The sequence below is a fragment of the Salvelinus namaycush genome, chromosome 8 (genome assembly GCF_016432855.1).
Source record: "Salvelinus namaycush isolate Seneca chromosome 8, SaNama_1.0, whole genome shotgun sequence".
NCBI lineage: Eukaryota > Metazoa > Chordata > Actinopteri > Salmoniformes > Salmonidae > Salvelinus > Salvelinus namaycush.
In genome coordinates this window covers 45,038,305-45,159,093 of record NC_052314.1, presented here as the reverse complement: position 1 = coordinate 45,159,093, position 120,789 = coordinate 45,038,305, and the positions used below count along the sequence as shown (strand labels likewise).

The following is a 120,789-nucleotide window of genomic DNA, read 5'->3' as shown; positions in this document are numbered from 1 at the left end:
CCGTGTTATTCGGGATCCTTGGGATGTCCCTATCCCTATCAATTATACATGTAAATTGATTAAATTTAGTGTTAGTTTAGGGTTCAGGGTAAGGGCGTCCCAAGGAATCCGGATGCAGTGAGAGCTAGGCGGCAACACAGACATTCATTTAAAAATATATATATATTTTACAAGTGGCAGAAGCAATTTTCGCGTGTCTGCCCCAGATAGTTTCCTTAGAGACGATGAAAATAATTACCTAGATGTCCTTGATTCAATTGAGGAGTAAGTAGGCTATATTTAAGTTGTGATATTGTTAGGAAATATTTAGGCCTACCGTGTTAAGGCACATTTGGTTTATTTGAAAATTATTTGTGTTGTTAATAACGAGTTAACATATTGTCGAAAGCACGTAGGCAATGTTATTTACTGTGTCGATAGCGGAATAAACTAGTGTGTACAATAACGTAACTTGATGTGCTAGTATTATTTATTTATTTAATGGATTAATTAAATTGTAAATCAAAATATACACACGTGCTGCTATAGGATACATACATATTTCACATTGTAATACACTATCCCTACATGCCATTATTGTGTGCTGGAGCTATTGGCTTATTTTTCCACTGTCACTAGGCCTACACATTCACAAGCGAACTGAATTGAATGGGGGATGTGTAACGGATGTGAAATGGTTAGCTAGTTAGGTTTAGTTAGGTGCGCGCTAATAGCGTTTCAATCGGTTACGTCACTCGCTTTGAGACCTTGAAGTAGTGGTTCCCCTTGCTCTGCACCAGCCGCTGCTTATGTGGAGTGATGGGTAACGACGCTTCGTGGGTGTCAGTTGTTGATGTGTGCAGAGGGTCCCTGGTTCGCGCCCGAGTCGGGGCGAGGGGACGCCGTAAAGTTAAACTGTTACATTGATGCTGTTGACCCGGATCACTGGTTGCTGCGGAAAAGGAGGAGGTCGAAAGGGGGGTGAGTGTAACGGATGTGAAATGGCTAGCTAGTTAGCGGTGGTGTGCGCTAATAGCGTTTCAATCGGTTACGTCACTCGCTTTGAGACCTTGAAGTAGTGGTTCCCCTTGCTCTGCAAGGGCCGCGACTTTTGTGGAGCGATGGGTAACGACGCTTCGTGGGTGACTGTTGTTGATGTGTGCAGAGGGTCCCTGGTTCGCGCCCGGAGCGAGGGGACGGATGTAAAGTTAAACTGTTACAGATGCATAACTACTTTTCAGTAAAGAAGGGAAACGAGGTACAACATGCAACTTCGATTGAAGACCTAAAATCATGCCTGACAAAATCACAACGGTATCCTAATATAGTGCGGATACAGTAGTAGTAGCCTATTCTACAACAGTGTACCTGTATGTCCCAGTATTATATATCTAATTGATAAATTAAATTATAAATGTGGATGGGTAAGCTACTTGATTCAATGATTACAGTATTGTACAAGGTAGATTTGAGAGTAGTCTATAGTCTACAATAATAATGTAATTGAATGTGCTATAGTATCATTTATATCGTTGATGAATACAATTGTAAATGGGGATGGGTAGGCTACATAATTCAGTGAATGCTGAATGTATTGCAATCTCTGGGAGTATGTTAATGACGGCTTTTCAGCTGTTGAACTATGGCAATGTCGTACTAATTTCTAAATCTCTTACTTTTAGTCAAGATGTGATGAGCCAGAGCAACCAATAAGCTTCACTGCAGCTGCTCAACCCACCACCCTCACTGTTCTCCCTCCACAAGTAACCACATCCTCTTCTCCTGTTCAATTACTTTACCACGACACTGAAAATGACTGTACATATACTCCTGTGTCCATCTCAGTGCAACATGATCCATCCAAGGCCTCAGTTGGATGCCAAAAATGTGAGAAATGTAAGCAAGATGCTATAGTGTAGTTTGTGTATGTGTGTGTGTGTGTATGGATGGAGTTCTAAGTAAAGACATGGGAAGATGGCAAAGGAGATAGTGATGAGAGTGAGAGCATACAGTATGAAAATAAAGACTCATTGGGATCTAAAATGAGTGTTAGGTGCCTCTTGTGCCTCCTTTTTGTCCGTTTGAGGATACTACAGTCACCCCTGGTGGAGGTTCTTGGGACACTGTGATTTAAGTCTGAGCAGAGGTTGACGAAAAACTTTGAAGGTGGTGGCGCTATGTTGCGTGTTATCTTGAATACCAGGCAGATGTTTGAGTACAGAATGAAATGGTGTAAACTTAACAGGCTAAACTTGTTGAGCACGCTGTTTGAGAAAGGGGTTCCAACAGGGTTATTTGGCTGTTAACAAAGGAGAACTCTTTTTGGTTCCATGTAGAAGGCTTTTTGGTTCCATGTAGAACCCTCTGTGGAATGGAGCCCAAAAGGGTTTTACCTAGACACAGAAGGGGTTCTACCTGGAACCAAAAATTGTTCTCCTATGGGGACAGCAGAATAATCCTGTTAGTTTGCAGATAGCACCTTTTTATCTGAGTATAGGCCTATATTGCAGTGGTGGTTTTCTGTAAAAAATGTAATTAATTGGTGGTGGTGAGTTAAGATATATTCAGAAATTCTATGAAACATCCCCACTTTTAGCACACATTTGAAAGCAGGCAGAGCAACCTTCTATGTGCGCTGAGGCATGTGTGATCACTCAACATTGACAGGACCAACAAAAAAGACATGCCCAAATGCAAACAAAAGATAACATGTTTCTAACTTGCACCGTTGCGCAATTATTAAGCGACTAGATACAAATAGCTAATCCTGGCTACCAATGTTCTAGCATTAATTTATTGAGGCAAGCAGATCAGAGATGTTAAGGTGGTACCCAAGCATATGCCATGTGTATATGTGGCACAAACATATGTATGGTCATTTTATTTTGTTTGTTATTTTATGGAGCCATTTTCTAGGCCTCCCTGGTATTTGCATTTAATTTATTTATAAAATTACTGCCGCTAGTGGAAGCTGTGACGTCAATGGAGTGCATTAGTGAGATCTTGGACATTTCTTCTTCATTCTTGGAGAATGACTAGTTCTGAAAACTAACGTTTCTCCGTCTCATCAATTTACCCTATAAATTCAGGTATGTAACTTAATGTGCAAAATTGCAATATGACTCAAAATATTGAGGTAACATGGTTAATTACATAGTTCATGAGTTTGATGATGTTTCAAGGAATATGTGAAAAACGAGTTGGTATTTCCCCCATTGTAAGTAATGTAGTTAGGCTAGGTTGCTAATGGTTGACATTTTTTAGAGCTTTTTGAAATTGCCACTGATTTTATATATATATGTAAAATGTGAGTTATATATAATGTGAATGTGTAGATGTATGGTGACTCCACGTTTGGATGAACGGACCAACGAGACTGCCATGTGCAAAGACGGGTACCAGGAATGGTGGAAGGACAATCTGAAGGTAATTATCTTTGCACACAACACAGCAGTGTCCAGGCCTCCAGAGTACTCACCCTATCGCCTGCTGTATGGAGGGGAGCCGCAGCAGTTTACTAACGTAAACAATGCACGTGTATATGAAATTATTGCATATACTGTAGTATAAAAAATGTGTGATTGACTTCGGGTTTTTCTATTGCTGTTTTTGTATAACGTACTTTGAGGTCACTGATACTCCACCTGATGTGGTGGAAGTTGTCGAACCAGATCAGAATGCCTTCGAAGACCACCTTCAGGCACGGACTTAGAAGGATGAGGAAGTTTTTTACCAGGTAAAAATGATTGTCCGCTATTCATTTATTTTCTGGCCTTCCAAGAGATATGAGATATATATTTGTAAAAATATGAAATATAATTGCATTTATTTCTATCAATCAAGGTGAGACTGAACATGGACAGGGTGCATGAGAAAACGGAGAGCCACCGGAGGAGAATCAAGGGGACTAAGTGCTTTGACATCTGGGAAAAGGACTTGGCTTGAAAGGAAGACGAGACCCGGGAAAGCTTGGTGCTCTTTCGCTCCTAGCTGGGGTCACCATCCGTTAAGGTGAATATAAAAATCTCAGATAACTATTTTCATTTGCCATCTCGTGGTGGGGCGGCATCGCCATGCTGTCAGCAGTGCCAACACTGGCCCAGGGTTATATTGATGTATACTGTTTACTGATTATGTGGGTATTTTGTTAGCAATGAGCCTTGTGGATGCATTATACATTCAAGTTGTGTGAGGATGATGGTGCTGATCAGTAGTGCTGTGTAGTTACACTCTTCTGATCATTCATTAGTGAAGTCACAGCCATGTTGTTAGCAGCAGATAACCAATTGTAGCCATATTATTTATAGCTTATGTAATTGTAGGTTGTATTAAGCCTATAACCTGCCATTTACTATTGTATTTAATTTCCCCCTTTTCAGAACCACACAAACTCTTAGTTAACACAATTGTCAAGCCATACTGTGCTGTTTTTGCTCTGTGAATCAGCATCATTAAACAACCTCAACTGGCCTATCATCTGTGCCCTTACAAGCACCTGGGAGAGAACACATAGTGCTAAGTAAAGTCCTCAACTACATCCAGGTAGGTACTGTTAAGGTGTATGACTCCAGTGGTCATGACATCTGTCTTTTCGGGGACCATCTCTTACCTCCGTTATCAACCCCACTGACATAAAAAAAATTGACGTATTCTTTTCTGTCTGCCATTAACATTATTGCATGTCTAATCAAACATTTAAACAATTCAATAACTGTATTTTTACATGCCTGATAATCCTTTAACCTGTGTGTTTGCTTGTTTACGTGTGTCTCCTACCCTTTTCCCTTTATTCTGCTCCTGTTCTCCAGGACCTAGGGGTTCTGCCCAACACCCAGACATGGATCCACCTGATGTCCTCCATTACCAACCACCCTCCAACTTTTCATTACATCAGCTACTGTTATTGTCATTATCTGCTAAGAAAAAGCAAGACAACTATCATACTGGGCTCATAATGTGAGATACACAGATTAGCTTAAAACACTAGCACTGCAAACACTCAGAACAAAGAGGGGAGCAGCGCCTGGACTTTGCAGTCTCCCTCTTTGAGTACATTTTACATTTTAGTCATTTAGCAGACGCTCTTATCCAGAGCGACTTACAGTAGAGTGCATACATTTTTATTACATTTTACATACTGAGACAAGGATATCCCTACCGGCCAAACCCTCCCTAACCCGGACGACGCTATGCCAATTGTGCGTCGCCCCACGGACCTCCCAGTTGCGGCCGGCTGCGACAGAGCCTGGGCGCGAACCCAGCCCAGCCTGGGCGCGAACCCAGAGACTCTGGTGGCGCAGCTAGCACTGCGATGCAGTGCCCTAGACCGCTGCGCCACCCGGGAGGCTACTCCCACCACCCGGGAGTAGACCTTCCAAGACTGACTACATGTTGAAAACAAGTGACAGGCAGAACCTCCCATCCACACAACACCCACCTCTCTATTCCACACACCAGAATTCAGTATTTCAGTCTATGATTGCCATGTGAGTGTACAAAAAAATCTAAAAGTAAATTGACACACATGTACCAAAAAAATAAATAATTGCCAGATTGTTTTTTATAGCTGTTTCACAGGATGTTCATTATTGTCAATTGTAAGGTATCCCTTGATGGTATTTGTTAGTTCAACATTATTAATTGTTGTATTGTAAGACATACAAAATATATATGTTCAACCACAAGGGTGTACTAATGAGCTATGATTTTAAAAATCATTATAGAGGACTAATATTATTTCAGTGTAGATAAGGGATGGCCTGTTTAAAATGAAAACATGCCAGCCAGACCAGCCAGTGTATGATTCAAATCTATTTGCATATGAATGGAGTGGAAAATAGCTGCCTTTGTGATCTGTAAGGTAAGTAACAATGTGTGGGGGTCATTAAAATTGTATACGTTTTTTACCCTGATGCCTGTTAATACATAAAAAGCAGATGGTCAATAACATGAATTGCAATGGTTAGCCTATGTAAATTAATTGGAATATATTTAGCCTAATTGGTAACAAATAGGACGTGGGGGAAAATCAGGATCCTAGTCAAGCTTTTGTTTGTCAAATCCAGATTTAAAAAAGGTCATGTGTATCAAATCTGTAGGCGATTGTAGGCTAAATCAATAACAAACAGTTGACATGTTCAGGCTTCATGATCTGTGATCAAAGGATATGTGTAAAACCGCAACTGCACTGATATTAATAGCCTGATTCAATGGGATTCTCCAGAATAATAAATGTTTATCTGTTAAACTGTTTGGGCTATGTATATACCAATACTGATTCTAACTTTTTGTTATTTTGCGGTAGGCATAGCATTTAATAAATCAACCACATTTTCTTGTGATGTTGAGGCTGAGCAAGACCTTCGATAGGCTAGTAGAATGCGGAAATAATCGTGGAATTAGTCGTTGTTATAGCCTAGATCACTTAATATAATCTGGACTGATGCTTTTCCCATGGCTAAGCAAACAAGTGGTAGCATATGCATTTTGCCCATCTCCATAACAAGGGTTAGGCCTATATCCTCAAATTGTATTTTGTATTTATTTTGTATTTAACCTTTAACTAAGAAAGTCAGTTAAGAACTAATTCTTATTTACAATGACGGCCTACCAAAAGGCCTCCTGCGGGGACGGGGGCCTGGGATTAAAAAATATATAAATATATGACAAAACACATCACAACAAGAGACAACACAACACAACACTACATAAAGAGAGACGTAAGACAACAGGATAGCAAGGCAGCAACACATGACAACACAGCATTGTAGCAATACAACATAATAACAACATGGTAGCAGCACAAAACATGGTACAAACGTTATTGGGCACAGTCAACAGCACAAAGGTCAAGAAGTTCGAGACAACAATACATCACACAAAGCAGCCACAACTGTCAGTAAGAGTGTCCATGATTGAGTCTTTGAATGAAGAGATTGGGATAAAACTGTCCAGTTTGAGTGTTTCTTGCAGTTCGTTCCAGTCGTTAGCTGCAGCGAACTGAAAAGAGGAGCGACCCAGGGATGTGTGTGCTTTGGGGACCTTTAACAGAATGTGACTGGCAGAATGGGTGTTGTATGTGGAGGATGAGGGCTGCAGTAGAAATCTCAGATAGGGGGGAGTGAGGCCTAAGAGGGTTTTATAAATAAGCATCAACCAGTGGGTCTTGCGACAGGTACACAAAGATGACCAGTTTACAGAGGAGTATAGAGTGCAGTGATGTGTCCTATATGGAGCATTTGTGGCAAATCTGATTGCCGAATGGTAAAGAACATCTAGCCACTCGAGAGCACCCTACCTGCTGATCTATAAATTATGTCTCCGTAATCTAGCATGGGTAGGATGGTCATCTGACTCAGGGTTAGTTTGGCAGCTGGGGTGAAAGAGGAGCGATTACGATAGAGGAAACCAAGTCTAGATTTAACCTTAGTCTGCAGCTTTGATATGTGCTGAGAGAAGTACAGTGCACCGTCTAGCCATACTCCCAAGTACTTGTATGAGGTGACTACCTCAGCCTCTAAACCTTCAGAGGTAGCAATCACACCTGTGGGGAGAGGGGCATTCTTCTTACCAAACCACATGACCTTTGTTTTGGAGATGTTCAGAACAAGGTTAAGGGCAGAGAAAGCTTGTTGTACACTAAGAAAGCTTTGTTGTCGAGCATTTAACACAAAATCCGGGGAGGGGCCAGCTGAGTACAAGACTGCATATAAATGGATGAGAGAGCTTCCTTTTGCCTGAGCTATGTTTTTGATGTAAATTGAGAAAAGCGTGGGGCCTAGGATTGAGCCTTGGGGTACTCCCTTGGTGACAGGCAGTGGCTGAGACAGCAGATTTTCTGATTTTATAAATTCTGTACTCTTTGAGAAAAGTAGTTAGCAAACCAGGCCAAAGACCCCTCAGGGACACCAATACTCATTAGCCTGCCCACAAGAATGGAATGGTCTACCGTATCAAAAGCTTTGGCCAAGTCAATAAAAATAGCAGCACAATATTGCTTAGAATCAAGGGCAATGGTGACATCATTGAAGACCTTTAAGGTTGCAGTGACACATCCATAACCTGAGTGGAAACCAGATTGCATACCCGAGAGAATACTATAGACATCAAGAAAGCCAGTCAGTTGATTATTGAGAAGTTTTTCCAACATTTTTGATAAACAGGGCAAAATAGAAATAGGCCTATAACAGTTAGGATCAGCTTGATCTCCCCCTTTAAATAAAGGACGAACTGTGGCTGCCTTCCAAGCAATGGGAACCTCCCAAGAAAGGAGAGACGAGTTAAAAAGGTTGGAGATAGGCTTGGTGATGATAGGGGCAGCAACCTTAAAGAAGAAAGGGTCTAAACCATCTGGGTCATTATTTTGGGGGACCGTTTTAACCGTTTTCCAGAACTTCTTGGGTTTAGACCCACAGAGAGAGAACTGCTCCTTAAAGTAACTAACTTTGGCCTTCTGGATAGCCTGAGTGCACTTATTTCTCATTTGCCTGAATGACAGTCAGTCAGCTTGAGTAAGCGTGTGCCAAGCCTTTTGCCAAATGCAATTCTTGAGGTGGAGTAACTCTGCAAGATCACGGTCGAACCAGGGGCTGAACCTGTTTTTAATTCTCATTTTCTTTATGGGGGCGTTTGTTAACAATACCACTGAAAATATCAAAAATAAAGTTTTTTAGCAAGCGTCTATGACAAATCAGTACAGGTCGTTTCACTGGGAAGCCATTACGAGCACAGGCTGTAAAACAGGGATCACTAAGGTCATTACAGAAAACACCATACTGATACCTATTATTTGTGAGGATAACAAGAAGAGTAGCCTTTTCTGGGTGTTTGGAGTCATACTTTGTGGAATTGGTAATAATTTGAGAAAGATTTATTAAGGAGTCCCATCGCTTTAGGACTTGGTCAGGTGGTGACCCAGTTTAGGTCACCTAGCAGGACAAATTCAGACTTAGTGTAAGGGGCCAGGAGAGAGTTTAGGGTACAGGCCGGTGCTGATGGAGGACGATAGCACCCAGCAACAGTCAACAAAGAGCTATTTGAAAGCCACTGAAGGTGATCCTTGGTAAAGATAGCCACTCCCCCACCTTTGGAAGATCTGTCTTGATGAAAAAAGTTATAACCAGAAAGGTTAACATCAGTATTCAAAACACTATTTCTTAACCACGCCTCAGTAATGGCCAACACATCTGGTTTGGAGCTCTCTACCCACACTTTCAATTGATCCATTTTATGTAATAAACTTCTAGTGTTAACGTGCAGAAAACCCAGGCTTTCACGAGAGCAGAAATCAATGAAGCAGATATCAGAGCACAAGTCAGAATTGGGGCTAGCAACTGTAGATGGGCCAGGATGTACATGCACATTTCCAGATATCATAAACAGTATCACATACTCCCTCAATTCGAACCCTGCTTTTAACCATAAGACATCTCCACAGATATGTATAGCCTAAGGATTGCATGGTGACAGTGATTGTGTCTGTTAATCCGGTAAGTGGGGAAAAAGAGGTCAAATCAGAGAAAGATGCCAGAGTTTCTGAATTGGAATTCCGAGTTGGATGACCGTTCAAAAAGTCAGAGATTTCTGACTTTCAAGTTGTTTTTAATGCGCCACTAGAGACCTAGGCTACCTCTTGTTTCTGAGTAGGGCTACCTCCAACAAAGGAGCACTTGTGTCTGTATTGATGTAAGAAATAGGCATATCTACACACTAATGGTGGCTGGCTGTGATATCAACTAGCCTAATCATTTTTGTATTGAGGTGATTGTTGATTTAGCTAAAATAATATAATTGCTAATGAAGAAATTGCTAATGAAGGGCTAATGAAATTGATTAGATTACTCTGGCAATTAATATCTTTTTTTACAAAATCATGTACATGGTTAATGGTGAGATCTTTAATAATAAACTAAACTAACACGTGACAAAGAACACATGTTGACGTTAAGGCGTTCACCGTAAGATCGTCCATAAATTTACACCCAAACTGACACGTGTCAGTGCCACGTTACGCGACGTGAACGCTACGTATACATGACGTGAACGTGTCGGCAGTTTGACGCCTTAGAAAAAAAACTTGTCTCCATTTACATTCCATGTTAATTCATGGCGGTATTTTATGGTGCTAGGAAGACGTTAGGTGACTTCGTGAGAGGTATCAGTAGCTTCACGAGTATTATTTATGACCACCACCCCCCATACTGCTGCGGGAAAACAGTGCACTCCTTCTATGGAGTTTAGCGGTGGCTGGCATCCAACGTTATTGTGCATTAACGCCACCTACTGTACTGCCCCCGCCTGTCTAAGATTAAAAATGGACCAATAGAAATATAGAGGGTTTACTGCACATGCCCTGAATTGCACTCTTCGAGATGCTTGCGCCTAGTCGTAGCGAGCCGACAACACGTTCTCGTGACTCCAAGTTTACTTAGATATATCGATATTTGTGCATAAAAGCGTCCCCCCTACATTTCGTTTGGTCGACATTTACAAATGTTGTTTCCATCAGGCCTGTCATGCACTCGCATAAAAAGGTTGGATGGAAACCTGGTTAGTGATTGCACTTGTTTTTACTTACAAATTAATCCGTTGTGGACAGACGCATTTAACATAAAATGGCATGACATTTTAATTCAATGTTGCAGAGATTACTTACAAATAATTGAATGGTTGAAAATTAATCACTGCCAACACAAATGATACAACTTTTTATTATCATTCATTATTTTCAAAGAGAAACAAACCATGAGTTGCAGTTTCTAATCAACATGGAAAACCGCACGTAATCCATTCGGCGATAACCAAAACACAGATGGGTCATATCTACATGTTGATCAACACAAATACAGGGGGGAAGAAAATGCTTAGTGAATGTTACTTTGTTGTTTAGAGATAATTGATTATGACTGTGTGGGTGTGCACACACTGTGTTTTGAGTCTGGCAAGCTTCTGTGCTTAACTTTCCTATCATGGACTCTCCACCTACCATTTAGTTACATTTCTTCCTTACAGTACAGCATAAAACAAAATGTACAAAAACCCTTGACTAAAAGCAGACCTCTTGGTCTCTGTTGGGTTTCAAATTCTTCCTGTGGTGCTATCCTCATGCCACAGAATCAACAACAAAGCTTAATTCACTCAGTCATTCACAGATCAAATGTCCTCAACTTCCCCTCCCTTTAATATCCAAATGATACAGTCCAGTTCAAACCAGCCCAGAAGTGTTTGGACGGAGGAAGGGGGAGGGAAAGTGGCAGTTACACTTCAGAGTGAAGGATCATTTTCTTCTCCTACTGCTTGGCGATCGGCTTGGGGACTGTCTGCTGCCACTCCTAGAAAAGAGGGGGAGAATAACCCAATAAAATCAGTACAGATAACTCCACAATAATTATTTACATACACAGTAGTTGCTAGAATAGTTTGTTGACATTTTAGTCATTTAGCAGACTTCTTATACAGAGCGACTGACAATTAGTGCATACAGCTTAAGATGGCAAGGTGAGTATCACATCAGTTGTAGCAAGTACATTTTCCCTCAAAACATTAACATGTACTTATTTCTCAAAACCTGTACCTTCTGTTGGAGTCGATCACTTTAAAGATGAGTCTGTTTTGTCCTATAGGAACACAGAAAAATATGTTTCCCTTCAAATTGGCTAGTTGACTACCGACCTGCGGGTGGGTGGAGAATGTGCAGGTCGCCTCTGTCGGGGTGGAGAGTAGCTGAGGGAGCGAGAGTCTCTCAGCGAATCAGCTGGCACTCTTTGAGGTTGCGCTGGGCTGGAAAAGATGACAGAGGTGTCAAATATCAACTGGCTCCTGTATGTTACAGAAATATTCCAGACTTTTTGAATAACATAAGATAATAAATAATATTGTCATTTCCATGACTTCAATTAGATGTACATCATAACTAGAAACATTACAATATATGAGTTCTGGGTCAAGAACCAATGGAAATAATAGATCTATAACAAATAGTTAACATTATGTCAACATCAATTCTGGTGGTCCTAGTCTTTTTGGTTACCACTTTTTCTTGTCTTCCTTCTCACTTTCAGAAGAGGAGGAGGAGGAGGAGGAGGAGGAGCTATGGGCAGCCGTTATCCTGTCACCTCTGGGAGAGAGAGAGGGACATTGTAAAGAGAGGAATCATGTCAGCTCTATTTACGGCATTTCTATCCGCAATGTGATCCAAATGTAAAATATGTCAATCATTTAACACCCCTCCTTACGCTTTTCCTTGCTCTGCATCAGAGTCAGAACTGTCGGATGAAGAGGAAGATGAGGAGGAGGAAGAAGAAGATGAAGAGCTGGGGCTGCCCAACTTTCCTTTCTTTTTCTCTTTGGCCCCCTTCTCGCTCACACCGTTTTCAGTCCTGACTGGTCGGTCTGAGGGATCGGCAGCGCCGCGTGAGGGGAGAGGAGATTTGGTCCTCGAGGTGTCTCGTAGAGATACTCTGGTCTCTGAATGGCTGAGGGCCTGTGGCGACCTGAAGCGGGGTGGGTCAGAGTGACGTGTTTCTTTGGGGTGGGCTCTGATTTCTGATTGGCTGGGAAGGGGACTGGTCTCCTTGGAGTGGAGCAGTGAGGGTATGGAACAAGCCTTCCTTCCTCTGTCTCCCCCTTTCTCTCGTTCCTCTTTATCACTTCTTCGGTCTTTCTCCACCGTTGGTTTCATCACTTTTTCTACAGGCAGCTCCTTCCTCTCTCGGGCCGGAGAGGGGGATGAGGAAGAAGAAGAACCAGAAGAGGAAGAGCGACGGGGTGGGGGGACCTCTTTAACAGGTTGACGTTCTCGCCTCTCTTGCTCTTTTTCACGTTGCCGCTCTTTTTCCCTCGCTCTCTCCAGCTCTCTATTCTTCTCTCTCTCCTGGTCTCTCCGCCTTTCTCTGGATAGCGAGAGGCTGCTTCTACTTTCTCGAATGGGAGAGGGGGATCGCCGAGACCTGAGGGACGAGAAAATAAATACACAAATTAAATAAACAATTCAGAATCTGGTTTGACATTCTGAGGTCTTGGCAGATTTGAATTGAGTTATTATTGATTTATGTACGCAGGAAGTTGCCCCACTGTGTGTGACGTTTGATGTGTGTATAGTTGAGTTGCGTTTGATTTGTTGTGAATAGGTCCTGGTCCTACCTGTAGAGGGGACTGCGTCTTCTGGGGCTCCTCGACCTGCTCCTCCTGGCTCCTCTGTCTCTGGAGCGATCCCTCCCTCCTCTATCCCTCGCTCTCTGCCTCTCTCGGTTGTGATCTAGCTCCCGGCTGCGGCTCCGCCGTGGTGCATAGGCGCGAGTCGGGGAGCGGGTAGGAGGCGAGGCTCTCCGGGTGGTGGCTTGTCGTCGAGGGCTGGGGGAGCGATTGGGGGGGTCCTGGTACTGCCGTGGGGGGGTGCGGCGAGGGGGGGAGGGCCTCGGGACAACTGCGGGGGCTTTTGGGGAGGGCGCCCTCCTCTTCTCACACTCCTGCTCAGAGGGGCTGTACCTCTCTGCCCTCCTGGCCTGGCTCTTCACCCCTCCCTCTCTCTCCTTCTCCCGCTCCTTCTCTCTTTCCACTTCAGTGGGGGCGTACCTCTCGCCTCTGCCTTGGGGGGCTCCTCTCCTGGGAGGAGAGGGTGGAGGGCTGGAGCTCTCTACCTCCGTTGGGCTGTACCTCTCCTGTCCCCTCCCTCGCTCCTTCTCTCTGTCTGTGGAGGGGTAGCGTTCGGCAGCAGGGGGACGTTGGGCGGCAGGGGGTGGGTTTTCCCTTTCAGAGAGCATGAACCTGTCCCCTCCTCCCGTTCTCTCACGTTCCTTCTCTCTCCCTATAGCTCTCTGTTCGTCACTCTCCGAAGCGCTCTCTCTGCCATCATTGGCCAGATACCTCTGGAAGGCGGCACCTACGGCGGGAGGAGAGATGAGAGAGGGGAGGGCTTTCTTCGCCGGGCTGCTCTTCGCCATGTTTCCCCTTTTCTTCTCTCCCTCGTCGGAGGATGAAGAAGATGATGATGAGCCAGAGGAGGATGAGGAAGAACTGTCACTATCACTCCCGCTGCTACTGCTGCTTTCCTTCCCCTTCGGCTTCTCCTTCTCTTGCTCCTTTTCCGGCAGGCTTCGGTCTCTGTTCTCCCGCCTGTTGTCCTCCTCAGTTTGTCTTTTTCGCTCCCTCTCTACTGCCCCCCTCTCCCCATCTCGCTCCACGGGGAGGTCTTCAGACAAACAGATAGACGGATGTTGTTGAGTAGAAGACAGTCTGCCAGATCTCTCGCACTCTCTCCCTCCATCTCGGTCTCGCTCCCTCTCCTTTTCCCTTTCACGCTCCTGCTTCCTCCGCTCATCTTGCTTCTCCCTCTCTTCGTTCAATTCCCTCTCCTTCCCTTTACCCCTCTCCTCCGGTTTCCACTCGTTCTCAGTCCTTCCCTCACGCTCCCTTTCTTTCTGTCGTCCATTGATGAGAGGTGATTGAGGGACAGGGGATGTGGAGTCGCGGGATGAGTTTCTACCCCTCCTTCCATCGCTTTTCCGACTAGGGAGAGATCCTTCTTTCTCATTCCCTCTCCCCCTCTCTCTGTCAGCTGGGGCTTGGGGGGGGACATTTTTTTCCTTTCCTCGCTCCCCCTCTCCACTCCTTCCTCTCCTTGCTCCCTCTTTTTCTGGAGATGGAGACAAAGAGGAGTCTCGTCTTTGTGGTTTGTCCTCCTTTCCGCTCCTCTGTTTCCTGGTGTCCGGTTGTTTCGGGGGTGGAGAGTGGGATGAAGAGTCGTCTCTGCTCCTCTGCAGCATTGTTCTCTCCTTTCCTCTATCCTTCTCTCGCTCTCTCTCTCCACTTCTGGAGCGCCTGGCTTTCTCTCGTTCCAGTCGAGGAGGAGAGGGGGACGAGGAGTCGTGTCTCTTTCTTGTAGGCTTCACTTTCTCACGCTCCTTCTCTCTTTTTTTCTCTTTGTCCTTCAGTCGCTCCTTCTCCCATTCCTTGTCTGCCCTCGGTCGGCGTTCAGGGGAGCTGTGATACCTGGGAGATCTCTGAGAGGGAGAGAAGGAGGGGAAAAAGGAGGTAAGGAGAGTGAGGTGAAAAAAAAAAAGAAAATGAGCGAGAGTGCCATTGATTATGCCGAATTGTCACAAAACAGGAGAGAAGTTTTGAAATGGTAGAGGGAGCTGATCACCGGACCAATCACAGGTGGTCTTACCACTCTGCCTCCCGGACGCTGTGGACTCCCGTCCTCGCGACCACAACTCCTCCTGTCAGGAGACAGCCCCTTTCTCCCCTCTTCTGCTCTCTTGACTGGCTGGTTCTGCTGCCTCTCTCTCAGCAGGGGAGGGGATTGGCTGACCAAATGGAGATAAGGCATGAGAGATGGAATAACAGCATGGGGTGCAACTCAAAACTCTGCCTTGACTTAAGTTATTGAATGACTAGAATTGAGTAACTATGCGAGTAGGGTTGCACATTTTCGGTAACTTCAACGAGGATTTGTGGAAAACCTGGGAATTTAGGGGAAGTTACAACCCCAAATTGTGAGTCATGACCTCTGGTGACCCGGAAGTACCTGTGAGCAGAGCTGGAGGACCCACTCCTATGGCGCCGTGTCTTACCCAGGGGCGGAGTCTCATTTTCACTTCTCTTGCGTTTTTTCTTGGACGCCTGCTTCTCGTCTGAGGAGCTGAGGGGGGAAACAAAGTATTTTAGTACACACACACACACACACTATGAACCACTTTCTGTAGGACCCACCTGTCTTTGCCATCCTTTTTTCCCAGCCTGTCCCTAGAACTGAGAACACAAAGTCTTTGTTCATTACGCTGAAAAAGGTAAACGGCTCGCACACATCACACCGAACGTGAATCTAGCGTTTGTCTGTCGATCGTTCAGCACACTTTGTTTTGGGGGAAACGCCCGCTGTAGATGTCATTTTTCACGTGATTCTACATGTAAAAATCGGTAGGCAAATTACGTTCAGAGGTGCTAAGTACTCTGGGCCAGCACATTTTATTGGTGTGTCAGACCTATGAGTCCTCGCTAGCACATGTGATCATCAAGCTGTAAGCATGCACATCCCTTACACAAGAGGTTCTAATCCACTACAATTGAGATGTTCTGAAATAACAATACCAATGTTATGAAACTATGCTGGACATGAAATCCATTCACTGTCTGCAAAATGGAAAAAAATTAATGGAAACCTTTTCTTTTTCCTCTTTTTAGTTTTCACCTGTGTAGGAGAGGGGGAGGGACTCTCTGAGCTGAAGAAGAGAGTAAAGTGATCTGTCAATCAAACAAGCTATGCATTATTTTTTACGCATGCACACCAAATAGGACTTTCTCCCTTTACTCACCTGTCTCTGTTCTTGTTTTTCTTCCTTTTCTTCTTACGGCTCTGTTTTCGGGCTGGTGAGTCCGAGTCCTCTGACTCTTCTACCAGCCTGAGAGAGAGAGGCGGAGGGGGAGAGAGAGACGGAGGGGGAGAGAGAGACGGAGGGGGAGAGAGAGACGGAGGGGGAGAGAGAGACGGAGGGGGAGAGAGAGACGGAGGGGAAGAGAGAGAAAGAGATGGTAAGTAGCAGAGGGGATAAACAAAGGAAAAATCAGTTACACGAGTAAGTCTAGCTAGGAGAACCACACACACACCCCCCTCGACTCACACGTATTTCTGCTGCTGCTGCTTCTCTTTCTCCAGCCTCTCCTGCTCCCTCTTCTCCTTCTCTCGCTCCTTGCGCTCCGGGTGGAAGGAGGAGCCGTCTACGTAGTCCGTGGCGATGCCGAACGCCGCCCTTAGCCGGTCGTTCTTCTGCTGATTGGCTGCTGCCAGGGCGTGAGTCTCTGTCGCCCTGAGGGGGGGGGGGGAATGGACCATTGTTCAATATCTCCTATTGTCACGCTTGGTTACTCCCCAAAGAGTGGGACAGTGGTGTTTCACCACCTTGTTCAATGGCCAGCAACTGTTGGAAGAGCCACGTCATCACGCAACAGACGTCATCAGAGCGCACAACAGAACAGTGTACTGCCTACACTCGGTTTGTTGTTATAAAATATTTTATTAAATCGTTTTTAAATCATGGCTAAAGTTTGTATTACTATTGATTCCGCGACGCGTTCAGCTTTTACGACTGGGACCGAAAATGTGTGTCCCGGATTCCAGTTAGCTGCTAGCCATCATGAAAACGGAGCAGACGAACGTTAGCAGTGCTAGCCCACCAGTGTTTTCATCCATGGCTGGGCACAAAAGCTTCAGGTGTGAGATGATTTCCACACAATCACAAGATGAAGATAAGGTGGAACTGGAAAATGGACAGGGCTTTGTCTGCCCTAAATGCACCACCATCAAACATCTTAGGGAAGAGATCCTCCGGCTGTTAGCTCGGCTGCGAGAAAAGAAAAATCTGCTTTCTAAGTACACCAACCTTACTGTAACCCAGTCAAAACCGAATCTCAGTTTTAAATGCCTCCTATAGCAAAGCTAATGATGAGTCGGGCAGCGTTGATCTGTCCCAATCCAACGGACAGATGTTAAGCTCAACTCCGCGGCCCATGGGAGACTGGACACAGGCGTAGGAGATCGGGGTGGCAGTCTGGCCAGCCATCTATTTGAGAAGATCCGATCCAGCTAGCAAACAGCATTGCCCCGCTTGAGACGGACCTAGCAGTCCCGGGAGTCAGCACGGACCATGGGTGTATACCAACAGCCGGCGGGGCCCAGTGGCACCCTCCCCCACAGCCATCACAGTTCAGCAGGTTGTTTCCCTATCGAATTCACAATCATTGTGGGCAGCTCGATGGTGAGAGATTTTGGCCTGCCTACGACTAAGGTCCACTGTCACCCAGGAGCCTGTGTCCATGACATCAACTCTCTCCTGCCCACAGTTCTGGTCAACTACTCCAATATTGACACCATCGTCACTCACGTAGGTTTAAACAACCTTCCTTTTAGGCTTAAAAAAATATATATTACGACCCTCGCTAGCACAGGGAAGATCATTCTTTGGCCTCCTCCCGAGCTACCGAAGGGGTTTGGAACTTTTCAGCCGACTCTTTGCCCTAAACGAGCACCTGAAGAAACTTTGCAATGACAGTAATGTCTTTTTGTGGGCGCAACCAGCACTTTTTAAAAGAGATATGATTACCCCTAAGCGCAGGGGTTCCAATTTCCAGCAACATCGCAAACTGTTTTAGAGACTGACAGACAGGGTCTGGTAGTGCTCCAGTTCTCCCTGTTAGAATAAGCAATAGAGGACTTGGAAACCATATCAACTCCTATAGAAATGGCCACTTTGGTTATTGCGAGTAACCTAATTTACGTTCCTTTATCTGCTTTCTAGTGAGTTTATACAAACTCATCTCCTACCAGTCTGATAGGTTGGAGACTCAGAAAACATGGCTGTAACGTTAATTTGGTTGTTACTCCATTGGTTACCTCTAGGCAGATGGCCCAGGTGAAGAGTGGCCCACACATTGAATACGGCACTCTTAAATGCAATCACTAGTAAAACCTCTCTCGTGAATGACCTCATTACATTACTGAGCGCAAAGTTGATTGCATGTTACTCACTGAAACATGGCTGTCTTCAGATTGTAGTGCCGCTCTTATTGAAGCTTCCCCCCCAGACTACAGCTTTTCATACTCTATCAGAAAAGGGGAAAAGTGTGGAGACCAAATCTATTTTCACTAATGCTCTCAGCTGTAAGGACATTTCATTTGGCGACTTTGGATCTTTCGAGCAGCATGCTATACTGTTTAAATTTTAGCCACCAGTGCTGGCCATAACCCTGTGTAGGCCACCAAAGCACTGCCCCACTTTCTTTACTGATTTCTCTGTACTATTGCCTTTGAGAACTATGATAAAATCATTGTGTTGGGTGATTTTAATATTCATGTTGAAAAAGCTGACGGAGGCCGATATGTAAAGCTTATTAAAGAGCAGTGATACTATCAAGAGCAGTGTTCGGGTTTCTTCTTTTCTCTCTCATTTTACTCAACTGTTACCATGCACCTGCAAAAAAGATAGCTCAGATGTGCGAGTGCCTTTTGAATATTCATGTTGACAAAGAGACTGACTCCAAGGACATTGAATTTCTGAATCTTTTGAGCTTTATGGACTTCATCCAACATGTTACTGGGCCGACCGATAACCGTAGCCATACTCTGGACCTGATTATTACCAAGGAGCATTCTATTGACATATCCTCGATTGTTGATGTTGCTTCAGCTTACTACCTTGTTGCCCATAGCACAGAGTAATGCTGAAAGCATTATTAAGAAACACTTTAAGATTTTATTGAGTGTATGAACAATACTCCACCTATTCTGCCTTCCTCTTGTGATGATTTAGTTGACAACTTTAATAGCAAATGAAGGGCAACCATTGATGCCATAGCTCCAGTAAAGTTGAAAAAGGTCACATCCAACTGGAGAGCCCCCTGGATGATTAAGGAAACTAATACATTTAAGAGAATTTGCAGAAAGGTAGAGCAGAAGTGGAGAATGTCAAAGTTGCAGGTCCATTATGATATTCTGAGAGAGCAACTTGGCATATATAACAAGGCAATTAGAATTGCCAGTCAGGGAAATTTTTCTAACTTGATCACTGAATCAGAATAAATTCGAGACTGCTCTTCTCGACCAGGAGGCCTGATAAATCCTATATGAAGTTTCTTCCACATCGAAATGTGATGAGTTTGCGGCATATTTCAGGGATAAGATAAACAGTCTGGGTATCAGTCAGGCAAGACCTGATGAGAAGTTTGATAATAAACGTCCCCTTTTCAGGACCCTGTCTTTCAAAGATAATTAGTAAAAATCTAAATAACTTCACAGATCTTCATTGTAAAGGGTTTAAACACTGTTTCATATGCTTGTTCAATGAACCATAAACAATTAATGAACATGCACATGTGGAACGGTCGTTAAGACACTAACAGCTTACAGACAGTAGGCAATTAAGGTCACAGTTATGAAAACGTAGGACACTAAAAAGAGGTCTTTCTACTGACTCTAAAAAACACCCAAAAAAAGATGCCCAGGGTCCCTGCTCATCTGCGTGAACGTGCCTTAGGCATGCTGCAAGGAGGCATGAGGACTGCAGATGTGGCCAGGGCAATAAATTGCAACATCCGTACTGTGAGACGCATAAGACAGCGCTACAGGGAGACAGGACGGACAGCTGATCGTCCTCGCAGTGGCAGACCACATGTAAAAACACCTACACAGGATCGGCACATCCAAAATGCGGGACAGGTACAGGATGGTAACAACAACTGCCCGAGTTACACCAGGAACGCACAATCCCTCCATCAGTGCTGACTGTCCGCAATAGGCTGGACTGAGGGCTTGTAGGACCTGTTGTAAGGCAGGTCCTAACCAGACATCACCGGCAACAACGTCACCTATGGGCACAAACCCACCATCGCTGGACCAGACAGGACTGGCAAAAAGTGCTCTTCACGGTTTTGTCTCACCAGGGTTGATGGTCGGATTCGCATTTATCGTCAAAGGAATGAGCGTTACACCGAGGCCTGTACTCTGGAGCGGGATCGATTTGGAGGTGGAGGGTCCGTCATGGTCTGGAGTGGTGTGTCACAGTATCATCGGACTGAGCTTGTTATCATTGCAGGCAATCTCAACACTGTGCGTTACAGGGAAGACACCCTCCCTCATGTGGTACCCTTCCTGCAGGCTCATCCTGACATGACCCTCCAGCATGACAATGCCACCAGCCATACTGCTCGTTCTGTGCGTGATTTCCTGCAATACAGGAATGCCAGTGTTCTACCATGGCCAGCGAAGAGCCCGGATCTCAATCCCATTGAGCACATCTGGGAGCTGTTGGATCGGAGGGTGAGGGCCACTCTAGAGGTTGACCGATTAATCGGAATGGCCGATTAATTAGGGCCGATTTCAAGTTTTCATAACAATCGGAAATCTGTATTTTTGGATGCCGTTTTTTTTTTTTACACCTTTATTTCACTAGGCAAGTCAGTTAAGAACCCATTCTTATTTTCAATGACGGCCTAGGAACGGTGGGTTAACTGCCTTGTTCAGGGGCAGAACGACAGATTTTTACCTTGTCAGCTCAGGGATTCAATCCCGCCTGTTACGCGAATGCAGTAAGAAGCCAAGGTAAGTTGCTAGCTAGCATTAAACTTATCTTATAAAAAACAATCAATCAATCATAATCACTAGTTATAACTACACATGGTTGATGATATTACTAGTTTATCTAGCGTGTCATGCGTTGCATATAATCGATGCAGTGCGCATTCGCGAAAAAAAGACTGTCGTTGCTCCAACGTGTACCTAACCATAAACATCAATGCCTTTCTTAAAATCAATACACAGAAGTATATTTTTTTTTAAACCTGCATATTTAGCTAAAAGAAATCCAGGTTAGCAGGCAATATTAACCAGGTGAAATTGTGTCACTTCTCTTGCGTTCATTGCACGCAGAGTCAGGGTATATGCAACAGTTTGGGCCGCCTGGCTCATTGTGAACTAATTTGCCAGAACTTTACGTAATTATGAAATAACATTGAAGGTTGTGCAATGTAACAGGAATATTTAGACTGATGGATGCCACCTGTTAGATAAAATACGGAACGGTTCTGTATTTCACTGAAAGAATAAATGTTTTGTTTTCGAGATGATAGTTTCCGGATTCGACCATATTAATGACCTATGGCTCGTATTTCTGTGTGTTATGTTATAATTAAGTCTATGATTTGATAGAGCAGTCTGACTGAGCGATGGTGGGCACCAGCAGGCTCGTAAGCATTCATTCAAACAGCACTTTCGTGCGTTTTGCCAGCAGCTCTGCTGTTTAAGAATTCAAGCCTATCAACTTCCGAGATTAGGCTGGTGTAACCGATGTGAAATGGCTAGCTAGTTAGCGGGGTGCGCGCTAATAGCGTTTCAAGCGTCACTCGCTCTGAGACTTGGGAGTAGTTGTTCCCCTTGCTCTGCATGGGTAACGCTGCTTCGAGGGTGGCTGTTGTCGATGTGTTCCTGGTTCGAGCACAGGTAGCGGCGAGGAGAGGGATGGAAGCTATACTGTTACACTGGCAATACTAAAGTGCCTATAAGAACATCCAATAGTCAAAGGTACATGAAATACAAATCGTATAGAGAGAAATAGTCCTATAATTCCTACAACCTAAAACTTCTTACCTGGGAATATTGAAGACTCATGTTAAATGGAACCACCAGCTTTCATATGTTCTCATGTTCTGAGCAAGGAACTTAAACATTAGCTTTCTTACATGGCACATATTGTACTTTTACTTTCTTCTCCAACACTTTGTTTTTGCATTATTTAAACCAAATTGAACATGTTTCATTATTTATTTGAGGCTAAATTGATTTTATTGATGTATTATACTAAGTTAAAATAAGTGTTCATTCAGTATTGTTGTAATTGTCATTATTACAAATAAAAAATTTTTAAAAAAATCACAAAAGAAAAAACGGCCGATTAATCAGTATCGGCTTTTTTGGTCCTCCAATAATCAGTATCAGCGTTGAAAAATCATAATCGGTCGACCTCTAGGCCATTCCCCCCAGAAATGTCAGGGAACTTGGTGGAAGAGTGGGCTAACATCTCACAGCAATGACTGGCAAATCTGGTGCAGTCCATGAGGAGATGGACTGCAGTACTTAATGCAGCTGGTGGCCACACCAGATACTGATGGTTACTTTTGATTTTGACCCCCCCTTGTTCAGGGACACATTACTCAATTTCTGTGGAACTTTTTCAGTTTATGTCTCAGTTGTTGAAGATGTTGTTTTTTTTGCTGAGTTTACATATCACTTGGCAGTGTTCCACAAGGTTTGATTTTGGGTCCGGTCCATCTATCTATCTATAACCCCTTGGCAGCGTTATCAGAAAGCACAGCATTGATTTTCACTGCTACGCAGACTAGACAACTTTCCATTTGTGTCACCAGAGGATTTTAGCTCCAAGACAAGACAGAGGTACATATTTTTGGAGCCAAAACACAGAATGTATCTGGTTGCACATTTTTATTCAGGGGCAAGAAAGATAATACACCAGGTAAAAAACCTTGGTGTTATTTTCAATTGTTCTCAATTTCAAATCACACAATAGGAATGTGACCAAAATCGCTTTTTACCACCTGAGGAACATTGCCACGGTGTGGCCATTTCTCTCTCAGGCTAATACAGAGACACATCCATGCTTTTATTACAAGCAGGCGTGACAACTGTAATGCTCTCCTGTCTGGTCTACTCAAGAAAGCCATTGGTCAACTGCAAAACACACAGAATGCTGCAGCACATGTACTGACCAAGACCAGATGGAGAGCACACATTACACCGGTTTTAAGGTCTCTGCAATGACTGCCTGTGAGTTTTAAAACACATTTTAAGATTAAGATTTTTTAATCAATCCACGACTGTGCACCCCAATACATGTCAGACATGCTTTTAAGTTAGGTACCCAGTAGGTCCCTCAGGTCCTCTGGCACTTGCCTTTTAACTATACCAAAGCCTAGGACCAAGAGGCATGACCAGGCAGCCTTTAGTTACTATGCCACCAGCCACTAGAATAGCCTGAATGAAAACCTGAGGCGGGCGAAACGTTTGACATTTTAAAAAGAGATCCAAAAAAAGAAAAAAGTTACGCTTTACTTTTCCTTAAGGTGCTTTTAGTCATTCAGTTATTTATTTATTTGTTATTCTTTTGTTTTGTAATCCTTTTACTTTGTTTAGTAAATATTTCCGTTTTTATTTTCATAAATTTTCTTAGTTTTTTTCCTTGTCTGAAATGTGCTGTATAAATAAAGCTTGATTATAGTTAATTTAAAAGTTAGTGCAGCCATGCTGGTCTGTAGTAGTTTGTGGTGGTCTGCAGTAGAAATGTCACTAGTCCGTAGTGATCACACTACTCTATAGTGACCTGTGGTGGTGTGTACTTACGATGGTCTCTCGGTAGGGGCTGAAGGCGGCTCCTGCTTCTCCTGCAGCATCATGCGGAAGCTGTTCACCTTCTCTTCAATCTCCTCAGCTGAGTACCTGTCATCAACACATACACACAAGGCTCAGCAGTTAAGACACCGAACTCTCTCCTTCAGCACCCCATATCTTCAACCGTTCTCTCCAAATCTCTGTCCCTCACATCCCCTTCTGAGGGGATTTGATTAAAATGGCCCGGCTGCCTGGAGTTTGCACTGGGAGAAAAGTGATTGTATTCGTTTTGGAACCGGGCTGCTTCCCAGGCTTGAACCAGGAGCCCCGCTCTGGCCAACATCGCCTCCCCCCAAAAAAGTGACGTTGGTTAAGCATGTGGAGTAATGAGTAGGATTCTGTGTTCGCATACGAAAGTGATTGCTTCATCTGCCTTCCCAATGGAAACTAGTTTGAAAATGTGAACATATATCTTATATTTATAAACAACTCAACATGCTGCATTGTTGACAATATGACAGAGCGGTGCAGATTACCGTTCAATTTGGGCAGGGCACGCCTACCTCACCGGCTTCGTCCGGTCACGTGATGGGCCATAGCCCAGTGCAACCCGGGCCCGCTTAATTAAATCCCTTCTCTCACCCTTACTACTCTCCACCCCACCCCCCTGCCTGCCCATCCCTCCCTCTTACACCCATCCCTCTCTCTCACCCCTGCTCTTCCATCATGTCCTGCAGCTCTGCACACTTGACCTCCAGCTGCCTCTTTCTCTGGTGCTCCAGGATCTCTGCGTTGGGCTGACGGTTCAGCTGGCTCTCCAGCCTCTCACGGTCCTTCTCGTCCCGCTCGCCACCGCGCTCGACCCGTGGACGCTTTGCATGCACGCTCGACAGGTTACGCTGCACATAGCCGTTAGTGCCGCTGCCTCGCGGCGTGGTGAGGCCAATGCCGTTGTACATAGCTCCTCTGTGGAGAGACAGACCGGGAGGGAAAAGGACAAAGGTCAGATAAGTGTGAGTATTAAAATGATTGGAACTGGAATGGTTGAGGGTAGGCCTATCAGTCAGTCCCGAACAAAACAGACATAGCCTACAACCAGGTCACAAAAATCAACCACGTTAGGCTGGTAGACCAGGGTTGGGGTCAATTTAGGAAGTAAACTGAAATTGCGAATATTAATTGAATTGACCACGACGCTGTTGTAAAAAAAATGTTGGTCATAGTATCTTAAGCCATGCACTATGGAGTTAGGCATGCCAATAAAGACTAAATGGGAGTGTATTGGGTAGGTACAGTGCACAAATAGGTAATTATAATAACCCTCCCCTATAAACCATATTGATGATATAGAAGAGATTCCAAACTAGGCCACGCTGTCATAAACACAGCTTATAAATAAATAAAAAACTAGTTGGCAAGGTTGGGGTCAATAATGTTTTAATTCAGAAGTAAACGACAATGAAAATTCTCCCAAATGCTTATCTATGATAAACAGTTGGGATTTGAAATTATGTTTACTTCCTAAATAAAACAGATTGCTAGCTAACGTTACAACAGGTACCTTAGTAGAGCAGAATATTTCCACCGATAGCTATCTAACGTTTAGTCAAAAAAACAGTGACCTGCCTTTGAACCCAACAATCTCTAGGTAACCAACTAACTAACTAGCTAGCTACTATAACGTACAACACTTCGCAGCAGGAAAGAGAAACAAGCCTAGCTAGCTAACGTTAGTAGTATGAGATTTGTCAGAAACTGAGATAGCTAGCTAGCTTCTTTAGCTACGCACTAAACTAGTAGTAGGGACAAATGACCGGCTACGGTAGTTCGGTCTACAATGAATAGCTGGCTAGCAAAATAAGTAACGTCATCGGACATTACGTCGAAATTAAATTGTTAACATTACCTGACTAGCTTGTTACTGCACTTATAAAGATGACGACGTTGACACACACTTCTTATGCGCGCCCTCCCCCTCAGTGATCGAACCCGAGGCTTAACGAGCCCCCTGCCTTACGGGCCAAACTTTGGCCCAAATCGGCCTTCTATATAGGCTAGTTAGCAACTAGCGAAGCTAGCTACCGTGCGCTGTACACTTGTGGAATGCATCAAAACAATATAGGTAACGTTATCTAACATTATTTGGACAGCAGTCAGGTCATTGTATCTTTTTTTGCCAGTTAGCTAACGTTAGATATCGAAATATTTTATCCCCGCATGGTAGCTAGCAATAACTATTAAGCCAATTTAGCATGCTAACCAGATAGCGAACGTTACCTCTGAGATCCCCGCGAACGGAGACGATGAAGGGAAGCAAATACACTGGCAAAAGCCAAAATAAAACGACAACCGAAACAAAAAGAAATCTACTTCAAGTACTTATTCGTAAAACAAACACCTAATGCCTGCTGATATCGTCACTGGCTGAACATCGGGGGAAAACCACGCATGATGATGGCGACCCCAGACTCCGCGTCTAAACTACATTTCCCATGTTTCCCATTAATAATTTTCTTCTTCTTCAAAGTTTTATGGCCGACTACATCTATTGGTGTATAAACTTTTCACGTTGTTGACTTGATGTCACAAGTAACAACAACCCTTCGTATGAGTTTATCTGCTGTATGAGTAGCCTAATGTGAAGACATATTGTCCATGCCATGAATGACAGCCCCCTTGTATTTTCAGGTAATCTTGTTCATTTAAAGGCACAATCTGTCATTTCAGCATTCCCTCCACCTTGTTTGCAATAAGGTACATTTCTTTAACCTTTATTGAACTAAGCAAGTCAGTTAAGAACAAATTCAAATTTACACTGACGCCCTACCCCAGCCAAACCCTAACGACGCTTTGGCCAATTGTGCGCCGCCCTATGGGACTCCCAATCACGGCCGGTTGTGATACAGCCTGGAATCAGGGTCTGTACAGACCAGGGTCCGTAGTGACACCTCTAGCACTGAGATGCAGTGCCTTAGACCACTGCGCCACTCAGGAGCCCAATGATGGGGCTGCGGAAATTACACCTATGCTGTCAAATTCATAAGTAGACAATTATTTGCATATTACTGACAGTACATGAATCAACATGATTATCCATATAATACCTAATTGACACTGAATTCACAGCATTTTGCCTGTAAAAAAAACAGGCAATGTTTATATGATCCCTTTTCATCTCTTTCTTGTTGGCATTCACCATTTACAGTATACATCAAGGTGATTAGCCAGCACCGGTGAGGGGTGGGTGTAGGGGTGTGCTAATGAATCCATTGAATATACGCCATCACAAAAAAACTCATTATGTATTTGTTTGGGCAGAAAGAAACAATATGAAACTGAGAAAATGTATTTCAAATAATATAATAGTAATTTTGAGTTTAATTATGTTACTGGTCTGTGCAGCCTATAGGCTACGTGGCTGTGTCATGCAAATACAATCAATAGTTTCTTATTTTGTTATTTTAACAGACAAGACACACTTACCTGCCCTGATAACAATCAACACACATATATTTTATAGTAAGAATATAATGGTATATAACAGAATAAAATATAAATAATATTTTCCCCAAACAACTTGAGTTTCATGGGACAAAGGTGATATTTTGAAACAGAGTCCATGCCCTTATTTTTGAGAGTTTGTAGGTGCTTGTATGTGCTTTAGAAACCTTATAATCTCTTTCCGAAAAGGGCGCTTTTTTGATCCACGTTTAATCACTTTTTCCTCCTCACTCCACTTTGTTAGGTATCGTGCACATTGATAGCTTGCTAGCAAATATCCTAGCCAACAGATTTTTTTAAATAGTAGCAGCAAAGTTATCCTTATAGGACTAATCAGTACAAATGTTCAGGTAGATATTGTAGCCTATAGAGCATGGGTGTCAAACTCATTTTGCCCCTAGTTTATATTCCTTGCAGTCAAAATTTGCACAAAATAGTCCTCTATCCATCATTTTTGGAATTTTGGATGCTCTCTGACTGTCTAGTGATTGTCAAGCTGGACAGTCAAGCAACTGTATGAATATAGGTCCATTATCATTTATACACGCATGCATACATATACACATGTATATGTATGCATGCGTGTATGGATATATATATTTACCCCAAAAAATATGGGGGATTGGAAATGATGCAGACAATTACATTGGAAGCAACATTCTTTCCGCAATATTAAGCTGATCCACCCCTAAAAAAAGAACAAAAAAATAAATCAAAAATCATTTATACACAGTTTCGATTTGGTTTTGGGGATTTTATAATATACTGAATTTTTTGTTGTCGTTGAGATGGGAAACTCCATTGGAATTGTATTAACGTGTGGTACATGACAACGTGAACGCGATTAGTCAACAGTCTGCTGGGCGGGGCATTATACATTCCTCCATTCATTGCCCAATGGGATTCCTATTTCCTCCTTCGCTAATATCTCTGGACACACTCGCGGGTGGTTTTAATGTCTAAAGATCTGACCCGCGGGCCGTATGTTTGACACCCCTGCATCACAGACAGAAGGGGTAACCCAAACACGTCACAGGTGCTATAAAGGTGAAGCATCCGTTTAAAAGGTTTTCTCTCCACCGAACATGGTAGTGAGAGAAAGTCCAGTTGCGGATAGTGAGAGAGGATGGAACTAATTGAAACTGGGCCGACATTCTAATTTTGTATTCGATGAAACATCTGATCTCAATACATTTTTCTGTTCCCAAAACTAGAATCTGTTACAAGCACAGTGCACAAAGTTTTATAGACATGACGCTTTCCAACGTTTTCAAAAATTGCGTTGGAAGGAGTGCAAGGTCGAATTGAGTTTGTGTACACGCACTTCACAGAGGAGGCGTTCCCTAACGAAAATATGCAAATACATGCTACAACGCGCCAATAGGATCTCGCTAGCTCATGCTTGGCTTTGCCCACCTTCTTGCGAATTCTGCCCACTATGCAATTAATTTGCTCCCACTGTAAACAACACCGATTAACTATCTTGCGTTTGTTATAAATATCTTGCCTGCATTGTTTAGCAACCAAACCGACACGTGTGCAACTATGTAGCAAAACCGGAAAGGCATTTCTGCAACTATAGACAAGAACAGCTCAAGGACAGAACTGTATTCATTTAAATGGAGAGAATAAATGGGAAAAAAGCATTTATATGAATCTTTCTGATTATCTCACAAGTGAGCATAGTCCCAAAGCCTGGATTTTTTGGGGGGGCTTGGTTTACACAGAGGTATATGGCAGGATTAAAAACCTCTTAAGGGATCCACCCCTTTTTTTCAATTTTCGCCTAAAATGACATACCCAAATCTAACTGCCTGTAGCTCAGGACCTGAAGCAATGATATGCATATTCTTGACACCATTTGAAAGGAAACACGTTGTGGAAATGTGAAATGAATGTAGGAGATTATAACACATTCGATCTGGTAAAAGATAATAAAAGAAAAAAACAGTTTTTTTTGTATTTTTTTTTGTACCATCATCTTTGAAATGCAAGAGAAAGGCCATAATGTATTATTCCAGCACAGGCGCAATTTAGATTTTGGCCACTAGATGGCAGCAGTGCATGTGCAAAGTTTTAGACTGATCCAACGAACCATTGTATTTCTGTTAAAAAAATTGTATCAAGACTGCCTAAATGTGCCTAATTGGTTTATTAATAACTTTTCAAGTTCATAACTGTGCACTGTCCTCAAACAATAGCATGGTATTCTTTCATTTTTTCACTGTAATAGCTACTGTAAATTAGACCGTGCAGTTAGATTAACAAGAATTTAAGCTTTCTGACAATATTAGATATGTCAATGTCCTGGGAAATGTTCTTGTTACTTACAATGTCATGCTAATCACATTAGTGCACATTAGCTCAACCGTCCCGAGAGTGGGACACCGATCTGTAGAGATCCTTAGGAGGTTTAAAGAAAATACTGAAATAATCACTACCTCTGTTGGTGGGATTAAATGTATTGGCTTTCAGATATAAAGAAAAAGACAGCATGGTAAAGTCGACAGGTTTTTCGTCTGTAAGTGCAATAAATATCCAGTAGAAAAGTATAAAAACATCCAAGCAAACAGTGGATGGCTTAAGGACATCCCGGCGACCATGACACAACCTACTAATGTTCCGGTGACGTCCAGTATTCTTTATTTTGATACGCATCTGGAACATCACTATTTGATATAAAGAACGTTTGAAGAGAGCAGACGGCCTCCTTTAATTTCTATTACAGAATATTGTCCATATACAGTACAAGTCACAGTAATAATAGCTTCCAGCAATGCAACAGTGGAAATTTGACTTTTGACTAGGCTAGACTCTGCTAGCGCAAACAGGATGGACTTGAGTAAGTGTGATATAGCAAAGATTGTTATTTTGAGGTTAGTTATTAGTCTACCAGTTTTTCATTTATTACCAATAATAATAATTATAGTTACTCTTGAATAATTGGGCAGCAAACAGCCTACCCGATTTTTTATTTACCAATAAATGTTACGACTCCTAACGAAGGTGGCTCCCCTGCCTGTTCGGGCGGCGGTCGTCGTCGCCGGTCTACTAGCCGCCACCGATCCCTTTTTCCTTTTCGTTTTGTCTTATTGGTTGCACCTGTTCCCTGTTTCGTGTCTTGATTTATGTCTATTTAAGCCTGTTAGGTCCGCCTAGGTTTGTGCGGGATTGTTACTCTGTTGGTTGTGGATGTGTTTTCTCCGGACTGTTTGGTCCTGTGTTTGGGCTGGTCTGTTTTATGCCCCTGTATTTTGGCGTGACCGTTTTGTGCCGGAGAATAACTTACGATTTACCGAACCCTCTGCTCTCTGCGCCTGACTCCAACCCACCACTCCTAGTAAACTCTGACAATAAATCTATGTTTGATTATTATAACTCATGGCATCTATTTTACTATCATCAGACAATATAATTACTCTTATAGAATTGGGCAGCATACCAACCCAGAATGAACAGTATTCAAGGACAAGGCTTAACAATAAAATCCATCAATAATATAACTCCCACAAGAAAAGCAGTGTACACAACAGATGAAAAGACGATGGCAAATTAACATAATGACTTCTACAGAAAGTTTGACTGACATTACTTCTCTACCAAGTGTGTTAACATGCTCAACACCATTGTTATTGATGGCTGTGACCCCAAGTTAAATTGTAACCCTAGAGAGGCCACAAGAGTCTTTAAGCAAATTGGAAACAGGCCCCGATGGCGTCTCTGCTTTGTCCAGAGGAACTTTCAAATAAAATAAAATGTTATTTGTCACATGTTTTGTAGACAACAGGTGTAGACAAACAGTGAAATGCTTACTTACCGGATAATTTCCAACAATGCAGAGTTAAAGATAATGTAAAACATAAATAGTGACACAAGGAATAAATACACAGTGAATAACAAATACAAATAATGAGTAAAAATAAGATGGCTATATACTGTACAGCGAGTACCACTAACGAGTCAATGAACAGGGGTGCAAGGTAATTGAGGTAAGCTATGTACTGTACATATAGGTAGGGGTAAAGTGATGAGGCAACAGGATAGACAATAGACAGTAGCAGCAGCACACATGTATGTGCTGAGTGTGAAAGTGTGTGTGTGTGTGGCGTCAGTTTGCATGTGTGTGTGTGGGGGCTTGTGTATGTGTGTGTTGGGGTGTCAGTGTAAGTATGTGTGAGTGTGTGAGTAGGGTCCAGTATGTGTGCATAGAGTCAGCGCAAGAGAGTTATTACTAAAAAGGGTTAATGCAGGTAGTCCGGGTAGTCATTTGATTAGCTATTTAGCAGTTTTGTTTAGAAGTCTTGTGGCTTGGGGGTAGAAGCTGTTCAGGGTCCTGTTGGTTCCATACTTGGTGCACTGGTACTGCTTGCCATGCAGTAGCAGAGAAAACAGTCTGTAGCTTGGGTGGCTAGAGTGTTTGACAATTTTTGGGGCCTTCCTCTGACACCGACTGGTATAGAGGTCCTGGATGGCAGGGAGCTCAGCCCCAGTAATGTACTGGGCCGTACGCACTACCCACTGTAGCGCCTTACGGTCGGATGCCAAATTGTTGCCATACCAAGTGGTGATGCAGACAGTTAAGATCCTCTCGATGGTGCAGCTGTAGAACTTTTTGAGAATCTGAGGGCCATTGACAAATCTTTTCAGCCTTCTGGAGGGGGAAGAGGTGTTGCCGTGCCCTCTTCACGACTGTGTTAGTGTGTTTGGACCATGCTAGATCCTTAGTGATATGGACAGAGAGGAACTTGAAGCTCCCTACTCACTCCACTACAGCCCCATTGATGTGAATGGGGGCGTGCTCGGCCCTCCATTTCCTGTAGTCCACGATCAGCTCCTTTCTCTTACTGACATTGAGGGAGAGGTTGTTGTCCTGGCACCACAATGCCAGGTTTCTGATTTCATCCCTGTAGGCTGTCTCATCGTCGTCAGCAAACTTAATGATGGTGTTGGGAGTCGTGCACGGCCACACAGTCATGGGTGAATAGGGAGTACAGGAGGGGACTAAACATACACCCCTGAGAGGCCCCCGTGTTGAGGGTCAGCGTGGCGGATGTGTTGTTGCCTACCCTCATCACCTGCAGGTGGCCCGTCAGGAAGTCCAGGATGCAGTTGCAGAGGGAGGTGTTCAGTCCCAGGGACCTTAGCTTAGTGATGAGTTGAGGGCACTATGGTGTAAAACACTGAGCTGTGGTCAATAAACAGCTTTCTCATGTAGGTGTTCCTTTTGTCCAAGTGGGAAAGGGCAGTGTGGAGTGCAATAGAGATTGCATCCTGTTGGGGGCGTTATACGAATTGGAGTGGGTTCAGGGTGTCTGGAATGATGGTGTTAATGTTAGCGTTGACCCACCTTTCAAAGCATTTCATGGCTACAGATGTGAGTGCCACGGGGCAATTTAGACAGGTTACCTTGGCGTTCTTGGGCAAAGGGACTATGGTGGTCTGCTTGAAACATGTAGGTATTATAGACTGGGTCAGGGAGAGTTTGAAAATGCCAGTGAAGACACTTGCCAGCTGGTCAGCGCATGAGTCATGGTAATCCAGGTCCCATTAATAGAATAATCTCGAACGGAGCTCGTCTTTTCCTCTTCTCAGTGTCAGGGATTAGGGCCTGGTCCCGGTTGAGCAGTATGTCCTTCGCTGCCGAGGTTAGTGATCATTGTTCTGATGTCCAGAAGCTCTTTTCGGTCATAGGAAATGATGACAGAAGCATTATGTACAAAAAAAGTTGAGATCAATGCAAAAAAAACACAAAATAGCATAATTAGTCAGGAGCCCGTAAAACAGCCGCTATACATGCCAGCGCCATTCCCTTAGTCACACCAGCCTGGGTCCCTGTCTTTCAGAGGTCTGTACATTCCCACACGGTTCCACCTCGGTGAAAGAAAACAATCATCACCCCTCTTTCCCAAAAGCCTTCTCCCAAAGAAAACAAAGACTGTATACCTGTTGCTCTGTCCTCCATTGTAATGGATTGTCTTGAAAAGATCATGGTGTGAAAGCTTCACTCAGACTAAACACATTGTTGGACCTGTATCAGTTTTCTTACAAATACAAGCGTGGCACTGATGAAGCAATCTTCAGCATAGTGCATCTCGTCCTGCAACATCTGGAGAACTGCTATTTGTGAATTTTAGTTCAGCATTTAACATCTTGCAGTAACACATCCTCTTCTGTAAACTCAGACAGATGTCAGTCAAACCCTATACCATCAGATGGTATCACTCATTTCTGACCAACAGGAGCCCAAGGTCATTGAGGTGCCCCCCAAGGCTGAGAGTTCACCCATTCTATTCACACAGTATACAAATTAATGTACAAGTAGACACCCTGATAACTATATTGTCCAGTTTTCTGAAAATATTGCCATTCTCGGTCTAATTTATAGACACTGACACTACTGTGTATATGTCAGAGATACAAAGGTTTGTGTAGTGATGTGATGACCACCACCTCATCCTAAATGTCCAGCAAACTGTGGAAATGTTTTTTGACCCCAAATCTGTTGGTGACCACTCACCTGTGGTGGTCCATAATGTGGACAATACTCAGGTCCACTCTTACACATGCTCTAGTGTCCAACAACGCCTTTATTTTCTGCGTAGGTTCAGGGTTTGTGGAGTCAAACAGAAGGGCATGATCCTATTCTACCAGGCTCTCATAGAGAGCATTGTATTCTATGGCATTTCAGCCTGGTTTGGCAACTTGTCAGTTACCTTAAAATAACAAATCAATCGCCTGGTCCAGACAGCCATGAAGGTGATACAGTAGGTGTGAGGTAGCTCTACATTGCAGACTGTGCTTATGAACAAACAATCATGAGACTGGCCAAGAAAATAATGCCATAACCCTCCCATGTATTCCACCCAGAGCTTCAGCTTCTCCCCTCAGGCAGACGCAATAGGGTTCCTCATTGTAAGCTGAACATATATATGCACTCCATCCCCATCAGTCAAACTCCAAAACAGCAGTATATACAGTATATAGTAGATAAACACTGAGTGTACAAAACATTAGGAACAGCTCTTTCCATGACGTAGACTGACCAGGTGAATCCAGGTGAGAGCTATGATCCCTTATCGATGTCCACTTCAATGAGTGTAGATGAAGGGGAGGAGACAGGTTAAAGAAGGTTTTTAAGCCTTGAGACAATTGAGACATGGATTGTGTGTGTGCCATTCAGAGGGTGAATGTGCAAAACAAAATATTTAACCCTCCTGTTGTGTTCGTTTCATGTTAATTAATTCTGTGTTCCCGATCCAAAATGACCGCCCCATTATAGCTGATTATAAATCCATAATAATACATATATTATCACCTAATGTTGTGTTAGATCTTTGTATCAACTTAACTTGTGAGCATTACAAGTTTTGAACCTCTATTTGCTATTTATGGCCTGTAGGCCTCATTGAATTGAGCTCATACAACTCGTGTTTGAGTAAAAAAAAGCATAATGTATGGATTATTTTGACTATAACAAATACTCAAATGAAACATATGTTATTTATCACAGACTACTTTGTGTCAAAGTTTAACAAGGACGTTTGTTTTGAAACCATTTCTAATGCTTAAATAGTGGCAGGATTTTATGTCATCAACCCAGGATATGGGGTATCTCGTTGGCCCTGGGGTCATCCTGATAACATTTCCAGACAACAACCGACCTTTCCTCTCAGGTGGGGATGAAAACCAGGACAAATTCTCATTCTTTGACCAGAATGTAACAACAACCTCAGCAGAGCCCTCTTCCTCATTACTGGATTGTTCCATATCGGTTGTCTCTTGGTCTGGATCATATTCTGTGTTGTCTGCAACTTCGGACACTTCCTCCTCTAATGCATCTTCACTGTCAGTTTCCTGGCCTCTCTCCTCACTAGTGTCATGATCAATGATATGATCAAGAGCCTCACATACAGTATATCGTTTGGTCATTGTGCTGCCACAGAATGAATTGTGAGCAAGGCCTCAAAAAAGCTTTATATACCAGAGCTGCAAGAAAAGTTCTATTTATTATTGAAACAATGTTGCGATTGCTTGTGAGAATGCCGACAGGTGTGGTTCCCGTGGGGGAAAGATTCTATTGGGGAAAGGTTCCTGTAGGGGTTGCCATGGAAGCCAAGAAGGGGAGTGAGGTGTGTGTGTGTGTTCAAACACACCTGCATGTGGAGGTCTGGGAGAGGAAGTGTGTCCATCTGATGAATGGGCATGTGCCTGAACTCAATTTTATACACAAGTTGTAGTCTCAACCATTCATTTCTAGTGACCGGTCGTTTTTGACCAGGAACACCACAGGTGTACAAAAGTTAAATAAAACATCCAAAAATGTATGAAAATCATCAAAATGTATTTTGTGTGTTCAGATGCCCTGTGTGGACAAAGTCATGGAACCTTATGACAATCAGATTAAATTATCTATATTTTTCAGAGAGAAAACTTGTAAATTCGGTCCAATTCGACCAGAGTACAGCAGGTATGGTAGTAGGTGCCAGGCACACTGGTTTGTGTCAAGAACTGCAATGCTGCCGAGTTTCACACGTGTGAACCCCCAAAACCTTGCAACCCCCACTTTGAGAACCACTGATCTGTAAGGCATTTATTCAGTGATTTTCTTCTTTGTCTAATCTGTATGTGTTTATTCATTCACAACTAGGATGTTGCTGGGCCCAGTACAGGCAGTGTGGTCCCCTCATCTTCTGGTCCCAGTGATGCTAGACGTAGCACCGACAGCTCAGCTGCTGCAGCAGAGTTAAGTGCAGTGGAGGTAGGAAGACAACACAGAGAGAGAGACACACTCACTGACACACACACGCGATCAATACTGCTGCTACTATTTACTTTATTGCACATCCCAGCATATTCTGTAGTAGTCATAGTATATTTCATAGTTTATACAACGGGTGGGGCTAATCCTGAATGCTGATTGGTTAAAACTGCATTCCAGCAGGTGTCTAATTCCACAAGTTACCACAGGCTAAATCTGATAAAATGCCTATTTACTCTGTTTCATCTGACTGTGCAATCCACTGTCTCATCAGCCCAGCAATTTATAAACTTGATCTCTACTATAAAAAGAGATCATCATCTCATCATCTCTAGACATCATCTCACATTTCTTTTAGACTAACATTTAGTTTTCAACAGCAGAGATTTGTATAAACCTTGCTGTCTGTCTCTCCGACATTTGCAACATTGTTTCAATACTCAAATTCGATTTCCAGCTGTCCCATAGTAATGAACGTGTCGGGAGTCAGGACGAGACAGACAGGCAGGCAGCGTTTCTCATCAAGTCGAAAACATGAATCAGCTGGCATAATTTTTATGCATATATACAAAGAAATGTAAATTAGAATAAGGTCAATGTTTTGCAGTCTTTCCAGCTTCAGTTTGAAGTGATTGTGTTAGCTGTGTTGTTGGCTAGCTCCTCTGAACAACAGTGTCCTGACGAGTGAGCACATTTTCTATGCCAAGCAAAATCGCACCTCGTTAGCTAATTATTATTGATGTATCCAAATAAATGTCACTAGAAAACAGCTTAAACAAATGCAAACACAGCTACTTTGCTGTTATTCTGGCTGCACTTTTTGACGTGACTGTAAGTTAGCCATAGTTGGCTAGCTAGCAAGCAAGGGATAAGAACGTTGCCAGCCAGTATGGCAATGGAACATTTAGAACGAATGACAGGGTCGCATCCATAGATACAGAAGAAAAAGACTGAACGACTGGGTCATGTCTCTAGCAACCGAACCGATAGAACGAACAACCAGCCTGCTTGGGTAGCAACCCTAGATGTGTCGGGACTATATCTTGTGGAAGGATGAAATAGTATGAATACATTTCTCAAAAGAACGTTTAATGAAAATATGTCAATATTTGAATATGTTACCCGTTGTTTCAAAATTATAATGCCCTCGAAGCCGGTGTTTGGAGGATATATTGGCACGGTTTGCCGGCCACTTTGTCTCGGGCCTAACAACACCCGTGCCAATTATATCCTCCAAACACCAGCTTCGGGGGCATTACCACTGAAATATTCAACATATTCCTAATGTGTATATATTCCTGTTACCCTTCCTGCTTCTTCTTTGAAAAATGATTTGTCGATTACTTGGTTGTATTTTTGTATATATACAGTGCACTCCAAGCTCATCATTAAGCTCGAGGCCCTGGGTCTGAAACCCGCCCTGTGCAATTGGGTCTTGCACTTCCTGACGGGCCGTCCCCAGGTGGAGAAGTTGGAAAACAACATCTCCACTTCACTGATCCTCAACACTGGGGCCCCACAATGGTGCGTGCTCAGCCCCCTACTGTACTCCCTGTTCACACATGACTGCGTGGCCATGCACGCCTCCAACTCAATCAGCAAGTTTGCAGACAACACAACAGTAGTAGGCTTGATTACCAACAACGACGAGACAGCCTACAGGGAGGAGGTGAGAGCTCTCGGGGTGTGGCAACAAAACAAAGGAGATGATCGTGGACTTCAGGAAACAGCAGAGGGAGCAATCCCCTATCCACATCGACGGGACAGCAGTGGAGAAGGTGGAAAGTTTTAAGTTCCTCAGCGTATATATCACTGACAAATTCAAATGGTCCACCCACACAGACAGTGTTGTAAAGAAGACGCAACAGCGCCTCTTCAACCTCAGGATACTGAAGAAATTTGTCTTGTCACCTAAAAACCCTCACAAACTTTTACAGATGCACAATTGAGAGTATTCTGTCGAGCTATATCACCGCCTGGTACGGTAACTGCACCGCAGGGCTCTCCAGAGGGTGGTGCGGTCTGCACAACGCATCACCGGGGGCAAACTACCTGCCCTCCATGACACCTACAGCACCCAATGTCACAGGAAGGCTCAAAGATCAAAGACAACAACCACCCGAGCCACTGCCTGTTCACACTGCTACCATCCAGAAGGCGAGGTCAGTACAGGTGCATCAAAGCTGGGACCGAGAGACTGAAAAACAGCTTCTATCTCAAGGCCATCAGATTGCTAAACAGCCATCAGTAACTCAGAGAGGCTGCTGCCTACACTGAGACCCAATCACTAGTCACTTTAAATAATGCCACTTTAATCATGTTTACATATCTGACATTACTCATACCATATGTATATGCTGTATTTTATACTATCTATTGCACTTTGCCTATGCCGCTCGGCCATCATTCATCCATATTTATATGTACATATTCTCATTCACCCCTTTAGATGTGTGTATTAGGTTGTTGGGAAATTGTTAGATTACTTGTTAGATATTACTGCAGTGTCGGAACTAGAAGCACAAGCATTTCGCTACACTCGCATTAACATCTGCTAACCATGTGTATGTGACCAATACAATTTGATTTTTGGTGGCATCCAACAGCTTGTGCCTTCCAACGGAAGGGTTTTCATAGTGGGGCTTTAGCTGAGTCTCACAGTAAGAGGCCAGACACACCAGGCAGGACGACAGCTTTGTTCTCTCCTCTAGAGCAGAAGTCACATGCAACCATATCTTCCATAAGAGGAGCAGCTTACAGTTCTGTCTTATTCAGTTTGGCCACCATTTCCGCCACAAGAGTATTTAGGTTCAGAGTGGGCCAAGGTTTTGTAACGCTTTCTTTACACTGGGGGCAGATCTGACCTCCCCTAAGGTCCTCCTCAGATCTGACCTCCTCCCATAAGCCCTGGATACAGCCCATACAGTGTCTGTGTCCACAGGGCATAGTCACCGGATCCTTCATGTCTACACAGATGGGACAGTTGAATAGGTCCTGTTCCACTGAGATAGCGGTTGCCATTTTACTTGACATTGTGTCAGATTTTTTAATTTTTTTTACATTTTATTTTTTATTTTCCCCCACCTTTATTTAACCAGGTAGGCAAGTTGAGAACAAGTTCTCATTTACAATTGCGACCTGGCCAAGATAAAGCAAAGCAGTTCGACACATACAACAACACAGAGTTACACATGGAGTAAAACAAACATACAGTCAATAATACAGTAGAAAAATAAATCTATATACAGTATGTGAGCAAATGAAGTGAGATAAGGTAGGTGAAGGCAAAAAAGGCCATGGTGGCGAGGTAAATACAATATAGCAAGTAAAACACTGGAATGGTAGATTTGCAGTGGAAGAATGTGCAAAGTAGAAATAGAAATAATGGGGTGCAAAGGAGAAAAATAAAATAAAAAATACAGTAGGGGAAGGGGTAGTTGTTTGGGCTAAATTATAGATGGGCTATGTACAGGTGCAGTAATCTGTGAGCTGCTCTGACAGCTGGTGCTTAAAGCTAGTGATGGAGATAAGTGTTTCCAGTTACAGAGATTTTTGTAGTTTGTTCCAGTCATTGGCAGCAGAGAACAGGAAGGAGAGGCGGCCAAAGGAGGAATTGGCTTTGGGGGTGACCAGAGAGATATACCTGCTGAAGCGCGTGCTACAGGTGGGTGCTGCTATGGTGACCAGCGAGCTGAGATAAGGAGGGACTTTACCTAGCAGGGTCTTGTAGATGACCTGGAGCCAGTGGGTTTGGCGACGAGTACGAAGCGAGGGCCAGCCAATGAGAGTGTACAGGTCACAGTGGTGGGTAGTATATGGGGCTTTGGTGACAAAACGGATGGCACTGTGATAGACTGCATCCAATTTATTGAGTAGGGTATTGGAGGCTATTTTGTAAATGACATCGCCGAAGTCGAGGATCGGTAGGATGGTCAGTTTTACGAGGGTATGTTTGGCAGCATGAGTGAAGGATGCTTTGTTGTGAAATAGGAAGCCAATTCTAGATTTAACTTTGGATTGGAGATGTTTGATGTGAGTCTGGAAGGAGAGTTTACAGTCTAACCAGACACCTAGGTAGTTTGTAGTTGTTCTAAGTCAGAACCGTCCAGAGTAGTGATGCTGCACGGGCGGGCAGGTGCAGGCAGCGAACGGTTGAAGAGCATGCATTTAGTTTTACTTGTATTTAAGAGCAGTTGGAGGCCACGGAAGGAGAGTTGTATGGCATTGAAGCTCGCCTGGAGGGTTGTTAACACAGTGTCCAAAGAAGGGCCAGAAGTATACAGAATGGTGTCGTCTGCGTAGAGGTGGATCAGAGACTCACCAGCAGCAAGAGCGACTTCATTGATGTATACAGAGAAGAGAGTCGGCCCAAGAATTTAACCCTGTGGCACCCCCATAGAGACTACCAGAGGCCCGGACAACAGGCCCTCCGATTTGACACACTGAACTCTATCAGAGAAGTAGTTGGTGAACCAGGCAAGGCAATCATTTGAGAAACCAAGGCTATTGAGTCTGCCGATGAGGATGTGGTGATTGACAGAGTCGAAAGCCTTGGCCAGGTCAATGAATACGGCTGCACAGTATTGTTTCTTATCAATGGCGGTTAAGATATCGTTTAGGACCTTGAGCGTGGCTGAGGTGCACCCGTGACCGGCTCGGAAACCGGATTGCACAGCGGAGAAGGTACGGTGGGATTCGAAATGGTCGGTAATCTGTTTGTTGACTTGGCTTTCGAAGACCTTAGAAAGGCAGTGTAGGATAGATATAGGTCTGTAGCAGTTTGGGTCAAGAGTGTCCCCCCCTTTGAAGAGGGGGATGACCGCAGCTGCTTTCCAATCTTTGGGAATCTCAGACGACACGGAAGAGAGGTTGAACAGGCTAGTAATAGGGGTTCCAACAATTTCGGCAGATAATTTTAGAAAGAAAGGGTCCAGATTGTCTAGCCCGGCTGATTTGTAGGGTCCAGATTTTGCAGCTCTTTCAGAACATCAGCTGACTGGATTTGGGAGAAGGAGAAATGGGGAAGGCTTGGGCGAGTTGCTGTGGGGGGTGCAGTGCTGTTGACCGGGGTAGGGGTAGCCAGGTGGATAGCATGGCCAGCCGTAGAAAAATGCTTATTGAAATTCTCAATTATAGTGGATTTATCGGTGGTGACAGAGTTTCCTATCCTCAGTGCAGTGGGCAGCTGGGAGGAGGTGCTCTTATTCTCCATGGACTTTACAGTGTCCCAGAACTTTTTAGAGTTTGTGTTGCAGGAAGCAAATTTCTGCTTGAAATAGCTAGCCTTGGCTTTTCTAACTGCCTATGTATATTGGTTTCTAACTTCCCTGAAAAGTTGCATATCACGGGGGCTGTTCGATGCTAATGCAGAACGCCACAGGATGTTTTTGTGTTGGTTAAGGGCAGTCAGGTCTGGAGAGAAACAAGGGCTATATCTGTTCCTGGTTTTAAATATCTTGAATAGGGCATGCTTATTTAAGATGGTGAGGAAGGCATTTAAAAAAAATAACCAGGCATCTACTGACGGGATGAGGTCAATATCCTTCCAGGATACCCGGGCCAGGTCGATTAGAAAGGCCTGCTCGCTGAAGTGTTTCAGGGAGCGTTTGACAGTGATGAGTGGAGGTCGTTTGACCGCTGACCCATTACGGATGCAGGCAATGAGGCAGTGATCGCTGAGATCTTGGTTGAAAACAGCAGAGGTGTATTTAGAGGGCAAGTTGGTTAGGATGATATCTATGAGGGTGCCCGTGTTTACGGCTTTGGGGTGGTACCTGGTAGGTTCATTGATAATTTGTGTGAGATTGAGGGCGTCAAGCTTAGATTGTAGGATGGCTGGGGTGTTAAGCATGTCCCAGTTTAGGTCACCTAGCAGCACGAGCTCTGAAGATAGATGGGGGGCAATCAGTTCACATATGGTGTCCAGAGCACAGCTGGGGGCAGAGGGTGGTCTATAGCAGGCGGCAACAGTGAGAGACTTGTTTTTAGAGAGGTGGATTTTTAAAAGTACAAGTTCAAATTGTTTGGGTACAGACCTGGATAGTAGGACAGAACTCTGCAGGCTATCTCTGCAGTAGATTGCAACACCGCCCCCTTTGGCCGTTCTATCTTGTCTGAAAATGTTGTAGTTAGGGATGAAGATTTCAGAGTTTTTGGTGGTCTTCCTAAGCCAGGATTCAGACACGATTTACAGCTAAGTTGTGCGAGGTAACTAGCCTAGAGAGTAAGAGACAAAACTGATGTTGGTGCACCACTTCACTGAGAAAGCAAAGAAAAAGAAAAAAGTGTAAATAAGAGTTTAATTTCTCCTGAAATCCTGACTCGCTTTGGGTGTGGTCACATTGTTCATTAGTTTACGTTAAATCATCTACCTTCTGAAGGGTTATCAAGTTCCATATATCTACTGATATGTGGCTATTATTCTCTTTCTATTGTATATTGTTACTCAACATACAGAATATTGTAATGTACATTTTCTTTATAAAGTTTGAGGCCTTTTTAATGATCATATGTAGCTTCTCACTGTCACTAATTTTTCAGATATGTGTACGCAGTTAAATTATGAACTCTGAGAATATTTTAAAGATACAAAGTTAAGTTTCTATTTACTCTGAAAACTCATTACAAAACATTAGGAACACCTTCCTAATATTGAGTTGCACCCCTTTTGCTCTCAGAACAGCCTCGATTCATTGGGGCATGGACTCTACAAAGGTGTCGAAAGAGTTCTTTATACACACAGGAAACTGTTGACTGTGAAAAACCCAGCAGGGTTGCAGTTCTTGACACACTCAACCCGATGTGCCTGGCACCTACTACCATACCTTGTTCAAAGGCACTTAAATTCTACTCAAATTAATTTTTCTTTTGAAAACTGCTACTTTTTTTTTTAATGACTGCTGTAATTACAGAAATTGTTTGCTCAGTGGGAAATTAATATCCAACTAGTCAGTGACAACTGTGGTTTGGAGATTGTGATAGCAACTATGTGAGCTTATTACAGTATTATAGATTTCCTGGGATTTCCTATGATCTTCTAACGACTCTTGAGTAGCTTTTGAGCGTCAGAGCAAAACCTATTACATGTTTGTGGGTGCTCAGCTTTTCATAGATTAGTTTAACTCAAACCATAAGCTTTCATATCAACTTCTGTTTTGAAAGTGGAATTTCAACCACAGGATTATGTCATGTCAACCAAATGTTTACATAGACAAACCTTTATACAAACCGTATAAAATATGTTGAATTTGTACCTTTAAAACAACGTCAGATCTTCAGAAAAACAAAACAATAGGCAGCAACGTGAACTATCTAAAGCTACACTTTGGTCTCTCTTCCATGGTTTTAACCAAGTCCAGCCTTGCTTAGTTATGATATTTGTCAATGACTATTGCCAATGTGCTATCATGAGAATGATTGTTGAGAGATCTCCACTTAACTAAATAGATTCACTGCTTCTATCGAAGCAATTCAAAAGGGCAGGTTTAACAAAGAAAATTTAAATGTGACCATACTTTACTAAATCAATGATGATATTTAGGCCTACAGTATATAGCATTTGTAAAGTCATCAACAGCTATTGTTTCAATTCAACAAAAAATAGACAAGGTGTAATAATTAGGGATGCACGATATATCGGTGAACATATCGGAATCAGCCGATATTAGCTAAAAATGCCAACATTGGTATCAACCCGATGTCTAGTTTAACGCCGATGTGCAAAACCGATGTCAAAGCTGACGTTCATACAACGTAGGTACATGACTTAATGACAGCACGTAAAATTTTGCGCTACACGTGCAACACAGCATCCCTAACCCACAATGTCTTCTGTGTGGATCGAGCAGTCAACAAGTCGAGCAGTCATTTGAAAGAGTAAGAAAATTTCAGCGAGACAACTCAAAGGTGAAATATCCATCAACACCAAGATAATGGAATTCATTGTTGAGAATCAACTGTTCTCTGTCGTAGGTGATGTTGGCTTTCGCCGACTGGTCGAGCACCAGTACACACTAATGTTACCAAGTGCGCTATTTTTCAGATGTTGCCCGACCGGTGTTACACAGTAATAGCGTCACTGCTATTAGCTTCACAACATACTATGGAACGCTGTTTGGGTCTTTGCATGTCAAAAAAGATACAAGTCAAATAACACTATTTCACGAGTGAAATAACAGTTCTATTATAGAATGTTGTGCGCTCTGAATTTGCACATGCAAGCCAAGCACCACCACTACTACTATCAGTAGCAGTGTTAAAGCTGTACAAAACTCTGCAAACAAGCAAACACCGGCCACGAACGATGTGTTTACAATACCGCGTTGGTAATAAAGCATTATTTGTTCAACCGCAACTTCTGGGGTAGCTAGCTAGCTTTAGCTTGGTACCAAGCTAGCACCAATACAACCAGCCTGAAAACAATTACAAGTAGAAACCTCAGTCATTTTCATTATTCTTAGCAATGATTCAGGAATCCTTGTGAGTAATTATTAGCTAGGTAGCCACTTGTTGTTCGCCTATTGAAATTGAACTTCAGTTCATGAAAATAAATAGCTAGCCAGCTACTTAACTTCTTTGGGGTAGGGGGCAGTATTTTCACGTCCGGATGTAAAGCGTGCCCAGAGAAAACTGCCTGCTACTTATGCCCAGATCCTAGGATATGCATATTATTAGTAGATTTGGATAGAAAACACTGAAGTTTCTAAAACTGTTTGAATGATGTCTGTGAGTATAACAGAACTCATATGGCAGGCAAAAACCTGAGAAAAAATCCAACCAGGAAGTGGGAAATCTGAGGTTTGTAGGTTTTCAACTCTTTGCTTATCCAACATACAGTGGAAATGGGATCATATTGCACTTCCTAAGGCTTCCACTAGATGTCAGTCTTTAGAACCTTGTTTGAGGCTTCTACTGTGAAGTGGGGGTGAATGAGAGGGGATTGAGTAAGGTCTCTCCCAGAATGCCACGAGCTGACCATGCTCGTTCATGTGAGAGTTAGCTGCGTTCCATTGCATTTCTGAAGACAAAGGAATTCTCCGGTTGGAACATTATTGAAGATTTATGTTAAAAACATCCTAAAGATTGATTCTATACATCGTTTGACATGTTTCTACGGACTGTAACGTAACTTTTTGGACTTTTCGTCCGTACTTGCCGCTGGACTTGCACGCACGTCGTGAATTTAGATTGTGTACTGAACGCGCGAACAACAAGCAGGAATTTGGACATAAATGATGGACATTATCGAACAAAACAAACATTTATTGTGGAACTGAGATTCCTGGGAGTGCATTCTGATGAAGATCATCAAAGGTAAGTGAATATTTATAATGCTATTTCTGACTTATGTTGACTCCAACATGGCGGATATCTCTTTGGGTTGATTTGTTGTCTGAGCGCCGTACTCAGATTATTGCATGGTTTGCTTTTTCCGTAAAGTTTCCGCGGTTGCATTAAGGAGAAGTGGATCTAAAATTCCATGTATAACACTTGTATTTTCATCAACATCTATGATGACTATTTCTGGAAATTGATGTGGCTCTCTGCAAAATCACAGGAGGTTTTGGAACTACTGAACATAACGCGCCAATGTAAACTGAGATTTTTGGATATAAATATGAACTTTACCGAACAAAACATACATGTATTGTGTAACATGAAGTCCTATGAGTGTCATCTGATGAAGATCATCAAAGGTTAGTGATTCATTTTATCTATATTTCTGCTTTTTGTGACTCCTCTCTTTGGCTGGAAAAATGGCTGTGTTTTTCTGTGAATAGGCACTCACCTAACATAATCGTTTGGTTTGCTTTCATCGTAAAGCCTATTTGAAATTGGATACTGTGGCTGGATTTACAAGTGTATCTTTAAAATGGTGTAAAATACATGTATGCTTGAGGAATTTTAATTATGGGATTTCTGTTGTTTTGAATTTGGTGCCCTGCAGTTTCACTGGCTGTTGACGAGGTGAGACGCTACCGTCCCACATACCCTAGAGAGGTTAACTGTGACGCACTCAGGCATAGTGGGTGCGGAGTCAGGCGCAGGAGGCTGAAGGTACAGAATAGTGCTTTTATTACGACACAAGGAAAATCGTACACGCCAAAATGTCGGGCGCACAACCATGATTTGCCCAAAAACAGGACCCGAACTAGTCCGGAGAAAAACCCAACACGAAACACTGCCACACATAAACACAGTGGAAAAATAAGCCCGCACAAGGAGTAGGCGGGCCTACCGGCTTAAATAGCCCAACTAAAAACCTAAACAAGAAACAGGTGAAACCAATAAGACAAAACCAACAGAAAAGGGAAAAGGGATCGGTGGCAGCTAGTAGACCGGTGACGACGACCGCCGAGCGCCGCCCGAACAGGAAGAGGAGCCACCTTCGGTAGGAGTCGTGACAGTACCCACCCCCTGACGCGCGGCTCCCGCAGCGCGCCGACACCGGCCTCGAGGGCGACCCGGAGGGCGAGGCGCAGGGCGATCCGGATGGAGGCGATGGAAATCCCTCAACAGTGACGGATCCAAGATGTCCCCCACCGGTACCCAGCACCTCTCCTCCGGACCATACCCCTCCCAGTCCACGAGGTACTGCAGGCCCCTCACCCGGCGTCTCGAGTCCAGAACAGCACGTACTGTGTACGCCGGGGACCCCTCGATGTCCAGAGGGACCTCCGGCACCTCCGGCACCTCACCTTCTTGCAGGGGACCAGCTACCACCGGCCTGAGGAGAGACACATGAAACGAGGGGTTAATACGATAATAGGACGGGAGTTGTAATCTATAACACACCTCGTTTATCCGGGGGCCTCACTGCGGTGGCGGTCAGCGCTCCTCTTCTGCCGTCCACCGGCCTCTTTGAGGGATTCCTGGACGGCCCTCCAGATCTCCTTGGAGCGCTGCACCCACTCCTCCACCGCAGGAGCCTCGGTCTGACTCTGATGCCACAGTGCCAGGACCGGCTGGTAGCCCAACACGCATTGAAATGGTGACATGTTTGTGGAGTGAGTTCTGGGCCAACTCCGCCCATAGGACGTACCTCACCCATTCTCCTGGCCGGTCCTGGCAATACAACCGCAGAAACCTACCCACCTCCTGGTTCACTCTCTCCACCTGCCCATTACTCTCGGGGTGATAACCAGAGGTCAAGCTGACCGAGACCCCCAGACGCTCCATAAACGCCCTCCACACTCGAGACGTGAACTGGGAACCTCGATCAGAGACGATGTCCTCCGGCACCCCGTAGTGCCGGAAGACGTGGGTAAATAGGGCCTCCGCAGTCTGTAGGGCCGTAGGGAGACCGGGCAACGGGAGGATACGGCAGGACTTAGAAAACCGATCCACAACAACCAGGACCGTGGTGTTCCCCTGAGACGGGGGAAGATCGGTAAGGAAGTCCACTGACAGCTGAGACCACGGCCGTTGTGGAACGGGGAGGGGCTGTAACTTCTCTTTAGACAGGTGCCTAGGAGCCTTACTCTGAGCGCACACCGAACAGGAAGAGACATAGAACCTCACGTCCCTAACTAAGGTGGACCACCAGTACTTCCCCCTAAGACCCCGCGCTGTCCCGCCACACCAGGATGACTCGAAGAGGGTAGTGTGTGAGCCCACCGAATCAATTGATCACGGACACCAAGCGGCACGTACTTACGACCTGTAGGACATTGTGGAGGCGCAGGTTCCACCCGTAACGCCCGCTCAATGTCCACGTCCACCTCCCATACCACCGGTGCCACCAGCCTAGAAGCTGGAAGGATGGGAGTAGGATCGATGGGCCGATCCTCCGTGTCATAGAGATGGGACAGCGCGTCGGCCTTCGTGTTAAGGGAACCTGGTCTATACGAGATCGTTAACCTAAATCGGGTGAAGAACATGGCCCACCTTGCCTGACGCGGATTCAGTCTCCTCACTGCCCGGATATACTCCAGATTAAGGTGGTCAGTCCAGATGAGAAAAGGGTGCTTAGCCCCCTCAAGCCAGTGTCTCCACACCTTCAGGGCCTTTACCACAGCTAACAACTCCCGGTCCGCCACATCATAGTTTCGCTCTGCCGGACCGAGCTTCATCGAAAAGAAAGCGCAGGGGCGGAGCTTCGATGGCGTACCTGAGCGCTGTGATAGCACGGCACCAACCCCAGCCTCGGATGCGTCCACCTCCACTATGAACACTAAAGAGGGGTCCGGGTGCGCCAACACGGGCGCATCAGTGAACAGCACCTTCAACCGATTGAAGGCTCTGTCAGCCTCTGCCGACCACTGCAAATGCACCGGCCCCCATTCAGCAGTGAGGTAATGGGAGCCGCCACCTGGCCAAAACCCCGGATAAACCTCCGGTAGTAATTGGCAAACCCTAAAAACCGCTGCACCTCCTTTACCGTGGTTGGAGTCGGCCAATTACACACGGCCTTAACGCGGTCACACTCCATCACCACCCCCGAGGTGGAAATACGATAACCCAGGAAGGAGACGGCTCGTTTGGAGAACACACACTTCTCAGCCTTGACGTATAGGTCATGCTCCAGCAGTCGACCAAGCACCTTGCGCACCAGAGACACATGCGCGGTGCGCGTAGCGGAATAGATCAGGATATCATCGATATATACAACCACGCCCTGCCCGTGCAGGTCACTGAGAATCTCGTCTACAAAGGATTGAAAGACGGCTTGAGAATTCTTTAACCCATACGGCATGACGAGGTACTCATAATGGCCAGATGTGGTACTAAACGCGGTTTTCCACTCGTCTCCCTCCCGAATACGCACCAGATTATACGCGCGGTTTAGTTTCGTGAAAAAACGCGCTCCGTGAAATGATTCCACCGCCGTAGCGATGAGAGGTAGCGGGTAACTAAACCCCACTGTGATGGAATTGAGACCTAGATAATCAATGCACGGACGCAGTCCTCCCTCCTTTTTCTTCACAAAAAAGAAACTCGAGGAGATGGGTGACGTGGAGGGCCGAATGTACCCCTGTCCCAGAGATTCCGTGACATATGTCTCCATAGCCAACGTCTCCTCCTCCATAGCCAACGTTAAACAAGGTTGGAATGTGAAGCAATGAAATGGGGTATCAGTCTACTCGGTGACACCCACAGAACACAAATGAAGAGTTTACACAAATATTAGCGTTGTAGCTCTCATCACGGGACTGTGAGAAATCACCTCCCCAGTCAGCCTATTGTGTGCATTGACATTCATATTGCACTGTACAGCTTTACCTTAGGATTGGGGATCTATGAAATGGGGTATCAGTCTACTCAATACCAAATATATTTTTTTCCCCAATGTCCTCCTCAGAGTTATCAGACTCAAACAGCCACGCAGTATTGTTTTTCCTCTGAATAGTGTTCAATACACATGGGTTGATAATAAATGTAGCTCAATTCACAGTTGTTTCAGAGTCCCGCAATAAGATGCTAATGTTCTCTGGGTGTCACTGAGTAAACTGATATCCCATGTCATTGATCCACAATCAATAGGTAAGGCTGTACAGTGAAATAAGTATGCCCCCAATGTAATTCTAAAGTATAATACATCCAGTGTGATTAACAGATTTGTCAAACAAATTGTCTTTTGTTGATTTTATATAACATTCCAACCTCGTTTAGCATGATCTATTCAATTATGGCATAGTTCTACTATTTGTATGCATTTACATCACTGTTAATGACATACTTTTATTTTGAAGGCTAACCGCAACGTCCACTATTGTGGCTAGCTTCACATATGGGCCTGACAACCATTAATCAAATAACAACTGTTTTATAAATTAGGATTATTTTAGATGACACCTAGCTATATAGTTAGCCAGCTAAATATAGCTACTGAAACAGATTGTCGTTTTGCTATGTTTTTGAGGAAGAACATTGTTTGCATACGAGCTAGCTAGCTTTTCTAAAACATTTTTTAAAATCACCAGCACTGTAGGTGAGCGAGACAACTTTACCAGCATTATAGCATACGTATCGATGAATCGTTGTGACATATGAAATACGAGTGATAGTGTAATCAATGTGCAATAACTACGTAAACAATTAATGAATGCATTAAATGATGTGACGGGCAGTCATATTCAGGTCCTGATTGCTCAACAAGCTTATTTGACATGTAAAATAGTGTTATTTGACGTGTATCTTTTTAGACACGTAAACATCCAAACGGCGTTCCATAGAAATCCTGGTTGAGAATGAAACGACTGAACAAATGAAAAATGAAACAGCACAGCAAGTAAACGAAAGAAATAGGTTTTGATTATGTTTTACTGGTAGTGGGGACATATGTAAATGCCAATAAAATATATTTTTGGGAAGTGTGGTGTGTGACACCTTTATTTAACTAGGCAAGTCAGTTAAGGACAAATAAAAATTGTGCGCCGCCCTATGGGACTCCCAATAACGGCCGGATGTGATACAGCCTGGATTCGAACCAGGGACTGTAGTGACACCTCTTGCACTGAGATGAGGTGTCTGTTTCTCAAACTAGATACTATAATGTATGTGTCCTCTTGCTCATTTGTGCACCGGGGCCACCCACTCTTTCTATTTTGATTAGAGACAGTTTGCGCTGTTCTGTGAAGGCAGTAGTACACAGAGTTGTACGAGGTCTTCACAACATATCATTATGTTAGGTCAGCACCTAGTCACAGAAAGCATACAGCCATTTTCCAACCAAAGAGAGGAGTCACAAAAAGCAGAAATAGAGATAAAATTAATCACTAACCTTTGATATTCTTCATCAGATGACACTCCCGGGACAACATGTTACACAATACATGTATGTTTTGTTCAATCAAGTTCATATTTATATCCAAAAACCTCCGTTTACATTTGGCTTTGCCTCCAAAACATCCCGTGAATTTGCACAGAGCCACATCAATTTACAGAAATAGTCATAATAAACTTTGATAAAAGATACAAGTATTATGCACATAATTATAGATATACTTCTCCTTAATGCAACCGCTTTGTCAGATTTCAAAAAAGCTTTACGGAAAAAGCATACTCGGACAGGGAGAGATTGAAAATGTCAGTGAAGACACTTGCCAATTGGTCAGCTCAAGCTCGGAGTACACATCCTTGTAATCCGTTTGGCCCTGCGGCCTTGTGAATGTTGACCTATTTAAAAAGGTCTTACTTACATCGGCTACGGAGAGCGTGATCACACAGTCGTCCGGAACAGCTGATGCTCTCATATCTCTTTCAGTGTTACTTGCCTCGAAGCGAGCATAGAATTAATTTAGCTCGTCTGATAGGCTTGTGTCACTGACCAGCTCGCGGCTGTGCTTCCCTTTATAGTCTGTAATAGTTTGCAAGCCCTGCCACATCCGACGAGCGTCGGAGCCGGTGCAGAACGAATCGATCTTAGTCCTGTATTGCTGCTTTGCCTGTTTGATGGTTGGTCAGAGAGATTTCTTATAAGCTTCCAGGTTAGAGTCCTGCTCCTTGAAAGCAGCAGCTCTACCCTTTAGCTCAGTGCGGATGTTGCCTGTAATCCATAGTTTCTGGTTGGGGTATGTACGTACAGTCACAGCGGGGACGATGTCATCGATGCACTTATTGATGAAGCCAGTGACTGATGTGGTGTACTCCTCAATGCCATCGGAAGAATCCCGGAACATATTCCAGTCTGTGATAGCGAAACAGTCCTGTAGCTTAGCATCTGCTTCATCTGACCACTTTTTTATTGACCGAGTCACTGGTTGACCGGCTTCCTGCTTTAGTTTTTGCTTGTAAGCAGCAATTAGGAGGATAGAATTATGGTCAGATTTGCCAAATGGAGGGCGAGGGAGAGCTTTGTACACATCTCTGTGTGTGGAGTCAATGTGGTCTAGAGTTTTTTTCCCTCTGGTCGCACATTTTACATGCTAGTAGAAATTAGGTAAAATGGATTTAAGTTCCCCTGCATTAAAATCCCCGGCCACTAGGAGCGCCGCCTCTGGATGAGTGTTTTCCTGTTTGCTTTTGGCCGTATACAGCTCATTGAGTGCAGTCTTAGCGCCAGCATCGGCTTGTAGTGGTAAATAGAGGGCTATGAAGAATATAGATAAACTCTCTTGGTAGATAGTGTGGTCTACAGCTTATCATGAGATACTCTACCTCATGCGAGCAAAACCTTTTCTCTCACAACATCTATCTATATTAGCCCAACATATGATACATTTATGAAATCCTCAAGATGTTTCTTAATGACACAAACAGGCCAAATGTTGATATAATATTCACAGGAGGCATGACACACATTTGTGTACACTGAGCCAAAACCATATTTTCAGTTCGTGGGACACCATTATTCTTCTTTTTTTAAGAAACATTAATGTGTTGAAAATTCCAAATTGTTTGCATAGTCAACTTAAACACAGCTCTGACACACACACTTACCCCGATAGACATGCCACCAGGTGTCTTTTCACAATCCCCAAATCTAGAACAAATTCAAGAAAGCGTACATTATTATATAGAGCCCTTATTGCATGGAACTCCCATCTCACATTGCTCAAATTAACAACAAACCTCGTTTAAAAAAAACAGATAAAACAACACCTCACGGCACAATGCCTCTCTCCTATTTTACCGAGATAGTTTGTGTGTATGTATTGATATGTAGGCTACGTGTACTTTTTTTTTTAAATGTACGGTTGCAAGAAAAAGTATGTGAACCCTTTGGAATTACCTGGATTTCTACATAAATTTGTCAAAAAATTTGATCTGATCTTCCTCTAAGTCACACAATAGACAAACACAGTGTGCTTAAACAAATAACACACAAATTATTGCATTTTTCTTTTCTATATTGATTACATAATTGAAACATTCACAGTGTAGGTTGTAAAAAGTATGTGAACCCCTAGGCTAATGACTTCTCCAAAAGCTAATTGGAGTCAGGACTCAGCTAACCTAGTTCAATCAATGAGACAAGATTGGAGATGTTGGTTAGAGCTGCCCTGCAATATAAAAAACACTCACAAAGTCTGAGTTAGCTATTCACATGAAGCATTGCCTGATGTGAACCATGCCTCGAACAAAAGAGATCTCAGAAGACCTACTATTAAAAATTGTTAACTTGCATAAAGCTGGAAAGGGTTATAAAAGTATCTCTAAAAGCCTTGATGTTCATCAGTCCACGGTAAGAGAAATTGTCTATAAATTGAGAAAGTTCAGCACTGTTGCTACTCTCCCTAGGAGTGGCCGTCCTGCTATGACTACAAGAGCACAGTGCAGAATGCTCAATGAGGTTAAGAAGAATCCTAGTGTCAGCTAAAGACTTACAGAAATCTCTGGAACATGCTAACATCTCTGTTGACGAGTCTACGATACGTAAAACACTAAACAAGAATGGTGTTCGTGGGAGTACACCACGGAAGAAGCCACTTCTGTCCAAAAAAAACATTGCTGCACTTCTGAAGTTCGCAAAAGAGCACAGCACTACTGGCAAAATATTCTGTGGACAGATTAAAATAAAGTTGTGTTGTTTGGAAGGAAGGAACACACAACACTATGTGTGGAGAAAAAAGTCACTGCACACCAACATCAAAACCTCATCCCAACTGTAAAATATGGTGGAGGGAACATCATGGGTTTGGGGCTGCTTTGCTGGACAGCTTGCTATCATTGACGGAAAAATGAAATCCATGTTTATCAAGACATTTTGCAGGAGAATGTAAGGCTATTACAATTTGTGAAAACGGGGACTTGCTTCCATTCAGCCACAAGAGCATTAGTGAGGTCGGGCATTGATATTCCAATATATCCCAAAGGTGTTCGATGGGGTTGAGGTCAGGGCTCTGTGCTTTGCAGGCCAGTCAAGTCAACACCGATCTCGACAAACCATTTCTGTATGGACCTCGCTTTGTGCATGGGGGCATTGTCATTACAGTTGGCACGACGTATTCGTGCAGGTAGTGTTCTCCTGGTATCAGCCAAACCCAGATTTGTCCGTTGGACTGCCAGATGGTGAAGCGTGATTCATCACTCCAGAGAACGCGTTTCCACTGCTCCAGAGTCCAATGACAGCAAGCTTTACACCACTCCAGCCGACGCTTGGCATTGTGGCATTGCGCGTGGTTATCCTAGGCTTTTTTGCGGTTGCTCAGCCATGGAAACCCATTTAAGGAAGTCCCGACAAACAGTTATTGTGCTGACGTTACTTCCAGAGGCAGTTTGGAACTCGGTAGTGAGTGTTGCAACCGAGGACAGATGATTTTTACGCGCTACGTACTTCAGCACTCGGCGGTCCCGTTCTGTAAGCTTGTGTGGCCTACCACTTATTTGTAGAATAATAGTGAAGACATCAAAACTATGAAATAACACATATGGAATCATGCAGTAACCATACATTTTTTTCACAAAATCTAAATATATTTTAGATTCTTCAAAGTAGCCACCCTTTGCCTTGATGACAGCTTTGCACACTCTTGGTATTCTCTCAACCAGCATCACCTGGAATGCTTTTACAACAGTCTAGAAGGCGTTCCTACATATGCTGAGCACTTGTTGGCTGCTTTGCCTTCACTCTGAGGTCCAACTCATCCCACACCATCTCAATTGGGTTGAGGTTGGGTGATTGTGGAGACCAGGTCATCTGATGCAGCACTCCATCACTCTCCTTCTTGTTCAAATATCCCTTACACAGCCTGGAGGTGTGTTGAGTCATTGTCCTGTTGATAAATAAATGATACTTCCACTAAGCGCAAACCAGATGGGATGGCGTATCGCTGCAGAATGCTGTGGTAGCCATGCTGGTTAAGTGTACCTTCAATTCAAAATAAATCACTGACAGTGTCACCTGCAAAGCATCCCCACACAATCACATCTCCTCCTCCATGCTTCACGGTGGGAACCACATGCAGAGATCATCCGTTCACCTATTCTATTCCGTGTGAGACGGTGGTTGGAACCAAAAATCTCAAATTTGGACTCATCGGACCAAAAGGACAGATTTCCACCGGTCTAATGTCCATTGCTCGTGTTTCTTGGCCCAAGCAAGTCTCTTCTTCTTACTGGTGTCCTTTAGTAGTGGTTTCTTTGCAGCAATTCGACCATGAAGGCCTGATTCATGCAGTCTCCTCTGAACAGTTGATGTTGAGAAGTGTCTGTTACTTGAACTCTGTGAAGCATTTATTTGGGCTTCAATTTCTGAGGCTGGTAACTCTAATGAAGTTATCCTCTGCAGCAGAGGTAACTTTGGGTCTTCCTTTCCTGTGGCGGTCCTCATGTGAACCAGTTTCATCATACTTGAAGAAACTTTCAAAGTTCTTGAAATTCTCCGAATTGACTGACCTTCATGTCTTAAAGTAATTATAGACTATCGTTTCTCTTTGCTTATGTGAGCTGTTCTGGCCATAATATGGGCTTGGTCTTTTACCAAAATTGGGCTATCTTCTGTATACCACCCCTACCTTGTCACACCACAACCGATTGGCTCAAACGCATTAAGGAAAGAAATTCCACAAATGAACTTTTAACAAGGTACACCTGTTAATTGAAATGCATTCCAGGTGACCTCATGAAGCTGGTTGAGAGAATGCCAAGAGAGTGCAAAGCTCTCAAGGCAAAAAGTGGCTACTTTGAAGAATCTCAAATTTAAAATGTATTTTCATTTGTTTAACACTTTTTTGGTTACTACATGATTCCATATGTGTTATTTCATAGTGTTGACGTCTTCACTATTAGTCTACAATGTAGAAAATAGTAAAAATAAAGAAAAACGCTGGTGTCTAGGTGTGTAGGTGTGTCTAAACGTGTCTAAACGTTTGACTGGTACTGTATATGAATGGACAAAGCCATCGATCATGTGACACCATTCATTCCTATGCTAAGACTCAATAGCGCATTGAAGCCAAATTAAGTTGGTTAAGATTAAGATGGCATCTCATTGAGACATGCACAGTCTGAGCTGCTCCAGGAAGTGACGTTGCAGGCTAACTCAGTGCTGCACCATCTCATTGAGGAACAACATTTTTGGGCTCCCGAGTGGTGCAGCAGTCTAAGGCACTACATCTCAGTGCAAGAGGCGTCACTTCAGTCCCTGGTTTGATTCCAGGATGCATCACATCCAGCCGTGATCGGGAGTCCCATAGGGCGGCGCACAATTGGCCCAGCATCGTCCGGGTTTGGCCGGGGTAGGCCGTCATTGTAAATAAGAATTAGTTTTTAACTGACTTGCCTAGTTCAATTAAGGGTAAATAAATACAAATATTTTTAAAAGGCTGACCAGAGTACTGCAGGCTGCCATTAGCCACTAAATTATCCTTATATCCTGTGTTCAATTTTAAAACAATCAGTTCAAGGACATACATCTTGATGTATGTCTTTATTTACACAAAGATTGACATTTTTCCATTCACTATAATGGTGGATCCTTTTTTCTGCTAACAATACCTGAAGCACCGCGGTCGGCCTAGAACCTCTGGGGCTTCAATGAGAGGCAGTAGTTCTCCCCTGGTCTGTTCTAACGCTTCGAACACACCGACTGCGTCATTGCATCACTGCTGCATAACATTTTGCGCAGCTAGGCAACTATACTGATGCAGGTACCTTTTGCAAATGGTCGCATGCGGTTGGACACATGGAGGAGAGAATCATTTTCGCAGTATCCTCAAAACCGTGTCTTTTTGACACAACTGCTGACAGCTACAGGGACATAAACACAAAAAATGCTGCTTGGAGACAAGTGTCCACGATAGTAGGATTGCCAGGTCAGTTTAGTAGTGAGCTTGTGCCAGATGTGGCTAGTTAGCGTTAGCTAGCTAACCTAGCTTGCTAACCTAGCCAATGAGGTGTGTGTGAAAGAAATAGTCATACCACCTTCCTCAACGTTGGTCTCATTGTTGAAAGAGCCTACTCTGCCTATCTTGACTATTTATTATTGCATTTCGCTCCAAAACTGCATTTGAGGGAAATTATATTATAGGCTCTCACAATTAATTTGAGGATGTCATCGAATAAATAATATACTTGGCAAATAAAAAATGTAAAGAAATTATGCAATCAAACTGTTTTTATGTAATCCCAAATTTTTACTGAATGTGTGCAAAAAAAAAAATCTACATTCATATTTTGCTACTTTCTGTCAAGTCCACTCATACAATTTGATGCATACGTTCGATTTATCGAACGTATGCACCACACAGAACGCACTGCAACTGCCTCTGCAACGCAATGCTGCAAGGCAAATGCAGCGTTCCATTGGAAATGAATGTACTTCTGGTGTATCGAAACGCAATGACGCAGTCGGTGTGTTCGAAGCGTAACACCTTCGAATCCGAGGCCATGATTGCGCTTCCGTTGTGGGTGTGGTAGCTTATCAACCTTTATTTGCATGCAATTAACATATGAATAAACATTACCATAACTACGGTTCAAAAACTTAAAAGACACACCCTATCCCCTCAGCCCAGAAATTAAGTGGATACTTCTGATGACGTACCATGACGTCTGACGAGTATATGTAACCGATGTGAAATGGCTAGCTAGTTAGCGGGGTGCGCACTAATAGCGTTTTAATCGATGGCGTCACTCGCTCTGAAACCTTGAAGTAGTTGTTCCCAGCTTTTGTGGAGCGATGGGTAACGATGCTTCGTGGGAGGCAGTTGTAGATGTGTGCAGAGGGTCCCTGGTTCAAGCCCAGGTAGGGGCGAGGAGAGGGACGGAAGCTATACTGTTACATATACACTTGCAGGGCAAGGGAGGAAGGAATGATTTTTAAATGGACCACCTTTGGCCGGAAATAAACGTCACTCGTTTATCCCGCGATGATTGTATTTTCAGCCACGGGTAGCTTGTGGGCGCTTTATATGCGCTACAGTCAATTGAGTGCATGTATACTTATTAAATATATAATTATTAATTTACACCTACTGTATGATAGCTAGCAAACCAATTTGCTAATGTTAGCCTGCCTAGCTGGAACTCCTGAAGAAGGAAAATGTTTTATTTCTACAATTTCCAAAAGATAAAACAAAAACATATTTACTTTTTACGTAGTAGCAACATTTCTAACTTATTTGCGTTCGTTTTTACTTACACTTGTATGTTGACTCCTCTATTGATGTTGTTTTTAAGTTTTCGCGGACTTTTCTTAGCGGATGTACAATCGTCGAGAAGTGGATTATGGGGAGTTTCAGGTCCCGGAGTGAACATAATTGTACACTCGCAAAGCCGACTAAAAACGAGGGCTGATGGACTAATGTTGCAAACCTCCCTTGCTTGGCTAATCATTTGGACCACCCGCCAACATGGCGACGAGGATTCCCCCAAGGGCATAAGACGAGGGTAAGTGGACGAGGGTGTGTCTTTTAAGTGTTTGGACTGCAACCAATTTGTCCCGACAGTTGAAGAACTGCTCTGACGCGATGCATGAATGAGGCGTGCTTCACCCGCACCATGCCGAAAGAGTGACAGAGGCTACATAACTATCCTCAAAAATCCGAATAGGCGCACTGCGTTGTTTCAGACGGCAATCTATCCCCGCTCTTCCAAAGAGAAAGTGACAGTTTTTAGTTCCGTGCGGCGATAGAGTGGTGTTTGAATTAGGGTTTATTCTGATGACATGATAATCGAGGATTGGGTGATGTTTGACATAAAAAATATTGTCGCTCTTATCCATTAGAATCTCATAATGTAGGCAAACCTACCCGCACTATATCTGCCAGCTGTTGTCAAGAGCGCACGTGCCAAGACCGGAGTAAGCACATTTGCTATTTAATGCAACAGCTGTGACAATTATTGCTGGAGTTGAAAACACATTGAGAACTTTGGATTTTATTCGGTACATGACAATTTAAGCGAAAAAGTACCTTTTCATGTGCATTACGCACTGCTTTTTATTAGCAACTGGTCCATTTGGTGGAAACAGACCACTGGTGGAAAAATGTGCAGATTTTGATTATGCAAGATTTTGGAATATTCTCCTTTAAATCTTTCACCAATTGGATGGAAACATAGCTACTGTAATAAAAACAACAGGCAGATATATTTACCACATACTTTAATGTTGCAAGTTCAGGTTAAAATAAAACACTTTAATGAAAAGCTTACATAGTCACCATCTGCTACATAATTATAGATATATTCATCCTGTTTGATATTACACACTGCTCTCTAATATGATCAAATAAATGCTTATGTACATGCTGCTCAGTGTTAAGCTGTATTTACAAGATTGATCTCAAATGGAAATAATGTAAAAATGGATATCCAATTACACATCAGAAACAATAGATTTTACCCCCAAACTAAAGCATTTTCTAACTGTCTAGAAAGTACTGCATCTGATCATACAATCTTACACTATACACTCACACTTCTTACACACTGTATAAACACACACAAACCATAAAATGCATACCCACAGGCAGCATACAGAGAAAATACACATACGCCAAAAATGTACACACACAGTATTCAAACTCACATGGGCCAATCGCACAGAAACACTTACAAACTGTGTAATGCTGCAGCCCTTGACATCATGAACAACTGAATACATTGATTGCCATTTAAAGGATAAAAAACATGACCAATGTTATATTGCTGACATTTTAAAGTGAACTTTAACCACGCGCTCTCACGCAGACACACCCTACTGTATTGCACTTCATACTCCAACAGTAACATGACAGAGCAGCACTAAACATAATTACTTTTTTTCAACTCTGCTTGTACCATCAAACATTAAGTATGAAGTCTTAAACACACACACACAAAGCAAGGTAATTTGCTTTTTCACACATTCACCTAAAAATTACAAAAAAGGGAACAGCCTTCGGGCGCTAGGTTTTTGCATAACGGTCTAATTGTCTCAACCCTGTGAATTGCACTTAATGAGAGAGAATTTAGTTTTTTGATGACTGCAATCCCACTCAGACGCACGGATTACACGAGTAGGATTTAGTGAGATTGCTAAAGTGGTCGCACTGCAACACACACACTCGTAAACACACAACTCACACATGCCCAAGTGTATACAAACTCGCGCTCACACATACAGCCTGTACTCACTCATTCTCTACCAGAATATAACTAAACATTGGGATATCGATATTGACAAAGGTGCTCCCATAACTGGGGTAGGTTTTATATGAAACTCGTAAAACCTACGAGTGTGTGTGTGTGTGTATATATATCTCACACACACACACAGAGTATACAAAAACATTAAGAACACCTGCTCTTTCCATGACAGACTGACCAGGTGAATCCAGATGAAATCTATGATCCCTTATTGATGTCAATTGTTCAATCGACTTCAATCAGTGTAGATGAAGGCAAGGAGACAGGTTAAAGAAGGACTTCTAAGCCTCGAGACAATTGAGACATGGATTGTGCATGTGTGCCATTCAGAGGGTGTATGGGCAAGACTAAACATTTAAGTGCCTTTGAATGGGGTTTGGTAGTAGATGCCAGGCGCACCAGTTTGTGTCAAGAACTGCAACGCTGCTGGATTTTTCATGCTCAACAGTTTCATGTGTGTATCAAGAATGTTCCGCCATCCAGCCAACTGTGGGAAGCATTGGAGTCAACATGGGCCAGCATTCCTGTAGAACGCTTTCGACACCATGCCCAGACGAATTGAGGCTGTTCATTAGGAAGGTGTTCCTAATGTTTGGTATACTCTGTGTGTGTGTGTATATATATATATAAACATCATATGCTACTCTTGGCAAAGCTGTATGAAGTGACGGAGTGGCAGAGCCGATGGCCCTTACGCAGGGTGAGGGGACACACATTCAGGCCAGGAAGAACAATGGATGAGGGATGAAACATCAATGAAAACATCTCCCTTCACCTCTCAGTCCCAGCCGTTGTCCTTTATCATGTGGGACAGCTCAATGATGAACTTCCCTTCCTTGTACTTCTGACTCAACTCAAAGGCCTGCTCCTGTAGGGAGAGGGATAGAGATGGTGGGGGGGATAAGAGGCTGGAGTGCGTAGTAGACAAGCTTAAAAGACATCTACATTTGTTGAGGATGGGGATTGAGGATATTATTTGAGTTATTTACAGTGTGTAGACATAGATGAGTAGCATAGTATGTGTGTGCGTTTGTCCTTACGTATTTCCAGCCCAGTGTGGTGTGGCAGTTCTCACAGTAGATGTCTGCCACAGCGTGGAGCCCGGTGAGTAGCAGCCTCTCCTCGGCAGGACCACAGCCCACGTTCACCCTGAAAACACCAGGAACAAGAACCACAGGTCAATTACCGAAATGGTACCCTGCCACAAATGTCTGTTTTGTGACCTGACCTAAGCTTATCAGATTTTCTGGTGACCCACCAGATAAGCATATATATTTCAATTAAATTTCAATTTTAACAAGAAATGTGATAATTCTATCCAGAACCTAATATTTAGCCCCAAATCGGAGGGTGTTTGCTATTCACGAGTTGAGAAATGACATGCTAACTACTAAATCGAGCGGCAGGTAGCCTAGTGGTTAGAGCGTTTGGCAAGTAACCAAAAGGTTGCTAAATCGAATCCCCGAGCTGACAAGGTAAAAATCTGTCATTCTGCCCCTGAACAAGGCAGTTAACCCAGTGTTCCTAGGCCATCATTGTAAATAAGAATGTGTTCTTAACTGACTTGCCTAGTTAAAAAAATAAATTCAAACTACAGCAAACAGAAGGTAAATATAACTCAACTAGAACGTGACATCCACTTTTAGGATAGTGAACTGGCTTCAGGGTGCATTGTATGGCTTACAGGACTAGAGTAAACACACTGAAGTGGCGTAAGGAGAACCTGGCAGATGCATGATAATGACAGTGTACTGAGGCTTGAGCGGTAACTAAGGTAGGACTGTGTTTTAGGGACCTAAAAGGGATACTATTTTGCTCATTAGTTATGGGTACACTGTGTAGGCTATATGGCCAATACACTGGATGACAAGTAAAGATACTCACACAGAGTTGAAGAGGTAAGCACGTCCCTGGCTACCCTGAAAAGACTGGACGACAGAAAAAAAGAGAATGAACTCAAATGTGCCACGAAGACAGAGAGAGAGCGACAATGCAAGATAGATAAAATAAAAATCGGTGGTTTTAAAGAAAGTGGGACATTGAGGTAACGTTTCCCAGCTTACAATGCAACAGAGGACTGTGGCTGTTTTTCCAATGTTATTGAAATGTAATATAATTTCACACAGCCAACCAGGGGTTGGAACAAAAATGATTTTCCAATCGTTTGGTTCTAAACAAAACCACCATTTTTTGTTTTCCGACCAGCATAATAAAGCTCTGAACTAGAGGTCAACCGATTAATCGGAATGGCCAATTCATTTGGGCCGATTTCAAGTTTTCAGAACAATCGGTAATCTGCATTTTTGGACACCAATTATGGCCGATTACATTGCACTCTACGAGCAGACTGCGTGGCAGGCTGACTACCTGTTACGCGAGTGCAGCAAGGAGCCAAGGTAAGTTGCTAGCTAGCATTAAACTTATTTTATAAAAAACAATCAATCTTAACATAATCACTAGTTAACTACACATGGTTGATGATATTACTAGTTTATCTAGCTTGTCCTGCGTTGCATATAATCGATGCGGTGCCTGTTAATTTATCATCGAATCACAGCCTACTTCGCCAAACAGGTGATGATTTAACGCATTCGCGAAAAAAATCACTGTCATTGCACCAATGTGTACCTAACCATAAACATCAATGCCTTTCTTAAAATCAATACACAAGTATATATTTTTAAACCTGCGTATTTAGTTAATATTGCCTGCTAACATGAATTTCTTTTAACTAGGGAAATTGTGTAACTTCTCATGCATTCTGTGCAAGCAGAGTCAAGGTATATGCAGAAGTTTGGGCTGCCTGGCTCGTTGCGAACTGTGTGAAGACCATTTCTTCCTAACAAAGACCATAATTAATTTGCCAGAATTGTACATAATTATGTCATAAGGTTGTGCAATGTAACAGCAATATTTAGACTTATGGATGCCAGCTGTTAGATAAAATACGGAACGGTTCCGTATTTCACTGAAAGAATAAACGTTTTGTTTTTGAAATGATCGTTTCAGGATTTGACCATATTAATGACCTAAGGCTCGTATTTCTGTGTGTTATTTTAATTAAGTCTATGATTTGATATTTGATAGAGCAGTCTGAGCGGTGGTAGGCAGCAGCAGGCTTGTAAGCATTCATTCAAACAGCATTTGCCAGCAGCTCTTCGCTGTGCTTCAAGCATTGCGCTGTTTATGACTTTCAAGCCTATCAACTCCCGAGATTAGGCTGGCAATACTATAGCGCCTATAAGAACATCCAATAGTCAAAGGTATATGAAATACAAATGGTATAAAGAGAAATAGTCCAATAATAACTACAACCTAAAACTTCTTACCTGGGAATATTGAAGACTCATGTTAAAAGGAACCACCAGCTTAAATATGTTCTCATGTTCTGAGCAAGGAACTTAAACGTTAGCTTTTTTACATGGCAAATATTGCACTTTTACTTTCTTCTCCAACACTTTGTTTTTGCATTATTTAAACCAAATTGAACATGTTTCATTATTTATTTGAGGCTAAATTGATTTTATTGATGTATTATATTAAGTTAAAATAAGTGTTCATTAGCCTCCCGGGTGGCACAGTGGCCTAAGGCACTGCATCGCAGTGCTAGCGGTGTCACCAGAGACTCTGGGTACGAGCCCAGGCTCTGTCGCAGCCGGCTGCGACCGACCGGGAGGTCCATGGGGCGACGCACAATTGGCCTAGCGTCGTCCGGGTTAGGGAGGGTTTGGCCGGTAGGGATATCCTTGTCTCATCCCGCACTAGCGACTCCTGTGGCGGGCCGGGCGCGGTGCGCGCTAACCAGGTCGCCAGGTGCACGGTGTTTCCTCCGACACATTGGTGCGGCTGGCTTCCGGGTTGGATGCGCGCTGTGTTAAGAAGCAGTGCGGCTTGGTTGGGTTGTGTTTCGGAGGACGCATGGCTTTCGACCTTCGTCTCTCCCGAGCCCGTACGGGAGTTGTAGCGATGAGACAAGATAGTAACTACTAACAATTGGATACCACGAAATTGGGGAGAAATATATATATATATATATATATATTTTTTTTAATCAGCCGATTTAATCGGTATGGGCTTTTTTTGGTCCTCCAATCGGTATCAGTGTTGAAAAATCATAATCATAATCTACTCTGAACCGGTTTGAACCAAAAAAACAAAAGAAGTACCGGTTTATGTAGTTCCTTTCTGTTCATTTTTTTACCTGTGAAATCAACAGTTTCTACATTTAGCTCATTAAATGACTTTCCCAATCAGTGCGGATAGAGCAGGAAAGCTAGTTGTTTACATGAGTGATGGACGGACAAGTGTAGCCTATTTCGCAAGATGTGACTGAAATTTTATGGGTCGAGAGAGCGAGAGGGTTGAGGAGCAGGCTTGAAGTGCTAGGCATCTTGCTATGACATCCATTATCTGAATTAGGTCCACAGAATTATACCTAGGCGGAGCAGCTTCTATGAAGGAACTTTGAACTAGCAAGCTAACGCTTGTGTTTGCAGAACGGCACCAGAATAAAAAATAAGTCCAGCGTGAAATGTGATAACTAAGCATAGTTAACTGACATTGAAAAAGTAAATCCATTATTCTCTAGCTAATTAAAAATGTCTATCCCGTCTTCTTACGCTTCTAACATCAGTACAGTAGCCTATGCCTCGGTGTGGGGAGGGGCAGATTGCCTGTGCGTGTTTAGGCTAAGATTTTCAGATGCAGACAGACACTGGAATAAGTTTCTGAGTGATAGAGAGGGTTTTGCATAGGCGCTTTGTTGCGTTTTATTTGTGGGGCTAGAAAAAAATGCCTGGAACGTAAAATAACATTATTAACCGGTTTTCATGCTGTTAAAATAACAGTTCTGTTATGGAGCAGTATGGATCACTTTCGTTCCCAGTTCCGTTTCTGTTATTGAAAAATTACATTATTTTCCGGTTTTCTGTTCTGATCCCTGAACCGGGTTCCAACCCCTGCAGCCAACACATAGGCTTATTATTCAATTATATGGAATTTAACCCACTGGCCATAAACGGTCCCTGTAGTCTCACCTTGGAGATGAGGTCATCATGGTTGGCCAGGTGTGCTCGGCAGTGAACACAGCTGTACCTGCGGTGGCACGAGTCTAGGTACGCCTGGAACGTCTTAGCCTTCGTCAGCTTCACCATGTCTGAGGAGATAGAGAAAAAAACAGATAGACTTAGTAATTAACAGGAAAACAGGAGAGACCGAGAGGATATTGGCCATTACAGGGGCTCATAACGCTAGGCTACTCCTAAATGCAATCGTAGTAAACCCTAAATTTCACTATTTGTGAAGTGTAGTAACTATGAGAAAATGCAATTTTGTAAGCTTATTTGCCAAATAGGGTTAGGCAAATTTGGGTAAACACAAAGAGCAACATATGATTCCCATGGCTTTCAACTGAAAACTGGAAAATGCAAGAGAAAGAAACAAGTTCAATAACTTTTGGCTGTCTGTCCTCTGTCCTGTCCAACACTGCAAAAAAGTCATGCCAGCATTGTAGAAAACGCATGCACTCAACTGTTAATTTCCTCCATTTAGGCGTGACAGGTCACACTTTGAGTGTCAAAAAATGTCAGAAGGAATCACACAATAATGAACTAACTGTATTATTCGGAGTGGGAAACAGGTCTGGGCTCATATTAGTGACTTTATTTTAAACCATATGCATGTCTAATTCGCAGCACACTTCCTGGTAAAATTACAGCAGGGTCCTTGCTTTTTAACATTTTTATTATTATTTTTAGAACTCAACTCCTTTATTGAAAAAATGTGTAAATATAAACACCTCAAATTCACAAAATACTGGCAGTACATGCAGGCTGGAATTCAATTGTTGCAGATAAAATAAACACTGCGCTTTCAAGTGCATTTGTTTTTCACAGCAGCATGTCTCAGAAGGAAGGAGTGGACACTTGATTTAGTAATCGTCAGTCCTGTGGTGTGATCCGTTAAGCGAACCTGACTGAGAAGTCATCAAGTACATGCAACGAGACTGATCTCTAAGTCTAGTGTCAACTAGTCCCTTTCCCCGGCTCACTATTCACAGATCTGAAGGAGCAGGGTCCGTGCTATCCACGATCATTGGAACGTCCCTACCTATTGAAGTTTACATTTGATATGTTTTAAGTATGGGTTTACGGTTAGGGGTTAAGTTTTGGGTAGGGACGTCGCAAGGATCCCAATAACTCTGACCATTGCACCAGACAGAACACAACATGCATTGACCTACTTTACAAGCTAAACCCGACTATGTATGGTCAGTCAGTGGCGCTCCATAGATGGATGGGGAAAATGTGTTACTTTTTACTCAAAAGTCTTGTGTCATTTAAAACGGTTAAATGTCCGTGTGAAAATCCATTATTGTAGCTAGAGTAATTTCAAAATAACGCTTAAATGTCCGTGTGAAAATCCATTATTGTAGCTAGAGTAATTTCAAAATAACGCCTCAGTATTAATGCCACGGCATACACAAGAACAAGCAAAACATCACTCAGATCCTTGCAATTTTGCTGGCCTGCTAACGTTAGCTGACTCGCCCCACATTCTGACAAAGCAACCAGCTAACGTTAGCTAACTAACGTTACTGTTCATAGGCAGCTAGCCAATAATCCCCCAAAACGATGCATACAGTGAATTATTCATCGACCGCCTTCCTCTGTAGCAAGCTATCCATTTTAGCCAACTATCGTGAGAGACTAGCTAACATTGACGTTAGCTTGCTAGCTAGCAACTGAACCATAATCTGGGTTTAGAGAAGACGCTGAATATGTTTACTGTAAACCCGCCATTTCAGGTTTAGCTAGCAACCTACATGGAAGGAAATACAAGCACAGTAGAAAATAGCTCTGGACTCACCTAAAGTAGTTATCAGTTTTTCAGTGGAAGACCTAATTTGAACGAAGATATGACCATCAACTAAGATGCATCAGTAAATTGCTAAATCGTCTAGGAGATAGCTTGTTGGGTCACTTCTACAGCAAGAAACCATCGGACAGATAGATCCAAACAAACAAGAATCGTGGTGCAGATTTTCTCTCGGTCTCTCACACTTGACAACAGGAACAAGTAGTTTTTCTCTGAGATGAAACAGTTTCGTGTATGTTGTAGTTAAAATAACAATAGCTACTCCGACTAAGTTTTTTGTAGATAGGATATTTTCGTGGTGACGGACAAACGTGCAATATTATGCAGTGTTTGTTTACAACGCTGGTTAAGGAGGCGGTACCAAATACGTCACCAGCTACAAAACAAATCCCCAACGACCAATGGGAATCGTCAGATTGACTGGGGGAATGTAGGTCGAACAGTTTTAGGTTTAATTTGTACTCGTTTCTATGAGTAGATTCAACCGGGCGCCAATGTAGGCATGTTTTGCACTGGCTGAAAGTTTATTACATTCGATTCCTAGGCATGGTTGTGAGCCATGTTTCTGAAGCATGAATAATGCTGCCTTGTTGACAACATAACCAAGCGGTGCAGATTTGTTCGATTTGAGCAGGGCGCTTCTCTCTCACCCAGTCACATGACTGGCTATAGGCATATTTAACCCGGGCCAGTTTAATAGAACTCTGCCATAGTTATGGTACTTTCAAGACAACTGGGAACTCAGAAAAACTTCTCTATTTAAAAAAAAATTATGACGTCAGTGATCTTCAGGTCGGAAAGTCGGAGCTCTAGAAAGATGCCCGAGTTTCCGAATTGTAATTCCGAGTTGGATGACCTTTCAAAACGATTTTCCCCAGTCGGAGCTCGTTTTTTCCGAGTTTCCAGGTTTCTTGAACTTACTAATGTCGGAAGTCGGAGATTTCCGAGTTTCCAGTTGTCTTGAACCATTAGCCTCTGCCGAGTCCAGAGATACTTTTGAGGAGATGGGAAGCTCAATTGGAATCGTATTTACGCACATTGTGTACGTTGCAAATGCTTTGTCAATGGGCAGGTCGGTGCATTCTGGGACAGGAGATCGAATGGTAGTCAATTGGGCACTAGCTCAAAAACTCAACATTAGCACGAATTACGTGAACCATAGCAGGTTAGTGGCACCTTAGTTGGGGAGTACGAGCTCGTGGTAATGGCTGGAGCAGAATTAGTGGAATGGTATCAAATACATCAAACACATGGTTTCCATGTATTTGATGCCATTCCATGTTTGCCATTCCAGCCGAGCCGTCCTCCCCCCAGCGGCCTCCTGTGAAGAACAAGAAGTGCAACATTACAAATATTTTCTGAAATGATTAACTTGCTCTCTGTAATGTCATATAGCTTTCAAATCGTGACATTACGTACCTTCGAGATTACCTACTCAGGTTTCTCGACATAGAGCCCCACAGTGGAGGTGTCATAATACCCATAAAACCTAGCCGTCAAACAGGGAAATGGTTATAATCTTTTTTCCACCATTCATTTTTCCCATAAGTGATTTTAAAATAAGGTCTGTGTTTGGTGTGGGCTTACCCTGGCATGATGTTTCGATAACTATGTAAATCTCTCCTGGATAAGGTGACTTATATTTGTCTCTATTTACCCTCAGGTTCTAAAATAGTAATTAGCATCAAAGTAGACATTGTGCAAGACTACAAATCCCTGCAAGCTCCTGCATGTTATCTCTAGCTGACACCTTTGCTAACAGGTATTGTGACAATTTTAAAGAAATGAAGCCAATTTATTCATTATTAAATTTAGCTAACATTAGATAGCTTACATTCTTAACTTAACTTTCTGCCCATATCAGATATGTGCATGTCCTGGGATTTTGTTTTGTTACTCACAACCTCATACTAATCACATTAGCCTACGTTAGCTCAACCATCCCGGGGGGAGAGATTGACACGATTATCAAAACATCACGCCAGGGTAAACCTACATGATACCAGTGGTGGAAAAGTACTCAATTCACATACTTTAATACCTTCATAGAAAATGACTCTAGTGAAAGTCACCTAGTAAAATACAACTTGAGTAAAAGTCTAAAAGTATTTGGTTTTAAATATACAAATAATTTAATTCCTTATTAAGCAAACCAGACAGGACAATTTAATTTATTTTTATTTACGGATAGCCAGGGTCACACTCCAACAGTATTTAAAAACATGGCATTTGTGTTTAGTTAGTCCGCCAGATGAGGCAATAGGGATGACCAGGGATGTTCTGTTGATATGAGTGCAAATGGGACCATCTTCTGTCCTAAGAAAGTGTGTGTCAGGGAAAATGTATAGAGTAAAAAGTACAGAATTTTGTTTAGGAATGTAGTTAAGTAAAAGTTGTCAAAAATGGAAATAGTAAAGTACAGATACCACAAAAAAATTACTTAAGTATTTCTAAAATCACTTATGGGAAAAATTAACAGTGGAAAAACGATTGGAACCATTTCTTTGTTTCACTGCAAGGTTTTATGGGTATTATGACTCATACGGCGGTACTGTTCATATGCTAAACGGAACTAGGAAACACAGACATTTCCGACTTGCTGATTCGTTGAACGTGGTAAGTATATAACTACAGCCAGTTAGCAAGTCGGAAATGTCCGAGTTTCTTAGGTCCGACTTGCACATGAATGTGGCGTCATACCCTGACTTTTAGAAGGGATTGCTTGACGATTAGTTTAGCAACCGCATGACGCAGAATGACAACGTGAACGCGATTGGCCAACAGTCTGCTAGTGGGGCATTATACGTTTCACCATTCATTGGCCACTGGGATTCCTATCTTCTACTTTCTAAGTATCTCTGCTGAGTCCCCAACAACCAGATGTTCCGGGTTTCAGGGGAAATGGAAACAGAGCCTGTGACTCAACTTCCTCTTTTGGACTTTAACAAGGCTAATCCACTGAGGTAGGGCGACACTCCATCTGTTCTCCTCCTCCACATTTACTGGATTGGTTGAACAGTGCAGAAGAGAACCTCCCCCGACAAGTTTTTTTTCTCTCGTCAAGACCAGTATGTAGGGGAACTCGTTTCAGGCATTTCTACTACACATGCTACGTTAGGTTAAGCTATGTAGAAGTCATCTGAATCCTGTCCATGTTGTCCTTGGTCACGCATGAGAAAGATCAGAGATCCTATAAAATTATTCTAATTCCTAATTCTATGGATATGATACTGTAGCTCAATACAGTATACTAGCTACAGTTTACTTGCTACATAACACAATAACTAAACTGTAGGCCTAATAATAAAGCCACTGGATGAACAAGGTCATATGTCCTCGCTGTCAAAAATAAATAAAAAAATAGGTGATTATTAGTGAGCTGGGCCGCAGGGATGGACTGGGACAAGAATTCGACCCTGGCGTTTTATCCATACCAGCCCACACCACTGCTCGTGCCGCCAACTCACCCCCACCATGGGGCGAGTGGTGCCCAGAACTACGTCCACACCAGGCTTGAGTCTTCTGACATTCGCATCCACTCTAAGTTAAACTTAGACACAGGCAGTAGTGCTGACACAACATTGGCAGTAGGCCTACTAATATAGCCACTGTTAGATGGGCATACCATCAAAGCCACAAACAAAAATGAAAACAATGAAGCAAATGCAACTCTGGGGGAAATTATTGTTCTAAAAACAGAATTAAATCATTATACATGAACATGATTAGAAATTTACATTAGCTAAAGATCTGACTTGTGCTCCACTCTCAAGTCTGAAATTCTTATCTAGATTTAGATGAACCAGTCCAGTGCCCTGTGTTTCCAGCTCTTATTCATTGTGGCTGCTGTGTGTGTCACAGAAGGCTTATTTCTCGGAAATCTAAAGGACAAGGTCTTAATCTCTTACCAGGTCTCTAAAGAGTTGTTTGAATTGATCTACTTATTATTTTAACCTATTTGCTATACTGCAGAGAACCAGGTCAGGAAAGTGCAGCCTTTGTTTCCCACTGGGACCTGACTGGCTGGTAGATTATTGTTAAGAACTGTGAGCGGACTTTGACCATGGCCTGGGCTGAGAGAATGAGGAAGTGAAGCAAGTAAATACATAAATACTGTGTGTGTTGGAAGCCATTATTTTCCAGTGGTATAAACAAATGGAAGTTGGTCTTGAATGCTTAAAACATCTTTGCATTGATAAACATACAATTTGTATAGCATGTCATAAATACCCCAAAAGTCAGTTCCATTATGTAAATGTCATAATACCATGAGAGAACGTCAAGGATATAGACTTAAAGAAATCACTTCTCCTCCCAACAACATCCAGACAGTCACTGGTAGATTAGGGTTTGGGAAGGCTGCAGAGAGAGGTGAACAGTCTCTCAATATATGGCCACAATCCATTAACCAAAAGACAGTAAGTGTAAGTGACATCCTTTTGTGTAGATGGAATGAAGTTGCCTAAAGACATTGATCAGAGATTGGTTATGTGTTTTTCCCTCTATTGGTTAAGGTTGGGATTTGGGAAAGTTACGCTGGTATTGGATCTGTGCTTTTCGGGCAACTTCCTCACAGATCTGTCCTTTTGCTCATTGGTGGAGACCGGAGTTGTGAAGGAAAATTGAGATTTCAGTGTGGTTCTTTCTGTGATACACAATGTTCAAGTGGAGGTCTCTTGATAGGTAGCTTGAGCTGTCAGTTAAGAACCTGTTTGTGAATTAGTAGTTTGATTGGAGGTTTGGGCTGTCAGTCTTGACTCCTGTGTCTGTGTAGGTAGTCAGTCAGGAGGGTGGGGTAGTCTGTCATGACGCCTGTGGCTCCTGCTTTGAACGCCGCCTCGATGTCAGGATCCTCGTTGCAGACGAACAGGTGCACCTGAGGACAGAGAGGGCCAGACGTCAGTTATCCCACATGAAAAAATACTACAGATTACTATAAAATACTACAGTACTTACTAAAGAATTCGAAAGTAAACTTTTGTATACTGTACTACACACTGTAGTATCCCTTGATCATGTGTAGTACTTGTACTTTAGAATGTTGTAGAATACTACAGTGAATATTACAGTATTATCTGCAAAAATAAGCAGTGTAGTAAATATTACAGTAATGTCCGCAAAAACACTACACTTTTTTTAACAATAGTAAATACCATTTTTTTTATTTAACCTTTATTTTGACAAGGAGTCAATGCTGAGACCAAGGTCACTTTTCCAGATGAGCCCTGTATTAAGCACCAAAATACACATCTAAACACAATACACAAAAAGAAAAACAGAAAAGACAATCTTCAGTAAAAAGGTCCCCTAACAACCGTCTGAAATGCCATAGAGGCACAAATTCCACCAATTATAAAGTGTATTGTAGATCATTCCACAAGTAATGTGCAAGGAAATTAAAGGCTGATTTACCTAACTCTCTGGATACTACCTATGTGACTTCAAAGAGGTGATGAGGAACTATAGTATTCAATTTGCATATACCCTGCCCATTCCCCTCACCCCATTTTGTGCCACCCATACAGTGCATTCAGAAAGTATTCCATTCACTTTTTGTTTTTTGCTCTGACATGCACTATCAACTGTGGGACCTTATATAGACAGGTGTGTGCCTTTCCAGATGTCCAATCAATTGAATTTACCACAGGTGAACTCCAATCAAGTTGTAGAAACATCAAGGATTACCAGTCCTACCTACCTACAGGTTATGTAAAATTTGCTATTTTAGTATTTCTCCAGTAGGTTTCCTGAAGGAGAAAGCCTCCACTTCTATGTCAAAGATAATAAAACAAAAACACTATAGTAAATACTACAGTAATGCCTGCAAAAGCACTACCGTAAATACTACAGTATAGTACATTCTGCAAAAACTACAGTATACTAAAATCCGCAAAAACACAACAATAATTTCCATGTTGGCGGATATGAGTGAGAGGGCTGGGTTGTGTTTATTAGGTACAAAACAGAAGAAAATGGTCCAAAACAAAGTGAAACAGGGAGTTACTATCTGAACATTGAATGTGAAATGCTGATATACATTTTTTGTTGCGCAACGTTTTGCTATGGTGTTCTTGAATGAACATGACCCTGGTTCCATTTCAGTCACCTGTCCCTTCACCAGGAGTTTCAAACTCATTTTGACCCGGGTGTGCATTCGGTCTTCAACAAGGTCAAGAGCGCTGCACTAAAAATTGTCAAAATGTGCAAAATATAGGTGATTATTAGTGAGCTGGGCCACAGGGATGAACTGGGACAAGAATTCAGCCCTGGCATTTTATCCATACCAGCCCACACCACTACTCGTGCCGCCAACTCACCCCCCCACCACATGGGGAGTGGTCCCCAGACCCTATCAGCCACTGCCCAGACCTTATCACAGACCTACATCTACACCAGGCTTGAGTCTTCTGTCTAACATTCTCATCCACTAAGTTAAACTTAGACACAAGCAGTGTGTTGACACATAACATTGGCAGTTAAGTACAGCATTTCTCAACAATTTCTGTACCAGTGGCTGGCGAGATGTGGTCCTCATCTTTTTTAACCAGCTCATTTTTAAAACAAATACAATATGTAAAAGCACCACTGGAGATATAACTTAACACTTTAACTGTGCCTCTGCTCTAGCTATTTTGTTTGCCTTCCATGTGTGCTGTCGGTCTGTCTCAGCATCTTCTCTGCTGTCACTCTGTGCTTCTTCTGCTTTAGCCAACACCCACATAGCAGTTGTTTTGGCGGTGGAACTGTGTAAGAAATGTCAAATCCACAAGTAGCTCCTGGCATTATACCTAAAGCGGACATTGCCATAGGCTGCACGAAGTTGCATTAAGAGAAATCCCATGTAGCCTTGTTTATCATTTTGAACACTGGAGTTTGAGATATTAATCTGCACATCGATTAGGCTGATAGAAATCCTCATTATTTAGTTGAATGATTTTCAATATGAGCATCATTATTTCTATATAGACTACACTTTCTTGTTCTGAACTTCTAACGCGAGTGGGAGGGGTGTGGCTTTGTGACAATAATCAAGAGCAGCTGCTCACCGATTTGACAGCTCCAACACCGCCAAAACATCAGCAATGCAGCTATCGCTGGTTAACTCTTGATCTGATTGAATCTAGACCTTAAGCTATATTTCAAATGAGTGCCTATCATATGTGTTCCCCTGAATCAACAACTACCCTATTCATTTCTATTACAGGCCTCCAGACTATCATTTTCCACTGGTGCCACTTACTTTTACAGTTGGTGGCACCAGCACATGATTTGGTCGGACCCAAATCACGAGTAATCATCTTATAAAGTCATTTGTAGTACTTTATTAAGAAGTATAATAAATAGACTACTGAGGTATTCACGTCCAAGCAGGAATGCATGTTTCATTATATTTTTATGTGCTAATCCAGTGATTGTCACGAATTTTGGGGTTCAAAATTAAACTATAGGCGCTATATTTTACTGTCAAAATAAGACTCCAGGATTTACTGATTTATTTTTGTTGTATAGAGAAGAATTACATACATCTTAATGTGCAGTAACTAATATCATAGGCTAATTAATGTAGGGTTCAACACCTGTGGAAGTGGAAACTACTAAAAAAGCACATTAATTACATTTCTAACTCTAAATATAATACCCACTGCTAGTAGCCATGTATTAATCCAACAGTAAATGTTATGTGCTAAAAAACACATTTGTAGGCTACTACCCATTGCAGTTATAGTCTACTACCCAAGAGCTCCATATCTCAAACCCATATAAAATATCTTGGTTGTAAAATAGTTGTGATTGAGCTGAATATTGAGAGTAGGGAAATAAATAATTATACCTACAGAAAGCTGAGAACCTCCTCTCTTCGACAGGGACAAGGGGATGAAGCTTGTTGTACGCTTAGAAAGCATTTTTCTCTCGAGCGCATGGGGGGAGAGGAGAGTGGCTCGCTCATTGCATCAGCAGGCCCCAGCGAGGGCACAGGCCACTTTCATTACAGGAATCATTAGGATAATGCACTTTACTGTTTGACCAGATCATAGTTTTAGCCCGCCCCAAAAATATGATGTTTTGAGTGAGGTGACAATGTAGTATGTGTTCTTTCTAAGTTTATAGGCACCCTTTCCGTTTTTTACGACCCATGATCTTGGCTGTCTAACTGATGACAGAGTTGGAGCAGGTCTCTTTGCTGATGCCGCGTGGGGTGGGGGAGGCCGGCCATTGCCCACTGATCATCCAAAAGCCCATTATAGATCAGTATAATAGAGAAATTCCACTAAAATCAGGCTGGATTGGAACTCCCATGTTTGCTCCTTGCCCTACACACTCAAGAGTGTCTATAGTTCTTAAAGGGCTGGATAAGGGAAAGAGGGATGTAACAGGAGCTCTGCTGAGCCTACTGACGGGCCAGGACATACTGAAGCAGTAGAAGTTAGCAGAAGGGGCTAGGAAGTGATGGCAGTAACAATTATGATGATAATAGTAATGATGATGGTTGCTCTGTACCTGAATTCCTCTTTTGGCCAGATGTTTGAATAGACTCTTCCTCATCGTTAATCTGGAACAACATGAACGTTTTGCAGGTGGTTTAATCTTTTATCAAAGCTTGTACACTGTTCAAAAAAAATAAAGGGAACACTTAAACAACACAATGTAACTCCAAGTCAATCACACTTCTGTGAAATCAAACTGTCCACTTAGGAAGCAACACTGATTGACAATAAATTTCACATGCTGTTGTGCAAATGGAATAGACAACAGGTGGAAATTATAGGCAATTAGCAAGACACCCCCAATAAAGGAGTGGTTCTGCAGGTGGTGACCACAGACCACTTCTCAGTTCCTATGCTTCCTGGCTGATGTTTTGGTCACTTTTGAATGCTGGCGGTGCTTTCACTCTAGTGGTAGCATGAGACGGAGTCTACAACCCACACAAGTGGCTCAGGTAGTGCAGCTCAGCTCATGACGTGTTGCTGTGCGTTTTGTTGCCGTGCGTTTTGTTGCCAACCTTTGCTAGGTGACAACTTTACGTTTTTTTTTTTTTTACTTTTTTTTTTTTTATTTTTATTTTTTTTTTTTAATTTTATCCCCTTTTCTCCCCAATTTTCGTGGTATCCAATCGCTAGTAATTACTATCTTGTCTCATCGCTACAACTCCCGTACGGGCTCGGGAGAGACGAAGGTCGAAAGCCATGCGTCCTCCGAAGCACAACCCAACCAAGCCGCACTGCTTCTTTAACACAGCGCGCCTCCAACCCGGAAGCCAGCCGCACCAATGTGTCGGAGGAAACACCGTGCACCTGGCCCCCTTGGTTAGCACGCACTGCGCCCGGCCCGCCACAGGAGTCGCTGGAGCGCGATGAGACAAGGATATCCCTACCGGCCAAACCCACCCTAACCCGGACGACGCTAGCCCAATTGTGCGTCGCCCCACGGACCTCCCGGTCGCGGCCGGCTGCGACAGAGCCTGGGCGCGAACCCAGAGACTCTGGTGGCGCAGTTAGCACTGCGATGCAGTGCCCTAGACCACTGCGCCACCCGGGAGGCCCTTTCTTTTTACTTTTTAATTACCGTTTATATTTTTAGTTTTTCCATCAAAACTTTTTTCCCTCATTCAACTTTTTCACTCCGGACGCTTTATCTGGACATGGTTCGTCAGCACTTTCAACAGCCGAAGCTAAGTAGTAACATTAACATGATGTCTTTTAATTGCAGTCGCTGTACTCATAATATACAGGAGAACGATCGCCTTACGGCGAGGATAGCTGTGCTACAAGCCCAGCTTCAGACGCAATCGTTAGGCAAGGGTAATTTCAGTGTAGGAAAGGAAGAAACAGCGTCTGTGCCACCAGTAAGTACAGATACTAACGTTAGTATAAATCCCCCCGCACAGTCCCCGCAGCCGGACAACTTTCTCATGGCTTCTGGAGGGAAATGCTGTAGGAATGCTCAACTGGTGTCGCTCATTCAGCCGACAGAAACTTTCAACCGGTTTTCCCCATTAAGTAGCGATTCGGAGTCTGAGGCCGAGTCTTCTCTTGTCTCTACTCCTCCCGTTACGGGGTCTGAGACGCCGAAGGCTCCCACCATTAGCTCTGACAAATTGAAAACCCTAGTCATTGGCGACTCCATTACCCGCAGTATTAGACTTAAAACGAATCACCCAGCGATCATACACTGTTTACCAGGGGGCAGGGCTACCGACGTTAAGGCTAATCTGAAGATGGTGCTGGCTAAAGCTAAAACTGGCGAGTGTAGAGAGTATAGAGATATTGTTATCCACGTCGGCACCAACGATGTTAGGATGAAACAGTCAGAGGTCACCAAGCGCAACATAGCTTCAGCGTGTAAATCAGCTAGAAAGATGTGTCGGCATCGAGTAATTGTCTCTGGCCCCCTCCCAGTTAGGGGGAGTGACGAGCTCTACAGCAGAGTCTCACAACTCAATCGCTAGTTGAAAACTGTTTTCTGCCCCTCCCAAAAGATAGAATTTGTAGATAATTGGCCCTCTTTCTGGGACTCACCCACAAACAGGACCTGCTGAGGAGTGACGGACTCCATCCTAGCTGGAGGGGTGCTCTCATCTTATCTACTTATCTATCGCCTTAGCAATCTCATTAGGATAAAGACCTCCTCCATTCCTGCCATTATTGAAAGAGATCGTGATACCTCACATCTCAAAATAGGGTTACTTAATGTTAGATCCCTCACTTCAAAGGCAGTTATAGTCAATGAACTAATCACTGATCACAATCTTGATGTGATTGGCCTGACTGAAACATGGCTTAAGCCTGATGAATTTACTGTGTTAAATGAGGCCTCACCTCCTGGTTACACTAGTGACCATATCCCCCGTGCATCCCGCAAAGGCGGAGGTGTTGCTAACATTTACGATAGCAAATTTCAATTTACAAAAAAGAAAATGACGTTTTCGTCTTTTGAGCTTCTAGTCATGAAATCTATGCAGCCTACTCAATCACTTTTTATAGCTACTGTTTACAGGCCTCCTGGGCCATATACAGCGTTCCTCTCTGAGTTCCCTGAATTCCTATCGGACCTTGTAGTCATAGCAGATAATATTCTAATTTTTGGTGATTTTAATATTCATATGGAAAAGTCCACAGACCCACTCCAAAAGGCTTTCGGAGCCATCATCGACTCAGTGGGTTTTGTCCAACATGTCTCTGGACCTACTCACTGCCACAGTCATACTTTGGACCTAGTTTTGTCCCATGGAATAAATGTTGTAGATCTTAATGTTTTTCCTCATAATCCTGGACTATCGGACCACCATTTTATTACGTTTGAAATCGCAACAAATAATCTGCTCAGACTCCAACCAAGGAGCATCAAAAGTCGTGCTATAAATTCTCAGACAACACAAAAATTCCTTGATGCCCTTCCAGACTCCTTCTGCCTACCCAAGGACGTCAGAGGACAAAAATCAGTTAACCACCTAACTGAGGAACTCAATTTAACCTTGCGCAATACCCTAGATGCAGTTGCACCCCTAAAAACGAAAAACATTTGTCATAAGAAACTAGCTCCCTGGTATACAGAAAATACCCGAGCTCTGAAGCAAGCTTCCAGAAAATTGGAACGGAAATGGCTCCACACCAAACTGGAAGTCTTCCGACTAGCTTGGAAAGACAGTACCGTGCAGTATCGAAGAGCCCTCACTGCTGCTCGATCATCCTACTTTTCCAACTTAATTGAGGAAAATAGGAACAATCCAAAATTTCTTTTTGATACTGTTGCAAAGCTAATTAAAAAGCAGCATTCCCCAAGAGAGGATGGCTTTCACTTCAGCAGTAATAAATTCATGAACTTCTTTGAGGAAAAGATCATGATCATTAGAAAGCAAATTACGGACTCCTCTTTAAATCTGCGTATTCCTCCAGGGCTTAGCTGTCCTGGATCTGCACAGCTCTGCCAGGGCCTGGGATCGGGAGAGACACTTAAGTGTTTTAGTACTATATCTCTTGACACAATGATGAAAATAATCATGGCCTCTAAACCTTCAAGCTGCATACTGGATCCTATTCCTACTAAACTACTGAAAGAGCTGCTTCCTGTGCTTGGCCCTCCTATGTTGAACATAATAAACGGCTCTCTATCCACCGGATGTGTACCAAACTCACTAAAAGTGGCAGTAATAAAGCCTCTCTTGAAAAAGCCAAACCTTGACCCGGAAAATATAAAAAACTATCGGCCTATATCGAATCTTCCATTCCTCCCAAAAATTTTAGAAAAAGCTGTTGCGCAGCAACTCACTGCCTTCCTGAAGACAAACAATGTATACGAAATGCTTCAGTCTGGTTTTAGACCCCATCATAGCACTGAGACTGCACTTGTGAAGGTGGTAAATGACCTTTTAATGGCGTCAGACCGAGGCTCTGCATCTGTCCTCGTGCTACTAGACCTTAGTGCTGCCTTTGACACCATCGATCACCACATTCTTTTGGAGAGACTGGAAACCCAAATTGGTCTACACGGATAAGTTCTGGCCTGGTTTAGATCTTATCTATCAGAAAGATATCAGTTTGTCTCTGTGGATGGTTTGTCCTCTGACAAATCAACTGTACATTTCGGTGTTCCTCAAGGTTCCGTTTTAGGACCACTATTGTTTTCACTATATATTTTACCTCTTGGGGATGTTATTCGAAAACATAATGTTAACTTTCACTGCTATGCGGATGACACACAGCTGTACATTTCAATGAAACATGGTGAAGCCCCAAAATTGCCCTCGCTAGAAGCCTGTGTTTCAGACATAAGGAAGTGGATGGCTGAAAACGTTTTACTTTTAAACTCGGACAAAACAGAGATGCTTGTTCTAGGTCCCAAGAAACAAAGATCTTCTGTTAAATCTGACAATTAATCTTGATGGTTGTAAAGTCGTCTCAAATAAAACTGTGAAGGACCTCGGCGTTACTCTTGACCCTGATCTCTCTTTTGACGAACATATCAAGACTGTTTCAAGGACAGCTTTTTTCCATCTACGTAACATTGCAAAAATCAGAAATTTTCTGTCCAAAAATGATGCAGAAAAATTAATCCATGCATTTGTTACTTCTAGGCTAGACTACTGCAATGCTCTACTTTCCGGCTACCCGGATAAAGCACTAAATAAACTTCAGTTAGTGCTAAATACGGCTGCTAGAATCCTGACTAGAACCAAGAAATTTGATCATATTACTCCAGTGCTAGCTTCCCTACACTGGCTTCCTGTTAAGGCAAGGGCTGATTTCAAGGTTTTACTGTTAACCTATAAAGCGTTACATGGGCTTGCTCCTACCTATCTTTCCGAGTTGGTCCTGCCGTACATACCTACACGTACGCTACGGTCACAAGACGCAGGCCTCCTAATTGTCCCTAGAATTTCTAAGCAAACAGCTGGAGGCAGGGCTTTCTCCTATAGATCTCAATTTTTATGGAATGGTCTGCCTACCCATGTGAGAGACGCAGACTCGGTCTCAACCTTTAAGTCTTTACTGAAGACTTATCTCTTCAGTAGGTCATATGATTGAGTGTAGTCTGGCCCAGGAGTGTGAAGGTGAACGGAAAGGCTCTGGAGCAACGAACCGCCCTTGCTGTCTCTGCCTGGCCGGTTCCCCTCCACTGGGATTCTCTACCTCTAACCCTATTACAGGGGCTGAGTCACTGGCTTACTGGTGCTCTTTCATGCCGTCCCTAGGAGGGGTGCGTCACTTGAGTGGGTTGAGTTACTGACGTGATCTTCCTGTCTGGGTTGGCGCCCCCCCCTTGGTTTGTGCTGTGGTGGAGATCTTTGTGGGCTATACTCGGCCTTGTCTCAGGATTGTAAGTTGGTGGCTGAAGATATCCCTCTAGTGGTGCGGGGGCTGTGCTTTGGCAAAGTGGGTGGGGTTATATCCTTCCTGTTTGGCCCTGTCCGGGGGTATCATCGGATGGGGCCACAGTGTCTCCTGACCCCTCCTGTCTCAGCCTCCAGTATTTATGCTGCAGTAGTTTGTGTCGGAGGGCTAGGGCCAGTTGGTTATATCTGGAGTACTTCTCCTGTCTTATCCAGTGTCCTGTGTGAATTTAAGTATGCTCTCTCTAATTCTCTCCTTCTCTCTTTCTTTCTCTCTCTCGGAGGAACTGAGCCCTAGGACCATACGTCAGGACTACCGGGCATGATGACTCCTTGCTGTCCCCAGTCCACCTGGCCTTGCTGCTGTCCCAGTTTCAACTGTTCTGCCTGCGGTTATGGAACCCCTACCTGTCCCAGACCTGCTGTTTTCAACTCTTAATTATCGGCTATGAAAAGCCAACTGACATTTATTCCTGATTATTATTTGACCATGCTTGTCATTTATGAACATTTTGAACATCTTGGCCATGTTCTGTTATAATCTCCACCCGGCACAGCCAGAAGAGGACTGGCCACCCCTCATAGCCTGGTTCCTCTCTAGGTTTCTTCCTAGGCTTTGGCCTTTCTAGGGAGTTTTTCCTAGCCACCGTGCTTCTACACCTGCATTGCTTGCTGTTTGGGGTTTTAGGCTGGGTTTCTGTACAGCACTTCGAGATATTAGCTGATGTACGAAGGGCTATATAAAATAAACTTGATTGATTGATTGATTGAGCTCATCCAGGATGGCACATCAATGCGAGCTGTGGCAAGAAGGTTTGCTGTGTCTGTCAGCGTAGTGTCCAGAGCATGGAGGCGCTACCAGGAGACAGGCCAGTACATCAGGAGACGTGGAGGAGGCCGTAGGAGGGCAACAACCCAGCAGCAGGACCGCTACCTCCGCCTTTGTGCAAGGAGGAGCAGGAGGAGCACTGCCAGAGCCCTGCAAAATGACCTCCAGCAGGCCACAAATGTGCATGTGTCAGCATATGGTCTCAGAAGGGGTCTGAGGATCTCATCTCGGTACCTAATGGCAGTCAGGCTACCTCTGGCGAGCACATGGAGGGCTGTGTGGCCCCACAAAGAAATGCCACCCCACACCATGACTGACCCACCGCCAAACCGGTCATGCTGGAGGATGTTGCAGGCAGCAGAAAGTTCTCCACGGCGTCTCCAGACTCTGTCACGTCTGTCACATGTGCTCATGTGCTCAGTGTGAACCTGCTTTCATCTGTGAAGAGCACAGGGCGCCAGTGGCGAATTTGCCAATCTTGGTGTTCTCTGGCAAATGCCAAACGTCCTGCACGGTGTTGGGCTGTAAGCACAACCCCCACCTGTGGACGTCGGGCCCTCATACCACCCTCATGGAGTCTGTTTCTGACCGTTTGAGCAGACACATGCACATTTGTGGCCTGCTGGAGGTCATTTTGCAGGGCTCTGGCAGTGCTCCTCCTTGCACAAAGGCGGAGGTAGCGGTCCTGCTGCTGGGTTGTTGCCCTCCTACGGCCTCCTCCACGTCTCCTGATGTACTGGCCTGTCTCCTGGTAGCGCCTCCATGCTCTGGACACTACGCTGACAGACACAGCAAACCTTCTTGCCACAACTCGCATTGATGTGCCATCCTGGATGAGCTGCACTACCTGAGCCACTTGTGTGGGTTGTAGACTCCGTCTCATGCTACCACTAGAGTGAAAGCACCGCCAGCATTCAAAAGTGACCAAAACATCAGCCAGGAAGCATAGGAACTGAGAAGTGGTCTGTGGTCACCACCTGCAAAACCACTCCTTTATTGGGGGTGTCTTGCTAATTGCCTATAATTTCCACCTGTTGTCTATTCCATTTGCACAACAGCATGTGAAATTTATTGTCAATCAGTGTTGCTTCCTAAGTGGACAGTTTGATTTCACAGAAGTGTGATTGACTTGGAGTTACATTGTGTTGTTTAAGTGTTCCCTTTATTTTTTTTGAACAGTGTATATAGTCTGTTGGTTTTAGTAGGGAAAGGGAACTGCTTTTTTACTGTAGTAAATGTACCCACTTTTCTATCAGATAGATGACCATTCTGTTCTTCAGAAGACGCTCCTCAGGAATATATGTCCTGCACAGATAGAATGAGATTATATGATACAGTTACAATTTACGACATACACAAACACAGGGTTGCCAGAGAAAGAACAATAGAAAGCTCTCTGTCACCACACACCCGTCTGCACCTATACTCAAAGATAAACATGTGACCACACACATCCATGCACAGACATAACAGATGATGGTGAAGTCAGATGGGTACTATATCAGCACATTATCTTTGGAACCCATATGCAAAAAAACATACATGACACACACGTGCACACACACACACCTGTTAATGATGCGGGGCAGGTAGAACTGCAGGAAGCTCTCCCCCAGCGGTACAAAGGGCAGCAGGCCGCTGTAGTAAAGGAGGAGCAGCTGCAGCCCTCGTCTCATACTGAAACTATAGGGCATGGTGGAGTTCTACAAGGAGAGAGGGAGAGCAGAGAGAGAGGTGAGAGGAGAGGGAGAGATGGAGGAACGGGATAGAAGAGAGCAGGAGGGACAGGGAAGAGAGGGTGGGTTGAGCGAGTGCAAGAAAATATCCCTCCCTAGGACAGGAGTTGGAGTTAGACCCCTGGTTCAGTTTATTGTATCTTCCCCTAGTTGACACTTACAGTTCTGCGGCACTTTTTCATAATGGTAGAGTCTTCAGTCGCCCACACTGTGAGGTCCTCTCTATCATACTGTTTCACCATGTTGGACGCCTGAGAGAGATTGAAGAAGGTATGGAGCGAGAGAGAGAGCGATAGAAGAGAGACCGGGGCAGAAAGGGAGAGGGGAGTTATTCGTTGTCTGTGACTCAAACATTCAGTGAAGCTGTGAAACCTATTATTGTTAGATTCTTTTTTTCCTGACATGGTCAAATAACTCAAGCATAGATTGGTAACTTTTTTCCTAATTTGGCACACAAAGACCATGAGTAAAATGTGTCAAAAAGAATGGTACCGATTGGCTTATAGGTGGCAATGTTATAAGCGGTCTCATTTAAACCCTCATATCCACCGCCCCGTTTGACGTAGGTGTCTTTCCTCATGCTGAACAAATTTGCCTCGAGGACCCATAAGGCCTGTCAGGATATTTTTTTCATCCATCTTGAGAATTTTGGAAAATCTTTGAAAAACAAGTCCAAATAACACCAAGCTAAGTGATTGGTTAATGACAAATCAAAAATCAGATTTTGTGTGTCCATTTAAATCCACTTCACAATGGCCTATCAACTTGAAACTGCTATCATGGACGTCTGTAAGATGAACCACACTGAAATTGGTATTGATTACTCAAAAAAGAAGAGAACTTAACAACTCCTTCTTTGCATATGGAACGCTTATGCTCATAAACATCTGCAATCGTCTTCTCCTCATGAACCATATGTCAGATTATGTCCAGATTTTATATTTAGACTCATGACATCAGTCTTTAATGGTTTTAGTTGTTAAATTCAAATATGGCTGCACTGTACCTATAAATGCACTTTAGCACATATGCTAATGCTAAAAACACAAATCTTCTCACGAACCATAAATCATATTGACTCCAGATTTGGTATGGACTCAATGAATTAACCTCTAATGAATTGGAGAATGATTAGTTGCTGCATTCAAAGTCGGCCACGTTACACAACTAGATGGCACCATATAACACCAGGGCTATAAGAACTGAACCGATAGACATGGGGCCATGAAATTTGGTATGTAAACCAATGTATATGTCCTTAGAAGCTGTGTGACTATAAAGTCACTGCAACCTTAGATGGCTGCACTGAACCAGTTGGTGGCACTATAGATGTCTTCATCCTTGTGGTATTGAGCGATAACCATGGTAATGCTTTCACTGATTGCACAAAGGAAGATAGTTCCTACATGATATAGTGCTTGCTTTGTTATCCAACTATCTTGTGTCCTTTCTGTCCTCCTGTGAACCCCGTTCATTGCTGCTCACTGCTATATTTATAAAGTTGAATTTGATTGGATTTAGCTCAATGGGGTCACCTTAAAACAATGTAAAGTGTAAAGTTTAAATAAAGTTGGATTTGATTCATTTCTGCTTAGTCCTGTACTTTCTCCATCAGCAAGCTGTTGTCTTCTTTGATTTCGATGTTGACTGGCATCTTAGGGAACTTCCTGAACACTTCCTCCAACAGGGTGAACTTCCTGTCTGTTCCGGTGCTGTAGCGGCCTGGTGTGGGAAAGGAAGGAAGATTGGGAGGGAGAAGGGTGAGGTAGTGAATGTCATGATAATACACACATGCATGCACGCATATACGCACATACACATTGGTGCGAAACCTCACAAGGAGCATTTGTCTATGCCATTGACCCACTTCTGTCAGAGAAGTATGGTGGATGAGTGTGTGTGTGTGTGTCTCTGTGTGTGTATTGCCTGGATTAGGCTGACAGCGTCATTGTATTTTGGTACACCAGAAGTACATGAATTTCCAATGGAAAGCTGCGTTTGCCTTGCAGCATTGAGTTGCAGAGGTAGTTGCAGTGTGTTGTGTGGTGCAACGTATGCATAAAATTGTATGCTTAGACTTGACAGAAACAGTAGCAAAAGGTGAATGTGGAACTTTTGCTGCACACACAGCCACAAAAAACTTCGGATTACATCATGAAAAAAATTGAATTTATTACGCAGCATTGATGCAATGACGCTGTCTGTCTGATTGAGACACACTACATCACCAAAAGTATATGTGGACACCCTTCAAATTAGTGGATTTGGCTATTTCTGCCACACCTGTTCTGACAGGTGTATAAAATCAAGCACACAGCCATGCAATCTCCATTGACAAACATTGGCAGTAAAATGGCCCGTACTGAAGAGCTCAGTGACTTTCAATGTGGCACCTTTCCAACAAGTCAGTTCGTCAAATTTCTGCCCTGTTAGAGCTGCCCCAGTCAACTATAAGTGCTGTTATTGTGAAGTGGAAACGTCTAGGCGCAACAATGGCATAGCCACCAAGTGGTACACAAGCTCACAGGACCACAGAGTGCTGAAGCGCATAGCCTGTAAAAAATCGTCTGTCTTTGGTTGCAACACTCACTACCAAGTTTCAAACTGCCTCTGGAAGCAACATCAGTACAATAACTGTTCGTCTGGAAATGGGTTTCCATGGCCGAGAAGACACACACAAGCCTAAGATCACCATGCGCAATGCCAAGCATCAGCTGGAGTGGTGTAAAGCTCACCGTTATTGGACTCTGGTGCAGTGGAAACGCGTTCTCTGGAGTGATGAATCACAATTTACCATCTGGCAGCCTGACGGACACATCTGGGTTTGCCAGATGCCAGGAGAACGCTACCTGTCCGAATGCATAGTGCCAACTGTAAAGTTTGGTGGAGGAGGAATAATGCCCTGGGGCTGTTTTTCATGGTTCGGGCTAGGCCCCTTAGTTCCAGTGAAGGGAAATCTTAATGCTACCGCATACAATGACATTCTCTAGGCGATTCTGTGCTTCCCCCTTTCCAACTTTGTGGCAACAGTTTGGGGAAGGCCCTTTCATGTTTCAGCATAACAATGCCCCCGTGCGGACCTCCCGATTGGCACAGTGGTCTAGGGCACTGCATCGCAGTGCTAGCTGTGCCACTAGAGATTCTGGGTTCGAGTCCAGACTCGGTCGCAGCCGGCGGCAACTCAGAGACCCATGGTGTGGCGCACAATTGGTCCAGTGTCGTCCGGGTTAGGGGAGGGTTTGCCCTGCAGGGATATCCTTGTCCCATCGTGCATTAGCGACTCCTGTGGCGGGCCGGGCGCAGTGCACGCTGACACAGTTGCCAGGTGTCGGGTGTTTCCTCCGACACATTGGTGCGTCTGGCTTCCGGGTTAAGTGGGCATTGTGTCAAGAAGCTTGGTTGGGTTGTGTTTCGGAGGACACACGGCTCTCGACCTTCACCTCTCCCTAAGTCCGTACGGGAGTTGCAGCGATGAGACAAGACTAACTACGAAATTGGGGAGAAAAAGGGGTTAATTTTTTATTTTTTTTAACTAATAATGAAAAATTTAAAAAGTTTAAAATCAAAAACAATGCCCCCGTGCACAAAGCGAGGCCCAACCTCACTAATGCTCTTGTGGCTGATTGGAAGCAAGTCACTGCAGCAATGTTCCAACATCTAGTGGAAAGCCTTCCCAGAAGAGTGGAGGCTGTTATAGCAGCAAAGGGGGATCAACTCCATATTAATGCCTATGATTTTGGAATTAAATGTTTGACGACCAGGGGTCCACATAATTTTGGCCATGTAGTGTATGTGTGTGTATGTGTTACAGTGGATACCTTCATTAAACGTGACCTCCAGTCTGTCCTTATACAAGGGTAAGTCCTGAGAAGAAAACACAATTCATATTGTATACTACAAAATGAATGAACTGTCTCATTTCTGTATGGAACAGTTTATAAAAGCGCAAACAGTTTACGGAACAGATTATAAAAGGGGCCTACATGTATACACATTATAATACATACACATTAAGGTCAGAATAGCTATGGTAACAAAGAGTTCAAGCAACAATCAAGGGGAGTTTTACATTCTATTTCTATAGTTTTAATATACATTTGACCTCTGACCTCTAGGTTTAGGGAGGAGATGGTGACATCATGGCCAGTCTGCCTCAGGAGGTTATCGTCATGTGACACGACCACATGACCATCCAGGGTCAGGTGACAGTCCAGCTCCAGCATTCCTGTACCCTGCTCCACCGCACTGAGAGGGGGGAGGGGGGCTAGATTAAATGCCGACACCCGCATAACTGTTGTTTTGAAGGTGTCGTAGGTGGAACTGCATTAGAGCTGTCAACCCACAAGTGGCTCCCGGGCATCATACTTATTGCAGACATTGGCACATTAGTAGAAATCCCATGTAGCCATGTTTACAAGTTCCAACACTGGAATGTGTGATACAAGCTTCTAATCGACCTGGCCCGGGTACCCTGGAAGGATATTGACCTCATCCCGTCAGTTGAGGATGCCTGGTCATTCTTTAAAAGTTACTTCCTCACCATATTAGACAAGCATGCTCCGTTCAAAAAATGCAGAACTAAGAACAGATATAGCCCTTGGTTCACTCCAGACCTGACTGCCCTCGACCAGCACAAAAACATCCTGTGGCGAACTGCAATAGCATCGAAGAGCCCCCGCGATATGCAACTGTTCAGGGAAGTCAGGAACCAATACACGCAGTCAGTCAGGAAAGCAAAGGCCAGCTTTTTCAAGCAGAAATTTGCATCCTGTAGCTCTAACTCCAAAAAGTTCTGGGATACTGTAAAGTCCATGGAGAACAAGAGCACCTCCTCCCAGCTGCCCACTGCACTGAGGCTAGGTAACACGGTCACCACCGATAAATCCGTGATAATCGAAAACTTCAACAAGCATTTCTCAATGGCTGGCCATGCCTTCCTCCTGGCGACTCCAACCTTGGCCAACAGCCCCGCCCCCCCCCCCCCCCCCCCCCCCCCCCCCCCCCGCTGCTACTTGCCCAAGCCTCTCCAGCTTCTCCTTTACCCATATCCAGATAGCAGATGTTCTGAAAGAGCTGGAAAACCTGGACCCATACAAATCAGCTGGGCTTGACAATCTGGACCCCCTATTTCTGAAACTGTCCGCCGCCATTGTCGCACCCCCTATTACCAGCCTGTTCAACCTCTCCTTCGTATCATCTGAGATCCCCAAGGATTGGAAAGCTGCCGCGGTCATCCCCCTCTTCAAAGGGGGAGACACCCTGGACCCAAACTGTTACAGACCTATATCCATCCTGCCCTGCCTATCTAAGGTCTTCGAAAGCCAAGTCAACAAACAGATCACTGACCATCTCGAATCCCACCGTACCTTCTCCGCTGTGCAATCCGGTTTCCGAGCTGGTCACGGGTGCACCTCAGCCACGCTCAAGGTACTAAACGATATCATAACCGCCATCGATAAAAGACATTACTGTGCAGCCGTCTTCATCGACCTGGCCAAGGCTTTCGACGCTGTCAATCACCATATTCTTATCGGCAGACTCAGTAGCCTCGGTTTTTTCTAATGACTGCCTTGCCTGGTTCACCAACTACTTTGCAGACAGAGTTCAGTGTGTCAAATCGGAGGGCATGTTGTCCGGTCCTCTGGCAATCTCTATGGGGGTACCACAGGGTTAAATTCTCGGGCCGACTCTTTTCTCTGTATATATCAATGATGTTGCTCTTGCTGCGGGCGATTCCCTGATCCACCTCTACGCAGACGACACCATTCTGTATACTTCTGGCCCTTCCTTGGACACTGTGCTATCTAACCTCCAAACGAGCTTCAATGCCATACAACACTCCTTCCGTGGCCTCCAACTGCTCTTAAACGCTAGTAAAACCAAATGCATGCTTTTCAACCGTTCGCTGCCTGCACCCGCACGCCCGACTAGCATCACCACCCTGGACGGTTCCGACCTAGAATATGTGGACATCTATAAGTACCTAGGTGTCTGGCTAGACTGCAAACTCTCCTTCCAGACTCATATCAAACATCTCCAATCCAAAATCAAATCTAGAGGCGGCTTTCTATTTCGCAACAAAGCCTCCTTCACTCACGCCGCCAAACTTACCCTAGTAAAACTGACTATCCTACCGATCCTCGACTTCGGCGATGTCATCTACAAAATAGCTTCCAATACTCTACTCAGCAAACTGGATGCAGTTTATCACAGTGCCATCCGTTTTGTTACTAAAGCACCTTATACGACCCACCACTGCGACCTGTATGCCCTAGTCGGCTGGCCCTCGCTACATGTTCGTCGTCAGACCCACTGGCTCCAGGTCATCTACAAGGCTATGCTAGGTAAAGTGCCGCCTTATCTCAGTTCACTGGTCACGATGGCTACACCCACCCGTTGCACGCGCTCCAGCAGGTGTATCTCACTGATCATCCCTAAAGCCAAAACCTCATTTAGACGCCTTTCTTTCCAGTTCTCTGCTGCCTGCGACTGGAACAAATTGCAAAAATCTCTGAAGTTGGAGACTTTTATCTCCCTCAACAACTTTAAACATCTGCTATCCGAGCAGCTAACCGATCGCTGCAGCTGTACATAGTCCATCGGTATATAGCCCACCCAATTTACCTACCTCACCCCCCATACTGCTTTTATTTATTTACTTTTCTGCTCTTTTGCACACCAGTATCTCTACTTGCACATGATCATCTGATGATTTATCACTCCAGTGTTAATCTGCTAAATTGTAATTATTCGATTTATTGCCTACCTCTTCATGCCTTTTGCACACATTGTATATAGATTCTCTTTTTTTCTACCATGTTATTGACTTGTTTATTGTTTACTCCATGTGTAACTCTGTGTTGTTGTCTGTTCACACTGCTATGCTTTATCTTGGCCAGGTCGCAGTTGCAAATGAGAACTTGTTCTCAACTAGCCTACCTGGTTAAATAAAGGTGAAATTAAAAAAATTAAAAAAATAAAAAGCTACACATCAATTAGGCTGAAATATTTAGTTTGATGATTTTTAATTTGAGTTTCATTATTTCTATATAGCCTACATTTTCTAGTTCTGAACTTGTAACGTGAGTGGGACGGGTGTGGCTTTGTGACAATGACCACACGAGCAGCTGCTCACCGATTTGAAACCAACTATGCAGGTGTCGGTTAGCGCATGTTAATGCTTGATCTGATTGAATCTAATCTAGCTCAGAGTTGTCAGACATACGGCCCGGATCTGGCCCGTGAGGGGGCCCAATCCAGCTTAAGGGTGGTTTGAGAAAAAATACAAAAAAATAAAATAAACATACTTTAAAATGACTAAAATCAAATCGAAACCAATGTCAAAAATATAATGGACCTACAGTGCCTTCAGAAAGTATTCATACCCCTTATTGCACATTTTGTTGTGTTACAGCCTGAATTCAAAATGGATTAAATATATTTTTGTCACCCATCTACACATAATAACAAAGTTAAAAGATGTTTTCATTAATTTTTTTCAAATATCAAATTTACATAAGTACTGTATTCACACCCCTGATTCAGTTAAGTGATAATGCCCGAGAAGCCTGTGTTTGGAGGATATATTGGCACGGGTGTTCGTCGAGGGCCGGCAAACTGTGCCAATACCCTTCCAACACCGGCTTCGAGGGCATTATCTCTTTTGAACAACGGGTTACCTACATATTCAAATAATGATTGACATATTTTCTTTCAACTTTATTTTGATGAATTTATTAAAACTATTTCATCCTTCCACAAGATATAGTCCCGACACAAATCTAAGGTTGCACCCCAAGCCGGTTCGTTTGCCAGAGACTCGACCCAGTTGTTCAGTCTTTTTGTTCTAAATTGTTCTAGTCATTCGTTCTAAATGTTCCATACCCATACTGGCTGGCAACATTTTTATCCCTTGAATTCTAGCCAGCCAACTACGGCTAACTTACAGTCACGTCAAACAGTGCAGCCAAAATAACAGCAAAGTAGCTTCCATTTGCATTTGTTTAAGTTGCTTTCTAGTGTAATCTATTTGGATACAACCATAACAATGAGCTAATGAGGCGCGATTTCGCCTGGCATAGAAAATGTGCTCTCTCATCAGGACACTGTTGTTCAGAGGAGCTAGCCAACAACACAGCTAACACAAACACTTCAAACTGAAGCTGGATAGACTTTAACCTCTACTTCCTCAGAAACCCGGGTCCGGGAGCACCCCCACCAGTAAAAAAGCTGACTAGCATAGGCTAGCATAGCGTCACAAGTAAATAGTAGCATCTAAATATCATTAAATCACAAGTCCAAGACACCAGATGAAAGATACACATCTTGGTAATCAAGCCATCATTTCTGATTTTTAAAATGTTTTACAGGGAAGACACAATATGTAAATCTATTAGCTAACCACGTTAGCAAAAGACACCATTTTTTTTACTCCACCAGTTTTTTACTCCATCAGTAGCTATCACAAATTCGACCAAATAAAGATATAAATAGCCACTAACCAAGAAACAAATTCATCAGATGACAGTCTGATAACATATTTATTGTATAGCATATGTTTTGTTAGAAAAATGTGCATATTTCAGGTATAAATCATAGTTTAGCATTGCAGCCACCATCACAACTCGACTAGAATAACTACAGAGAGCAACGTGTATTACCTAATTACTCATCATAAAACATTTCTTAAAAATACACAGCGTACAGCAATTGAAAGACACAGATCTTGTGAATCCAGACAATATTTCAGATTTTCTAAGTGTTTTACAGCGAAAACACAATATAGCGTTATATTAGCTTAGCACAGTAGCAAACCACACAACAGCATTGATTCCAGCCAAACATAGCGATAACGTATTCACCACCAAAATATATTAATTTTCACTAACCTTCTCAGAATTCTTCAGATGACAGTCCTGTAACATCATATTACACAATGCATATAGAGTTTGTTCGAAAATGTGCATATTTAGCGGCACAAATCGTGCTTATACAATGAAAATAGTGTCCAAATACTCAAGCAATCTGTCCGGTGCCATCTTGGAAAGACACCTATTCTTATCGAAAACTATTCATAAACTTGACTAAAAAAATACAGGTTGGACAGCAATTGAAAGACAAATTAGTCCTTAATGCAATCGCTGAATTACATTTTTAAAATTAACGTTACTGTGCAATACAGGGTGCAATACAGGGTGCGATAACGCAAGGCTACACGGCAAATAATGGCGTCTTATGCATTTTACTTTTTCAACAGAACAACGAATTATCAGCATAAATAGTTCTTACTATTAGCTGAACTCCCATCAGAATCTTGGGAAAGGTGTCCTTTGGCCAAAAGAATCGTTGCTGGGTTGGAGAATGTTTTCTTCCACGTTGCAATTAGCAGTACACAATGGCATGCGAGAGAGAGATACCCAACTCAATACAACGGCAGAAAATGAAATGCCCGAAAATCGCAATATACTGACATAAACTGATATAAATCGGTTTAAAATAACAAGATTATGATGTCTTTAAAGCCTATATCGAATAAAAACAGAGCCGGATATAACTAGAAGCTAAAACGGGAGCTTCTAAAACGACATCCCAATGTCCTTAGTGCGTCAGCGCGAAGAAGCAAAAGAAGGGACACCTCGATTCCAATCAATTTATAGACTTTCTGAACTGCGTAGAGACTCCATTTCAAGGCCCTCTATTCGCTGACACCCAGGGGAAGGCGTATGCAGTGCATCTCAACCAATAGAAGACAGGCAAAGTTATACACAGGTCTGAGAACAGGTTTGGAAAAATCTGCATTCTCAACTCCACATAGGGAAATTGCTCTAAGTCCAGTTCTGTTTCACTTACAGACATAATTCAAACGGTTTTAGAAACTAGAGAGTGTTTTCTATCCAATAGTAATAATAATATGCATATTGTACGAGCAAGAATTGAGTACGAGGCAGTTTAATTTGGGAACACCAAGAAAAAAATAGTGCTAACAGCTCCCCCTATTGACAAGAAGTTTTAAACTAGCCGGACTTCATTTCATTTGATCATTTTTCAATTGATATTTCTTTGTATATATCCATGAAAATGATGCCAGCTGATTCATGATTTCGACTGGCTGAGAAATGTCTGTCTGTCTGTCTCATCCTGACTCCCGACACTTTCATAACTATGGGACAGCTTGAGATTGAGTTTGAATATTGAAACAATGTTGAAATGTCGAAGAGACAGAGAGTCAATGTGAGAGGGTACAGGTTAGTCAAGGTAATTTGTGCATGTAGGTAGGGGTAAAGTGACTATGCATAGATAAACAAACAGCGAGTAGCATCAGTATAAAAGCAAAGGGGGGGGGGGGTTCAATGTAAATATCCCGGTGGCCATTTGATTAATTGTTCATCAGTCTAATGGCTGGGGGGTAGAAGCTGTTAAGGAGCCTTTTGGACCTAGACTTGGTGCTCCGGTACCGCTTGCCGTGCGTTAGCAGTGAGAACAGTCTAAGACTTGGGTGACTGGCGTCTTTGACAATTTTTTTGGCCTTCCTCTGACACTACCTAGTGTATAGGTCCTGAATGGCAGGAAGTTTGGCCCCAGTGATGTACTGGGCCGTATTGCACTACTCTCTGTGGCGCCTTACGGTCAGATGACAAGCAGTTGCCATATCAGGTGTGATGCTACCGGTCAGGATGCTCTCGATGGTGCAGCTGTATTACTTTTTGAGGATCTGGGGACCAAGTCTTTTCAGTTTCCTGAGGGGGAAAAGGTGTCGTGCCCTCTTCACGACTGTCTTGGTGTGTTTGGACCATGATAGTTTGTGGTGATGTGGACACCAAGGAACTTGAAACTCTCAACCCACTCCACTACAGCCCCATTGATGTTAATGGGGGCCTGTTCGGCCCTCCTTTTCATGTAAGTCCACGATCAGCTCCTTAGTCTTGCTCACATTGAGGGAGAGGTTGTTGTCCTGGTCTCTGACCTCCTCCCTATAGGCTGTTTCATAATTTTCGGCGACCAGGCCTACCACCATTGAGTCATCAGCAAACTTAATGATGGTGTTGGAGTCGTGCTTGGCCACGCAGTCGTGGGTGAACAGGGAGTACAGGAGGGGACTAAGTACACACCCCTGAGGGGCCCCAGTGTTGAGGATCAATGTGGCAGACGTGTTGTTGCCTACCTTTACCACCTGGGGGCGGCCCGTCAGGAAGTCCAGGATCCAGTTACAGAGGTAGGTGTTTAGTCCCAGGATCCTTAGCTTAGTGATGAGCTTTGTGGGCACTATGGTGTTGAACGCTGAGCTGTAGTTAATGAACAGCATTCTCACATAGGTGTTCCTTTTGTCCAGGTGGGAAAGGGCAGTGTGGAGTGCGATTGAGATTGCGTCATCTGTGGATCTGTTGAGGCGGTATGTGAATTGCAGTAGGACTAGGGTTTCCGGGATGATGGTGTTGATGTGAGCCATGACCAGCCTTTCAAAGCACTGAATGGCTACCGACATGAGTGCTACGGTGCGGTAGTAATTTAGGCAGGTTACCTTCGCTTTCTTGGGCACAGGGACTATGGTGGTCTGCTTGAACCACGTAGGTATTACAGACTCGGTCAGGGAGATGTTGAAAATGTTAGTGAAGACACTTGCCAGTTGTTCCGCACATGCTCTGAATACACGTCCAGGTAATCCGTCTGGCCCCGTGGCCTGAATGTGGACCTGTTTAAAGGTCTTGCTTACATCGGCTATGGCGAGTGTGATCACACAGTCGTCCGGAAAAGCTGGTGTTCTCATGCATGCTTCAGGGTTGCTTGCCTCGAAGCGAGCATAGAAGGCATTTAGCTCATCTGGTAGGCTCGCCTCACTGGGCAGCTTGCGGCTGGGTTGCCCTTTGTAGTCAGGAATAGTTTGCAAGCCTTGCCACATCCAACAAGCGTCAGAGCCGGTGTAGTAGGATTCAATCTTAGTCCTGTATTGAAGCTTTGCCTGTTTGATGGTTTGTCTGAGGGCTTAGCGGGATTTCTTATAAGCGTCCGGATTAGAGTCCTGCTCATTGAAAGTGGCAGCTCTAGCCTTTAGCTCGATGCGGATGTTGCCTGTAATCCATGGCTTCTGGTTGGGATATGTACCTACAGTCACTGTGGGGACAACGTCATCGATGCACTTATTGATGAAGCTGTTGACTGAGGTGGTATGCTCCTCAATGCCATTGGGTGAATCCCGGAACATATTCCAGTCTGTGCTAGCAAAACAGTCCTGTAGCATAGCATTCTTCTCATTTGACCACTTCCGTATTGAGTGAGTCACCAGTACTTCCTGCTTTAGTTTTTGCTTGTAAGCAGGAATCAGGAGGATAGAATTATGGTAAGATTTGCCAAATGGAGGGCGAGGAAGAGCTTTGTATGCATCTCTGTGTGTGGTGTAAAGGTGGTCTAGAGTTGTTTTCCCTCTGGTTGCACATGTGACATGCTGGTAGAAATTAGGTAAAAAGGATTTAAGTTTGCCTGCATTAAAGTCCCCGGCCACAAGGAGCGCAGTTTCTGGATGAGCATTTTCTTGTTTGTTGATGGCCTTATACAGCTCGTTGAGTAAGGTCTTAATGCCAGCATCGGTTTGTAGTGGTTAAATAGACAGCTACGAATAATATAGATAAACTCTCTTGGCAGATAGTGTGGTCTACAGCTTATCATGAGGTACTCTACCTCAGGCAAGCAATACCTCAAGACTTCTTTAATATTAGACATCACACACCAGCTGTTATTGACAAATAGACACACACCCCCACCCTTCGTCTTACCAGACGTAACCCAGCCAGCTCAATATTATCCGTGTTGTCGTTCAGCCATGACTCAGTGAAACACAAGATATTAGACCCACCCGTTGTATAATACTTTGTAGAAGAACCTTTGGCATTGATTACAGCTGTGAGTCTTTCTGGGTAAGTCTCTAAGAGCTTTCCCCACCTGGATTGTGCAACATTTACCCATTATTCTTTTCAAAATTCTACAAACTGTCAAATTGTTTGTTGATATTGTTGGACAACCATTTTCAGGTTTTGCCTGAAAGTAGATTTAAGTCAAAACTGTCTTCTTGGTCACTCAGGAACATTCACTGTCTTCTTGGTAAGCAACTCCAGTGTAGATTTGGCCTTGTGTTTTAGGTTATTGTCCTGCTGAAAGGTAAATTAATCTCCTAGGGTCTGGTGGAAAGTAGACTGAACCAGGTTTTGCCTGTGCTTAGATCAATTCTGTATCTTTTTTATCCTGAAATTCTCCCCAGTCCTTAACGATGACAAGCATACTGTCGTGACGTGACTTCTCATTAATGTGAAGACTGTTATATCAAATCAATTCTATGTGTAATTATTATTATGGGATTAAACTAATCTGGTAACATTAATGAACTAAAAAGTCGGGGCACCATGGGAAAATGTTTAAAGAGTCACTATTTCCCAAATTGAACTCTTCAGATATTTTCATGTCTTATCGATTACAGTCCCTTATTAATGTATTATTACCTCAGTCATTCTGAACGGCGTCATTTGTTGTAGTCTGCACTAACCCTACTTTATTGATGAATTAGCTCAATTATTTATTCATTTACTAACTAATTAAACAATTACAGAATACACAAACATTATACAGTAAATTGTCTCTAGAAGACTAGCAAAACAGGACAGTTTGGGTATAACACAGTGGCGATTTCAGAGAGAGGAGGAGACAAAGGAGTTACTCTATCGGACATTGGGAAGCTACGCTCACGAAAATACAAACTCTTAAGCACTCAAATTCGCTCAGTCGGGAAAAGAGAATGCAATATATGTATTTATGACTGAGCTGTCCTTGATCGTTCAAATCCTTGGTCACGGAGATGTTGGGTGTACGACTCTGGTTCAGAGATCACCATGTCCTTAGGTAGAACTCCTGGTCGTGGTGGTGGTAAGAATGGATACTTCACCGTACCTTGTACAGTAGTTCTCAGAGTTGATCTCGTTAGAATGCTTCAGAGGTTGTCGATGTTCTCGTCCTAGGCTACGTACGCTTCCACCTGCAGACTGATAAGGCGACGTCTAGGATTTGCTTCTTCTGTAGTGATCGATAGTTTCAGAGTTTACAACCATTTCGCAACACTCGGCTCACGCTTGGTCTATAGAGTGGTAGATTTCTGAACCATTTGTAACCTTTTCAGCTGGCACTGAACATAACTGGTCTAATATGTTAATTCTTCAGCGCGTCCTTTTAAACAGGGAAAAGGGGCATTCCATTACGTTTCGCATAATTACTGTGCTCACGTGGGCGTGGTTACTGACTTGGTAAACTTTACATAAAAAAAACATTTTCTCATGTAGAAGACTAAAATCCCATTTCTATCTTTTCAAAAGCATTTGGATACTTAATAATTAATTTTATACAACATTCAGATGCAAACCTCATAATTAAGAAATGTAGACAAACAGAGGTACAGTTATGGTTCTACTGTCTTTCATGATGTCACATCATCAAAACAAATTAGAGGAAGGGCTAGCTAAAAGGGTTATGGGAAGGGTTAGCTAACATTTTAAGTAGTTGCAAAGTAGCTAAAAAACTGTAAGTAGTTGCAAAGCTGCTAATTAGCTAAAAAGTTGTCTGTGATGAGATTCGAACACGCAACCTTTGGGTTGCTAGACGTTCGCATTATACTTGCCCTTTTCAACCATATAAAAGTACAACAAAATTTCAATACAGTACCGCTCTTCACCAGGACAATCGCTCTTCAATACAGTACCGCTCTTCTACATGAGAAAAACATTTTCTCATGTAGAAGACTAAAATCCCATTTCTATCTTTTCAAAAGCATTTGGATACTTAATAATTAATTTTATACAACATTCAGATGCAAACCTCATAATTAAGAAATGTAGACAAACAGAGGTACAGTTGTGGTTCTACTGTCTTTCATGATGTCACATCATCAAAACAAATTAGAGGAAGGGCTAGCTAAAAGGGTTATGGGAAGGGTTAGCTAACATTTTAAGTAGTTGCAAAGTAGCTAAAAAACTGTAAGTAGTTGCAAAGCTGCTAATTAGCTAAAAAGTTGTCTGTGATGAGATTCGAACACGCAACCTTTGGGTTGCTAGACGTTCGCATTATACTTGCCCTTTTCAACCATATAAAAGTACAACAAAATTTCAATACAGTACCGCTCTTCACCGAGTCCAGGGCCAAACAGGTGTTGTACCTTGTTTCCCTCCTTCAGAGAACAGTAGTTATAGTCATAAGGTTAAGTTCCCTTTCAGTCAGTACTCTCCGTACAACACAAGTATGGGAAACTAGAATCCCGTCCCAAGCCGGGCCCAACGGATACCAAATGAAATGACCCATGGCAGACCACCCAGTAGTCTGGGTATTGCGTACACTGCGTGCTGTCTAATGACCCTTTCCTCTTCCAGCTGTAAGCACGCTGTGGGCTAAACTGGGAGCAGTGACATCCAAGCGATAAAACCTCACAAAAGTGTGTGGTGATGCCTAATTCGCCGCAACAAATATCCCCAACGGTCAACCCTTTAAATAATGCCCCTGGTGGAGTGGATGTGTACACCATTCAGTAACCTTTGCCGCTATATGCCAGGGCCTCCACAATCCGGTGGAAAAGACGCTGCTTAGAGAGCGCCCTAAAGGGAGCTGGATTAGCAAAGCAGACAAAAAGCTGGTCACATAAGTGGATATCCCGGATCCGCTCAATGTATGTGCGTAAAGCTTGTACTGGACACAGGGCATGTAACCTCTATTGCTCATCAGAAGAAAAAATAGATCAAAAGCTAATGACCTGTAGGACATATTCATGACTTTCGGGGCGAAGGCTGCATTTGGACACAACGTTATCTTAGAGTCTCCAGGGGCGAACTGTGTGCCGGAAGAGTGTATAGATAACGCATGGAGATCCCCAACGCATTTAGCCGAGGCCAAAGCCACGAGCAAGGAGGGCTTGTAGGAGAGGATCTTCAGATCCAAAGACTCCAGTGGTTTTAAAGGGGTCCTTGCACAGAGCATCTGAAACCAAAGCTAAATCCCAACTGGATGCAATAGGTTTAGAAACCGGTCTCAGGTGGTGCACACCTTTTAGGAACCACACCGCCAGTCCCTGGAGTGGCATCACCAATTTCCACATGACATGCTGAAATAGCAACACATCTGCCACGCTGATCCTCAACACTGGAGCCCCTCAGGGGTGCGTACTCAGTCCCCTCATGTACTCCCTGTTCACCCACGACTGCATGGCCAGGCACAACTCCAACACCATCATTAAGTTTGCAGACGACACAAGTGGTAGGCCTGATCACCGACAACGACGAGACAGCCTGTAGGGAGGTCAGAGATCTGGCGGTGTGGTGCCAGAATAACAACCTATCCCTCAACGTAATCAAGACAAAGGAGATGATTGTGGACTACAGGAAAAGGAGGACCGAGCACACCCCATTCTCATTGATGGGGCTGTGGTGTGGCAGGATGAGAGCTTCAAGTTCTTTGGTATCCACATCAACAAACTAGAATGGTCCAAACACACCAAGACTGTCGTGAAGAGGGCACAACAAAACCTATTCCCCCTCAGGAGACCGAAAATATTTGGCTTGGGTCCTCAAAATGTTCTACTGCTGCAACATCGAGAGCATCCTGACTGGTTGCATCACTGCCTGGTATGGCAACTGCTCGGGCCCCGACCTCAAAGTACCACAGACGGTAGTGCGCACGGCCCAGTACATCACTGGGGCTAAGCTGCCTGCCATCCAGGACCTCTACACCAGGCAGTGTCAGAAGAAGGCCCTAAACATTGTCAAAGACCCCAGCCACTACCGCATTGCAAGCGGTACCGGAGTGCCAAGTCTACAACCAAAAGGCTTCTCAACAGCTTTTACCCCCAAGCCATAAGTCTCCTGAACAGGTAATCAAATGGCTACCCTGACTATTTGCATTGTGTCCTGCCATTCAAGACCCCCCCCCCTCTCTCTTATACTCAGATGATAAACAGAGAGTTGCAGCAATGTATAGTCACTTTAACAATACCTACATGTAGATATTACCTCAATTAGCCCCGCACATCCGCACATTGACTCTGTACCGGTACCACCTGTATATAGCCTCGCTACTGTTATTTTCACTGTCATTTTACTGTTTTTTATTTCTTTAATTATTTGTTTACCTAATACCTATTTTTTACTTAAAAATTGCACTGTTGGTTAGGGCTTGTAAGTAAGCATGTCACATGACAAATAAACTTTGATTTGATGGGAGGACGGCTCATAACAATGTCTGGAATGGAGTAAATGGAATGATATCAAACACATTAAAGATGTGGTTACCACTCCATGGACTCCATTCCAGACATAATTATGAGCCGTCCTCCCCTCAGCAGCCTCCAATGAGTGAATGTTCTTGAGTGGCCTACTTACAGTGTTGACTTAAATCTGCTTGAAAATCACTATCTGTGTCTAGCAATGATCAACAACCAAATTTGACAGAGCATGAAGTATTTTTTAAAGAATAATGGGCAAATATTTCACAATCCAGGTGTGCAAAGCTCTTAGAGACTTACCCAAAAAGAATCACATCTGTAATTGCTGCCGAAGGTGTTTCTAACATGTATTGCCTCCTTTATAAAAATGGCGAAAAAATTTATTTTGGGGTAGATCGTTTAAGAAAAATACAATTAAATCCATTTTGTAACACAATAAAATGTGAAGAAATCGAATGGGGGTGAATACTTATGATACGCACTGTAACTGATCTGAAGTCAGGTTTGGTTAGGGCTGGTCACTTACTGTGTGAAAGCCTCCATGGTGCTCTCTATCCTCTCGCCGCTTCCTGCCAACACAGATCAGAAAAGCAGAGAACGTCAGTGTCATATCCAGCTCCAAGACTCTCGCTCTATAGCCTGCTTTTCCTTGATCCCCACTGACTTGAACTAACAGGATAGTTCAAATCAGAGCCAAATATTTATCCAGATATAGTGTGACTCTGGGTCAAATCAATAGTCACTCAGCATTCCTGCTTGCAGCTACACCACAGGCTCCAAACATTCCACTTTCACTAGTCCAGTCCATTCACATCAATGATTATAGATGAAAAGTGAAACAACAAGGTAACTACTACATCCCTCCACCGTTCCTTCCTTACCTCCTCTGTGTGAGATGTGGGTGCAGTGGAAGGCAGCCCGTTTCTTCTTGTGGAGGATCTGAGGGTTCTTCAACAGGTAAAGCGACGTCAGGGTGTAGCCCCCTAGGGCCGGAAGGATAAAGTACAGGAAACTGGCCATAATCAATTCTCCTCAACAAACGGTCCTCAAAAGTGTCCGAAGGCAATTAGGCGCAGTATCAAAAGGCAGAGGTCCTTGGATCCTCCTAGATACTCTAACAATAAATGAATAGAACACCTACAAGTGTCAGGCTGTGTACTGATGGAAAATAACCTGCCAGATATGAGTCCCTTGTTCTACAAGTTGTAATAAAATACTTTCAATATTTTCAGCTATCCCCCAACGAGCTGCTTCATAACACAGGTAACTAACAGCCAATGTAGAAACCACTCCAAATCCTCTTCAAGTGCATCTAAAGACACTCAATTGACCTGGTCATATTATAAACTTCACTTGACTCTTTCACACAATTATCTTCTCTCTTTCTATCCTCCACTTTACTACTCCTTCTCTTATTCTGATCACTCGGTTTCTCTCTCCGTCAGTCCATTGGTCACCTGTCAGCCTAGAACAATGTTGTAACAACTTTTATACAGTTTAAAAAAAACAGGACTTGAAAAACTGGTACAACCAAAGGAGGCATCCAAAGGAAGTGCCACAAGGTCCTACTCCCATAACCTGCACTTGAATGCTTAGCAAAACTCTTACTCATAACCTCACCTAACGCTACTCTCCTTCCCTCCATGGGTTCTGTTTGTAGTCAACCCTTATCTCCGTCGCACTCTCCCTTTCTCCCTGTGTAACTGGGACCCACACGAAGTCGTAAAATCACAGTTAATTAAATACTAGTCCGTTAGTAGGAGCTGGCCTCCCACACCTCTCTCTTTCCCTTCCCTGTGGCATATATTGTTAGTCTCAGGCTTTACTGCCTTTTGTGACACAGAAACTCAGTCTCGTTCACTGTGTGTGTGATAAAGTAATCATGTAAATGGAACTATCCTACACGAAGTGCGGCTATAAAATACATTAAAAGCAAACCTCAAATAACATGAATGTAATGATAACATTATGGGTGCTACCTCTAGCAACAGATATGAGAGAGAGCTAACACTATAGGCTGGTAAAGGGCGTGTGAGCAAGCGTTGATACATGGCAGGTTTCGATGCCGTCAGGCACCTTTTATTTAACTAAGGATGGGTATGTAAACTCATTTTTATCACACACGAGTGCAAACACACACAGTGTACTTAACAAAGAATAGGTGTCAAAAGCTATGTAAATGCACTTTCACAAGCAGGCATGCAACTTCAGCAGAATACTGTATAGCACAGCATTGTTTACATCAATACAAATGCTGAAAAGTAGCAAACGAGAGACTAAACTAGATAATCGGAGAAGCAAAACCATAGCATGTATGCCAGAGGGGGAAAAAATGGTTCACTCCCCAGTATAGCATTCCTTCCCAAACTGACAAGGCCACACACACAATCCAAGGTCCAGTATAAGCAAGTACTGTAAATTATAAGACGTTCTAGTGCCCTTTGCCTTCTGTAACCAACCAGTATCTCAAATGCAGTCGGTCACTCAATCCTGCATTAGCTATTAAACTAAAGTCGTGCTTTACGTATTCCCAAACCTTGATGAAGTAAACAGGTTGAGCCCTGTGGGAGAATACCGAACCCATGCAGAGACATGCCGAGGAGGAAAAGGAGAAAGAAGAGTTGTCTAACAGGACAGACAACTTGACTTGGAACAGGAGGGAGGAGATTGCTCTTTTTAGCAGGTTGTGACACGTTAACAGCGAATATTACTGGTAAATTCACTAGTATCCTAAGATATTTCTATAACGCTGTCCAAACTGCCATTCAGTACCATGAACAAGGACAGACCATAAGACAAAGAAAACCAACAGACAGTTTACCAGTATCAGGAATTGTATTTATTATATGTATATAATTGTTTAATTCATAATACTCATAGACGATAACCCTCAATAGCTCATATCTGTGAAAACACTACTAGTTATAGCACAACCATAAGAGAAACAAAAAAGAGAAATAAAAACATTAATAAAAAAAAAAAACTCCCTTAGTATTAAAAAAAATAAACAACTCATCACTATAACAATAATAAGAACAGCCATTTAAAAAAGGACATTATTTAGAAACCGGCCTGACTATGCATGTTTTATTCATGTATTGTGTGCGTGTACATATGTGGTGTGTTTTGTGTGCAAGGATGTGTGTATGCGTGTGTCTGTGAAAAAGTGAGTGATTGCGTATTGCAAACATGGTCCCGTTGGTTGGTTTATTCGCATGGTCCTCCGATGAGACTGGCGGTCAGTTGGGTCGTGTCGCTGGTGGGGAGGGGGGGGGGGGGGGGGTAAAAAAGGGGTTGGGGGATAGTAAAGCAGCTTTTGGTCAGAGAACGACAGACAGTCACAAGAATCCAAACATGCAGATACAAGTAAGGGGAAAGCCTCTGGAGTGCGTTTCAAAACGATAAAACACAGACGCAGAGAGACACATGCATACATCCTGCCGATTGGAGTAGTGTCTGCTGTGTTTCAATGACAGACTATACACACACACACACACACTGAAACAGTGCGGACCAGGGTGGGACACCGCAAATGTGTGTTAAGACACTTGACACGCACACACTCAATAAAAAGTGTGACGAGCTCCAGTGAGCTTCCATGAAAAATCTGCCCAGAAAAACAAGCAGATTAGAGGGAGGAAAAATACATTTAAGTAAGCGCAAAAGAATAGGCCAATGAGACTAAAACAAGAAAGAAAAAAACAGAAGGGGAAAAAGTTTGGTTACTGTGGCAAAGTGCAGGTGCGCTGATTGAGATGATTGACGCAAGTAACCCCTCTTCCCCCAACATGACGAACAGATGTCACTCAAGCAATGCTCCTCCCCTTTAAATCAGATCTGCTTTAATTTCTAGCCATGATGGGGGGGGAAAGTAATCAGTTCGAGGGAGGAGAAATAATAAAAAAAAATAAAAAAAAGAGTAAACGAATGGCAGCGCAACCTGGGATGTGATTTGGGAGGTCTCAGCCAATCAGAAGCGAGATAAATGTAAGGTGGGTGCGACCTGAGGGGTAAAGCCCTTTGAGTAAAGCATGGCTGGTAATTGAGGGGTGTGGAATGGATGATCCTGCCCATATGCACTGATCGATCAGAGGTGCGTTCAGTTCGCTTTAACATTTGCTACGTTGCGGAACGGTTTGTACTGACCGACACGTTTCCCAAAAACATTCTTGAACACACTGAGGTGTGTTTGCTCATAACTGACAGCGTTTTTAAAAAGGGCAGTAGCCATGCTGACAGCGTTACCCAACCCATCCCTGTTTTTCAACTGGTCGTTCAGTACAGCATTGCTTCCGTTCAATTGAACGTTCCAGAACGTACTGAACACAGCCCTGGCCTCAGATTTACTCTCCGCCTCCTCTATTGACTAAATGTAAGGATTAGGAGAGGCTAAACTGATCCCAGATCTGAAAGTAGGGCCACTTCTACCAATGAATAGGCTTATAGCTTCTGAGGGGCTGAGGATGTGCTATGGCAAAATGGAGCAGTCCACTGTTAGATGTGAGTGGAAAATGTGACACTCGGAGATCTGACAGCGATGCGTTAAGCTCTGAGCAACAATCACCATAAAACAAAGCGCAAATCAGCCACTAATTACCATAGACACCGTAACCATTATCAGTTTAACACAAGCTTAAAGTAAATGTCAGCTGTATATCTGCTGATTCTGCCTGCCACCCTCCACAACTAAATAAATGAACAATATTTACAGATCACTGTCCTCCCTGAAACGATACCAGACACATGAAGGGAGGAGAGAGAGAGGAATGGCAAACAGGCAGAGAACTTAACATTTTCTAATATGGAGGCTGATTTCAAATTGAATTTGGTTTTGGGCAAAGAGAAACATACTATAGGTACCCCTCTCCAACAAAGATTGGAGTTTTTTTCTTAACCTCCCATTTAAGGACCGGTGAGGTTCTGTGGCATGTCGCTGATCGGTGTTAGTGAGTCAGACTAGCACAGAAAGAATAGGGGAATCACGTCAGCATTTCTAAGATGTGGGGTAATCATGCTTGTTCTAGGTAATGTATTTCTATCTGAAAACTCTGACGTCCTCTTTATAAGTGTGGATAGAGAAAGCCAGCTGTGGGTTACAGTACAAAGACGATTCAAGCCATTTCTCATCTCCATGCCTCCATCCCCACTCTCCCTTTGCCACTTTTGTACATTTCAAGAATGTATGCATGTTCATTTAGATGAACAACATACATAATTTCTAAAGAAAATACAACGAAATATAAAACTTCAACATGCCAGTAAAACATAGAATGTTTGTTTTTGCAAGTAAAGAATGTCTAGAAATCAGTGGTCCCCCCCAAAAACGTTAAATTATTCTCAAATATAAACTTCAAAACACAAATACGACTCCTGACTGATCATAAACATTCAAATAACGGTGTACAAACCAAACCGCCACGAGATCACACAAACAAAACCATGTATGTACACATATAACCAGCACCCATCCATATTTTCTTTCTCTTTTTTTCTCAAACAATAATTCCATGGAGCAAGACAGACAGTTAAGGTGTTGGTTAATACAGTAACATATACTGTGACTAGTGAGAAAGAGATGGAAAGAAAGAACACAGATTTAGAGGGGGAAAAAGAACAAAGGCTCACAGGGAAGAGTGGTAAATGGAGTTGGTCAGACGGGAGAATAAGATTAAGTTCTTGCTTTTTAAACAGTACACACTTCGCAGAAAGCAGGAAAAGAAGAGGGAAGAGTATCCTGATGGTGGTTAAAATGAGCACAGTAGTACTTAAAGAAAACATCCACCCAACACCACTCATTCCTATAATTTACAGTGTTAAATAACACTAATGTAAGGACAATATTTTTGTGAACAAATGTTTCATTCTGTTGTTATAATAAGGTTGGTAGCAACATGTGAAACTGGAAATCAATTGCAGCTCAATTCGACAACAAAACCCACAATCCAATGCTCTCTTTATGGGCTGGCTGGCGGGCTGGGCTGGCTGGCAAGCTGGCTAGCAAATGTAGCTACACAAAAATAACACCAGAGTCAATATCAGCATGTAAAATAGTTAGTTGTAAAATTGCCTAAACAAACAGCACTATCAATTTAGGAGTCTACAATCTCACCATATTTAACCTGCAGCTCGATGTGCCTCGTAGAGCTGAGTCTGACATATGCAATGGAACCATGAAATGCATCATCAACTAAAAAGAGCAGACAAATAGGAGAAATGTGGTGGATCCTCTGTTTAATTACACATTTCGAGGTAGGAATAATCACAAAAATATGATCAATGGCTCATTCGAGAGAAGACAACCTCCCGTGTGACATCAGCCAGTATTCTGACATGTATTATAGATGTTTTTGCGATCTAACAGTCAAATTCCTATTAACTTACAGTGTAGTGATAGCGGCTTTATCACAATGCTACGACATACCATCCGAATTTCTGCCTGTTTGATTGGCAATAGCTCAGGATACACATGAAATAACCCGGGAATCAATAGAACGTCGCTGAGATGCACATAAACAAAATAACATTCAAAATGGGTGAATCTTTCCTTTAAGTAGACAACAGTCCACCCTACCAAAAAAACACAACTTCCCCGCGATAGAAATAAAAATATATATATAAGAAAATACTAACTGTTAAATGTTTCTGGTCCTTTTTTTGTATGCTGTATATATGTTGTTTTTGTATCTTGTCGTTTGGAGTCTTCCTGTTTCAAGACTCCAAGACGGTTTCAAGACTCGCTTTGTCACTTGTCTTCAAAGCTGAAACACAAATGAACAGGAGATGAAAATGACAAAAGAAAAATCACAGCTAAAAGTGTCTTCATGTGTGAGCAGAATGCCCAGAATGCCCTATCTTTTTCAAAGCTCTAGTAATCGTTATGGAGTGATGTAAGTGTATGTATGTGTGTGTACTTCTATGTCTCAGGAGCCCTGGTAGGTGGCCTGGAAGCGGAACGTCTCCTCAAAGATGAGCTCCTTCAGCTTCTCCTTAGGCAGGTCATCCAGCTCCATGGTGAAGGTGAACGGCTCCTCTGCTACAGGCTACACAAACACAATGAAAATACTACACTGAACAAAAATAGAAATGCAAAATGTAAAGTTGGTCCCATGTTTCATGCGCTGAAATGAAAGATCCCATAATTTTACATACGCACAAAAAGCTTATATCTTTCAAATGTTGTGCACAAATTTGTTTACATCCCTGTTAGTGAGCATTTCTCCTTTGCCAAAATAATTAATCCACCTGACAGGTGTGGCATATCAAGAAGCTGATTAAACAGCATGATCATTACACAGGTGCACCTTGTGCTGGGGACAATAAAAGGCCACTAAAATGTGCAGTTGTGTCACAACACAATGCCACAGATGTCTCAAGTTGAGGTAGCGTGCAATTGGCATGCTCACTGCAGGAATGTCCATCAGAGCTGTTGCCAGAGAATTGAATGTTAATTTCTCTAGCACATGCCCCCTCCGTCACTTAAGAGAATTTGGCAGTATGTCCAACCGGCCTCACAACTGCAGATCACGTGTAACCATGCCAGCCTGAGACCTCCACAGCCGGTTTCTTCACCAGCGGGAGCATCTGAAACCAGCCACCCGGACAGCTGATGAAACTGTGGGTTTGCACAAGGAAGAAACAGTCTCAGGGAAACGCATCTGTGTGCTCATTGTCCTCAACCGCGTCTTGACCTGACTGCAGTTCATTGTCGTAACCAATTTCAGTGGGCAAATGCTCACCGTCGATAGCCACTGGCACGCTGGAGAAGTGTGTTCTTCACAGATGAATCCCGGTTTCAACTGTACCGGGCAGATGGCAGACAGAGTCTATGGCGTTGTGTGGGCGAGTGGTTTGCAGATGTCAACAGAGTGCCCAATATTGGCGGTGGGGTTATGGTATGGGCAGGCAAAAGCTAAGACAGCTGATGAAACTGAGGAGTATTTCTGTCTGTAATAAGGCCCCTTTGTGCAGAAAAACTCATTCTGATTGGCTGAGACTGGTTCCCCAGGGGGTGGGACTATGGCCTCCCAGGCCCACACATAGCTGCACCCCTACCCAGTCATGTTTAATCCATAGATTAGGGCCTAATGAATTGATTTAATTTGGCTGATTTCCTTATATGAACTGTATCTCAATGAAGTCATTGAAATTATTGCATGTTGCGTTTATATTTTTGTTCCATATATTTTCTTAAGTGTAATAACAGTATACAACAAATAGGCTACAGTACACGAAATCATAACACCTTAGGGCGCTTTCACATCTACCTTCTGAAAATCTCATATTTTGTGACAACTGATGCGTCCTCTCCTTCAGTGGTGAACTAAAGCATGTAACAACCCTAGGGAATATCAATAGTTAGGGGTATAACCGTACTCGTACCGCACTGTGAACCCAAATAAATAAATTAAAGAAAATATATAAAAACACTAGGCCTATAGGCTATGCCTACGTTACGTTGTATGCCTCGAGTCAATCTGAGCTGGGGAAAAAAACAACATTTCAGACTATTCCGTTGAAACAACTAGTGCCCATGCAAACATTTTAATCCAAAATAAAATCTCAATTGCCGCATTTCAAACTGTCCTTTTGTGATACGCAGCCGGGATCCAGTTCTGTACAATGGCGAGTGGTGGGGTCGATAAACCAGGAGAATTCTCCATCATCGTCAGCATCAGGAGGCTGAATAAATTTGGCTTGGGCCTTAAGACCCGAACAAACTTTTACAGATGCATTCTGTCGGGCTGTATCACCACCTGGTACTTAGCCACTGTAACTAGCCGGCTACCACTCGGTTACTCAACCCTGCACCTTGGAGGCTGCTGCCCTATGTACATAGACATGCACTGGTCACTTTAATAATGTTTGCATACTGTTTAACTCATTTCATATGTATATACTGTATTCTGGTCAATGCCATCCTATTTAACTATTGCTGTGTGCGCGCGCAAGCACACACACACACACTTCTATCCTATGTATTCTACAAATATACAAAATATTCTACCCACATACTGCCCATAATGTCTACACATCCCATCACATACATATACACTCCAGACTGACATTGCTCGTCCTAATATTGCTACATTTCTTAATTCCATAATTTTACTTTTAGATGTGTGCATTGTTAGATATTACTACACCGTTGGAGCTAGGAACACAAGCATTTCACTACACCCACAATAACATCTGCTAAATGTGTATGGCACCAAAATTGGATTTGATTTTGACATGTTGACAGGACGACATCACCTCAGTATTCCTACCACTGGAGCAAGACGGAAACTAAAAAAAGAAAAACCTTTATCTCCCCTGTGCATCCAAACAGGCCTTCGCAGCTGATTCTGACCAGGCCAAAGAAACTACAAGAGCGATAGGTATGTTTATAGCCACGGATATGCACCCATTCTCAGTGGTTGAGAAGAATAGGGGGTTTTCAACGCCTCTTGAAAGTGCTTGCGCCACATTATGAACTTCGCTCTCTCGTACCCATTTCAGCAAACAAGTAGTACCCACTCTATATAAGCAAGCTGAAGTCGTCAATGAATTATCCAATGCACCTTGTGTTGCACTTTCTACATACTGTATGGACGGACTGCCAGGGCTACAGAGAGCTACTCAGCAGTTACAGCCCATCACATTAGCCCAGAGTGGGATATGAGAAGTACAGTGCTACAGTGGGTTTGTTGAAATGTTACACGCCTATCAGTATCCTAATCAAACTGCGCACTGTGCCCAGCCTGACACCCTGACCAACGCGAGGTAGGCTGCCTGTCCTTCAGCATTTAAATGCTAAAATGGCTTACGCGATATTAGGCTTTATTACTATAGTTGAGTGACAACCTATATAATTCGCTAGGGTATTATTATCTATACGCTGTTGAAAATTGTGTTTTACTGGAATAAAAGTAAGCTACTGGCTATACCTGCTGAACGGGGCTTGCTTACATTCATACAGCTCAGAGATGCCCAGCTCATGAGAACCAGCAGCAGCAGATTTTTATTTAGAATGGAAAATGTGTTTATTCAACAAATGTTAGTGCATCGAATCGTATCACATCAATTTGTTCTCTAAACTGAATCGCAGCAAATCGTTTCAAACTAAAAATGTATTGTTCTTGTATCGTATCAGTGCCCATGTAATCTAGATACGCATCGAAATGTCTTGAAAGGGAAAGATGCGCATCCCTACTGATCCGTGCTGTAGAGCATGTGTAAAACGCAAACGAACCATGGCTGAAACAAATCCTGGACCTGCGGGAGTAGTGGGACCACAATTCAGGACCAAAGTTTCAGGTATTGTGACGTGACAGCGTGAGCCGCGTAGAACTTTTTGCCCGTTAAGAAAGCTAGCATGTAAAATGTGGTCTATTTTTAGGTGTTGTGAAAGCAAAACATATTTTGTAGAATTCTCAAACGCTTCAGGAAATTGTACCAGAGTAACGAATTTCATATGTGAAAAGGGCCTTTGATGGTTTCTGGACAGGCACTACAGTATGTGAGGGCGGCCTGCTGCTGTCATACCTCGTCAGTGGGGTCGTAGTACTGCTCCAGATAGGGATGAGCCAGGGCCTCCTCTACCGTGATGCGCTTGATAGGGTTAAAGGTCAACATGCGGCCCAGCAGGTCCAGAGCTGGAGGGAGAGACGGGTGTTGTTAAAAAGGTCTTTAACATGCATTCTGATTCCCATGTAAAAGCCTTTTGAGTTACTCAAATATCAGCAATAATATGTGTTTTGGATAGAAATGCTCAACATCGGAGAAAAATGCTTTCCCCCCCTCTCATGGCTAACTACCAGGAAGTTTGAAAAGACATACCGAGTGGGCCGGGGGAGTTTACATTCATGAACTCGCCTTGACTGACAGCTCTTTGAAACACCTACACTACCGGTCAAAAGTTCAAGGGTTCAAGGGTTTCTTCATTTTGTACTATTTTCTACATTGTAGAATAAAAATGAAGACATCAAAACTATGAAATGACACATCTGGAATCATGTAACCAAAAAAAGTGTTAAACAAATCTAAATATATTTTATATTTAAAATTCTTCAAAGTAGCCCCCCTTTGCACACTCTTGGCATTCTCTCGACCAGCTTCATGAGGTAGTCACCTGGAATGCATTTAATTTGTGGAATTTCTTTCCTTCTTAGTGCATTTGAGCCAATCAGTTGTGTTGTGACAAAGTAGGTGTGGTATACAGATGATAGCCCTATTTGGTAAAAGACCTAGTCCATATTATAGCAACAACAGCTCAAATAAGCAAAGAGAAATGACAGTCCATCATTACTTTAAGACATGGTCAGTCAACACAGAAAATGTCAAGAACTTTGAAAGTTTCTTCAAGTGCAGTCGCAAAGACTGTCAAGCACTATGATGAAACTGGTTCTCATGAGGACCGCCACAGGAAAGGAAGACCCAGAGTTACCTCTGCTGCAGAGGATAAGTTCATTAGAGTTACCAGCCTCAAATAGCAGCCCAAATAAATGCTTCAGAATTCAAGTAACAGACACTTCAACATCAACTGTTCAGAGGAGACTGCATGAAATCAGGCCTTCATGGTCAAATTGCTGCAAAGAAACCACTACTAAAAGGACACCAATAATAAGAAGAGACTTGCTTGGGCCAAGAAACACGAGCAATGGACATAAGACCAGTGGAAATTTGTCCTTTGGTCTGGAGTTCAAATTGGAGATGTTTGGTTCTAACCGCAGTGTCTTTGTGAGACGCGGTGTGGGTGAACGGATGATCTCCGCATGTGCACACTTTACCAGCATGGCTACCACAGCATTCTGCAGCGATACACCATCCCATCTGGTTTGCGCTTAGTGGGACTATCATTTGTTTTTCAACAGGCCAATGACCCAACACACCTCCAGGCTGTGTAAGGGCTAGAGGTGACCTGGCCTCCATAATCCCCCGACCTCAACCAAATTGAGATGGTTTGGGATGAGTCGGACCGCAGAGTGAAGGAAAAGCAGCCAACAAGTGCTCAGCATATGTGGGAACTCTGTTGGAAAAGCATTCCAGGTGAATCTGGTTGAGAGAATGCCAAGAGTGTGCAAAGCTGTCAACAAGGCAAAGGGTGGCTACTTTGAAGAATCTCAAATATAAAATATATTGATTTGTTTAACACTTTTTTTTTGTTACTACATGATTCCATATGTGTTATTTCATAGTTTTGATGTCTTCACTGCTATTCTACAATGTAGAAAATAGTACAAATTAAGAAACCCTTGAATGAGTTGGTGTTCTAAAACTTTTGACCAGTAGTGTGTAAATCAACTTGGATGCAGTGGGGCCGTGTTGCAGTTAAATCATCAAGCTAATTTTGATACACAAAGCAACTCAAAGCACATCGAAATTGCATCAATGTTATGTCTCTTGGGATGCGGTTCACAGCAACACTGACAGATGTGTTGACAACTTTGAACAACTCTTCTCCCCTTTTTGTTTCATGCTGGCTGAAGACCTAGCTAGCCAGTAACTAGCTAACACCAGACACAGATGGAAGGGGAAACATACAAGTATCTTTGCCATAGATGAAGTGTAAAATTTGTATTATATATTTGCTGACACCCAACAGTCACATTTTGGCACCCTTCGCCAATCTTGGTTACAAGGCTATACTTATTTAAATTAGGTAAGGGAATATCATGTTACCATTGGTGTATTAAAATGAGTTAGGGTATGTCACCCTATCCCCTTAATAATCCCACCTCCTGAATCCAAGTGTTTGACATGGGGGAGGGGACCACTAACTTTATGATCAAACTTGATCAATGTAGAAGCAACAGTCATTTTCATACTTTGGTCAACATACTTTGATCTTGTTTCATCCAAATATCATCAAATTGAATGAAAAACATGATTTTTTACTGTTCATGACCTTTAAACAGATAGTTCTTCCCAAAATCAATAGATGATCCATAAATACCACAATCCAACATGACAGGGAAGGATAGACACCTAATGTTACCATTTTAACTAGGTTGAAGTCTACTCGGTGTACCAAAAGCCAGTATTCCCATAAGCTCACACATGAGTAGGAGAACAGGGACCACTAGTGAAGCTAGGAAAAGGGGAGTGTGTGTATATGCATATAATGCTTGCAAATGTATTTGAAAACTGTGAATGTATGCATTTTGTGTATGTTAGCATGGGAAGGTGGGTACACATGCATGTGAGCATGTGTGAAAAAATAAAACAATGCTGTTATACTTGCCTTTCTTGCACTAAACATTGCACTGACTTCGCTAATTGCTGCTTTATTGAAGAACAGTTTTACTTACTATGACGATCTTACCTAGTGACCCTAAGATGAATGCACTAAGTCACTCAGGGTAAGATAAATTACTATAATGTAATGTAATAATGTGTGTGTGTTCTACCCTTGCTGTCCGCCTTGGGGAACAGCTTGTTCCAGGGGATCTTGGGTTTCTCAGGCAGAGACTGCAGGTAGTTCCTGGCCTTCATGTTGATGATGCAGTTCAGGTCGTCCGGAGTGGGAGAGCCCAGGATCCCTGCACAACCAATCACACACTTTAAACCTGGGTCCTGTTCAGCAGTACACAAGGTAGCAAACAGTTGAAATGCTTTGAAATTGGAAATATAAAATTTATACTGAACGAAAATTATAAAACACAACATGTAAAGTGTTGGTCCCATGTTTCAGGAGATCCATTTGTGCACAAATTTGTTTACATCCCTGTAAGTGAGCATTTCTCCTTTGCCCAGATAATCCATCCATCTGATAGGTGTGGCATATCAAAAAGCTGATTAAACAGAATGATCATTACACAGGTGCACCTTGCGCTGGGGGCAATAAATTGCCACTAAAATGTGCAGTTTTGTCACACAACACAATGCCACAGATGTCTCAAGTTGAGGGAGCGTGCAATTGGCATGCTGACTGCAGGAATGTCCACCAGAGCTGTTGCCAGAGAATTTAATGTTAAATTTCTCTACCGCGTCATTTTAGAAAGTTTGACAATATGTCCAACCGGCCTCACAACGGCAGACCACATGGAAGCAAGCCAGCACAGGACCTCCAAATCCGGCTTCCTCACCTGCAGGATTGTCTGAAAACAGCCACCCGGACAACTGATGAAACTGTGGGTTTGCACAACCAAAGAATTTCTGCACAAACTGTCAGAAACCTTCTCAGGGAAGCTCATCTCCGTCGTCTTCACCAGGGTCTTGACCTGACTGGAGTTCTGCGTCGTAACCGAGTTCAGTGGGCAAATGCTCAGCTTCAATGGCCACTGGCACGCTGGAGAAGTGTGCTCTTCACCAATGAATCCCGGTTTCAACTGTACCGGGCAGATGGCAGACAGAGTCTATGGCGTTGTGTGGGCGAGTGGTTTGCGGATGTCAACAGAGTGCCCCATGGTGGCGGTGCTGTTATGGTATGGGCAGGCAAAAGCTACAGACAACGAACACAATTTCATTTTACCAATGGCAATTTGAATGCATAGATATACCGTGACAAGATCCTGAGGATCTATTTTTGTTCAGTGTATAAGGCAAGTTCAGGTAAGTTTAGCCATGTCCACCCTTCTCACAGACAGAAGCCAAAGTCAAGGATATTTCCAAAGGGTATTTCGGAAAAGAGCACACAGCAAGTCATGCAAAAGTTTGAGGGAGTGTCACACCCTATTCCCTTTATATTGTACTACTTTTGACTAGGGCCCATAAGGCTCTGGTCAAAAGAAGTGCACTAGATAGGGATTAGGCTGCCATTTGGATCGCACCCTGTCTCTCTCTCACCCAGTATGTGGTTGAGCTGGTCCAGGTAGTGCTTCCCAGGGAAGATGGGTCTGTTGGACAGCATCTCAGCCAGGATGCAGCCCACTGACCAGATATCAATGGACTTGGAGTAGCCCTGAACAACACACGCAGTTAGTACAAACACATTAATTCACATACACACTATCAAAGAACTAGGAGTAGCCCTGACAGAGAAAACATGGTCCACAGACATGGAATCAATGCACAGTCCACACACACACACCTTGGAGTTGAGCATGATCTCAGGAGCCCTGTACCAGCGCGTAGCCACATACTCTGTCAGGAAGCCTGTGTGGTCATGCTCTGGGTCAGCTATCCGTGCCAGCCCAAAGTCACAGATCTGACGGAGGAGGCTCGTTAAAACACACAGAGAAGCATGTAGACACACATACACAAAGCTTCCACTTAAGAAACAATTTGCAACAGAATCGGTAGAATAAATACAGGCCTGTTGATGCCAGCAAATCTTCACAACACCCTCTTCTGGTTATAGAGTAGATACTTTTCTTCACACATTGGTTAGACCCTAACCACTGGTCCAAGGTTAGATTTCCCCACTCTCTAATGGTTATGATTGGGTGATAGCTAGTGTAAACATGGGCGTATTCATAAGTGTCTCAGAGAAAAAGTGCTGATCTAGGATCAGGTGCCTCCTGTCCATTAGTGAACTGCTGTAGCACAGTGGTCTGAGCAGCACGCTTCGGCACTGAGTATCACGAGTTCGCGCCCAGTGGTAGGCAATAGTTAAGGCTCCCAAGTGGCGCAGCGGTCAAAGGCACTGCATCTCAGTGCTAGAGGCGTTACTACAGACCCTGGTTTGATCCAGCGCTGTATCACAACCGGCAGTGATCTGTAGTCCCATAGGGTGGCGCACAACTGGCCCAGCGTTGTCCTGATTTGGGGAGGGTTTGGCCTGGGTAGGCCGTCATTGTAAAATAAGAATTTGTTCTTAACTGACTTGCCTAGTTAAATAAATAAAAATTAATTGACAAGGCAATACTGACCATAGAACAGCACTTATACTCTGAAACGCTTTATAAATATCATCCCTGATCTTAGACCAATGGGTAGCTAACCATGCCTTAAGGTTACAGTTGGGGTTAGCAGTAGTAGTATTGTAGATATAGGGTTAGTAGTAGTATTCTGGTTATTATTACCTTGAGGTCGCAAGTGGTGTTGATGAGCAGGTTGGAGGGCTTGAGGTCACGGTGCAGCACGTTGGCAGAGTGGATGTACTTCAGGCCTCTCAGGATCTGGTACAAGAAGTAGCAGGTGTGGTCGTTGCTCAACATCTGGGTCTTCAGGAGCTTGTACAGGTCTGTCTCCATCAGGTCCTGCACTATGTAGCTGGGAAACAAGGGGTTAAGGAGCCTAACGAACAGAGGGGGACCAAACCATAACCCATGTTATTCTGTTTGATCTAAGCTTGAAAAGGTCTGTCTCCATGAGGTTCAGCACTATATAGTTGGGAACCAACAGAGGATGAGGAGGAATATGACAGTTACGGGCACTACGGGTCAACAACCACATATCCATTTGAACCTGACCGTAAACAATTCCATGTATTAAGTGTGAATTTTTGGTGGAGTTCTAGAAAACATAAAGGCCTTTATACACCCATAACAATATTGCGTGCCCCCCCGTATTGCTAACATTCATTTACAGTAATTTCCACTTCAGCGCAGGTCCAATGAATTTGCTTATTTTCCAATGCTTCTGCATGTAATTATAACACTGAAAACAAAGGTTCAGTCATCAACCTAGGAACAAGGAAATACTGCACTCATGCAAAACATTTCGGGACTGTACGTTATTTACAATGAGGGATACTTGGAGAAAAATCGGACATCTCTTAAATGAAAATGGATGGCCCTCCCTTCAGTAAAATATATTTGTACCAGACCCTCCCACAAATGTACATTTTTTTCACCCTCCCTATACCCAAAATAATAAGTAAAACAAAGTAGATAGCAGAGAAAATGCATACTATTTACCCTCACTCCTTGGACAGACTAGACTATACAACAGAATAGGCCTAATTAAAATAATAGTGATAAAGGAACCGAAATATGCTGGGAAGAGCATGCCCAGAGCTCATGGCTGAACAGTACCCGGATTGAAATTGGACTGGGAGAGAAGGCAAACCCATTTCATGCAATTCTACATCATTTTATATGAGTGGAGAAAAGCTGAATATTTTTTAAATACCACACCAGAGCATGTGAGCTGAGTGGAGTGAGGAGCCATGCTTGCGTAATTTTGCAGGTGGGTGGAGCGGATGTAAAAAAATAAATAAAAAAATGGAACGTTGGCCTTCTCTCCCAGTCCAATTTCAATCCGGGTACTGTTCAGCTATGAACTCTGGGCATGCTCTTCCCAGCATATTTCGGTTCCTTTATCACTATTATTTTAATTAGGCCTATTCTGTTGTATTTATTTAGCCTACCCACCACTAGTAATGTGCAGAGATCGAGCACACACACACACACAGAGAGAGCGAGAGAGACAGCCAGTTTCCCCATTTGTCTCTGATTCAGATAGGTTGGGTTAAATGCGGAAGACACATTTCAGTTGAATGTATTCAGTTGTACAACTGACTAGGTATCCCCCTTTCCGGGTAAAAGAATACACGTCCCTCATGCACTCGATGCGGCGGGCCCTCAGGATGTCGTTGATGCCGATGATGTTTTCATGGCGGAACCGCAGCAGGATCTTGATCTCCCTCAGTGTGCGCTGACAGTACGTCTGATGCTCAAATGGACTGATCTTCTTAATGGCCACGCGAGAATCCGTCATGACGTCATTGGCCGAGCTGCGTGGGGTGGAGGAGAGAGAAGATAGAGGGAGAGATATGGGGGAGAGTTAGGAGAGAGAGCGAGAGAGAGATGGGATGTAAGAGAGAGACAGGGAGAGAGAAAGAGATGTGGGGAAGAGAGGGCTCCAGTTACAACCTGCACAATAAGCCCAGCACATTGCATATGACATGGCAGTTCTTTATAATAGTGACACAGTGATGACTGACACCTGAGCATGAGCACAATGAGACAACCAACTAAGAGGAACCATTGCAGAAGAGGGGCTCATATTGAATTATTAAGGTTAGGCTCTAATTGACAACTTAGTAAATAAAACTGTCAAGGAAATGTAAAAGTTCTTGAGCCATTCAAAATAAATATTCAGTCTATACACGGTTTTGATTACATTCAGAGTGTGCATGCTATGGCGTGCCCTAGGAAGTTCTGCATTTGGTAAAAAATGTCAAGTATGAAATAATGGTGTAACACTTTCCCTAGCCATTGTTTAGATAAATTGAATAAGGCCAGAAATGCCCTGACTCGCAAGTCAAAACTTGCCTTGCTGACTTGACATCCATACACCTACAAGAAGTAGATAAAATGTTGATACTGCATATAGCTGGAGCTGTAAAGTCTGGTTTCCCTTACCATAAAAGGACCAATGAAAACATCTGAAATCGTGCTAAACTCAATCTTTGATCTTGCTTAATTAAACAATTCTCTCGCCCACCTTGTGCACTATGCAACATTGCACAGAAAGCCTCGCGAGACATTTTCTATTAGAAAACTAGTGGTATGATCAGTGAGGTTGGTTAACTAACCAACGAACTGTTTAGTTAGCTACCGGTAACTAACTTGCTAGTAACAGTTGACCCATCAAGAAACGACTCACGCTGTGTGAACGATGGACTGTTTAATGTATCAAGATTACAAAGACCTGCGCAATCACTTCATCACACTTCCTGTATTGAAAAAGATTTTGGCAGCCTCATAATAACCACGCCTATTAGCTAGGTAGCTAATTGTAAGATAACGTTTATAGCTAGCAAGTTAGCCTGCGCTGTGGTTATAATATAGCTAGTTAGTTTGCAAACTAGCTAGATAGCTAGCGTTGTTTGCCCCAATGTACTACAAATGACGTATGTTGTGTCTTGTAGAAACTAGCTTGTTCGTTTTATGCAATTGTGCACGTTACTTGGATACAATAGGTGGGCATCAAAACATACCAAAACCACAAAGCGTAGCTAGCTAGTAGCTACCTACAAACCTAACTACTATAGTTAGTTAAGTGAGCCAAACGCTGTCAATCTGTTGCTAGCTAGCCAGTTAACTACGTATAAATAGTTCCTCACTACCAATGGTAACGTTAAATGCAATTGAATACACAACAAGGGAATGTGTAGAATTGTGCGTTTACATCCAGATAACGTTAGTTGTCATTATGTCAATTAATAGGCGATACGAGGCAGTGAGCTAGCCAACGCCTTCAGGCGAAGCTTAGCTGGCTTGTTTTTTATATTTTTTTTATACTGAAGGCAACGTTTTTACGGCGAAAACTGTTTATTTTCTCTTACCAAACCATTCCATAGGCCCCTTCCCCGATGTACGAGAGGTTGACATAGCGGGGGCCAACGTCAAAGTTCTGCCCCTTTACCACCTCCAAAACGGGCTTGATCCCCGCAGCTCCAGTAGCTCCCTCGGGCTCAACAGCCCGGACGGCACCAGTATTCGAGCCTGTAGCTCCAGTCGAAGCAGCACTGTTGCTCGAATCCGCCATGATTCAGTCTAGAAATCTACTATTTTCAGTCAATATTTGGGAGGGGGCCTGGCGCTACTCTAAAATTGACTTCAGGTTGATAGGAAGGTTAAATATATTTCCTTGGTTCGTTTCGTTGACGGATGAATACGAGTCGTTCAAGGCCCCCCTCCAGAGTGTGTAAATGGATTCGTTTCTAGTTCTTCTTTGCTTTGGAATTTAAGCAGCGGTTGACATCCCAACAATGATGCGTTACTGCCACCATCTGGATGGCAGGCTGAATATAAACATTTAAACTGAACCCAAATAAAAGGTAAAGGGAAAGGGGGATACCTAGTCAGTTGTTCACATTCAACTGAAATGTGTCTTCCGTTAAGCGGGATACCTAGTCAGTTCCACCTGAATGTATTCAACTGAAATGTGTCTTCCGCATTTAAAAGTGATCCAATGTGATGTTGATTGTGATAAAACCTTTATTTCCCCATTTTCCCCACACCCAGGACATGTTTCATGTATTTTTACAACCCATTTTACATTTACATGTTAGTCATTTAGCAGACGTTCTTATCCAGAGCGACTTACAGTTATTGCATTCACCTAGGGCCTCCCGAGTGGTGCAGCAGTCTAAGGCACTGCATCTCAGTGCTAGAGACGTCACTACAGACCCTGGTTCTATCCCGGCTGTATCACAACTGTTCTTGATCGGGAGTCCCATAGGGCGGTACACAATTGGCCCAGCGTCGTCCGTATTAGGGGAGGGTTTGGCCGGGGTAGGCAGTCGTTGTAAATAAGAATTTGTTCTT

The 120,789-nt window shown here is 43.2% G+C and overlaps 4 protein-coding genes, 1 long non-coding RNA gene and 1 other non-coding gene across 11 annotated transcripts; 2 read left to right on the top strand and 4 right to left on the bottom strand.

Annotated features, from left to right (window-relative positions):
* Positions 1–1,881: 1,881 nt before the first annotated feature.
* LOC120052726 lies at positions 1,882–5,129 on the top strand. 2 transcript variants are annotated; one of them, XR_005477400.1, is made up of 6 exons: positions 1,882–3,068; positions 3,315–3,405; positions 3,608–3,715; positions 3,823–3,990; positions 4,359–4,521; positions 4,788–5,129. It is a non-coding gene; the product is annotated as an uncharacterized LOC120052726 (long non-coding RNA). The 2 variants fall into 2 exon arrangements; XR_005477399.1 differs by lacking the exon at positions 1,882–3,068 and having other exon boundaries at positions 3,075–3,405.
* A 5,543-nt stretch (positions 5,130–10,672) lies between these two features.
* Positions 10,673–26,425, bottom strand: LOC120052725 (serine/arginine repetitive matrix protein 2-like). Of its 4 annotated transcripts, none has more exons than XR_005477398.1 (13): positions 26,147–26,425; positions 24,581–24,835; positions 23,882–23,977; positions 16,599–16,784; positions 16,293–16,379; positions 15,691–15,729; positions 15,506–15,619; positions 15,146–15,284; positions 13,120–14,978; positions 12,213–12,926; positions 12,033–12,094; positions 11,650–11,757; positions 10,673–11,309 (listed from the first exon to the last, which is right to left on the bottom strand). XR_005477398.1 is itself a non-coding variant. In XM_038999804.1 (13 exons), exons 2-13 carry the CDS (start codon positions 24,826–24,828, stop codon positions 11,255–11,257), a joined length of 3,732 nt encoding a protein of 1,243 aa, XP_038855732.1. In that variant the 5' UTR covers positions 24,829–24,835; positions 26,147–26,415; the 3' UTR covers positions 10,673–11,254. The 4 variants fall into 4 exon arrangements, 3 of the variants coding, with proteins under 3 accessions (XP_038855732.1, XP_038855733.1, XP_038855734.1); XM_038999804.1 differs by having other exon boundaries at positions 12,008–12,094; positions 26,147–26,415; XM_038999805.1 differs by lacking the exon at positions 26,147–26,425 and adding an exon at positions 25,776–25,894 and having other exon boundaries at positions 12,008–12,094.
* Positions 26,426–60,677: 34,252 nt separating this feature from the next.
* LOC120051929 (protein yippee-like 3) lies at positions 60,678–67,355 on the bottom strand. The gene is made up of 5 exons (XM_038998812.1): positions 67,008–67,355; positions 65,177–65,295; positions 62,025–62,068; positions 61,181–61,289; positions 60,678–61,008 (listed from the first exon to the last, which is right to left on the bottom strand). The coding sequence occupies exons 2-5, from the start codon at positions 65,291–65,293 to the stop codon at positions 60,919–60,921; spliced, it is 360 nt and encodes a 119-aa protein (XP_038854740.1). The 5' UTR covers positions 65,294–65,295; positions 67,008–67,355; the 3' UTR covers positions 60,678–60,918.
* A 1,857-nt stretch (positions 67,356–69,212) lies between these two features.
* LOC120052723 (lysophospholipase D GDPD3-like) lies at positions 69,213–102,060 on the bottom strand. The gene is made up of 10 exons (XM_038999803.1): positions 101,530–102,060; positions 101,175–101,217; positions 87,519–87,654; positions 87,228–87,273; positions 85,013–85,131; positions 83,571–83,660; positions 83,243–83,376; positions 82,919–82,978; positions 75,516–75,567; positions 69,213–71,892 (listed from the first exon to the last, which is right to left on the bottom strand). The coding sequence occupies exons 1-10, from the start codon at positions 101,666–101,668 to the stop codon at positions 71,764–71,766; spliced, it is 948 nt and encodes a 315-aa protein (XP_038855731.1). The 5' UTR covers positions 101,669–102,060; the 3' UTR covers positions 69,213–71,763.
* Positions 72,727–72,781, top strand: LOC120053114. The gene has a single exon (XR_005477475.1). It is a non-coding gene; the product is annotated as a U7 small nuclear RNA (small nuclear RNA).
* A 4,802-nt stretch (positions 102,061–106,862) lies between the features above and the next one.
* Positions 106,863–120,183, bottom strand: LOC120052722 (mitogen-activated protein kinase 1-like). 2 transcript variants are annotated; one of them, XM_038999802.1, is made up of 9 exons: positions 119,805–120,183; positions 118,065–118,247; positions 116,593–116,782; positions 115,659–115,775; positions 115,415–115,529; positions 114,037–114,168; positions 111,173–111,282; positions 107,560–107,688; positions 106,863–107,406 (listed from the first exon to the last, which is right to left on the bottom strand). In XM_038999802.1, the coding sequence occupies exons 1-8, from the start codon at positions 120,005–120,007 to the stop codon at positions 107,569–107,571; spliced, it is 1,170 nt and encodes a 389-aa protein (XP_038855730.1). In that variant the 5' UTR covers positions 120,008–120,183; the 3' UTR covers positions 106,863–107,406; positions 107,560–107,568. The 2 variants fall into 2 exon arrangements, with proteins under 2 accessions (XP_038855730.1, XP_038855729.1); XM_038999801.1 differs by having other exon boundaries at positions 106,863–107,688.
* Positions 120,184–120,789: the final 606 nt, after the last annotated feature.

Bases quoted from the DNA above. Each gene is read 5' to 3' on its own strand.
- LOC120051929 (XM_038998812.1), bottom strand. From the start codon at position 65,293: ATGGTGAAGCTGACGAAGGCTAAGACGTTCCAGGCGTACCTAGACTCG. The intron at 61,290-62,024 runs GTGAGTATCTTT...TGGTGTTTTCAG, and splicing joins GCTTACCTCTTCAACTCTGT to GGTGAACGTGGGCTGTGGTC. The intron at 61,009-61,180 runs GTAAGGACAAAC...CTCTCCCTACAG, and splicing joins CCACACTGGGCTGGAAATAC to GAGCAGGCCTTTGAGTTGAG.
- LOC120052723 (XM_038999803.1), bottom strand. From the start codon at position 101,668: ATGGCCAGTTTCCTGTACTTTATCCTTCCGGCCCTAGGGGGCTACACC. The intron at 83,661-85,012 runs GTACAGGACTAA...AATCTCTCTCAG, and splicing joins ACAGCTTGCTGATGGAGAAA to GCGTCCAACATGGTGAAACA. The intron at 83,377-83,570 runs GTAAGTGTCAAC...CTCTCCTTGTAG, and splicing joins TGAAAAAGTGCCGCAGAACT to AACTCCACCATGCCCTATAG.
- LOC120052722 (XM_038999801.1), bottom strand. From the start codon at position 120,007: ATGGCGGATTCGAGCAACAGTGCTGCTTCGACTGGAGCTACAGGCTCG. The intron at 116,783-118,064 runs GTATTCTTTTAC...CTTGTTTCCCAG, and splicing joins ATCGAGTGCATGAGGGACGT to CTACATAGTGCAGGACCTGA. The intron at 111,283-114,036 runs GTAGAACACACA...CTCTCCCTCCAG, and splicing joins CCCCAAGGCGGACAGCAAGG to CTCTGGACCTGCTGGGCCGC.
- LOC120052725 (XM_038999804.1), bottom strand. From the start codon at position 24,828: ATGTACAACGGCATTGGCCTCACCACGCCGCGAGGCAGCGGCACTAAC. The intron at 15,620-15,690 runs GTGGGTCCTACA...TTCCCCCCTCAG, and splicing joins AAAAAGGATGGCAAAGACAG to CTCCTCAGACGAGAAGCAGG. The intron at 11,758-12,007 runs GTAACCAAAAAG...CATCTTTTCCAG, and splicing joins AAGGAAGACAAGAAAAAGTG to CCCAGCGCAACCTCAAAGAG.